The sequence below is a fragment of the Lepisma saccharinum genome, chromosome 8, assembly GCF_977018435.1.
Source record: "Lepisma saccharinum chromosome 8, izLepSacc3.1, whole genome shotgun sequence".
NCBI classification, from domain to species: Eukaryota; Metazoa; Arthropoda; class Insecta; order Zygentoma; family Lepismatidae; genus Lepisma; species Lepisma saccharinum.
Window position 1 is genome coordinate 46,813,913 of NC_139236.1, and position 144,179 is coordinate 46,958,091.

The 144,179-nt window shown below is 38.3% G+C and overlaps 4 protein-coding genes and 1 long non-coding RNA gene across 5 annotated transcripts; 2 read left to right on the forward strand and 3 right to left on the reverse strand.

Annotated features, from left to right (window-relative positions):
- The first annotated feature begins 2,019 nt into the window (after window positions 1-2,019).
- Window positions 2,020-40,804, forward strand: LOC145991451 (sensory neuron membrane protein 2-like). Its single transcript, XM_083127456.1, has 9 exons — window positions 2,020-2,171; window positions 15,117-15,277; window positions 18,502-18,646; window positions 21,992-22,243; window positions 23,607-23,818; window positions 31,010-31,185; window positions 34,542-34,660; window positions 37,139-37,264; window positions 40,360-40,804. Exons 1-9 carry the CDS (start codon window positions 2,049-2,051, stop codon window positions 40,525-40,527), a joined length of 1,482 nt encoding a protein of 493 aa, XP_082983582.1. The 5' UTR covers window positions 2,020-2,048; the 3' UTR covers window positions 40,528-40,804.
- A 9,074-nt stretch (window positions 40,805-49,878) lies between these two features.
- On the forward strand, window positions 49,879-80,764 carry LOC145991453 (sensory neuron membrane protein 2-like). Its single transcript, XM_083127457.1, has 9 exons — window positions 49,879-50,032; window positions 64,332-64,492; window positions 66,511-66,652; window positions 67,053-67,304; window positions 70,760-70,971; window positions 72,416-72,591; window positions 74,354-74,472; window positions 76,659-76,784; window positions 80,322-80,764. Exons 1-9 carry the CDS (start codon window positions 49,910-49,912, stop codon window positions 80,502-80,504), a joined length of 1,494 nt encoding a protein of 497 aa, XP_082983583.1. The 5' UTR covers window positions 49,879-49,909; the 3' UTR covers window positions 80,505-80,764.
- A 2,140-nt stretch (window positions 80,765-82,904) lies between these two features.
- LOC145991762 (sodium- and chloride-dependent glycine transporter 1-like) lies at window positions 82,905-104,111 on the reverse strand. The gene is made up of 10 exons (XM_083127815.1): window positions 104,016-104,111; window positions 98,523-98,657; window positions 97,401-97,629; window positions 95,344-95,456; window positions 94,005-94,133; window positions 90,034-90,133; window positions 88,506-88,606; window positions 86,221-86,388; window positions 85,297-85,442; window positions 82,905-83,128 (listed from the first exon to the last, which is right to left on the reverse strand). Exons 1-10 carry the CDS (start codon window positions 104,058-104,060, stop codon window positions 82,963-82,965), a joined length of 1,332 nt encoding a protein of 443 aa, XP_082983941.1. The 5' UTR covers window positions 104,061-104,111; the 3' UTR covers window positions 82,905-82,962.
- A 3,248-nt stretch (window positions 104,112-107,359) lies between these two features.
- Window positions 107,360-109,854, reverse strand: LOC145991763 (uncharacterized). Its single transcript, XR_014442096.1, has 2 exons — window positions 109,724-109,854; window positions 107,360-107,557 (listed from the first exon to the last, which is right to left on the reverse strand). It is a non-coding gene; the product is annotated as an uncharacterized LOC145991763 (long non-coding RNA).
- A 5,972-nt stretch (window positions 109,855-115,826) lies between these two features.
- On the reverse strand, window positions 115,827-132,608 carry LOC145991764 (methyl farnesoate epoxidase-like). Its single transcript, XM_083127816.1, has 8 exons — window positions 132,575-132,608; window positions 123,581-123,817; window positions 118,448-118,863; window positions 117,634-117,736; window positions 117,274-117,454; window positions 116,956-117,070; window positions 116,590-116,728; window positions 115,827-116,011 (listed from the first exon to the last, which is right to left on the reverse strand). Exons 1-8 carry the CDS (start codon window positions 132,606-132,608, stop codon window positions 115,827-115,829), a joined length of 1,410 nt encoding a protein of 469 aa, XP_082983942.1.
- Between the last annotated feature and the right edge of the window lie 11,571 nt (window positions 132,609-144,179).

Sequence of the window (144,179 nt, forward strand, 5' to 3'; positions counted from 1 at the left end):
TAAAATATAGAGGAGATGCCTTTTAAAATGATATCATGGTATCTAATTTGAATTTCTTTTCTAATTTGTTTTCAAAAATTTGTTTTCCAAATTACATTTACACTAATATATTTTATTAAATTTGCTGAACATCTTTTTGGTGTTCGAACTTTGAAATATGGCTTCCCAAGTATACAAACTCTGTTACACGTTCAATTATTTTATTGTCTATCAGTATTTTCAATCTAAGAAGTTTATTTTCCACCATTTATTGCCATTGGCATTATTAGTCAATGTGTAACTAGATATAATAGTAATAATAATAATAAACGTCACGTTAACAACTATGACACCATATTGTGTAGCTTACTACTACACTCTCTCCCAGAAGTATGTGGAGCAAGCAAACGAAAACATTAAAAAGGTCTCGACCAATGAATCGCATGAGTGGCAAAGATATTGCATGGAGAGGGCAACGCGGATGCAGCTACCAACCACTTGCAGGAGAACTCCGCCCACTCACTTTCTTCCCTTCTCTATCGTTATGTGCGGCGTTGATCCACAGACTCCTTGGAACGGAGTATAGTATCTTATGTCAATGTGATGAATTTTTTAAAGCAGCATGGTACTACAGTAAAACCTCGTTAATCCGGACTAATGGGGGAGATAAGTTGACCGGTTTAACGAAAGTCAGGATTAACTGAAATAACCTAAAAGAACAGTAGAAAGTGCATTAAAACTCAGTTTATAGCAACAAAACACATTTATTATTGTGTATTTAAAGGGCATAGGCCTAAACACACTATACAGTACAGTACAAAGTCTGCGGGAAACAGAATTTCACCAGTGGTTGAATGCCTTTTCTTTGGGAAGTTCTCTTGTTGACTTCTAGCCACATTTAAACCTTGCATTCTGCTTTTCTTTCTTTCTTTCTTTCCTTTCTTCTTTCCTGTCCGGATTAAGCAAAGTCCGGCTTATTGGGGTCCGGATTAACGAGGTTTTACTGTATTTGTTTTACGACAAAACCACTGTAAGGGTTGACGTTTTCACTAAGATGCCAGCTTCTCTTCCACGTAATGCAACACGGAAGCATCTCCCTTGCCGGGTAGCGAGGCTATGGCACCAGAACCCACAATCAATGTCGGCGTGGAAAATCTAAAAGTTGTTTCCTTAAATTGAATGCATTAATGGCGCGTTTTCGAAAGAAATCCAGGCGTGAGTAGATTTTATAGGCACCAATAAACAACGCCGACCTCCGTGACGAAGTGGTTACCATAGCACGTAAAACTAGATTTTAATATTAACATTTCTGTATTCATCACTTGTGTATCACTTTTTACAAACTGTTTTCTTCTTAAGTTCGTCAATTTTTTTTTTTTTAGACATGCATGTTCATGAATTCACATCGTAAAGTCATCATAACTCAACGTTGTTTTGTTCTCGTCACACAGTCTACCTGTTAATTTCCTAAAACAGGACGCAATCGTTATTTTCTTTCATTTGAATATTTGAACATGGATAAAGTTAGATAATGATTACACATTGCAGTTGAGTGTACCATAAATATATTTTTATAAACTGAATCATTAAAATTACATTAATGTAATGACCGTTCATATTTGCTTAACCGTAGTTAGATAGGAGTGGGCACTGGAATTTATTCAGTCACCTTTTAACAATGTAAGCAACACGTGGAGAGAAAAAGTTAGGATTCTTCAACTTGTAACTGCTTACTTTCAAAAACAAACTTCGGCATAGTTATTAACAAATATTGTTTTTTCCGAAGTGCCATGTTTTTTTTAGTCAACACCAAATTTTGACACCTGTCTCCAATCTAATCAAGAAATCAATGCCCTTCTCTGTCTCCAATCAGTGTTGACCTACCCTTTGAGCATACATTGCTTATCGGTCCGATATTATGATGGATAACATCACAGGCAACTTGATAATAATGTGAATTGAGATTCGTTATCTATAGCTCACGGGTGCTGCTGACTTCGAATCACAACATACATTTGATTAAAATAACTCACTCCATATCTGTGACTTAACCAGGCAGCTCTTTCGCAATGGCTCTGACTATGACAACAAAGGCAGCCATTGTTGGTGGCGTAGGAGTGTTGGTTGTTGCTCTTGGTGCAATTTTGGGATGGTACGGATTCCCCACTATCGTAGATGACATCGTGGCTGAGGTAATGCATTTTTTTCTTACACAATTTAGCTTCTTGTACTATAGATTCTATCGGTAGCACCAACCTCAAGTAAATTTTGTTGGGGCGAGAGTGATATAAACCATATTTCATGTACAGGGTAGTCACGAAAGGGTTTCAACAGTTCATAACTTCTGTATGTATTGTTTTTGTTTTGACTGTTTGTTCTTATGCACACTACATAGGAAGATTTCTTTACACTTATGTGTGAAAAGTAATTTCACGTAAATGTCGACAATTATTAACAGATTATTAATTCTTAAAATCACTTCGTGACTTATGGACCTCCCTGTATATAATGTATACATTTCTTGAGGAATTTTTAGGTGACTGAAGATGGCTGGTTCGCCAAAAGTCGCTGCCTATGGATTTTATGTTCTCACATATCAGTTCATCGTTTTGGTTAATCTTAGGAGATAGTTCTCCTGAAACAAAGGCGTATAAAAGTAGGTAAAATCGAATGCAAGGAACGAATTGAAGCAGGAATGTTTATTTTCCCTAACGGCTGCAAAAAAATAGAATAACATATCAAAACATAATCTTAAATTCACCCATGCAAAGTTACGGAAAACCCCGAGAAACTCCCAGAAAAAATGGAAAATCAATATGTCCAAATCGTACTACATTTAAAGAATGTTACAACATTCATTTTAATAAAAAAACACCAAAATTAAGGAGAAGAAATTTTGTTCATAGGAAACATCCACTTATAATACAATAAGGCCAAATGGAAGTCCGCGATTGCACGTGAAGTACAGCTCAATTTAACAACCAGTGGCGGTGATTGGGTTCCAAAACTGAGAAGGGGCAAGGTACCAAAACATAGAGGGGGGGGGACTTTTCTTTGGTACAAAAGGTTTAACATAGTGCGTGGGCAAAAGTGCGGGGGACGATGGTAATGAAAGCCGATAAGATGAATGAAGGAATAATAATAAACATATGAGGACAACACAGAACAAGCCTCACCTAGGATTATACTATCCGTGGGTCCAGACGTCAGGGCCTCGTCAGCCGGTAAGGATTGCAGCCCACGGTGTACTACGTTGAAAAGAGGTTGAAATTTGAGTAGCTTCAGCATGGTAAGGATTTTTCCAGTGAGGGGCAGGCAAGATATTTTTTCCCCAGCGGAGGGCAAACGAGGTTCCACAATAGCAGCCTCACAAAAAACTCACCTTCAGCTTGATGTTATCATGTTTCTGCAATGCCCTCATAATACGAGTAATTAACACTATCTGAGTTGGAGTTTTCTTAAGTCAGTTTTATACAGTGTACGAATTAACTGGTGGATGCAGGGAATTTCTCCCCCACAAAACTTTTTATCCCCGGCAAAAGAAAATGGAATTATCGGCATACAGTATACCATTTCTTAACGGTAACAAACACAACTAAAAAATTATTCGTGTCCATTAATTGTCAATTCATCAAAGATTCCCATACCGAAAAGTATGCAGCCTTGTGGATTAACGGAGAACCATTCTGCAACTGACAAACCTACCGAATATGTATTCAAGTGTTCACAAGAAACTTGTAGGTGCTTAAATGGACGTTAAGTTTGGATAAGTTTTCGGTGTTACTAGCTCGATAGTTCTTTTTGTGTACGAGTTTGGGTTTTCTTAGAATGTAAATAGGCTACACTGTTTCTAAATTACGTCATAAATGTATTAGGTAAGATTTAATAACCTAGGTTAGAACCAATGTTCAAGGTACTTAGAACCGTAGGGCTATAGTTTAGTTTACTGACGGGTAACATGTATACACATTTTCACACCCAAGAAGAAAAACACTTCCCAAAATGAAATCTCAAATACGCCACTGAGTGGGCCACTGAGCAGTGGGGCGGGGAGCAATTACCCACCCGAGATATCTGGGGAAAAGTTCATGTATTTCGAATGGTGAATTTAAAGCGATATTTTATTACTAAGAATATTGCTTTCTACGATTTACAGGCTGTCAGTTACAGCAATTAACTGCGATGTCCAACAAATAACGTGGGAACGTTTACGCAACAAACATTAGAATGATGTTTGACTTCCGTAACTAGGGTTGTGCACGACAGAAACATTTTTATCGGGATGGGATTGGGAAGGAAATATTGATAATTTTGACGTTCGGCACTGAAAAAAAATAATCAATTTCCCGATCAGGTCGGATAATTTTCGAAGAATTGCTGTGAAAATGAAAACTTTTAATTTCAAAACATTTCAGACACGTATAGACTAGTGCGGAAAATATCAAGAATTAACCTCGTTTAAATAAGATTCTTTGGAATTTCTCGGCTGTTCCGGATTACGAAAAGTCTAGATATGACCTTGATAATTAACAATCCGGCATTTTGAATTATTACATTTGTTACAGTACCCTACGCCAGTAGCGACTTCTGCCTATTCGCACATTCGCACGTGCACACCCAAATAAATCTGTAATGCAATTAATTTTTATTATAGGCCTACTTATTCACTTAATACTATCTCCTTCGCAACAAACGTTCCCATGCCCAATCGGCGACCATATCTTCGTGTTACGACCGACTGCAAACTGAGGTTCGTTCGTTTCGCACAAGTGGCAGTGTGCGCTCAGATGCCGCTGTTTGCAGGACGCAAGGAAAGAGAATGATTGGCGCCTGCAGCTTGCAGTATTATGGGCTTGACGAGCACCACCAGTGCTGTGTTCACGCAGTGTTGCAATCCCATTCCATTCGAGATCGTGTGGCGGAGTGGACGCAGCCCACACATCATCGCAAATCGAAGGATTTGTTTTTGGAAAAGGGACATTTCTATGGTATCTTCGCCTACACTGTTGTTCCGAGCATGCCAGGCGCAAGAGAGAAGGGGAGGATGGAGGGGGACAACTGAGATCGAAACGCGTGTTTTAAACAATGTGTTGCATTGCCTTTTCTTAGTGCAGCAGCTTGGTCATAATAAACTGTCCTTATGGCGCTGTAGTCGATCAACGCGGGCGGGGGGATCGTTGATTATACAATATTCATGCATAAAATCAGTACAGATTGTAGCTGAGAGAGCTAAACATTAAATTAAAAAGAAATTAAAAACAAGTACAATTTTAGTCCAAGACAATTTCACTTCACACTGAGAATGAAGTATCAATATTAGCACTCTGGACAAACGAAAACACATTTATAATTTTTCGTTAATCCTACACATTCTTCGTGAACGTAACGATGACATAAACTGCAGCATCTCATATCTAGGACACGATCTTCTTTGCAAAGGAAACAATACCAGCTGTCTGTAGATTTGCCTGCTCCAGGATTCTTTTTTGGATGAGGACGGGTTGTGTTTTTAGGTCTTACAGTTTTGGGGGTTGATGTGGCTGTTGGGTAACCAAGTGCGTTGAACAGGAAGGACCGGGATATGATGGACTCGAGAACAAACTTTTCTGAATTTGGACAGCGCGGCTGTTAATTGATGGACAGTTCCTCTTCGGGAGTCTATTTTTGGGAGTCGATCTTACATGTTGTACACCCCGTCATTGTCATCACTAGAGACCGGATGTTAGGCAAAATGCCTATTCTTTCCTGTTAGAGATATGATTAAAACGAATGTTGCGAAGGCCAGGGGAAAGGGATTACCTTCATTTAAAGGCAATTTAATTTTGCCTATTTTGCCTATTTCATACGATATTGCCTATGTTATTTCATAAATGCCAGATATCGCCTATTTTAGGCATTTTCTTTAAAATTGGGACATGACTGAACTCTGTGCATACAATTTCCTGTTCCCAGGATTATTTTCCGATGCTTCCAAGAAATTTAAAAATAACAGTTAGCGAGTTATTGCAGCTAATAAGGACTTGGACAAATTAAGGGTAATTCAAGAAGTTCTGAAAGGTGAAAATATACAAACTGAGTTAGATCCACATGTTCTCCCGTGCTTTAAGTATGCTCCGGTAACATCTGTGGAGGTTGAAAGATCTCTTTCAATTCTAAAAAATGTGTTGTCCGATCGCAGACATAACTTGTCGGTTGATCACCTGAAGAAATACCTTGTTGTGATGTGCAACCACAATTAGTGCTTCTTATTCAGAGACTGCCAAACCGTACAGTACAAACTTGAAATGCATTTAAACAGTTTCTTAGTTCGAAATGATGTGTGGAATATATAGTGTAAATTTTTTAACTGAAATAACCGTGTGTGCAGTGATAGAGTGTATATTTAAATAATTTGGGTACTGGTTGGAAGTAGCCAAGAATTTATTTTGTCAGACTACTGTCTGTAGCCATTATACAATGGAAAATTTTGGCCTGACGTGACTCCTGTTCGCAGTGATTTATTAAGTACAATATTGGACTGCTGTCTCTAATGATGAGATCCTGGTTTATTTTAAGCAACTATAAAGAATGTACAGTTATGTTTCAACATTATTTAAACACCTATTTCGTTTTGTATGTCTATCTTCATTATATTTTGAGTTAAATTTCATTGCCTTTTTTATTGCCTATTTGTATTTTAATGCCTATTTTACTGCCTGTTTTGAAAATTATAAGTGCTTATTTGCCTGCCTATTTTATATGTTTTTAGTGCCTAAACATCCGGTCTCTAGTCATCACCATGCCTAAATAATCGTACTGTTTCACCCTATCGACAATTGTCTCTCCGTATTTCCATTGTTCATCCTTACCAAATGCATACCCATTCTTAAATACCATTATTTTGGTCTTCATATTTACTCGCATGGCCCATTTCCCACAATATCCGTGTAACGTGTCTAGACCGTTCTGTAGACCTGCTGTTGTGTTCGAAATCAGTACCAGGTCGTCTGCGTATAACAAAAGTGGTACCTTTCGGATATCGTTGGTGGATCCGTGTCCCTCTGCGTTATTTCCTCCACGATATCGTTGATGAAGAGGATAAACAGCAGAGGGGAGAGGACGCACCCCTGCTTTACCCACAGTATTGATTCATTTGCCCCTGTAAGGCCCTCATTCCCGCACTTTACGCAAAATTTAACTTTTTCATATGACGCTTGGAGAGATCTGATCATTCTGGCGGATACCCCAACGTCCCACAATTTTGCCCACAACATTTGCCTGTTGACCGTGTCAAAAGCCTTTTCGAAATCCACGTAGCAGCAATATAGTTTCCCCCTTTTGACCCCTAGTTTTTCCTGTATCAATGTCTGCAATAAAAGTACATTGTCTAAAGTCTGAACATTTTTCCGAAATCCAGCTTGCAGAGGGGAAAGAACATCAAAAATTTCGCACCATTTTTGTAAGCGTCTATATAATAGCTGGCAGTACACTTTGCTCAGTACCGACAGTAATGAGAACCCCCAGTAATTGTTGGGATTGCTTTTTTCCCCTTTACCCTTGTAGATTGGGCAAATGATGGTATCCGACCATATTTCCGGAAACAGCCCCTTCCGGTAGAGCCCATTCTTAATTTCCCTGCTCATTTTCGCCATCTGTGAGTATTTATAATCTCAGCGGTTAAACCATCCCTGCCTGCCGCCCTCCCGTTTCTTAGCGTGTTGATTGCTAGAGAGTATTCATTGTCTGTAATATCATCATCTAGAATTGGTACGAAGGTGCCCAAGTAATTTCCATCGTTCCCAGGTGTATTTATTTCTCCCTCCCTTGTTCCCATTATTCCCTTAAAGTGTCGTTCCCACGTTTCGGGAGTAATCTCCGCCTCCGTGTAATTCTCCATAGCTGTGCTGCGTTTCGCTGTTGCACGGCCTCCTCTATCGCCTTAACCCTTCCCTCCTCCCATTTCCCCCTTTCCCTCTCCAGTACCATAGCGTATAGTTTCCGATGTGTCACATACGTTACTCTATTTGCCTCGTTGCTGAGTATTTTGAATTTTTTCAGAGCCTGTGTCATTGCTTTTTTCTGAATTTTGCATGCATCATTATACCATCCTCCCTTTTGAGTTTTCCCTCCCCCCGCCCATCCTGTATCATGTGCCTGGCTGCCCTCTCCATGCAATGGTAGTATAATTTTAATGCTTGAAGTACGTCCCCCTCGTTTAGTAAATTCAGCATTTGGTTCGTCATTAGCTCTGAAATATTGTCGATTAAAGGACACGTCGTTTCACCCTTCGCTTCTTTTCAAGAACAGATCCTGTTTTCCTAAATTTGTTGACAAGCTCTCGAACACCGTCTCTGTGTGGAACAGGAACACTGGGAAATCTGCTGCAAAACGCCTTCTTCCAACTTTCCTATGACGTAATAGTCGTACATAACAATTCCTTTACACGTAGGGTGGCATTATTAGACTGCAGAAAAGCACCAGTAATACCTAAACTAAAACAAAATAATCTAAAACACTTTACAAACACCAGCTGTATGGATACTGAAGCGCTGACGCGTCCAGGGAGAACAAGGCTATGCCAAGGTCAGCGTAAAGCTGGGGGTCTAAATGCTGGCAAACGCGATCTCATTGCCTGACGCCTTATACGCTGCTCCGCGGGCGACTTGACCGTGAAAAGCACTGTATAACATGGTCATGATCATGGTTTTTAATGCTGGAAGGTGAAAAGTAAAGGTTTTAGGGTAGAAAGTGGGGACAGGATGGTAAGTAGGGGAGGCGCCAAAAATCCACCTCACCCGGGTTAACATTTTATCTTAAACAGTCCCTTCCTGTAGGATTAAGCGTGAAATATAAATAGTTTTGTTTGTAAGCAGTGCTTAAAATTCTCAATCTTCCTCCCTCCTTTCATTTTTCTATTTCTTTTTCTGCATTTCCCTTTTTGCTTTTTTCTGTACTCTCCCCTCTTGGTCCCTCTGCATCTATCTTCCTCTGTTTGCCTCTAATTTTCATCCCTTATATACGCTTTTCCCCTTCTTTCCATTTTCTTTTCACTACGTCCCTTTCTCTCCCAGCGTCTTTCCTCTTCCCGATAGCGTAGTGGTTACGTCGTCGCTTGTAATCAAGGGGTCCCGTATTCGATTTCCGGTGAAGGCACATAGTGGTTCGGATCCCATTTTAAACTGTAGGTCCAGTCCCGATTAGCCTATCTGTGCATAATGAGGACTTATAACTAACTTCAAACAACCTTTCAATAACTTTACGTTTTGAAAATGTTGTTGACTAATTTTGTAACATAAAATTTTCTGTGCAAATATAACGTAGTTATGCACATGGCATCTCTATTATTAACAATATAACTTAGAGAAACATAAAATTGACTTGATTAAGTTACTTGGCTTATTCCACTTCGATTCTCTGTCACTTTTAAATAGCTAATACAGTGGGCGAGAATGAGTGATGATGATATCAAATTGATGTAGGTACACTCACATAGAACCTGGGACCTCTGGCGCTTTAGCGACTCTGCCAAGGTCGTCTGCAACAGTTGTCTTAATTTCTTTCTTATTGTTCAAGACCCAAATGTTCAAGGGCTACCGTACAGCAAGTTAAGAAAACAAGGTGACATGACAGAATTTGCCGACGTCAGTGTTTATCAACGAAATTGTTACATGATTGACCTTCAATAACAACTAAAATCTATGACATTCGAAACAAAAGACAGTCGATATTTAGCATAAAATGAAGAATGGAGTACTTAGAGGATCACTCGCTACAATGCGCCTCTGAGTGTCAGCAGATAAGATTTATCAATCAGATTGGTTCAACATTTTCACCTTGGTAACTACCACTCAACATAGCTCGTAGCGTTTCGTATGCAGCTGGAAAGAAAAAGTGATTTGCGCAGACAAAAAGCAATCAGGGGCGTTAAATAAAAAATCTAGAACACATTTCCTTCCCTCTGAAGATTGATACTGCTCACAGAAAATAGGTGACTTTTTTTTCTTGGGTGGAGAAATGGAATGAAATAAGTATACAAGAATTCAGAATGATTTATGTCATGCTAATCCATATTTGCAAAAATATTTTTTCCCTGATTGATCCTTCGGCTATACAGGATTGTATTGCAAGATTTTACACAGATCAATAAAAAATATTTTCTTTGCCACACATTAAAACGGAAAAAAATGACTGTACAGCAACTACGCTCCATTCGATAATAAAAATTTCAATACTGTCAGGGATCAGATCCAGTGGCGTGACCAAGGGGGGTTGGTGGGGGTTATAACCCCCCCCCCCTTTGGCCCAGTATTCCCAAAAAAAAGAACATCAAATGCAGGTAAAAATGGCAAAATGAGTGCTGACTACTAAAAAATGTATACATAACCCCCTCCTTTCGATAATCCTGGGCATGCCACTGATCAGATCACATACCTTAAGGCACTGATTAGAAATAGGTTAGTCTGTACAGAAAAAATATAATAATTAATAAGAGAATTCTCGGAAGTTTTCTCAAAAATCAAATAAATAAGAAGTACTAGGTTGAATGCTACAAAAAGGTTCAGCCTTTAACACAAATTTACCGTCATGATAATGACCACTAAGTTGAAGTGAAATTTCATACCTTATTGTAGCAAGTGCAGCAGCACCTACTATACATACTATATGCTTGAAAGAAAAGTATGAAAACATATTTTCGAAAATTAATAGTTGTTCCTTGAAGACTTCTTTCAGCATTTAAAGCAATTGAAAGAATGAAAACCGGTAATATTGAAAATTAATATTTCTACTTTAAAAATACACAGAAAATATTAACAAAAATAATATCTACATATATATAAAATAATATCTACAGTATCTCTTACATAAAACAGCTTATTTAAAAACCAAATACTCATCATTTACTAAATAGCTGAACATGAATGAAGAAATGTTGATTTATTTCCCTCCACGATGAACTTTCTGCCAGCTGATACGAGACTTAAACAGAGAAGTGCCATATTTATTACACTTCCCACGTCCAAATCCCATACCGGACTTTGCATTTGTATCTCTTCTATCTTGATGTGTGCATAAAACACGCGCACAGGTGGATAATTCCTAGAAATTAAATAAATGCTCTACAGTGCTGTACAGTGGGATTAATTTTCTTGTGTTTTCATGTTCAAATACTATTTAAAAAATATGTACTGGGAACTGCCCAATGGGTAACATAGTTTCCCAGGTGACACTAACATTTCAGTAGCCAACATGCTAGAGTGTTCACCACATAAATGAGAGTACACTTTGCAAAAATAAAGTCGACCGAAGCTATGGTAAACAAAAATAATGTACTTAATGTACTCACTTTAAGAAATGCATGATTTCATTATCAACTTTGGCTGCTTTATCCTAAGGACATACGAGCACCATTACAAAAATGAAAAATTCATATTGGACCTTGCTACTCCATACCTCCTTTCTGTAGTTATTACGCACAGTTTTATAACATGAGCAACTAGTATTTAATGAAGTACAGCATAAACAGTGTGCAGCAGAGACTACTTACTTTCATACATCTCACTGGACTTGATTAATCTGTTATATCAGTAACTACTGTACTGTGTGTATCATGATACATGAATGTTACTGAACACAAAAATGTTAATCTTAAAATAGATAAATTGTGGAAATGATCACACTCTGAAGTGTTGTTTTTTTTCCACAGAAAGGTTTCTCCGAACTGCAAAGTTATCCCCACAGTTGTTTGCAGTACTGAAAGCACCTTTTCATTCTCTTGTATAGCTTCTAAAAAAAACTTCATACAATGGGAACCATGATTTTCAGTAATTATTCTCAAAAAAAAAAAAAAAAAAAATGTGCAACTACATTCATGAGGTGTTGGGACGAGCAGAACAAGTTATTTTCAGTAGTTTTTTTTTATTATTATGGTAACAGTTTCATACATTGGAGACACATTTCTTCACTTTTACAGAAGAAACTACTTACGGAAATGAGTTTTTCTAAGGTTTCCAACGTTAGTCAAGGTATTTTCTTTCATCCTGGTATCTATTTGACCGGGAAATCATGTCAGTGTTTCCAACCCCCCTTTTTTTAAACTATGCTTGCCTAACCTAACCTTATCGGAATGGTTCGTGGGGCTATCCGTCAGCAATGTACAATTTGCACACGTGACGAACACGATAGTAGGTATTATTCGGTGAAGAAGGTTGGAAAACAAAAGAAGCAATATCATTCACCAAGTAAGCGATATCAAACCGTTACGTGCATTCGATAACACTTAGATAAATGCGTAGAAAAAGTGTTTGTTTTTGTGTAAAAAGCACAATGGCACCTTGAACTATGTTCCGCAATACACAATTGGTAGGTACGAACCATGCAAAACACAAAATATCTGATTTTAATGTGTCTCCGATCTATGAAACTGGTACCTTTATCATTAAGTACAGATGCTATTATATTTCACACATTGTCAATTTTTGCAAATTAAAAATGCTGATTATTGATTATTATTACCACTTTTTAGAGAGAGCAGTGATATCACATGGTATAGATGATTATTTTTTGAGACATAGAACCTAACAAGCAATGCAAAACAAAATCTTACAAGAGAACGTGAATGTTTTATAAAATAATTCCCACATTGTGAGGAATCATGAATTTAGGTGAAAATAGCACAAAAACGAGGTTGACCACTTGGTGAAAATAGTAACTGAAAATATGCTGCTTTCAATACAAAGCTGCACTTACCTCAAATGATCCTTAAGGATTAGCTACATACAAATAAAAAAGGCTGCGACTATTTTCACCAGGTGGTGAGAATAGCATGTAGGGTTATTTTCACTAGCAAAATAATTACCGGAATCATAACATAAGTAGGTTAGGATCATTATGTTTAATTATCTGATTATTTCCGCGCGTGTGTATAATTATAAAAGTAAGAGAATCAAACCTGGTCCACCTAAACCACTCAAGCAAGCAAGCAAGCAAATACGAGAGGAATTTAAAAAATAAGTTATTGCAGAAGCATAACATCACAGATTAAGTTATACACATGGAACTTGGCCCTTACAGAACAGTATATAATATTATTACCATTTCATTAAAATTCCTGAGTTTTTATTTTACACAACAAATGATACACAATTACAATCAGAAAGTTCGATTTCGATACTGAATGCAAGCCTGTAGTGATGTATGAAATGAACGGAATTTGGTTCGCGTTTGGCGATACTTCTTTATCACTTATGAAAAAAAAGCTTTGATACGTATTACGCAGCGATTTCATACGATGTTAAATTACGATTTCATTAACTACATTAGGCAACACTTACCGCATTCCCAAAATAATATCCTAATGACAAGAATCAGACGACACAATTTCAAAATTTAAGCAGACTGGTCGGCCGGATGAAGCTACTCATCCAAATTAAAAACTAAATAGTGTGTAGATGAAAGAGTTGTAGAATACGTACATTGCTGGTGCTATTTGTAAATATTACACGTATTCTACTCACATTCTCGCAATAAAATTTAGTGCAAGAAAAGGTTCGTGAATATGGACACGAATTTGACTTCAGCCGGTTCGCGAGGAACAGTAGAAACACAGAATACTAACTACGGTCAACCAATCTCCCATAAGACTGAAACAGCCCTGCTCAAGCGTGTCTGCTTCATGTCCCACACGCTATGCAACGAACTTCAGTCCTTTGTTTTCTTTGCATTCAAAGAGGAAAAGTACTAAAAATGGTCGCCTCTGATCATTTTAAGAGGAGGGGTTGAACTTACAACTTCGGGGTTTTCAGACTTCTTTAGTGTTTTCGTTTATTTTTTATTTTCTCAACATTTCTTGGGGGTTGTAGCCCCTTCAGGCCCCTCTGCGTACGCCAGTGATTAATGGATTAAGTATGGATAAAAGTAAGTTTTCTAAAAATATTAAAAGGAAAATTGGTTTCTAAAAACACAGGATAGTATTTCAAAACAAATAAGCAATAAGATAGCAATATTCAGTACAACCTTGATTTAAAGTTCCCGGATTTTTTGTTTTCCTGCTTTATAATTCAATCTTTATGGTCGTAAAAGAGAGAAATGCTCTAAAAATGTCCAGAGGTTTACATTTTAAGTCTTTTCACCCTGATCTCCTGAAAAACGAAAATCGAACTCCCGCTGTATTAGTCGTGGTATAACTTGGAACAAAAGCAATCATTGATTTACAAGCTAAATAGTGATGACAAACATCTTATGAAGTGTTTGTAGACAGAGATCATTTATAAGTTTTATACACAAAACTAAATTGGCTCAAATTAATTGATCGGCGAAGGGTACAGAACCTCACCCTTCTCCATAGGGCAATCAGTTAAAAAGAACCGGCTTATCTCTTGAGCAGATTTTCAATGCTTTCCGAATCACACAGCCTTGACATCAGATCGCGCAGGAGAACTCAACTACTCATCCCCAGAAATCTTTCACTGTTTCCACTTCTCGTCTTTGGAACTCACTGCCCCTCGAAATCCGGAACGCATGTTCAGCATTTATATCTATAAGACACAATTGAAACATTTTTTATTGGGCACAAATAGTTAGCACAATAATGCAAGCTTATACGTTAGTGACAAATTAAATACAGTTAAGTGCAGAAAAACACCGAGAACTTTTATTCAACTTAATATTTCAAACTCTTATTACTGTCATGAATATGTGAGCGTAGGTGTGTGTGTTTTTTGTTGTATGAGTAGATTAGACTTTTTATTCCCGTATGGATTTCTTTTTTTTAATATAATTTTGTTTGTAATTTATATTTTTCTTCATTTGTTTTCAATTTTTTCCTTTCTATGTAATGGTTTAAATGTTGTTTTCTAAGTTTCATATACTAAAATTTCGATGTAAACATGGTTAAGTGGTAGAAAAGGCTACAAAGCCTTAACGTCGCCATGATAAACAAGATGTACTAAATAAATAAATAAAACCATCATTAAGCATTTACAAGCATGGATACAAACATACGTATCATCGATGTTTGTGCAACGATTTAATCTCACTATACAATCTACATTTTAGAACGTTACATGAGATTAACTTACAGTTAGTTTTCAATGTAGAATTATCTCCCTCTTAAAATGACAACAGGAGTTTCAATCTTTTCTTGCTTTTTGTCTTTCCAGAAAATGCAGCTCACAAACGGAAGCGAAATGTGGGACAAATTCGTGAAACTGCCTTTTCCTTTGTTCTTCAAAGTGTATTTTTTCGAAGTCACCAACCCGGAAGCCGTGCAAAATGGCACTGAGAAGCCAAAGTTAAGAGAGAGGGGTCCATATGTTTATGAGTAAGTACGAATTTCCCAATATTATACTTTCATTTTCATTACATAAATGTGAATCAACATCTTGCTAAATCCAGAGCGTTGTAAACTCATTTTAAGTGTGTTCAAAACACCTTTATAAGGTGTAAGAAGTACGAAAAATTACCAAGCCTGGATCGACGAAACTGATTACGCGCTGACTGGACGAGTGCAGTGGTATAATAGGGGTGGATCAATAAGGTAAAAAGGTTCTGTAAAAATCGTGTGCTGCCGAAACAATACTGAAGTTCCACACATAGTAACGTACAAAATACATTAACGAGAGAGTTAAGAGTTGCAATATACAGTGGAACACCGATTGTACGTTGCCGGATTTTACATTTTCCTGCATTATGCATTCAATGTTCATGGTAGCAATACGTGCATACACTGTAAAAAAAAAATACACTTCTTGTACACTTTTGGTACACTTTCTTGCATATAATATGCACAAGATGTGTACTGAAGGTGTTGCAAAAGTGTACTTAAAGTGTTCTAGATGTGTGCGACCCGAAATGACGAAATTTTGTACACTTGTTGCACACTTTGGGGACACATTCAAAGTTGTGTGCACTTCTTCAACGCTTTCTGTACACTTTTGTTTAAAGTAAGTCTGTACACTTCTTGTACACTTTTGTAGCACATGATTTCATTTTGTGTTGTTGGTCATATCGATTGTTATTTTATACTTTTTTGACAAATGAATATCTTATGAACATAAATCAATTTCATTATATAAAGCAGTAACACACTTGAAAGCAAGCAACATTAAACAATAACAAAATATAACTATTTTTTTCCTGGAACACATGGAAATCGCATTGCATCATGAAACTATCAATACTTTTTTGTTTAATGTACCAATTTGATAATTGGATAAATCTCATTAAAATTGAAGAAGGAGCAAGTTGAATGTTCCGAGGAAATTAATAGATTCTCTTAAATCGAACTATTCATCTTTAAAGCACACCAAAACAGATCGTTAACTTCGGGGGGCTGGTTGTTCCTACACCGGCCGCTAGATGGTTCTGTCAAAATGTGTACAAGAAACATAAGTTTTTGTACAACAAATAATGATACGTTTGATTGTAATCATAGTGAAAAATTGTGCTTTAACACTCTTCGAAAAATATGTGAACATCTAAGATACAAATTAAAGAAGAAAATGTACTGCAGTGAATAAAAGTGAATCTCCCATGAGCAACCTTTTTGATTCTGGACTATATAAGTAGAAGGTACGTGTGTCGCAGAAACACAAACACGCATCTCACAAAATTTAAGGTTCACAGTTGAAAGTTGTTGCTTTTTCCTCCTTCAATTGTCAAGTTAAATGTGAGTTAACTTATTTTTATTCTAGAAACTAAGTATGAGTACTGAATTGCGATATATTTCATGTGTGCAAGAAGTGTCGCTCAAGTATTTTCACAAGTGTTCCAAATGTGTAAAGTGTACCAGAAGTGATCAAAAGTAGTTTCTGCAGCACACTTCTTACACACTTTTGGGATACCTTTATATTGGAAGTACTTCTTGCACACTTCCTGTACACTTCTTTTGCTGCACTTTTTGTACACTTCCTGTACACTTTTTAGCACTTCGTGTACACTATTGAAGCACTTCCTGTACACTTCTTGTGCACATTTAATGTGTACAAGAAGTGATCAAAAGTAGTTTCTAGGAAGTGTTCCAAAAGTGTGCAGAAAGTGTATTTTTTTTACAGTGTACGAATGAAATACTAATCTGAAACCTACAGCATTGTTTCGTTTATGTTTCATTTTGTCGAGCTAGTTTCGTATATCGTGTCGGATATTAATAATGTAGCAAGCTCGCTAACGCATGCGTGAAATAGCGAAAAAAAGTAGACGGAAGTACAAATTATGGAACAACAATCTTTCTTCTTGCAAATTAAGCTAACTATTACGAATTTAAGTACTGACAAAAATATATGTTACACTTTCATATGTTTCATAGAGCATCTAGCATTCAGTTATCTTAAAAACACAATAGGGAAAAAATGTAAAAAATGCCAAAATTCTTTCCTCAGAGAAAGTGCTTCAAACATGGAATAACACAGGAAATGAAGAAGAAGAGCTTATACCATAGAATACTAGTAAAAATCCGTAACTCTGAAGTAACTACAAGTTAAGTAACTAGGAGGTGTCCTGTTTCTGAAAATATACAAGATTATATCTAGAGGATTTACCGGTGAGGGTAGGGGGTTGAATGCCCAAAATTTTCGGAACCACTTCAATTATGCAATTGGCACTGGAGAAACCGTCCATGGAGTTCTTTACTTTGCCAGATGTAGTAGGTGGAGATAAGGTTGAAGCGATGTCATTGTGGGCAGAGGTTGGAGTACAAGCATCAGAGGTAGATGGGGCAGGAGCGAGAGGTTGTTGCCACCCATAACGAGATACTGCAGCAATTGTTCCTCCAACTAGTTTGATGAAATTAATTTCCTTCCCAGCTTCGGAAATACCGCTCCTGTGATGTCTGGTTTCATGAAACTATATTAAAGCTGTTCTGGAGACGTATTTATTACGTCTTGAATTGAAGCCCTCATATTTTGTTCTTCCCATACCTATCGCTTCTTACTCATCTGTGAGGAGACAACGAAAAACTTGCAACCATCTATGAATATTAACTTTTTTTTTTCCAATGTTTGTTTTCATATCCAACGACAAAGTCAATGAAACCTCACAATACCTACACTACAAAACCGTCACCTTCATATCAAAATAGCTCTCAGTTAACCCACTATGAAAGTGGGCTGAAAGGAAGCACCATTGTGGTGTGCATCTAAAGTCATGTCTGAATCCTATTTTCTGTAATTTTCAAATAATGAATCAGAAATGTTTAACCAACGTGTTACTGGATAAACCGTGGATTACTGTAATCTTTACACACGGAACCCCAAAACGTGTCAATCGATACAAATATATTGACTCCAACGTGCATAAAATGCAAATGATGTACTTTTTGTTGTGTCAAAATACACACAGAAATGGATGAAAGGGTACATTCATCAGTTGGTGTCCCGTGTGATGCACTGAAAAGGGAAGATCATTTCAAAGATAACAAATTTACACATTTGACATTGTCAATTGATACAATAAAAGTGCGCCAACCTTGATTTCATGCATTTCGAGTTCCGTGTGTGAAGGAATAAATAATATCGCCTAATGATAATGTGTTTTATTTGAAAATTTTAGCGAATTCAGGGAGAAAGTGTGGATGGTGCAAAACGACAATTACACAGTCACTTACAAGCAGAATCAAACTTTTATTTTCAACGAGAAGCTGTCCGATGGGAACATGGATACTGACACTGTGGTAATTCTTCACCCTGCTATGGTGGTAAGTGCACTACGATGTTTAATATATATAAATCGAAGAACAATTATCTACTTAAAACATCAGTAGGTCAAAATTGGAGAAAAACTTGCAAGGTTTTTTAATGAAGTGATTAATAAGGACCATATATTTTATGCAGCCAAAATATGCAAAACATGAACAGAAATATAGCCAATAAAATCACTGAAATATGTCAAAAATGTGTATATGCATTAAAATATGTCATTTTGGTAGTTTTCGGTTATTTCCTTCATTTCTGTGCAATTTTTAAATCTCTGACAGAAAGAAAGCATAATTATACTAAACAAATTTCTCAACATTTTCATTATAAGAAGTTATTTTGAAATAATGAAACTTGAATGTGCTAAATAGGATTGGAAAAGACATGATCGTGATATTTGATAGAGTGACTGGCAACGTTTTGTGTGCAGTTCAGTAATCGGCCTTTAAATTTCCACAATAAACAATAAATAGTATTATCATTAAATTAAGAAAATGGCCACTTACAATCAGATAAATATTGCCAAATGAATGGAGAAATCGTATTTTGAATGTTTGTCCCATAAATATATCTGAAATACTCAATAAATCTGGAACAATGGCGCAAATATCACATTTTGTGTAAAAAAAATGTACTCACAACGGGGAAAATATGTAATGTAGCTAAAAATACATAAAAATGTAAGATGAAATTGATGTAAGTTTGTAATTTCGCCGATATTTGTAATTTGTACTTAGCTACAGGAAAATATATGTAATTACATAAAAAATAACGGCACTAGATCACTAAAATATGTAAAAAAATAAATATAGTTTAGTGGTGAAATCTATGCAACTGGTAATTACTTAGTTACAGCTATGATGGCAGGAATGATGCGTAATATAAAAATGTCTACCAATTTTAATTTATTGTGTCCGTTCATAGAACATAACGTCCTGTTTACTCCTAAAGACACCTTTAACTTTGAAACCTTTTTGTCATACAGTATCACGGTGGAAGGACAATTGAACTGCCTAAGACAGAATTTGAATAGAAGAATATTTGTAAAAAGCCTAAGATCTTGAGATAAAAAATTAAAATAATAAAACTTAAATGAAAAATTATTTTAAAAGTTATTCGTTTTTCTAGACCTACTTTTTACTGTAATAGAGTAATCGCGACTAGATCGATACAACTTACGGTTATATCCGAACCACTGTGCAATGTGAATGGTGAATAGAGCGTGATACCCTTTCATTAAAGGCGTTATGGTTTTGGTTTGAGTTGGTGTTTTAAGTCCGCTTTATGCACAGTAAGGCTAATCGGGACTGGACCTACGGTTTAAAGTGGGATCCGAACCACTGTGCCATGTGCCTCCACCGGGTATCGAACCCGGGACCCCTTGATTACAAGGCGACGACGCTACCACTGCGCCATCGGGGAGGGCTTAAAGGCGTTATGGGAGAATTCTTATTGTTATAAGCGTTACGGAGAGTATTACACATACACAGGTTGATGCTGTTTTGACATTTCTAATAATGTTAAACCATACTATAATTATAATATTCTACACTGTAAAACGTTAAGAGTAGAAATATATATAAAACTGTCAATTCGCTTTGCCAAATATAGTAACATTTAAGGTGACTACAGAAATATTAAAACGGATACCTATTGCTGTATTACCAACAACTGTAATATAATAACATATGCGGGTTCGATTTAATATAAGACAACAATTTAATTCGTAACTCAAAATCTGACAACTTTACAAAATTCTATGCTTGAAAACGCAACGCAATCATCAAAACAATTGAACATCTACATACAAAGATATTATAACATCGTAGATGTTTCACAATCTATCTATTGCACCCATATATTGAATGGTAATTTACCGTAATATTAACAAGAGTTTTAAAAGAAATACGGCAGAACGCCGTAATAGGCAGATGTAATACTTTTTACTTTACATTATGATCAAAATGAAACTTTATTCACCATTTTTAGCATAAACATATTATTTTCACATATTTCAAATTAGTGTTAAAAAGTTATTTTTTTATTCTAGCATAGGCATAAATTTCCAATTTTTCTGCCAATCCAATGTTTTAAAACATACTCCCTAGTAGCATAGTACCATGCGTTCGTTTTGACCCCTGGCCGAGATAGCGCGTGGTTGCAGAACGGCGAGGCACCGCTCGGATGCCGGCAATTTCGACCCGTGATTCATCAAAATGTGCCGGGAATGTGTGAATGCAGTTGGCTATCATTTTGAAGAGCTGATCAGATATGAGGAGTAGAGAGAATAAAGAAAACGAGAACCTATTCTCAAGGTGTCCGGGTCGATCCCCTTCCGAGGCATATTGCGCAGTGGTTCGGATTCAAATTTAAACTATAGGTCCAGGCCTATCATGAGCATACAGTGGACTTACATCAAACTTTAAACAATATTCTCGAGCCTGTTAAACTTGGTGATTTGAGCATTTGAGTTCAAAAACCTTAGATATAATCATATATAGAAAAGAGTAGCAGTTGGGAGGGGCCATCGCTCCTATCGCCCTCCCCGTGGATCCGCGCCTGCAATTGTTAAGTATTGTTGGAGAGGTCGAAATTAATCAGAAAATAGAAATTACTGAATTTACTGAAAAAAAACAACTTAGGACATACTGACAAATTTCATTACGACCAATTGCTGGCCTCTGCGATGAGATTTCAAGTGTAACGTGCTCTAAAACCAGGTTAAATACAAGCCATTCATGGACGTGTCATTGAATTTGCTCAATCACCATTCCATCATTTATATATTCAATTAAATGTTTTCTCAATACACACTGTTACAAGTTACTGTAAAATGTACAATATTGTACCGTTAAAATTGAACAATCTGCCTTGCCAATTTACAGAAACGGACTTACTCGCTTCTTTTGTTTAAATTTTAATATTCTATCTTTCATTAAGATATATAATAATAATAACCCGTAGCTCTATAGCCCGTGAGGGCCTTGGCCTGTCTCCTTCCCACACCTACAGGTGTGGAGAATTAAGATACATAATGATTATAAATTGTGGTTGAATATACCACCGTTTTTTTTTAAAAAGTCAATGATTAAAATTACATTAAATTAGGTTAACTATGTAATGTCCGTTAGTACTTTTAAAAAGATAATGTAATTTATTTTACGGTAGTTGTATGACAGCGGGATTAGGCTCTCTTAACACGTTATTTCTTCACTGGGAATCGAAATGACCCTTAATCGAATGTTTGAATTCAATCATGTGTTCTCTCTTAGCAACTTTATAATATTATATTACCTTTTGAAAATGTAATTGTGTATTTTTTGCCCATTTTTTTTTTTTTTTTCCAGGCTGGTGTTGAACTCTCCGTTGACACGTTAGGTCTAGGAGAGGGGAGCGGGAACATCGCTGTAAATAACATGTTCAACTCTTCAGATAGCCTTTTCCTCAACGACACCGTGCACAACATTTTATTTGGAGGAATCAGGTTGAATTGCCAAGGATTTCTAGCTAACACGGCATGTAAGGCAATCAAAGACCACCTCCCACAGATGATAATTCGTGAGAGCAATGGGGATTACAGCTTCGCTTTGTTTAGACACGTGAGTAGCAGTATTAGATTCTTTTAAGTACAAAATGTCATGTTCTGTTAGGAGTAAAGAGATACGTTGAACATTTTTCACCTTCACATAGAAAGATTCAGGTTTTCACGAAGGTTGTGTGTGGGAAGTATGTTTCTAGATGTTATTTTTACGACGCATACGTGGAAAGAACAGCCCCCCCTCTCTCTCTCTCTCTCTCTCTCTGTATGTATGTGTGTGTATCTCCCTTTCTGGTTTCTGACACAAAAAAGAGCAAATATGTAAGAAACTATGTAATTTACGTCCTAAAGTCACTGAATCAAATTCATAGCTTATGACTTCCTCTAGATATTGGTTTTTGTTTCGTGCCTTTAGAGTCAGGGGTTGAGGAGATATGGAGTTTAATGCAGAGTCATGTGTTTCCCTAAATTTACGTGTTCCATTTCATGATATTGGTTGATTGATTCGATTTATTTTACTTCGCTTTTTGTGCCACTTTTGGCTAAATTGCGAAGATGGGAATGAGTGATGATATGATGAAATTGATGAATGGACACTCATAAACATCCATGCCCAGGTCGGGATTCGAATCAGGTTTTTTTTAGTTAGTAAGAAAATACGGCATCTGCTTTTATAATTTCTTCGTTCATAATTTCCTTATCCTGCCATCGATAATATAAACTATTCGCTGTGCTAAAGGTACAAAGAGGAAGAATAAATTATAAAATAACGAATTATATACAAGATAATTACGAAATTGTACAGAAATATGTTTTTTTTACAAGAAAATTGAGTTGTGAAAACGCGAAATTGATAAAATATGCCAAAATATACATTATCAAGTTCAGCTGATTTTCATCAAATACGTAGCGATCTCCCAGTATTAGATCTGATGCCAAATAAAAATGTGTTATAACAGTAATGACATTACGCAGCATTTGACCAGTTGCTGCTTGAGGGTAAGCATTTCTTGTGAAATTCCAATCCAATTTGATTTAAAATTTTCGTGTTGAATTCAATATGGCGGCCAACAATATGACGGACCTCGGCTTGGCACACACATGCCTATAGTTCCCCCTGGGCATAACCTGTTTCCATCATGACCAATTTTAACCATCGTTAACTCCTTTAGATTTTATAAGTGCTGTTAAAGGACTTTTGACTCGCCCTGTATGTCAGTGGTTCCCAAAGCGTGCGCCGCGACGCCCTGGGGGGCAGGCGAAGTGTTCCAATATTTTCACTGAAATTGCACATATTTCAAATATTTAGTACTTTTTACACATAAAATGTTTCTGAATTTGAATTGTGTGTTAAGCAAAAAGTTTGGGAACTCCTGGCGTATGTATTATCATTTTGAAACTTTAACGAATAACTGTACTTGCAGAAAAACGCAACTGACGATGGAGTGTACACTGTTCATACAGGGGTCGACGATGCCAGTCTGATAGGTCAGATAGCAGGATGGAATTACAGCAAGTATGTCGACACGTGGAGTGACCAGGATTGCAACATCATCAAAGGTTCCGACTCAACCGTATATTCCCCATATTTAACAAAGGACGACAAAATAGATATTTTCATTACAGACGTGTGCCGGTAAGTTAAACTAAAGTCAAAATTTGAATAAGCAGAATGGCGTTATTAATTACATTTCCATCTATTGTTGTGTGTGTGTGTGTATTTCATTAGAGGACTTCAGCAGAGTCATATTTACAGTTATACCAAGAAGAGACAGACCGCTGTCAACTCGGGAACTAAAATGATTAGTCATTTGATTTTATTCTCTCGCATCTATTTCGCTTGTATCCGAGTGCCTCCGTGATGTCATATGTATAACTCCTCTACCTTGCTTCATTGTAAAAACAATCAACATCGTTAAATATACATTTCTGCTTTTGCTGTGTACTGTCATCCACTTCATGATGATACAGACGCCTGACACCGAATAAAGATTACGTCTATAACATCGCGCTAATACCTTGTAGCATGGTATAATGCCAACGTTCCCTTATGGCAGGGTTGTTAAATGTCCAAGAACTGATAAATTCTTATGGGTTCTTTGGGGTTAGGTAACAAGACCCAAACCTTTTGCCTCGCATAGTTTATATTCGATCCAAGTTGCGTATTGTTTCATTTCGGGACCGAAATTGAACCGTATTCAAATTCGTCCGGAAAAACTTTCCGGTCCACCATAATTAAGGTTCTATATTGGTTCCGAATTGATTTCTCTGTTTTGCCTGGACTGATATAAAGTTGCCTTCTAAAAAGGTCCGCGAGTACGTTATATACAGGGTGTATCAAAAAGAATCATCCGATTTAAAAAGGCTATATTTAGGAAACCAATGAACATAGAATCTTGCAGTAAGTTGTAAAATACATGTTGGAACATCAAGTTTTACTTACAGTAGGTTTTGATTTGATGCAGGCAAGTGCTTTACTGGTGCAGCTCACTCTTTAGTCCGCATCAAGAAGACAATCCAGCAACAGGAAACATTCTGCATGCTCTGCTTCAACAAATGTGAGTTCGGTACAACTGTGCAACGTCGAATACTGTGAACAGTAGGTGGTGTAGCACCGTATGTACGACGAAACTCACGCTGCACGGCTGTAACGGACTCACACTTGTTGAAGTGGAGAACGCAGAAAGCTTTCTGTTGCTCGGTTGCCTTCTTGATGCGGACTAAAGAGTGAGCTGCACCAGTAAAGCACTTGCCTGCATCAAATCAAAACCTACTGTAAGTAAAACTTGAAGTTCCAACATGTATTTTACAACTTACTGCAAGATTCTATGTTCATTGGTTTCCTAAATATAGCCTTTTTAAATCGGATGATTCTTTTTGATACACCCTGTACATATTAGAATGGCTCACACCGAGGTTGTAGAAAACGTAGCGCAGGGAAGCAATGACAACGCTGTTGTTCTCCCATGGACCACATTCATAAACATCCCTTGGTAAAGTATTAACGCTATGAGTAAAGCTGATGGAGGATGGAATGTGGAACATTAGTTTTATTCTCTGTAAAGCGCAAGCAAAGACTAGTGCAAATTCAAACACACCGTCAGTACCTTCGGTTTCCTTTACATTGAAATTCTCATCTACAGCATTTTTGCACAACCGAAAATAACTCCAAATTCATTTCGAATTGTATGCATTCGCATAAAAACAGGCCACACTTTTATTATTAATATATATATATATATATATATATATATATACACACAGGGTGATTGCTAATTCGAGCTATTCCTGGAAAGGGGTAATACTGGAGCACATTTGCAACAAATTTGACCCTATGCACCGGGGGTCGGAAATCATTGGGTTTCGAGTTATTGCAGTTTGTAGATTTTCGTGACATATTCCGACTAGCGACCAAAAAACTACTAATTGTGAAAAAACTACTACACCCTGAGCACTTAATCGACATGTTGCTAACAGCTGACGAATGAGTGACTACTGGGAAAAAAATGCATGCCCAAAATTCCCATACCCACAGAAAGAAACAGTCATTGGAGCACACGTCATGAAGAAATTTGGAAATTATCGTTCGAAATCTGACCTCGGCATGGAAGTTTCTGAGTGTACATTCATCAATTTAATCATATCATCACTCATCCCCATCTTCGCAAATTAGCTAAATGTAGCACAAGAAGCGAAAAAAATTAAACATATCAATCAATCCATCAATCTACGAACTGTGACCCACAAGGCACTGCACTGACCAGTGTCAAGTGTGGAACCGTGTGGTGGAACTAACTCGCTTTTAAGAATTCCTAATAAAAAGACACGGCAAGTGAGAAGTTGTAGGTTCCAAAGCAGAAAAATGTGTTCGCAATTAGGATACAGCACTTCGAGGTTATTTCTGTTAAGTCAGCATGTGTTCGCAATTAGGACTGTTCGCAACTGGGACTGTTCGCAATTAGGACTGTTCGCAACTGGGACTGTTAGCTACTGGGACTGTTCGCAATTAGTACAACACCATCGAAAATTTGACTACGGCACCAAATTCCTCTTCTCGGTAGAACAGTAGAAATAAAAGAGCGCCCACCCAGCGTCGTATAAAGTGGTTAGATTAGATTAGATTTATTCTTTCATGTGCGAGCCATAAGCTGTACGCACTACATAACATTTGGATTTTTCCTACAATACATACATATATACTTTGCATTAAGTTTATCTTATATGCTTTCTCTTAGTTTGACCCCTATGTACACATTCTCTCCCCTTCCCTAACAGCTCATTCACTCTACTCGTTCTTCTTCCAGTGTCACGGTATCCACTGACGTATAAAATCACAGTTCGATATTTATAATTTTGTTTATTTAATCATATTATGACTTGTGTAAAGTGTGAAGTTTGGTTTATGTAGTCTGAATATTTCCAATTCATATATGGTAAAATTGATATTCGAGCAAGACATCTGGTGTTGGGGGACAGGTTCTGAGTCACAGCACTAACCGTCAACACGGCAAAGTACATGATATATTTGCAATGGAAGCGGCTCGCCACGGAGGAAAGACGGACTAATTTTCGTCAGGACCAACAGAGAATTCACCACGGGGGGCAAGCTGCTTTTCATCGGAGCTTCACGGCAGACCAGGATTCACAGCTAGAGCCCAAGCTGGAGAGAACTGAAGACATGCCCTGTGACCGCGTTTCGAGACAATGAGCCGGGGTCATTTCCATCTCGCCCAGAAACCGAAGCCAAGCCATCTTAACGTCTTTTTAACGGACACTTTGAATCTCATATAAATCTGCAGTACTTCGAGTTCACCACACAGTTTTATCCGGATATTGTAGAGAGAGCATCTCCGCGCTACACTCCCGCGTGACTACTGTTTTGTTTCCGTGGACTTCGATCTTTATTCGGACCGTGAGCGAGTTACCGATAGTGAGTTTATCAGTGTGTGCTTTGTTCTGTGAAGCATTCGCGGTGGTTTGTTTTTTACGAAACAAGAACTATCATAACCATGGGTGGCTAACACGATAGAGAAAGGGGGCCGTCGCCCTTTTCCCGAAACCCGCAACGACACTGCGCCACCGCCATCCGGCGAAGCCAGCCAACGCCAAAGCCAACACCACCGACGCACAATGCCGCGTAGACGACCATTGCCCGACGCCAAGAAGGACGATTCCAGTTCGACCCTCAACAGAAGCCCGGTACCCGAGAGAGAGAGAGAGAGAAGGATGATTCCAGATATCAACGCCTGACAGAAGCCCAACGCGAGAGAGAGAGAGAGAGAGAGAGAGAGAGAGAGAGAGAGAAAGATGATTCCAGGACGACGTTTGATTGATGCGCGATACACAAGAATGATTCTGGACGACGTTTGATTGATGCCCGATACACAAGAAAGATTCCGGTGCGACGCGTGAGAAAGTACAGCAAACGCTTGTGAGAAGAAGGAATACGCGACGTCAAGTGACTGTGAATGCGCCCGAAATCGTCGCGACCAGCCTTCGCCACGGTCGACCTCAAAGGAACATTTTCGCCGCAAAGGAACCTTGTGCAAATCCCCGCATCCAGGAAAGATGAACGAACCCACGATGTAGCAGAATCTGGGTAGAGTATTCTTCAGCTGGTTCATGTCCATGTACGCATGTATTGTTTGTATCAACACCGTACCATAAAAGCCGAAGTCTCGTCGATTTTCAAAGTGACTCAGCAACTCCGAACCTAACTTCCGTGTCTGATATTTTTGAGTAATGTTATATAAAAGGTCATTTCATGTTCATATTTAATAATTTGATTGTCTCCATTTAGAGTTAGAAGCTACTTTCTATTACGTTAATTTTCCGTGTAACTTGTCAAAGTGTGCTCTATTTTTGTGTACCTAACCGCCCAGTCTCGTCAATTAGCTTGTCAAAGGTCGACTGATTAGTCTTTTAATTTGTTGAAAGCGTATGTTATATTGCAAGGTTGTGCGAGTGCAGTTTTCTTTATTGAATAGTGTTTTTGTTGTAATTTTTGCTCGCACCGATGATTAATTTGTGTATTAGGCAGCTGGAGTCGATTAAGTTTTGCATCACTATGTAAAAGTGTAATTGGTCTCAGCGGAGAGGCTTATGTGTATTCCCCCCGTCCGAGAAACTTAGTAAATGTCGTGCTTACGACTTTGATGCGTACGTTCATTCGAACGAAGGGTTTAACTAGGCCTACCTAATTGTTTCAGATAATTGCTTTCCGAGGGCTGGCGCATATTTGATTTAAATGAGCACAGGAGCGGGCAGACCAATGACCTAAATTCACATAAATGCTTAAACAAAAAGGAAATGGTACGTCGATTAGATCCATGATTTGTATGTATATTCCCATGTGACAAATCCCAGGAGTAAGAATGAGCGAGTGAATGAGAGAGTGAATCAGGGGGACCTGTAAAACGTTTCTTAATTCCAATATTTTCGTTGATACAATATATTCATATTTTTTACCGTTCGTCCGTGTTATCATTTGATGTTTTTCAGGTATCAGGTATAATGCTATTTGTGTTTTGTTATTGTTCGAGTCGACACAACTAAGATAAAGCAAAAAGTGTAATATTTCAAGGTATTTTATCTCCGCCTACCACTAGTACGACAATAAATGACCGTCTCAGTACCGAACTAAAAAAAACCTGGACCGTAGGCAATCACACGACCGGTTTCCCCTACCTATGGTGACGTCTGGCTCCGTGCCGGGGTATGAAAGATGTCATCCGGGGACCGGGAAGGTGATTTGTGTTACCAGTCTTTCTTCCTTCTTCCTCGACTCACTTCTCCTTTCCTTCACTTTCACCAAAATCACTCCCACTTTCTCTAACTTTTCCACACTAGCTGCACTGTTTTCCACAACTAATTTGAGTGCTTCTTCTTTGCCCACACCCTCCAGCCATTTGTCCTGTAGGGCGCGCGTTCCCGGGCACGCAAGCAGATGATCCGTCCCGTCATTCCCCTTTCATATTATACATTCATATGTACCTCCCTCTCTTTTCAGCGCACTGTGTCTCCACCCGCCACTCTCAGCCATAATAATCCCTCTCTTGCTTCCTTTATTTATATAATTTCCTTGTCCCATTCCCGAATGTCCCTTGTCTGGAGGTCTAGTGATATTTTAGTTGCAGTTTCCATCATTTTTTCTTGCCGATCTATATCTTCTAGTCGCTGTTTAACGAGTTCAAGTGTTCCCTGGTCTATGTGCTTTTCTTCCCATACCATCCCAACCCAATTTCGAATAGTTTACCTTTAACTTCTTTTGCCCACGAGTCCATTTCCCCTCCTCTTACTTGTTGTATGAGAGCCTTCCCTTCGATAGTGTCTCCCCCTGCTATTATAAGAGTTGCCCAATATTTAACCCTTGTCCACGTTAGTCTGGTGTTCTCCCTCGAAAGCCCCAGTTCCCGTAGTACCCCGCTGTTTGCGGTGCCTGTTGCGACATGCAGGGCTTTTCTGAAGTAGCTGCACTGTCTTTGGTTAATAAGGCTCGGTATAGCTTATTGACGAAGCTCATTTCATAGTTTTGCAGTGTTCTCGTTATTCCCATTATTGTGTCCGTGTCCAAGTAATTTATCCGTTTAACCCTTTCCAGTTCTTGACCCATAAAGTTCCACTTCTCTCCCTTCCCGTACACATACCCATTTTTAAACACAACAATTTTTGTTTTGGTCTCATTTACTTCTAACTTAGAGTCACGGATGAATCTTTCCAACACGCCGAGCGATCTTTGCAGCCCTGCGTTTGTCTCCGAGATCAGAACAACGTCGTCCGCGTACAGGAGAGTCAGAACCTTGGCCGTCCCGACCTTTGGGGTGTCGGCGTCTTTCCCCTCTATATATGTGACAATGTCATTTATATAGAGTATAAACAGGAGCGGGGATTAAACAGATCCTTGCTTCACACCCGCCCCCGATTTTTTATTTTCAGTCACCGTTGCTGCCTGGCACCTGACACAGAACTCCACCCTCCTATATATCAGTCGCCGACATTCCCATGTGCCACAGTTTATCCCATAGTTTGTCCCTGTTTACTGTGTTTTGGTATTTCTCTGTTATATTCTGGAGGCAAATGAGAAGATTTTCGAAGAATTTGTCAGAATAGAATTTAGAATTTTTTGGTGGTATGTAAGCAACTACGATACACAGTTGCCAATTGTTAAGATTTGCTTTGAGAGCAACAAGTCCCCTACATCCCGTGTTAATTTCCTCTATTTTGTGCCTCCCCCTCTTCCCCACCCTTTGCACGCCCTGCAGAATGCAATGGTTGAATACATTGGGAGTTTCCTCCTCCGGCATCCAAGTCTCAACCATTCAGGAAATGTGAAAATCTTTTAGAAATTTCAATACGGAGGGATTTCCCACTTTACCCTTTATGCCCTCAATGTTCCAAAATAGGATGTTGACCCTCCCTTCAACAACCTCACTATTGTCTATGGCCGTTTGCTGCTTACCTTTGTCCTTCCAGATGCCCCGCCGGATCTCTGACCTTCATTCCCTTATTTGGCACTTCAGAATTCTCGGATCACGGCTAATTGCACCCGTTGCACTATGCACCCCGTTGCTTTCAGCTTCCTCCCTCCTCCCGTCTCTCGGCGCTCTTCCTTCCTCTCCGGTGTATGATGCAGCGTTTCCATCTCTGTCCCAGTTCACGCAAGTTATGCCGTTAGGCTGCGCGTTTACCATGTACACTCGGTCGCCAACAATTAAAGTAAGTACCCTAACTCCACACCCCCTATACGCCTTCATGGCGTGGTGCAAAGCGCAGGGGAGCACTTTGCTGTTTATTATTATTATTATTATTGAATTGTTTTTACTTGCAGGTCACTGCATATTTTATACGAGAAGGAAATCGAGTACAAGGGGATCCCTGGATACCGTTACATTATAGACGAAGATTTGTTCGCATCTGTTGAAGAGCGCAAAGAAAACTACTGCTTTTGTCCCGAAAAACAGTCTTGCTTCAAAAGAGGGATTTGGGATTTGACAAGCTGCCAAAGTAAGTTGCTTTAATTTTTCTAAACGTGTTTAATACCTTAAAGTTTTGTGGAAAGTTTAGTTCAAGCCAGTTCAGTATTGTAACAGTTTTTTGAGGGATTGCTGATCGGGTGAGATGGGCACAGCCACTGCTTTGATGATTTTATCCACCTGGGTCTGTTACCATTTCTTTCACAAGTAACTCGACCATGCTCAAGAAATCGGGTTCATGCCAAAAGCCTTAAGTTCCAAGCTGTGATCAAACCTCAGCGCAAGAAGTGAGCTAACTGTAGTCTTCCTTACTAACCATTAACTACTATGGACAGTGAACCACACAACTACTACAAGGGGTCTGTCAGACCGCTGTTTTGATTTTGAACTGTGAACTAGGTGTTTTACTATTTTCATTTTCTGACACGTTTCAAAGACTTGACATGGTTACAGAAGAATATTATAAAGCAGTTTTCAAATATTATTGTTTAGTTAAAGAAACGTAACGCATTTTATGCAATGAAGAAGAAAATCAGTAAAGAATTGCAACAATGGTTCCTTTGACTGGCATACGCAGGATTTTTTTTCGGGAGGGGCTGAAATCGTTAAGGTGGATATATTTCTAGGGGGCCAGCATTCACAGTGAGATATTACGTATATTTACAACTTTCCACTCTTAAAATGGCGATCGGGAGTCATTTTAATGGGTGTTTGCATTTACTACCACTCTGCCCCCCCCATAGTTCTTCACTGCTATTATTTGACAATGTTATTTTTATCAAAATTTCGGAGGGGGTGTAGCCCCATCAGCCCACTCTGCGTACGCCAGTGGTTCCTTTATTTTTTAAAAATCGCAAATTGTAAAAATTTCTACAGACAGGTCTCCGGAAATAAAATTCAATATGATTTGAAAGAAATAAAATAAAAGTAAGACCTCATGACCTAGGCAGCGAAAGGTATGGAGAAGGGCCCGCTTGTAGTTAGAGGGGGTCGAGAAATAAATTAAATGATAAATTCAGCGCGGTCTGAGAAACGGTCCATAGTAGTTAGGGCTAACGGTACGAACACATAAAAAGCTTACAATCCATAGACTTGTTGCTGGCACTTCCAATCGCTTGTTTCACATACATAGCTGGAAACAGAGACAAATTCCACATGACTTGCCTTGAGGAAATATGTAGTCCTCAAATAAGGATTAACTAACTCTCTCTAGTCGAAAGTACAGAAACGAAATTCCTGCGTGTATAAACAGTAGGAGTTGTTGACAAAATCTGGCGACAAAGATTTGGAGTACTACATAGGTTGCTATTTATGTATCCGGAACTGGCAACACTAATGTTGCTAGGTAACATCTAATATATCCATTGTAAAGTTGGACATTTCTATGGTATATGTACCCAGAACGTTGTGCTTACGAATGCTATTTTTGTTTGTTACAGGGACTTGAAAATTTCATCGGAGCCAACAATGGAATTAACTCGAGAACATTTTCGAGCAGTGATTTTCTACGACTTTCGATGTGGATTATCTCAACAACAGTGCATCGATCAATTCACTTCGACTTTTGGCGATGAAGCACCATCTAAAAGCACTGTCTATCACTGGTTTAGTGAATTCAATCGTGGTCGTCGTTCGCTCACGGACGAATCTAAAGAAGGCCGTCCAAAATCGATTGTTGCGCCAGAAAACATTGATGCTGTGCGAGAACTGATAACCAAGATCGTCATGCGACATATCGTGAGATTGAGGCATCCCTGGGCATTAGTATGACTAGCATACATAAGATATTGCATGAACATTTAGCCGTGAAGAAGATTTGTTTGCGTTGGATCCCGCATAATATGACAATCGCTCAAAAAAAGGCTTGTGTCGATTGATGCAAACAAATACTCACAAAATACAATCGTGGTGCTTCAAAAGCCATGCATAACATATACACAGGTGATGAATCTTGGATCTATGCATATGAGCCCGAAAGCAAACAGCAGTCGACGGTGTGAGTGTTCCAAGATGAGCCAAACTCAACAAAAGTTGTTCTTGCAAGAAGCACTTCCAAGCAAATGGTCGCCTGTTTTCTTGGGAAAAATGTACATGTGGCTACATTGCCACTAGAGAATCGTAGAACCGTCAATTATGAATGGTACACAACCATTTGTTTGCCAGAAGTTTTTGGGGAAATCAGAAAAACCAACCAGCGACGCAGGATCATTCTTCACCATGACAATGCGAGTTGTCACATATCGGTGCAAACAACTCAGTATTTGACCGGTGAAAACATTGAATTGATGGGCCATCCGCCGTATAGCCCTTATTTAGAACCCAATGATTTCTTTTTGTTCCCGTACGTGAAGAATAAGCTACGTGGTCAACGATTTTCGACGCCCGAAGAAGCGTTTGATGCGTTCAAAATACATGTTTTCGAGATACCTCAATGGGAATGTACAAAGTGCTATGAGAATTGGTTCAAACGTATGCAAAACTGCATCGATCATCATGGAGAATATTTTGAAAAACAATAAAACAATTTTCAATGACACAAATTTTTTTTGTTTGCTATTCCGGATACATAAATAGCAACCCTTGTATTAACTTTTCTCCGGATGGAGATCTTCAATGAGATAGAAAAATCATCAACAAAGATTGAAAAAAATTGCACTAGCAAGCAATCCTCATTGAAGAACTACCAGTTATTTGTATCAGCACAGAAAATTAATGTTCAAAAAATTATTGTCTCAATCACCAGACAACACGCCGCCTCCCATTCCTAAAGCAGAGAGTCTTTTTCACACTTCACCTGTTCCGTTTGGAAAACAAGGAAATGAGTTAAATTACAATGCCCTGATCAGGTTTAGATATTAAACAGAAAGATCTATATAATCTTTAGATTATGTAGGAGACCATTTTCAGTATCAATTTTAAGAAAAACTTGTCTTGCAAGATATGTGGAATGCGTATGCAAATTTTAACAGGGAAAATAATGTTAAGGAAAGTTTATTGAGAGAATCACCCTGTATACGAACACATTCGAAAAAGCATATGAGCCGAGTTGCACAACTGAAAAAGTGGCGTATGCAGTTAAACAGTGGCAAACGGATGTAGTCAATATTTTCTGTAAGGTGATCAGTTCCAAAATGGAACAATTATTTTTACTGCAACCTTAGGAAATTGTCTTCAAAGATCCACTACTGTACTTAGACCAATCGGGACTGGACCGTTTAAAGCTGGACTAGAACCACCATGCCTTCACTAGGTATCAAACCTGACAGTATTATAACATTGGCGAAAAACATGCAAAGGTGATATTTTTCTACAGGGTTCTTCACAAACGGCAGGAAATGTCACATCGGTACATGTAAATATCTAACTCAATTTATTCTCTTTCTACAGACACTGCGATATTCCTTACTCAGCCTCACTTCTACATGGCTGACGACCAGTATCAGAACGGAGTTGAAAATCTGTCACCTGACAAGGAGAAGCATCAAATATTTGCAGACATCGAACCAGTAAGTTGATAAGAAATAAGATCAAGTTTCACGTACTTATTTCGATCCTGAAACTGCTACAAGTCAATACAGGGCTGGGCAAAATTTATGGTAGGATTTACTTTGCCTATTATGGTGGCGTTGCATGCGCTTAGGCGGGAAACAGACGAAGTTCAGGTTGAGGAGGGTATGCAGTTTTAAAAAAACGCGTTTGGGCTAAGCTGTTGCTGTTTCCATGGTTGCATAAGCTGACGTTTCTAGCTGAAACTACGTGGTGTTATCGCTATCTACTGTCAACTCCAAGTTAGTGGTATCCATGCTGCGAATAAGTTACACGGGAATGGCCAAGTGTACGTGCAGCACACAAACCAACCACTACCATAAGAATTGTAAAAAATAAACTTTTTAATGGCAAAAAAGTAGGGATTAAAGTACCAAGTGGCAACATTGCGTGCGTAAATGCCGCTTCTCTGCTACCCATTCGCTCCTCGGTAATTTCCTTCCATTTCGATTGGCACAGGAACTGTCGAGCGATCGCTAGAGTGGGAAAGGTGATAGGTTGGGGATTTAATAACCACAGCATCACAGTGAACAAAATACCGTGCACTCACCGTAGAAGTGTCATTCATTAATCCTCAAATGATACTTCATCCTCGTCTCGAGTCCCAGACCACAGACAGCTGAGTGGAACAGTTCTGTGCATCAAGATGTGACCGACAATGAACTCCTACATCACAGAGGACACCTGTGCTTATGCAAGAAGTGCGTAACGCACTGCTGTGAAGTCCTCGGCTGCTACACACCCCCTACTTGCTGGGCATGTCTTCAAAAAGTGACATTTGATTTTCATTGCACTGAATACGTCTTACATGAAAAAAAAGTACTTCTACATAGAGTGTACCAGTAGTCTTGTGAGGAAAGATTCTTTCCACGACTGTACACAGAAGTTACAGTAACGTTTTCAATACTCTACCGTTAAAATTTAACATTCTATCTTTTACTTTACAAAAATAGGACACAGCCATTTTTTATTTAAATTTGAATATGTTATCATGAATACAGATAGATAATGACCATAAATTGAAGTTGCATGTGCAATAAATAGTTTTAAAAACAGAATCATTGACATTACATTAATTAGGTTAACAACGTATTGGTCATTAATACTTAAAGAACAGTCATGGTCTTGTTTTTTTACGTTAGTTGGATGGCAGCTGAAATTGACCATCAAAACTGCAATGAACTTCTTACCGTGTACTAGACCTTCTTTGTGTATACGAGCGCTATTTTTCAATACATCCCTACTTTCCTTGCTATTTCTTTCAAATTCTAGTTTATATTTTGCCTAACATTATAGCTGGAGACAACACAAATCGTAGACAAACGTTCAACGCACATATTTTAAACTCATAAAATTACATGACCAACAATTCAACTGTTAAACAATAGAAGTAATTGTTACTAAGCTACTGTTTTCTTTAGCAATGTATGATTTGTAGCTAAAATGGAGTTTCCAGATGTGAAGGCAAATCTCTAAATCTTGTAAATTTACGGTAATTATTATTTTTTAAATATATACTTACGGTAACTGTTTTGTTGTAGGAATATGAATAGTTGAGGACTAAAAGTGGTAAACGTTGTAAGTGCCAAAAGCGAAAGTGTTGGGAAATCGCAAGAAACTGTTTTTCCACATATCTGGTACTTACAACGTTTACGATTTTCACTCACCCTCAACGTGAAACCTATTTTGGTACTTGAGATAATAACATTTTTTTTCAATTTATTGTTAGAGAATTTCAGTAACCTCGCTTGGCACTTCCATCGTTTACCAAATCAGCCCGCAGGGACGTTCACACTAGCGACCTCTTTCCACGCCCTTTTGAACCACTTAGAGGGCTACCAGCCACTTTTCACGTTTACCACATTATAAAGCATGGCACATTTGACAGTTTAACGTGGAAAACGGTGTTTGAATTCTTGTGGCACTTACATCGTTTACCAATTTTAGTCTTCAGTTCTGATTTCTTTTAGACAATTAGTAGTAGAGTAGTGAAGCGTAATTATATACAAAATGATGTATTTAAGTGCACTAGAGTAAAGAGCAAATAGGACTGCAGACCTTCAGAAATCGTTTCTTATCTTTTTAAGTGTTATAATCTCTACACAATAGGAAACAGTTAAAATTACATACACGCCAGTTTAGAGCTACCTTGAACTCAGAATAAACTCTAAGCAGCACTGCCACCTAGCGGCAGTATGTCCGAACTCTGTTAGAGTTACATCTCCTTAATTTTAAGAGTATCTAGTTACAGTTAGAATTCCTAAAAAAAATAACTGTTACTCGTAAGGCAGTTAGAAGTAACGTGTTCCTTCCAAACACTGGCAAATAGAAATACATCATTCCATTAACTTTGTAATGCAGCCTCAACAGAACAAGAACTGGCTGAAGCGAGGAAAGGACATCATTTACAAGTACATACAATTACTTTCTTGTTTCAGCACACAGGTGTACCACTCAGGGGATCAAAGAGAGTACAGTTCAATTTATATCTGAAGAGGTACGCAGGTGTGAAGTACTTTACGGATGTTAAGGATACGTTATTTCCGCTTGTGTGGATTGATGAGGTGAGTAAACAAAATGGAACTTAAGAACATTCTTTTCTTTAGTGTCTGATTGTAGCCTGCTTAAGTAATTAAGGAGTGAGGTATTTGGCATTTATAGTACTCGATATGGGAGACTAGAAAAACAGAATGTCATTACAATACAATACATAGTAAAAATAACAAACACATGATAGTATATAATGATAACACAATGCTGTTTGACAGTCTAGTTTTGTTACTTTACTTTGGCCACTTTTGGATAATCGCGAAGATGAGAATGAGTGATGTTATGAAAAAAAATTATGTCCAGGCCGGGATTTGGACCCATGACCTTCTAGCGTTGTAGCACGCAGAGATAATCACTCTGCAACGGAGGTCAGCTTATTTTATACTGTGTTTTAAACTTAAACTGCGAGTATAGTTTTAGTCCTAATCGGAACTCCACTTTACTTCAAATAAAGCTCCGAAAAATAAGTTCTCCGTCTGACAACTACCTAGGTATATGTCAGGTCCACGCGGAGTCCAGTAAATCGTCCCTTCAAATCTTTCCCACCAATGGCGTACTTGTCAAGTCCAGGCGGAGTAAATGAGATGTTGCCAATTCAGTTTCTTTATAGATTTTTGAACACAAGGTTTCGGTTGCGTTATCTTTGCTAGATTGTGTTATCGTGTTGTGCTATTTCTTATACAATGTGGAGACGTTGGGAGTAAGACGTCACAATTAATGAATTGATGTCTAAACACTGCAGTTAAAAGTGACAACAGCGCTTCTCAGGAAAACAGGGGCTGCCTCGAAAGCGGATACGCGTCCGTTCGGCTTTCTCTCGAGCTGTGTCAAAGACACCGGACTGGAGTTCGAATGCAGACATAAGCTAGGTGTTACCTGCAGGGTTGTTAAAGATCCAGGAATTTTAAATAAATTCAATTCCGGTCCAGGAGAAAAAATCAGCAAGCGTAAATGGGTCTGGACCGTAAAGAACCTTTTTATCTGTAACGTATTTCAATTTGGTCCAGGAACCTTTTTTCAGGAACAATTTAAATACGGTCCATGAACCTTTTTTCAGGAACAATTTAAATACGGTCCAGGAACCTCTTTTCAGGAACAATTTAAATACGGTCCATGAACCTTTTTTCAGGAACAATTTAAATACGGTCCAGGAACCTTTTTTCAGGAACAATTAAAATACGGTCCAGGAACCTTTTTTCAGGAACAATTTAAATACGGTCCAGGAACCTTTTTTCTGGAACAATTTAAATACGGTCCAGGAACCTTTTTTCAGGAACAATTTAAATACGGTCCAGGAACCTTTTTTCTGGAACAATTTCAATACGGTCCAGGAACCTTTTTTCAGGAAAAATTTAAATACGGTCCAGGAACCTTTTTTCAGGAACAATTAAAATACGGTCCATGAACCTTTTTTCAGGAACAATTTAAATACGGTCCAGGAACCTTTTTTCAGGAACAATTTAAATACGGTCCAGGAACCTTTTTTCTGGAACAATTTAAATACGGTCCAGGAACCTTTTTTCAGGAACAATTAAAATACGGTCCAGGAACCTTTTTTCAGGAACAATTTAAATACGGTCCAGGAACCTTTTTTCAGGAACAATTTAAATACGGTCCAGGAACCTTTTTTCAGGAACAATTAAAATACGGTCCAGGAACCTTTTTTCAGGAACAATTTAAATACGGTCCAGGAACCTTTTTTTCAGGAACAATTTAAATACGGTCCAGGAACCTTTTTTCAGGAACAATTTAAATACGGTCCAGGAACCTTTTTTCAGGAACAATTTAAATACGGTCCAGGAACCTTTTTTCAGGAACAATTAAAATACGGTCCAGGAACCTTTTTTCAGGAACAATTTAAATACGGTCCAGGAACCTTTTTTTCAGGAACAATTTAAATACGGTCCAGGAACCTTTTTTCAGGAACAATTTAAATACGGTCCAGGAACCTTTTTTCAGGAACAATTTAAATACGGTCCAGGAACCTTTTTTCAGGAACAATTTAAATACGGTCCAGGAACCTTTTTTCAGGAACAATTTAAATACGGTCCAGGAACCTTTTTTCAGGAACAATTTAAATACGGTCCAGGAACCTTTTTTCAGGAACAATTAAAATACGGTCCAGGAACCTTTTTTTCAGGAACAATTTAAATACGGTCCAGGAACCTTTTTTTCAGGAACAATTTAAATACGGTCCAGGAACCTTTTTTCAGGAACAATTAAAATACGGTCCAGGAACCTTTTTTCAGGAACAATTTAAATACGGTCCAGGAACCTTTTTTCAGGAACAATTTAAATACGGTCCAGGAACCTTTTTTTCAGGAACAATTTAAATACGGTCCAGGAACCTTTTTTCAGGAACAATTAAAATACGGTCCAGGAACCTTTTTTCAGGAACAATTTAAATACGGTCCAGGAACCTTTTTTTCAGGAGCAATTTAAATACGGTCCAGGAACCTTTTTTCAGGAACAATTTAAATACGGTCCAGGAACCTTTTTTCAGGAACAATTTAAATACGGTCCAGGAACCTTTTTTCAGGAACAATAAAAATACGGTCCAGGAACCTTTTTTCAGGAAAAATTTAAATACGGTCCAGGAACCTTTTTTTCAGGAACAATTTAAATACGGTCCAGGAACCTTTTTTCAGGAACAATTTAAATACGGTCCAGGAACCTTTTTTCAGGAACAATTTAAATACGGTCCAGGAACCTTTTTTTCAGGAACAATTTAAATACGGTCCAGGAACCTTTTTTTCAGGAACAATTAAAATACGGTCCAGGAACCTTTTTTCAGGAACAATTTAAATACGGTCCAGGAACCTTTTTTCAATGTAACAATACGCAACTTGGACCGAATTTAAATTGTGCGCGAGAAAAGGTTCCGGTCCTGCAGCGCAACCCAATAGAACCCATTAGAATTTATGGGATCCTGGACCTTTAACAACCCTGGTTTCCTGCAGAGTTTTAGACGTACATCCATTCATTCACTGTGACTTTATACTCCCAAGGTCTCCACATTGTATAAGAAATAGCCCAACACAATTCCACAACAAGAAATCTCAAATGTTATCAATAAATAACTGTTACGTGTTCCTTTCTTTTTTTGCAGGGGGTGAATCTTAGCGACGACCTTGTTGACATGTTGGACGACATGCTGATATCCAAGCTTAAAATCTTGGAAGGAGTCAAGTGGGCCCTGATAGCCGTGGGAGTTGTACTGGTTGTTGTAGGCCTGGGATTGTATATCTGGGACTGTAAGAAAGTGAAGACCGTTTGAAACAACCACGAACGTAGCTTGCAGTTGTCGAAATCGATGGAGGGAGGACAGTAAGACTGGATTCATGATATATTACCCCCACGCACAGCCATTGCTAAAAGCCGACATTTTTGTATGCAACCATGACATTGTAGCTGATGCAAGAAGATGGGCATACGTAGTTTTCTCGTTTCACTGCTTTGTTACACACAAGAAATATATATTTTTTTACTGACGTTCTTTAGTATTTACATTATTGAAAATATTGTATTGTCATATTTGGAAAAGTTGTTATACTGCGCACATGTATTCCTTCTACTTTTTCAAAAACGAATAAAAATATTGAATATTTTATTTTTATTGTTTAAGTTCATACCAGTTCCATATTCAAAGGTGACTTCAGACCGAAGCGACACGAGCAACTTCAGGCTACAAATAAGGATTCACCGTGCATGCGCGAACAACAACCCGAAGCAGCAAGATGCACGCTATTGAGAAAACGGTCAAGTCCGAGCGACACGTGCAGCTTGTTGTTCCTTCCGTACATAAGGTTGCATTTATTTATGAAGGTTCGTGTCCAAGTAAGACGTGTCGCGTGTTGTTTTGGTCAGAAAGCCCTAGGTTTAAGCCCATTGACGTGTCATCGAAAAAAAATGTTATCTTAGTGATCATCACTTTGGAATTTAAATTTTATAAAAACTACACTAAACGCACGGCCATGAAATTAGGGGGATGGCATAAGTTCGCGCTGTTGTCACGTCGGAGCACAACCCAATGTGTTGGGAGTTTTGAGGGGATGAAAGATCTCGTTGTACAATAGAATAAGTCTTTGAAATCTGAGGCCTTTATAGTTCAGGCCATTTGTAATCCAGTGGGTTTTTGAATGAAGGGAATATATGAGTACCGGCGATGCGTTGCTAGTGTGGTGCACAATCATGTACTACAAGGTGTTTTGCCCGCAAATGTGGCATATGGCCTGTATAACGTTATAAATATAAGATGGCTGCCGCTTCATGCACTAACAAAGAAAATCGATCATAACTCCTTTAAGAGTGGGTTTTGGCAAATTTTTATAGAGACATAGATATTTTCTTCAGAACTGAAAAAGGAACAAAATTGATGGTTTCAGTTTTTTTAAACTCCTAACGTTATGGAGTTGTGCCCTTTTCTGCAAGGATTCTAAGCGTTATTTACACTTTACTTGTCATTCTGGAATATAAAGGGGAAAAAGTACTGCCTTTGATATTTTGTTGATGCTTACTATTGTGGCGTATGGCCTATGTGACGTCATACATCCAAGATGGCTCCCTCTTCAGTCACTAACAAAAAAAATCGACCATATCTCCTCAACACCTTTAGGAGTCATTTTGACCATTTGTAAGTTTCTTGGGTTTTTGCACGAAGGGAAGACGTGTGTATGGAGGATGCCTTCATTTGTAGGCATGCAATCATGTATTACTACAGGTGTTTTGCTGTGCTACAGTCATTTCCAGGCTTTGGCGACGGTTCCAAGACACAGTAGATGTTCATGGTAGGTCAGAGCAAGGTTGTCAACGAGTAACAACGCCACAACAGGGCCGATATCTGGATTTAACTGCACGACGAAACCGGACGACGCTGTCCTCAGAGCTTGCAGCCGCATCAGGGGTTAAAGTTTCTCTCGCCAAACTGTGTACCAGAGACTTAGGACAGCTGGTTCCTATGCCACATGTCCAGTAGTGTGTGTCCCGCTTGATCCAGTGCACAGTGGAGCCAGTATCATCGAAATTGGACGTGTTCTTCACAGATCAGTCAAGATCCAGTTTGCAAAATGATTCCCATCGCACATTAATCTGGAACGAACCTCGATCACGATTTAATCCAAGGCGATATCGTGCAATGGGATCAGTTTGGTGGAGGAGGAATCGTGCTCAATGGACGTACGGAGCTGCATGACTTTGCTGGAGGTACTCGTACTGCCCAGAGGCACAGAAACAAGGTATTCCAACAACATGTGCAACTTTCCAGAGGCACAGTCGACCCAGACATCATCTTCATGGATGATAAGATGATAATACATGTGCGCATCGAACCAAATGGGTGGATGACTTTCCTGAAGGTGAAGAAATCCACCGCATGGACTGGCCACCGAGGTCTCCAGACAAATCCTCTAGTGTCTTAAGGAGACAAGTTAGCCCGCGATCCTCCACCAAGGATATTTCCAGAGCTCCGCACTGCTCTTCGTGGGGAATGGATCTAGCTGCCCGCAGAGTTCTTGAACCACCTTGTAAATAGCATGCTAAGTCGTTGCAAGGCTGCAAAACTATTTTTTCATTAAAAAAGTAATCTTGTATTTTTTTCCTTTTTCCTTTGCGTTTTTGCACTAAAAACAATTGTTAATTTCATGTATTCTACTCTATTGTATACCATACAACGTTTTGATTAATTTTCACTGTTTTATGCAGTTCTGACACTTCATTAATAAAACATTTTCTCATATCTTAGTCATGTTTAACTTTTGGATACTACTGTAGTAATATTTTTTCACTTTATAATTATTAACAGAAAATGCCTATGGAAAAATCTGATAAACGAACTCTAAATCAGGATATGGACAGTATTTTATGTGCAGAAACTCCAAGGTGGTCATCTTGGATTTCGGACGTCATGTATAGTCTCTTGACACATTTTCCAGCAAAAACACCTGTAGTAATACATGATTGCATGCCTCCATACACATGTCTTTCCTTGGTGCAAAAACCCAACAAACTTACAAATGGTCAAAATGACTCCTAGAGATGTTAACGAGATTCATCGTTTTTGTTTGTTAATGTCTGCAGAGGCAGCCATCCTGGATGTATGACGTCACACAGGTATACGCCACAATAGTAGGCATCAACAAAATATCACAGGTAGTCATTTTTCCCCTTTATATACCAGATCGTCAAGTAAAGTCAGTGGCGGATTAAGGTGGGTGCTATTGATGCAGCAGCATTAGGTCCATTACTGAAATAGGCCCAGATGAAAACAGACGAGAATTTTCCGAAAGCTGAACAATTTTCCTTTGCTATATTAACCTGAAAATAAATCTTAGAATGAAATTTGGAGCCCCAATTTCGGACGCCTAGACACAGCGTTACTTATTATACAGTTACTATTATTCTTTGCGCTGTGACGTAACTATAACGTCGTTGTGTTTATTGTTCACCGAATATTTCAAGTTAATGCTGTCAATTTTACGTTAAACAGTTTACTTAGTAATGTAGTTGCGTTTTTTGCAATATCTTGGCGATTGTTGCCACTTTATTATTGTTCGATAAGTGCGACGTAGTAAATTTTTCACCTTGAAAGTTAGTTGTACAGAACAAATCTACAGTATTTCATTGTTAGGTTTTGACCTGACCTCATATTGTGATATTGTTCGTACTGTTTTGCGCGTCTCAACTCAGTGGGTGGGATAAAGCGAAAAAGAAAAAGAAACCAGCAGCAGAACAAGAAAAGCTTTTGGCGAGAATTCCAAAATTGAGTTCATACTTCGGAGTACGAACATCTTCGTCTCAATCGCCTGCGTCAGATACGATTGCGAGTTCTAGTGCTTCTGAAGGCCAGGCCAAGCAAGATGAACCTGTCGAGGCAAGAGAGAATAAAGAGCGGGAAAGTTCAGGGGAGAGAGAAGAGGTGAAAGGAGACGCTATCGATGAAGCACTATCGCCGACGCTGGAGGATTTCACCAATGATTTGGGACAGTAGGGCGAAATAAACGATTACACTAACGAATATTGGGTCAAGAAAGGTCGAAATGACTGCCAACACACTGAATCGAAGTTTGAAGAAAGTGCCAGACGATACCCAGGCGAGTCGTTCCAACGTCGATGCACAAAGACTTTCTTCGTGCGTACGCATCCGCTCAATGGCGAAAAATCCTATAGATAATGGTTGTGCTACTCGCCTTCGACAGGAAAGATGTTCTGCTTTCCATGCAAATTGTTCGGCGGCAGTGCTGTTCAAGCGACCAAGTTCGTTTCTGGCGGTTTTGACAACTGGAGGGCAAGCGAATCCAGAATAAAATGCATGAAAGCAGCGATGGTCATCGCGAGGATATGTTGTCCTTTGCGAGCCGACAGAGGGAAGCCGGTCGTTTTGACTACCTAGCTGCTAAACAGGTCGAGGAAGAGCGGTGTTACTGGCTCCAGATTGTGAAGCGGCTCATCGACACACTGATATTCCTAGCTGAGCGTGGTCTTGCTATAAGGGGCGCGGATGAGATCATAGGTTCCGCTCATAATGGTAACTACCTTGGCATCATTGAGCTGTTTGCGAAGTATGGTACTCTGCTGACTAGCCATATTAGAAACTATGCCAACCTCGGGAAAGGTCACGTTTCCCATTTGTCATCCACAATATGCGATGAACTGGTGAAGCTCATGGGACGAAAGGTGCAGGACACCATCCTGAAAGAAGCCAAGGAGGCGAAGTATTTCTCTGTCTCCATTGACTCTACACCTGACGTATCACACCTCGATCAGTTAACGATTGTTATCCTGTACGTTCTGCCCGATGGTCCAGTTGAACGGTTCCTGACATTCATGCCTATGATGAGACACACGGTGGAGCAGATGGCTAGCATACTTCTGAACTTTCTGAAGGAAAAAGGCTTGGATATTATTAACTGCGTCGCACATATCAGGACGGTACAATGTACAGGCAATTGTGAAGCGAGAATGTAAATTCGCCGCTTTTATTCCATGCTTCAACCACAGCCTAAACCTGGTAGGAGATCAGGCTGTTGAAAGCTGCAGTGGCTGTACCCGTTTTTTTAAATTTTGTCAATGGACTATATGCTTTCCTGTCTGACTTAACATATCGCTGGCAGCAAGTAAAGAATCGCTGCAGGCTGACGCTCAAGGGTTTGCCTGGAACACGATGGTGTGAACGTGCAGATGCTGTCAAAGCGCTGATAGAAGGGTGGAAGAGTATTCAGGAAGTCCTGGATGAGCTTTCGGCAGGTAAGAAGCAGAAGGCAGATACTAGAAACCAGAGCGCGGGATTTTCACGCAGGATGAACGAACTTGAGACAGGAGTTATGGCGACTGCCTGGAACGATATCCTTGGCCGTCTCAACAGTACGAGCATTAGCCTCCAAGATCCTGCAGTCAGAATGAACGCGGCTACTGGCTTGATGGCATCACTGGTCGACACGGTTCAGTTTGCACGGGATAGATTTGACGTGTATGAGCAGGTGGCGACCGAAAAAGTTCTACACGGCGAATGCAAAGATGAGCAGCGTCGGGGCGAATGCCTGATGAAGGAGCTGCAAACGAAGCAGATCTCAGCCAAAGGGAAACCTTCAAAACTCAGACGTATCTGGTTATGATCGAGTCTGTTAGCTGAACTGGAAAAGCGGATGAAGGCATATGACGATATTTGTAAAACATTCGGATTTCTCTCGGAGAAGTTGAGCATTGAGCAGATCGAGGACAAAGCAAAGAATCTCGTTTCCTCGCATCCAGACGACTTGGAAGACACACTGGCGGCTGAGCTGGTACAGTTTGCTGAATTTATGCGCACTCAAAAACTGGTGACTGTGAACGAACCAGCAGAGCTTACCATGTAGGGCGTTGAATCTTTCTCAGACACTTCCAAACGTCGAGATTGCGTTGCGCTTCTATCTGTGCATGATGGTGTCCAATTCCTCCGGCGAACGGAGCTTCTCAAAGTTGGGAATAGTCAAAGGAGAGCTGCGGTCTTCAATGGGACAGGAAAGGCTAAGCATGCTGGCGCTTATGGGCATTGAGCATGAGCTGCTGCGCAACCTTGACTTCACTGACACGACGGAAGAATTCGCGCTTGCTTAAGGTTCGAAAAACAACAATATAAGTAAGCAGCACTAGCGCACCTCTCATAATCATTTCATGGTACATTATCATAATCACAGAAATAATAATAAAAAACAACAAAAAACAAGAAAAACATTAAAACAGAGAAACAAAATATATACAGGGTGTACCAAAAGTCCCATAACCCCCCCCCCCTCTTTGAATTGTAGACAAACCTGCAAAATGTTATTTTAACAGAATACGTATAATGAGAGGATGGTATACCATTAAATCGGACCAATGACCACTATTTACTCCAGAGGATATGTGTGCACACCGCCATTTTCATGGCACAGTATTATTTGCCTCCAGGTGCGATGTGAAATCCTCTGTAACATAAGATGTCAGATCTGGATTTCGAGGTGGCCATTTTAAGAGAATTCCTCAATGATGTGTTCAGAGACAAACGGATTGGACGAAGATCGCCAAATTTACCAGCACCTTTAAAATGGCCATCCCGAAGTTCAAATCTGACATCTTGTGATAATGCGCTATGGGGGCACATCAAACAGAAAGTCGCCCATAATCGTTATCAGACAACTGAGGAACTTCAAGAAGCTGTTCGCAGTGCGTTTGCTTCCTTCACGTCAGCTACGTTACGAAGGATTTCACATCGCACCTGGAGGCGGAAAATAGTGTGCCATGAAAATGGCGGTGTGCACACAGAGTAAATGGTGGCCATTGGTCTGATTTAATGGTATACCATCCTCTCATCATACGCATGCTGTTAAAATAACATTTTGCAGGTTTGTCTACAATTCAAAGGAGGGGGGGGGTAATGGGACTTTTGGTACACCCTGTATATGTTAATCATAGTATGTAAGTGCATCAGGCCGAATTTGCACTGCAGCATCAGGCCAAATTTCTTCTTAATATGGCCCTGAGTAAAGTGTAAATAACCCTTAGAATGCTTGCAGAAAAGGGCACGAATAGTTTCACTGGATATATCTCCATAACATTCTGAGTAATAAAAAGAAAACTGTAAGAATCAATTTTGTTCCTTTTTCAATTCTGAATAAAAAATGTTTCTATAAAAAATTGTCCAAACCCACTCTTAAAGGAGTTATGATCGACTTTCTTTGTTAGTGCATGAAGCGGCAACCATCTTGGATTTATGACATTGCACAGGCCATATGTCACAATTGCGGGCAAAACACCTGGTAGTTCATGATTGTGTACCACACTAACTACGTATCACCGGTAGTCATACAGGGTGATTCTTTATGTAGTTTACAACTTCAATAATTTATAATTATTTATTGGAACCACATAGAGACTTGGTTTATATGTCATTATGCAGCAAAACACTTCAAGTTTTTTATTAGAAATCTGTTAAGGGTCAATGTGTGCACCGTTGGTCATCCTGGACACATCCAAACGAAAGTCAATTTCCTGCCAAACATTAACCAGCATTTCAGGGGTAACATTAGCGATGGCTGTTGTGATGCGATCTTGAAGTTCATGGAGATTATGAGGTAGGGGAGGGGTGTACACCCTATCTTTCACAAACCCCCACAAAAAAAGTCGAGTGGAGTGTAATCTGGAGACTGCAGACAAAACTCTCCCTAACAGGTGGCTCAGTCGGTAACGCGTCTGACTACCATGCTCAAGGTCCCGGGTTCGATCCCCGGCCGGTTCAAATCCGGGAACTTTTCTAACGGTGAAAGCGGCCCCGGCGCCCACCCAGCGTCGAATAACATGGGTACCTGGGGGAAACCCTGGGGGGTAAAGGCGGTCAGGGGCGTGATGCTGATCACATCACCCCCACTCACGACCGAGATCAAGAAAGTGTGGGGCGTTACCCCCACACCCCCTATACGCCTTCATGGCGTGGTGCTATGCACAGGGGAACACTTTACCTTTTTTAACAGCTTCCACCACATCATCAGCCTAGGGTGAACGCCCTGGAGCCTTTGTGTGTCGCACAGAACAACCTGTTTCGATAAATGTCTGGTGTCATTTTTACACTTTTGGTCTGCTGGGCGGGTCCTTGCCGTATTCTGTGCGAAACTTTCTCTGTACACTCGTTCCTGCCTTGGTTTCTTTGAACCAGAACACGCACTTAGCTCTTTCCGCACTAGTGAAAGTCGCCATTTTCAGCGATAGACCGGTGGCGCCACATGTGATCAACTCTTCAACTACACACTACATGAGTCAAAACTTGAAGTGTTTTGCTGCATAATGACATATAAACCAAGTCTGTATGTGGTTTCAATAAATAATTATAATTTATTGAAGTTGTAAACTACATAAAGAATCACCCTGTATATTACCTTCATTCTAAAACCCACGGATTATAGAAATATTGACATATGCCCCTCGACTATTCACGAACTTTCAATTCACAGGATCCACAGCTTTGTATCGAATGGAACTCGAAAGTGCCTCGGGGAGAGGTCGGTCTGAGGGTCGAACTAGGCAACGCAGCCCGGTTGACGTAGCCACACACTGCGCGGGAACCAGCGACTTTTGTTCCGCTCTCGCTTTGCTTTTCCCATACGTGGCACCAGAGCAATTGTGTCCAGCCGCCTATTTTCTTGGCCGTGCGTTTTAGTATTATTGTTCTTCTAAGTTCAAACAGAGCAGAGTCAATCCAATAATGAAATTGTGAAGCGGCTGGGACCCCAGACCTTCACCTGGAAAGAGGTTTCGACTGAAAAGAGAGAAGGGAAAAGCTTTGAAAAGGAATTTTAAAATAGACAGATATTTGAAATGTGCTGAAGGTATTAGAAATAACTGACAAACAATTATAACTAAAATTATACGTATATATGATTGTCAGTAAGGTAAGAGGCGGGAAGGGGAAGGCAGCTCACCTTGGGCTTCCATAAATATTTCCTCGGTCGTCTGATGCACTAAGAGTCAATAACATATTCATTGGCCACGGAGGAATCATTCACAATATTTTAAATAAAGAAATTAAAACGTGTTTCGAGTAAATGATACTGCAACATTACTTCTTCAAATTTCAAGTGTAGATCCACCATGCACTTTTCAAAATTATTTTACACGAAATATTAGCGGCAAAATTTCTGAAACCTCGGAAAATATGCGAACTACAGGCTTCACCTTGACTGAAACTAGCCCGACTGTGGTGATCTACAGACCTACACAATGTCAATTTGTGAATCCATAACGCCATATTTAAAGATTTAATGTAATGACGCTTACCAAGAGTTAATAAATCATTACATCCATATGGTAGCGTCAAGGTAATCTGGCTTTCACCTTTCACCTACTCGCACATGAATCAACATAAAAGATGACGACAAAGGCAAATTTACAACATGGATTCCGCCTCAAGCAGATGTTGTAAATGACTTATAGGTATCTCCATTGTCCTCGTTGTTGCTATGAGAAAAACAAATGTTTGGTTTTTATTTTATGGTTATGTCAAGCACAATATTTAGGAGAATGTCTTTCGATATGATAAAGACTCAATAACGGTAAGTGTTATCGAATTTATAGCAGCCCATCTAAAAATTAACACCTCGAGCTCATTACAGCGCATCGTCTTTTGTGATTAAGTGGACGTAGTTTGGTTAGAGATGGCACTCAGCTACGTAACAAAGGGCACCATTGTTGCTGTTCTGGGAGTGATAGTTGTGATTATTGGTGCAATTTTGGGATGGTATGCGTTTCCGACGATTGTGAATGATATGGTGGCAGAAGTAAGTTTTGTGGGCTGTTCTATTTTCTATTTTATTGTGCTGAACCCCAAGATATGGATTGTTGCAAGGTGGATCCAGACGGGAGGGTTTCAGACTCAAAAGCGATGCGTTTAGCCAAAGAAAATGGTTTTAGCCCCCTTCGTGATCACTAAAATAGTCTACATCAGAAAAAAAAATCATAATCATTGAATAGAGCAGGACTTTTCAAACCAATCGTTTTGTTGAATTGGCTCCCCTCAGCTTCGAAAATCTGAACGCGCCTCTCCTCAGGATAGGAAGTTGAAAAATTGCTTTCTTTTCTGGACCTTGGGGACAATGCTACACAAGATAGTAGACAGTTTCCTTTCAGTTAGAACCATGAAACGTTTTTATTTTCCAGTTTGAAGCCTTTTCTGGCGTTTAGGTTATTTTTCAGTATTTTTTTTGCCGTTTTCCTTGCATTTTAAAATCATTTAGAGGTTTCTGTTTGCTCCGTGCTGTCGCTTCGTGAATTTTAAATGCATTTGCTAGCGTAACTAACATTTTCAAATTTCGTAACATAGACGTTTTAGCAATTCGCCATTAATCGAAAATATGGACATCAAAAAGGCAGAATATTATTTCAACTGAAATCTTTTGCACTGGATCAAATAACAAATAATTATTTGTGGTAAACTTATTTTTCTCCAGCAAACTAAAATTTATTTGAGTGAAGCCTTCTTTTAGGTCCTCTTGCTGGCCATTAATTATCGCTTTAATCTGTGCTTTTAAAGTAAGTCACAACACAATGTAAGCCAACAAACAACAACAACAAAAGAATACTCATGCAAGAGAAATGCAACAATTTTTCAGATGTTTACTGATTACTGTATCCTGCAAGGCGCACTCTGAAAGGAGGTGAATAACATCCAGAAAAACCTTCTGAGGTGTTTTATATGACATTGAAGTACAAATAAAGAGGCAGTTTACAAAACCAAACAACGGGTTTTGTCGAATTATTCTACTACTCAGTTCAATTTATACAGGGTGGCTCAATAAGTCCCTTAACACCCCCAGTACAAGGCCACTGCGCCATGGAACGTGAAAATGGCGATAACCAATCGTTGCTTGGCCAAGGGGGAACCACATTGACGTCACCCGCATGGTTGGCAGCCATCTTGATGTCCGCCATGTTGAAATCAACTTCAGAAATTTAAATGGGAAGGGGGTCGTGCCACATATAAAAAGGTGCTAGAATTTCACCAGGAAAACAGCTGTGATATTTGTTTTCACCTAACTTTAATTGTTGCAGAGTTAACAATAAAACAAAGTTATAACACATGCTCAATATGACGTCCCTCTTGCGCAACACACACGTGTAATCGAATCTCCCATGACCTTACCATATTCTGAAGAACCTCAGAAGTTATTGCAGTACAGACAACCACAATGCGTGTGCGCAAATGGGCCAGATTCCGATTTTCGTAGCATACACCATGGCTTTCAGGTGTCCCCAAAGGTAAAAGTCGAATGGTGTGAGGTCAGGTGAGCGTGCAGGCCATTCCACAGTCCCTCGGCGACCAAACCAGTGGTGAGGGAATTGTTGATCCAGGTACTGACGGACTATCATCCCATAGTGCGGTGGAGCACCATCTTGCTGGAACCATTCAGGATAGCTCCCATCCTCGGACCGTAAGGATGGTAAGATCTGCTCCCGTAGCAGAAGCAAGTAGCCCTCTGCATTTAAGTTGCCCTCAATAAAACATGGACCAACAAGTCGGGAACCCCAAGTACCACACCACACCATTAGCTTCCCGCCTCCCGTCACCTTGCTGGGCTCTGTCCAATGTGGATTTTCGGGGTGACCAGTATCGCAGATTTTGCTTATTCACCTCCCCCGACACATAAAAATTAGTCTCATCACTGAACAGAATCTTTCTACCGACGGCAGGTCCCGTTGCAGTTGTGCTATAGCCCACTCACAAAACTGCAAACACCTGTCTGGATCGTCCTCACTAAGGTGCTGCTGCAGCTGTATCTTATACGAATGCCAGTGGTGGTCACGTACAATCCTTTGAATTGAACCCCTGCTGACACCGCTTTCCAGCGCCAGTCTCCGTGTGCTACGGGTTGGGGACTTTGCAAATGATGCCAACACCGCTACAGCAGTACCCTCATCCGTGGCTGTTTTCCGACGTCCATGTCGCGGCTTGTCGTCCACAGATCCAGTATCTTGAAACTTTGCCAGCAACTGGCTGACGGCCACATGTGACACGGGTTGTCTTGCAGGATTGCAGTTATTGAAGTCTGCGGCAATGTCACGCGTACTTCTCTCCCCTGACATCAATATGATGGCAATCCGTTCCTCACGTGTTAGTGGCATTTTCGTTCAGATCAGTGAAAAAAGAAATGTGCTACTCTTGACACGATCAATTCACATCATAACTCTTTTAAACTTTTATGTAAAGACAAAACACAATCGTAATTCAAATGTCAACCAATACTACAAGATATGTACATACCGGTAAGTCAATATCCGGACATTTTCAGTGATTGATCTAAACAATAAATACCACATAATCACATACTAACGATAATTTGAACAATAAACATTTAAGCTAAAAGGAAAGGACATGTCATTCTCCCATGCGGGAATCGCCCTTAAATTTAAAGTTAGGTGAAAACAAATTTCATAGTTGTTTTTCTGGTGAAATTTCTAGCCCATTTTGATATGTCGCTCGACCTCCTTCCCATTTAAATTTCTGAAGTTGATTTCAAGATGGCGGACATTAAGATGGCTGCCGACCATACGAGCGACGTCAATGTGGTTCTCCCTTGGACAGGCAACGATTGGTCATCGCCATTTTTACGTTTCATGCCGCAGTGGCTTTGTACTGGGGGTGTTAAGTGACTTATTCAGCCATAACTTTGTGTATTGTTAACTCTGCAACAATTAAAGTTAGGTGAAAACAAATGTCACAGTTGTTTTCCTGGTGAAATTCTAGCCCATTTTGATATGTCGCACGACCCCCTTCCCATTTAAATTTCTAAAGTTGATTTCAACATGGCGGACATCAAGATGGCTGCCGACCATACGGGTGACGTCAATGTGGTTCCCCCTTGGCCAGGCAACGATTGGTCATCGCCATTTTCACGTTCCATGCCGCAGTGGCGTTGCACTGGGGGTGTTAAGTGACTTATTGAGCCACCCTGTATATTATATAACATTCATTTTAAGAGGGAACATTTTTACGTCATTTTAAAATAATTTTATGGTCATTCTATACGTCATATTTTTTTAGATTTTTTTAGGTCAACTTCCGAGTCCTAATAATACAGTAATACGTGTTTATTTACTATTGGTATACACACACACATGCAATGCAAATATAATGTGCGATTAATACGGTAATATACAAAAGAATAATATAGACAGTAAGAAAACCTCGATAGCAGCCAATGTTCAGCAAAGTCGGTGAAATGTATGAGCTTCCTTGGCGTCACATACATCATTCTGGATATATAAGACTTAATCTGAATTTGGGTTTGATGAATCACTGCTATGATTGAAAATCTAGTTTTCACAAGGCATGGCATGATTTTCTTTTACAATATACGACTGCAATTTCTGTCTCAGTTCAAAAACACGGTGGATGACGTTGCCGATTAACAACCAACGTGAGTTGTAATAATATAGAAGATCAGTGCCGGATTTTCAAACCGCAAAATCTCGCAGCGTGTGGGCCTTTACATGATCTTTACATATTCAAATATGTGTATGCAAAACACAAATAAATATTGTAAGGTGAGATGATTTGTTTTTCATTTTAAGTGGCTAAGAGGCAGTACTTTTCGGCTAGTAACGTCTTTTTAATGCTCCATACCACAAACAAAAACATTAATTTCCATCTAGCCGAAAGTTTTTCTTTCATGCTCCGTGGTGTGGAACTAGGAGTTGAGATTCTATTGTCCGAACATGTCAGTTTCAAGGTGAAAAGGGTCTTACTACAATAGAGTCAAGCTAGGAACCGGTGTGATCGCAGCGCAGAACGGTTATTATGACAAAATACTTTTTCCCTACCAACTGCTTCGAGGAGGATTGTCTGAAAGGTTGCCGCTTTTTGACCAAAGAGGAGGGCAGTGGATGATCTAATTGGCTGTTTGACAGCAAGTTCCGTCGTAGGTAAACACGGCAACTGCCAGTAAGGCGGGTCCCGGACCGGGAGATACCGTCACTATAGAAATCCAACAGGCTAGGGACGAGTAACCCGTGGATAGAACGAAATTACTATTTTCTTCTGGGAGTAATCAAACCTGATTTTCTTACCTAATCATTCCTGCGTACACAACCCAACTCATGATGAACTGATAGGAAAATTACAATTACAGAAATATTATGAAACAGGCATTGGTCCATCATTCCCAGCTGAATTGCCTCTTTAAACAGCTCTCAACAGTGATTATTTAAAAATAAGTTTTATCTGCACATGATTTTGCAAAACTTCCATGTGAAAAATACAATTCTACCTTCCTCTCCAGAGGTATGCCAACCTCTGTGGCGGAGTGGTCAGCACAGCGCGCTGCGACGGAGGTTCCAATCCGAGCCTGGTCATGGGTGTTCTATGTGAGAGTTCCTTCATCAATTTCTTCCTATCATCATTCATTCTTTTTATCGCAATTAGCTAAAAGTGACAGAAAAGCGATGCTAACGTCAATCAAATTATTTTTTCCCAGAGGTGTATATACAGTGTGTCCGTAAAATAATGGTGGAGTTTTTAACAGTCATAGTTTTGGAACAAAGCATGGTAGAGAGATGAACGATAAGTCAAAGCAAAGAGAAACTCTCCAAGTTTCTTACCTGTTCAGTAGACTTCGATGTGTGAACCCTTAGTTGCCCTGCAGATGTCAAGACGATATTCAGTCTCTTCCCATGCAGGGCAGAGAACATCCGGCGTGATAGACGAAACAGCTTCAGTGTTCCTTGCTTTTAAATGGTCCAGATGTCGAACTTGACAGGAAAACACTTGTGTTTTGACATAACCCCACAAATAGAAATCCATTGGTGTAAGGTCTGGAGACCGTGGGGGCCAGGCAATCCACCCTCCTCGTCCGACCCAACGCTGAGGAAATGTTTCGTTAAGAAAATCCTGCACGATTGTGGAAAAATGTGGAGGAGCACCATCTAACTGGAAAATTGAATTCTCCGGTATTTGGGGCACTGCATACCCCTGTAACATATCAAGGAAGGTGGTGCCCGTTATTGTTTGTTCAGCAAAAATGCAGGGGCCATTAACTGTCTCGTCCAATACCTTGAAACACAATATGCATGCGCTACATGTAGGTGTCGGCGCGTAAGCTTTCGCATACATAAACTTGGAGAGTTTCTCTTTGCTTTGACGTATCGTTCATCTTTCTACCGTGCTTTGTTCTAAAACCAGACCATTATTTTACGGACACACTATAGCTACACACACGCACGCACACATACACTGAAGAAACTGAATAACAGCAAAAGCTTTGACATTTCCTCTCACAAGTGCGTGTTTTTAAGTAGAGGGGGCCTTCAGTAATATTTGGCAGGAGGGCACAAAATTTGTAGATTCGGAGCTGAAGAAGATAATATATTTTTTACTTTAATACATTTTAAACTTTCAGAAAGGAAGTACTTTTTCAGAAGTTCTCGCGCCTCGTACAGTTTACATACCATTGGAATGGAGAAACAACAAATGCACATTATTAAATTAATAGAGAAAGAATGACAGACAGAAATATAGAGAAATTATAGAAGGAGGTAGAGAAGCAGAGGAAGACAAAAGAAGTAGAGATCGAAAGAGATGATGAAGAAGCAAGGCAAATTTAGAGAAATGGAGAAAATAGGAAAGAGTTAAGTAGACAGGACAGGAAAATACATATATATATATAGCAAAGAGAGAAAGAGAGAGAGAGAGAGAGAGAGAGAGAGAGAGAGAGAGAGAGAGAGAGAGAGAGAGAGAGAGAGAGAGAGAGGGTGGAGGAGAGAAGTTGAAAGAGTAAAAGAAAAATAGGAAGAAGTTTAAAGTTTAAGTCCACTTTATGCACTAATCGGGACTGGGCCTACAATTTAAAATGCGATTCGAACTGTTACATGCTTCAATCGGATATCGAACACGAGACACCTTGATTACAAGGCGACGATAGAAAAATAAGAAGAGAAACGGAAGAAGAAAGGGAGATAAATAGACAGAAAGAGAGTGAAGAAAATTAAAAAAAAAGAGAATAGACAAAAGAGAGAATTGTAGTTTCATAGCTGAAGAAACCCACCGAATTATCATGCTAATTCATTCATTGACAAACATCCATTTTCTTCTCACTTTCTTGTATCAACGTCCAAAGATTATGTCGCAGACTCTCAGCACTATTATTACAAACACACACATAGGTTAATCAAACATTAAGACTCCAAAAAGGTACTTACTATCTATCGTAGCTACAATTGCTAGGAATGAACAATCTAATGTGAAAATAATTGTTAAAAATTTCAAACTTTCAACATAGCTTTTAATAACAGGTAACTAACAGAAGGATCGGAAGAAAGGTAGCTCTATTTGTAATTTATTCAGTATTTTGCACTTTCAAAATATAAAAATAATGAAATTTCCCTGCGGTGAAACATGTAATCTGATAAAATTGCTCAGTGCGAATTATAAAGAACCATGTCTCAAAATGCATTATTACAGCAACCATAGATAAGAATTACTAACGTCCTGACAACACCTTTAACATAATTTAAATGAAATTTATGTAGATGAGAGGAGATTGAAACGTAAATATCCTGAACGCTTTGAAACCCTGTTAAACGTTTTGCACGGCTAGGTCGCGAACATTCAAGGGGATCAGCAAAATATTTTCAAATGCTTATTACTTGTGGCTGTACATGCTTCAAAAGCACGATGGTTGCTACATTGTACGGAGAACAGAATTTTTTCAAGTAAATATGAATTCATCACATGTATATTCATGGACACTTAGAGGGAGGTTACCTCTCCCTCCCCTTCGGAATAAGGAAAAAAGATTTTACCACCCGTTTTTCCTCTGTTTATATCTCTGCTACCGTGCGTCCATTTCCTTGCTAGGCTGAGAGATCGGGAGAAGTGTTGCGGGCGGCGCTAGCGGAGATGCCGCCATTTTCAACCAGTAGCGTCCCGCTTAAATTTACCCTCGAAAGCGTTTTTCTTCGCTCGGAATCGTTTGGAGGTTTCGTTTCGAATGTGCAACACTGTATCAAGACTTAACCGTTAAAACTCAATGGTTTTCGTGAGCATTGTTTGCAATCTGAAAGCTCCGAGCTTGAGTTGTTCTTTCGTTCGCGACTACAGGGGCCCTGGACAGAGATGCGAATGAAGTGAGGAACAGACCTTGAACCAAGAGCGTGTTAATTTCGTACTGTGCGAAAGAGTTTGGTGGTTTATGGTTACTTGCCTTGCTACTTCTTTGTGTAATTGCAGTGTGTGTGTGTGTGTGTTGTGTGTAAGTGAGGCGAATGAAATGCCAGCTCCAATGTTCACGTTAGAACAAAGAAATTTAGTGTATGACACTTGCGTGAAAACAGACTCGTGTATAGGCAATTTCCAAGGAAAGTCCCTGGAGTTTCATCTCCAGGTAAAGAAACGGTTAGACGTCTTGTCCTTAAATTACGAGAAACTGGATCGTTAAATTTTAGAACCCCTAAGGAAAAACGACGTATCACTTTGAACAACTCTTATAACACAAGTTAGTGCTCGTTTTGCAATAGTAATATAAATATCTTCATGCTAAGGATATGTCCATAAAAATAAGCCGAACGTTACTGGTCGAAAATGTCGGCATCTCCGCTAGCACCGCCCGCCACACTTCTCCCGTTCTCTCGGCCTCGCAAGGAAATGAACGCACTGTAGATTTCGTCTGATCCACATTCTTAAAATCTGTTTCTTCTTGCTTGTTTCCTCTCTTTTTGATTAAATATTTAACTACCTTTTCTTTTCCGTTCTCTGTCATGTTTTATAAAATATATCTCTCTCTTCTTTCATTCTTTTTTCTGTCTTGCGTTTCTTTATTTGTTTTCTCTCTCTCTCACTGGCTTATATAAGTCTCTTTTATCCATCTTTCTCGTTCCTTTATTTCTCACTTTATCTTTCGTTCATTATTTCTTTCTCTTTCTCTCATCCCCCTCTCTCATTGGCTTGTTTACATCCCTAATTTCCTTTTCTCCTTCTCTCACGCTTCTATATTTCTCTCTTCTTTTCTCTTTCTATCTTCGTCCTCTATCGTGGTTAATTTCCCTAATTTTCCCTCCTTCTCCGCCTTTCACTTTTATTTCTGTCACGTTCTCTCTCTTTCGCTATTAAAACATTATCCTACGATTATATTCGTTTAACATGCAACCAGAAACATTTTATCCTATCAAAAAATGACCTTGCTTCCATATCTGTAATGATAATCTTAACTTTTTTCTATAAATCCTAAGAAATGGGACAGAATTAAGTCGAAACAATGCATATATCGAGAAAAAATATAGAGAGTCATTCAGGCTATCTTGAAATGTGCTAATCTCTTCTGAAAGCAGTTAGATCTATGAGGTCAAGGGTATACGCGTATGCATAAGGCGACGTAAATAACAGAGTGATTTAGATACGTAACTCATATTACCTCCACATTCATGTTTTTTCTTGCATTGCAGATGCAATAATAGCTACTCTGTAAGAAGACAAGATGAAGATAAGATAACTTTATGTTGTTTACCCTGGTGGCAACACAATTCAAAAATTATTTATCTAACACAACTGGTGCTGATTGGTTGATCTCAATAACGCCACATTTTAACGGTTAGATTAAATACGGCGAAAAGAGATTTGAAGGTAGATGATGGAAAGTTAGGCGTGGGGAAAGGGGTAAAGGGTTGTGGCCTTCATTCAAGGTCTCATCCCAGCATTACCTTGGAAATATTTCTTGCTTGTAAATTTTGCACACAGATCAATCAGGCATCCAGTTGCCATGTGAACAGAAACATGTTTGTAAGGATGCATTTAAAAAAAAAAAAATCTAACAAGATAAAATAGAACAAACTGATAAGAAGTTACAGAAATCTACACTGTACAAACTTGAGAATATTTTAAAACAAAATAGTAATCAGTTTTCATAGTTACCGTAAAGGTAATTGAACATTAAGTATGGGAAACGATCTAAATAGATGCAAGAGAATCAAATTGTTTTCGTACAAAGACTAGCAATTTAGTCACTGTTCCCTGGTAAAATATTTAATGGTATATCGAATGTCTGAATACAAAATCTCACATTTTTATAATCACCAAGAAATATACAGGGTGAGTCACCTAAAATTACCACCGGAAATATTTCATGAACAGAAATTAATATTGAAAAACTCTTTTCACAGATAATTAGGTATGAGAGGGGCTCTTGAAATTAGTGGACACAATACGTTCAACGAAGTAATGAAGTACGATTATCAACACAAACTTAGTTTTTCTTATTGGAAACCCCATTTTGTTTGTAGCTCGTTTGAAAGCATGGAAGAAATCATTAAGAATGACCTTTGTTACTTTGTAATACTTCAAGTAGTTCTCAAGTAATTGTAACCTGAAGTTGAGCGTGAAGGCACATCCTTCAGTATACCTGTCGGCAGAGCCGAGTGCAAATGCCGTCGCGCATACAGCCTGCACGCATGTGATGCATTTTCCCTACACTCGCCATAGATAAGTATCATCCTGGCCTATTCAGAGTCTGAAAATACTATTTTCTCAGCAACAGTTCTGACGTACATAGGTACGCCATTGCTTTATTTGATAAATTTGATAAAATGTATAAGCTACAAAGTTTAAAAGTTGAAAACTTAAAGATTTGTCATGACGAGAAGAGTTGATTGTTCCAATGTACTAAAAATTATAACGTAAATAAATGAACGTCAATTAAAAATTAGAAAGATGTTAATGTACTAACATTTATGCATGTAACTGATGCCGGAATGTTAAAATTTACAATTTTTAATTAACAATTATTTGTTAACTCAGAAAAATGTATCAGAACCTTTTAGATAATTTGTCAAAGCTTACTTACGTACAAACTACACATTTTATTGTAACCTGCAGTTGTTGGAACGACGTAACAACTTTCCTAAGCACAACGCATAGTATGCAGAAGAGGAACATGTTTTTTTACTATACACGAATCAACTTGTGAGAAAGTATGTTTCAAGCGTCAACTTCAGGTTACAATTACTTCAGAACTATTTGATGTATTACAATGTAAAAAACGGCATACTTAATGATTTTTTCCGTACTTTCAAATGAGTTGAAAATAAAATGGGATTTCTATTAAGAAAGAACTAAGTTTGTGTTGATAATCGTACTTCCTTACGTAGTTGAACGTATTGTGCCCACTAATTTCATGAGCTCCTCTCATACCTATATATCTGCGAAAGCAGTTTTCCAATATTTATTGTTGTTCACCAAATATTTCCGGTGGTAATTTAGGTGACTCACCCTGTATATAATTTTTAAAAATATAAAAATTATCTGGTGAAAATAACTTATCAGATCGAAACTTTCAATCTGCATACTTACATTCCGATACAACAAATATTATTTCAAGAGGATTAATTCCGCTCTTAAATACCCCCCCCCCACACACACACACACGCAGACATAAACACACACACACACACACATTCTACTTCAAGAATCCTTTCCAATCAGCCTGGTAATCAAATATGTCAGTCTTTTGTGTACACTTCATATTTCATTTTGCAGATGATAGAAAATAATGTCACACTTTATCTTCCTTCGAACAATAACATTATTTTTAGTACGTATTTCAATCAAAAAATGTTGTGACAGAACTGGTTTTGAAGACGATATCACATTCATGTGTATTGATGTTTAATCCAATACATTTTATGCAAAACGAATCACTACTTTTTTTTATTCAGTTACGATAAGATAATTCACTATTTTTATACGTGTTTACGATAGCATATCATGATTTGAAATATTCAAGTTTTATTTTTCCTCTTGGAGGATAAAAGCAGAACCATCCATATCAATTGCTTAGATCGATAATGATATGGGTTATGAAGCATGTGCGAGATTATTTGAATTATATATGGTTTAGTGAAAATGCATGCGAACTGATGACGTAAAGTCCAATGTTCTAGTCCCAAAAATTTAACAGGTACTACACAGTGGCGGCGATTGGGTTACAAAATTTGGAGGTGGGGCAAGGTGCCCGAACTGGAGGGGGGCAAGGACAGTTACTTTCCCTTTATAGATAAGTTTTAGCATAGTGGGCAAAAGTGACAAAAAGTGTCAATGGGCATACGTTAAGTTTCGGGAGACGTTTAGTGGAGATAATTAACTTTGGATTATGTTGCCATTAAATATATCGATGAAATCATTTAACTTTACAAATTGTCATTCATGGCAGAATACCGATGACGATGATATTTGAATAAAAGAGGGATAGAAGACATTGTTAAAATAAAAACTGAAACACGCATTTTAATTATTGCATTTAAACCTAAAGGGTACAGTAGTATTTTATAGCTGTAGTAGAGTATGTTATTGTACTCCATTTACTTGTTGATATTGCTTTTGTGAATTATCAGTTCGCATGCCGTTAACAATTTAAAAATATTGCTAATTACATTTAAAAAGTAGGATACTTATAAAAAAATCGACAACATTAAGAGAAAAAGCAACAATTTCTTTTTCTTTTCGCCCTCAATTGTCGCGATTAACGATAAGAAGCTTTGTAATACGCTGTCAATTGTTACGGGAAAAGATAACATTATTGAGACTTTAGTATGGGGCTTACTCTATACTTCGAAATCTCAAATCAAGTCAAACGTCTACCTTGGTACACAAAGAGGCCAAGTAAGCGAAAGTGTTAGCAAAAGATCTGACACATTCCCACAAAATTATTGTTAGCTATCAAATGATGGCGAAAATAATGCTGGCGTGCATAATGTGTGCATACCCTCTTCCCTTCTCAACATTATGTTCCCTATCACGTGAAACCAGAAGTATTTGACCTTAATGTACTCACTGGAGTAATGGCCAAATTACAATTTACTTCATGCAGAAATATGTATAAATTAATAAATGGCTTTTGGGTGAGAAAAGTATGTAGGAAATTATCGAAGGGTCATAATTAGATGTCTGATAACCGATGCTATGCTGATCTGTCATTTGCGAACAACATTGGTCACGTGCAGCATTTGATGGATTTTGGAGTGGTCATTATGTGACTTAAGTGGAAAAATGTGTCATATTAGGGACATATCACCGTTAGCTGACAACACTAACAGGTCTAAATTTTGTCAACAGACGCAGGCAACATGTGCCTAAATATTGGCCATACATTGACATGAAAAATCATAATTTTACACCGGACTTCCCCATACCTTCATCCGACCCTCGTGGGTGGTGTCTGGACCCCCTCTACATTCAAGCGTTACGGGCTAAGGTTCTGTCCAAGGGCTGAGACACAACTGGGGGTGTTAAAACCTTAGTCGTACCGGATTTCACCCTCCGTATTAGAGGGTATAACCCGTTGACCAACGGGCGACGAGTCAGAGGTAGAGCAGTTAAATTAAAGAAACACTAATTGAATATTTAAGGGACTGAGTTTATTGTTTGGAAAACACTCCAATATATTATTAAGAGGGAGAAGTTAGGGGAGAAGGATTAGCACCATAAACGGGCAGATACTTATCTCCGGATCGCCTGGACGCTGGAACGGTCGGCTGGCCGCTGCTTCCGCTGGTTGGCCTGAGGCGTCTCGCCTCTGGAAGGGCCCCGGCTTGGGCCCCACGGCTTCTGGCCGGCCCTGTAGACGATTCCCCGTCCGGCACTGTCGCGCTCTTCGCGACCCGATCTTGATCCTTGGCGTCCTCGTTGGCTTCTCCTCCTGAGGCAGGTTGTTAACCCCATTTGTAGTGCTCTCGGGAATTTGGAAATGCTTAGGATAGGGTTTCCGGGTATAGCCGGTGATGTCCGGGAATGGCCGGTGACGCAAGGGTGGGTCCGAGATATGATTACGAGTAAAACTCGTCGATACTTCGGAAGTCGAAGTCAAAGAATTAAAAATGTGGGAAATTACTTTTCGGACCCTTTGTGTCAAGACAACGCGTGAGACCGCATTCTTCGACATTGTAGGTCACAGTAGTCAAGGAATGACCTGCCACTCTTTAGGAACAGATCGGTTTTTGGTTCGAATATTTTTTGACAAATCCTACCCACTTTCTTCAATCTTTTGTGGACTAATCTCTCTTTAAGGACTCCAGATGCAGAGTATGTATCAATGATGTTTGGGCAATAAGCATTACAGCCTACGTTTAACAACGTCACATTTCAAGAAATGAGTATAACTTACATTTAGTTTTCAAAGTACTGTGCGTCCATTTCCTTGCGAGGCCGAGAGATCGGGAGAAGTGTTGCCGGGGGGGCGGCGCTAAAAGAGATGCCGACATTTTCGACCAGTAACATCCCGCTTAAGTTTACCTTCGAAAGCATTTTGCTTCGCTCGGAATCGTTTGGAGGTTTCGTTTCGAATGTGCAACACTGCATCAAGATTAAGTTGCAGACTAAACCGTTAAAACTCAATGGTTTTCGTGAGCATTGTTTGCAATCTGAAAGATCCGAGCTCGAGTTGTTCTTTCCTTCGCGACTACAGGTGCCCTGGACAGAGCTGCGAATGGAGTGAGGAACAGATCTTGAACCAAGAGGGTGTTAATTTCGTACTGTGTGAAAGAGTGTGGTTTTCGGTTACTTGCCGTGCTACTTCTTTGTGTAATTGCAGTGTGTGTGTGTTGTGTGTAAGTGAGGCGATTGAAATGCCAGCCGCAAAGTTTACGTTACAACAAAGAAATTTTATGTATGACACTTACGTGAAAACAGACTCGTGTCGAAACGTGTGTAGGCAATTTGCACAGAAATTCACTGGCGTTTCACTTCCAGGTAGAGAGACGGTTAGAATTACGGAAGAACTTTTGCGTGTGAATCAAGATTTCATCAAACGATGCCAGGAATGTGTGAATGTAGGTGGACATCACTTTGAACAACTCTTATAACACAGGCCAGTGCTCGGTTTTGCAGTATTAATATAACTATCTGCATGCCAAAGATATGTTCATAAAAATAAGCAAGACGTTACTGGTCGAAAATGTCGGCATCTCCGCTAGCACCGCCCGCCACGCTTCTCCCGATCTCTCGGCCTCGCAAGCTAAATGGACGCACGGTAGTATTATCTCTCTCTTAAATAACAACGTGAGCTTCAACCACTGAGTTCTCTTGTTTTTATGTCTTTCCAGAATATGCAGCTCACAAATGGAAGCGAAACGTGGGACAAATTCGTGAAACTGCCTTTTCCTTTGTACTTCAAAGTGTACCTTTTCGAAGTTGCCAACCCGGAAGCCGTGCAAAATGGCACTGAGAAGCCAAAGTTAGTAGAGAGGGGACCGTATGTTTATGAGTAAGTACGAATTTCCCAATATCGTACCTTCATTACTTTAATGAAATTCCAACCAAAAAATAACTAAATCCAGATATACCGGTATATAAGCTCGTTTAGGTGTGCTAAATATTTGAGATGATGTACAAAGTTCGAAAATTTACCAAACCTCCTGGATCGACGAAAGTGCGTATGCGCTGACTGGACGAGTACATTGGCAAAAATAGGGATGGAACTGATAAAATAACATGTTTTGTGAAAATCGTGTGCTGCCGAAAGATCACAGAAATTTCACACAGTAGAACCGCGATTTTACGTTCGCTGATTTTACATTTTCCTGCATTATACACTCAATTTTCATGGTCACAATACACGCATACAAGTGAAACACTGATGTGAAACCTACAGCTTGTCTCGCACATGTTTCCTCTTCTCGAGCTAGTTTCGTCTACCGTGTCGAACAGTAGTAATGTGGCCAGCTTGCCAAAGCATGCACAACACTTGCTATACAACATCAAACACTAAAAAATGATTGTTTAATGACTTGGTTTATTTTACTTCGCTTTTCTGCCACTTTTGGCTAATCCCGCAGATGAGGATGAGTGATGATATGATAAAATTGATGAATGGACACTCACAAAGAACACTCATGCCCAGGTCGGGATTCGAATCCGGAACTGCTGGCGTCGTAGCGCGCTGTGACAACCTCTTTGAATAATAATTACATAATATACTCATAAGATATAGGCAGGGGGCAAGATACAGAGAAGCAAATTACTTATCAAGTATTTTCGGTTGTCATTTGCCTACTGGCAGGAGCGAGGTGGCGCACTTATCTCCTGCAAATTCAAGACGGCATTCTTAATTCCTAGTTTTAATATGCTTTTCCTAGGGTTTGAACCCGGGACCTGTGGCTTCTTATCACCTTACGCCCACACGTGGGAACGGAAACAGTGATGTTTCTGGTACAAAGAGATATTTTCCTATCGTATACAGCAAAATTTGGACCTTAAAATTCCGTTTTTCACAAACAAGATATACAAAATAGAAAATTTATAGTCACCAATTGCAGGATTTATGCAGAATGTTGGATCTATGAGGGTGTAAGTATGATTTTAAAAGATGTGTAAGAAGCAAATGTAGAACCAACTTAGGTATTTGTGCATAATTTTACGCTGGTGTTAGATTGTGGTGGAATAATATATAAATGCACTTAATTTAATCTAATTACATTAGGCAATAAATTTATAAAATTTGCTATATCTTCAGTCTTCCTTAATAATTAAACTTTTAACTTGAAAGTCATAACACATTTTTTTAGCTCAATTACGATCAACTGACGTGTTTCAGGTGTTTATACTCCATTAGGAGAGAGCTGGACCCTGTGGCCGAGTGGTTGTCGACCTCTGTGGCGGAGTGGTTAGTATATCGTGCTGCGACGCCAAGGGTCCCGGGTTCGATTCCCTCTCGGGCTTGGTTGTTTGCTCATCAATTTCATCATACATCCCCATATTCGCAAATTAGCCAAGAGGCACAAAACGCGAAGTAAAGTAAACTAAATCAATCATTAGGCGAGACAACACAGAAATGAGCATGAGTCAGGAAGAGGTTGTGACATAGTACGTTAATGCATGACGTCAAATTTTCCCTTTCTTGCACATTTTTCCGAGGATTCTTCCTTTTTCCTATTTCTGGCTCCAAAATTCCCCCTTTCTGGGAAAAATCCCTACCGGGAACATCAGCAGAGCGAAACCCTTTGAAAACCTGAAAGTGGGCTCAAGGTATAAGCACTATTGAAGTGCGCGTAAAGAGTCATATGTGGCTCCTCTTTTCCGCTAATTTCGAAGCAAAACATTTAAAAAAAGGCAATTCAAGAACGTTAAGAAAATTTGCTAAAAAATAAATAACGGGTAAATTATTGAAAAATGTTTAATCGATGCGATACTGAAGAAACCGTGGATTACTGTAATGTACTGCATGAATAAATAATATCGCCTAATGATGGTGTTTTTTTTCTTAAATTTCTTCTTAAATTTCAGCCAATTCAGGGAGAAAGTGTGGATGGTGCAAAACAACAATTACACAGTCACTTACAAGCAGAATCAAACTTTTATTTTCAACGATGAGCTGTCCAATGGCAATGACACTGACACTGTGGTAATTCTTCATCCTGCTATGGTGGTAAGTGCACTATGATTTACGCGTAGTTAACACTCTCATTTAGATACATACATACTGTATATTGTCATTATTGTTAAGCTTAAAACATATGAGACGCAGGGAAACGCGGCAACAGAACTTCCTTGCCAGATGTCTGCAGGTTTCTAGAGAGGAAAATTTCTTTCCGCCGCGTCTCCACATGCCCTCTCGTGTAATTCCGCGTCTCTTCGTTTAGCTCCGGCAAGCGTCATGCTAGGTCCCGCTGTAGCCGAGCATGAAAAATGTTCCGGTAGGCGTCGTGATTCGTCTATAACACTTTATCTGAAGTTCTTTTGAATTTAATCTTGTGTTCTTTCCTAGCAACGTAATGGGACTTTTGAAAATATAATCGTATATCTCTATTCTCTCTTTTGTTTTTCAGGCTGGTGTTCAGCTCGCCATTGAAACCTTAGGCCTAGGAGAAGGGGCCGCAAACCTCTCTATAAATTACATGTTCAATTCTTCAAAAGATCTTTTCATCAACGACACTGTGCACAACATTTTGTTTGGAGGAATCAAGTTGAATTGTCATGGATTACAAGCTGGTTTCGCATGTAGAGCAATCAAAGACCACCTCCCACAGATGATAATCAGTGATAGCGATGGGGATTACAGTTTCGCTTTATTTAGACATGTGAGTGAAGTAGTATTGGATTATTTAAGTACAATATGTCTTGTGTTGTTATGAGTAAACAGCCACACACACACACACACAGACACAGGCAGGCAGACAAGGCCACCCACAGGATTTTTTTCTAATTGGCACAGTGGTCGTCAAGGTTGGGGGAACATGGTTGATGCTATCTCTCCCAGTAAAGAAAATTCTCATGAACACTTTATCTGAAGTACTATAGGTAATATTTCTAGGATCGTCGGGTAAAAGCACTGAACACATTCACGCCCAGCTATGGGAGGGGCATTAAACGGCCATCCCAGGAATTTTCTGAATCAAAACGTACCTAAGAGAATGTGGCCGCCATCTTGAATTTTCGAGTTTTCCAAAATGGCGCCTAGAGGCTGCAAATGGCGCTTTCTTGTCGAATTTTACAGCAGACTTTTTAAATGTTTTTCATTAAATAACAAACTTTACAGACATGAAATACATGTTGGATCAGCTTTTTTCAGTGTCTTTACACATGCCCAATATTTTTTACTTATAATATTTAATATAAGAGAAACTGGGACAACAAGAGAAGACAATCGAATGTCGCAGTTTGTGACTTACATGCCATTTCCCACCCATCCACACATTCATTCACAAATATCTCGCAAACGGTTCATTTGCTACCCCATGTTTACATAGACTTTTTTGCTTCTACTAGTGTACTTTTCACCGTTTTCGTTTGCGCTATCACTTCTGATGCACCCTGTATATACGTCCCATTACAAGTCTATACTGGTGTAATCAGGAGACCTGCCTGGCCATATTCTCTTGGAAATTATTCTCTCAGAGGAAAAATCCTGAAACAATTTTAAACCTTGTCCCCTGGACGAAGAGATACTCGTCCTGTGCTTTCATTTCCAGGTCAGTGTTTCTCTTTTTCTTTAATCTATTTTCATTGCCTGTTATTCTCCTTCCGGCGTATTTTCAAAATATTTATCTATTTCATTCCTATTTCTTATTTTGCTGTCCACCTACTTTCTTATATCTTTATGTATCCTTCGTATTTTATTTTCCTGTATTTTCTTATTTTCTCTATTCCTTCTTCTACGATCCTTTCCTTGTCTGCATCTCTCATAGTGTAGTCACATCTCCAGCTGACCGCACGAGCCTAGTTAGAGAGCCTACCAACGGTCCAGAGCGTGAGTAAAAAAAGGGTTAGCGATTTTTTAAATATCCCTTCAAGAAATTAGACAGGAGTGGTAGAAATAAGGCCAAAAATAAGAAAAATACACACAGAAAACAGTTTATGTCGTATTTTGACTTCTAACTCTCTCACTTTTTTATATTGGTTTCATTGAATCGAATTGAATGCCATTTTGTATTATTTTCCATGTTGCGTAGTTAAAGAAATGATTCCTGTCAAAGTACAAAGGTCGATCAAAAAGTAACGCACAATCCACTGTAGCTCGGGAATGGTAAGGACTAAGGAAATTAAATTGTGTAGGTAGATGGATTGGTGCTTTGGTCCTTTGGAAATGTCACTAATGTATGATCCATGTGCTTCACTGCACTGCAGCCATCTTTGTTTCCATGACATGAATGCACGTTCGTAAAACTCTTGAGGTTGGTCTTTACAATACTTTTTCACATACGCAATGAGCTCGTTGCCATCTCCAAACTGTTTCCCACGCAGATGATCCTTCAGTTGTGCGTTGTTGCACCACTGTCCATCCCACATGGCCAATCTTCTAAACTGTCATGATTGTAGCATGAGGTATCGTGATGCAACTTGATGCGCGTAACTCTGGCCTCTTTGTTCGTGATTACGTTATTTAGGTGTTGTTTAGGTGGTAAAGGACCAATGCTTCTACCTACAAAATATCATTTCCCTTACCATTCCCGAGCTACAGTGGATTGTGCGTTGCTTGTTTTGAGCGACCTTGGTACTGTACCTAAGGAAAAATCAACAAAACGCAACTAATTATTATTGAAGATAAAACATGATATTGGCTGCTTCCTTAAGTTATTTGCTTCGACGTTGAATGACATCTATTATACAGGTATTGGACAAAATAATGGAAACACGAGTCAGAAGTGGGACATATTTGCAATGTGCCTGGTAATACTGAGCACGGTGGAAATCAACCTTCTCTTGTTTGTTGCAGGTAGTATGGACTGTGCACTGACAGTAGAGTGAGGCAGTGTGGTAGTGCACGTTGTTCAGGTGTAGTGAGTGACCAGTATAGCCGACCTGGCGGAGTTTGAAAGAGGTCGAATTGTTGGTGCCCGTTTCACTGGAGCATCTGTGAGCAAAACAGCGAAGTTATGTGGTGTAACACGAGGCACGGTATCGAAAGTCATGATCGCATACACAGTACACGGTGAAACAGGGTCTGCTAAGCACAATAGTGGTTGAAAGACGAAGCTGCAGGAAAGGGACCGCCGGGCCTTGAAGCGTATTGTGACGTTGCAGAAAAAAACAATGGCCTCCAAAGTGACTACAGAACTTAATCAGCACCTAAACACCCCATGTCATGCAAAACAGTGAGGCGGGAACTGCATCAAACGGGTATCCATGGGCGTGTTGCTATTGCCAAGTCCCTAATAACTGAGACGAGTGCTCGAAGGTGACGTGCATGATGCAATGACCACAAAACTTGGACGTTGGAGGACTGGAAACATGTCATTTGTTCAGACTAGTCAACCTTTACCCTCTTCCCCACTACTGGACGCGTGTTTGTATGGCGAACACCCTCGGCAGCATACGATGTGGACTGTCACTGCCCGACTGTCAAACATGGTAGCGGCTTTATTATGGTGTGGGACATTATATCATGGTATTCGGCAGCCCCCTTGTCACATTACACAGTCGGGTCTCATAAGCAGTGTATAGAGAACTCTTGGGTAACCAGATCCACCTAATGGTGCAAACCTTATTTCCAAACCGGAATGCCATCTTCCAGGATGATAATGCCCCCATTCATACTGCTGGCACTGTTCAACAGTGGTTTCCAGAGCATGCTGATGAGGTTCAACATCTCCCCTGGCCCACCCAGTCCCCAGACCTGAATATCATCGAGCCTCTGTGGGGTGTTTTGGAATCCAGGGTTCGGCGTCGATTTACACCTCATTCGTCTCTACCTGAGCTGGAGTCTGTGCTGCATGAAGAATGGCTTCAAATTCCACTCACCACCATTCAGGACTTGTATCGGTCTATTCCGTCCCGAATCCAAGTTGTATCGAATGCTAAAAGTGTCCCAACACCGTATTAATACATGATGTTCCGACTTCCACAGGTGTTTCCATTATTTTGTCCAATACCTGTATGTCAGCAACCTTGATATTGACCACCTCAGCCGTATGTAGAAAATATTATACTGGTGCTCATAAACATTAACCATTCCAAGTAATTCCAGTAAGAAACGGACTAGATTATTGTGTATGCATTATCATTTTGAAATTTAAAGGAATAACTGTACTTGCAGAAAAACGCAACTGACGATGGAGTGTACACTGTACATACAGGGGTCGACGATGCCAGTCTGATAGGTAAGATAGCAGGATGGAATTACAACAAGTATGTCGACACGTGGAGTGACCAGGACTGCAACATCATCAAAGGTTCCGACTCAACCGTATATTCTCCACATTTAACAACGGAGGACAAAATAGATATTTTCATTACGGACGTGTGTCGGTAAGTTAAACTAAATTCAACATCTGATTAAGCACAAAGGCGTTATTAATTATTTTTCTAGCGATCGTTATTTATGTGTAGGTATATATTCCTTTAGACGATTATGGTTGAGTCAGATTTACAGTACGAAGAAGAGAAAAACTGCGGCCAACTAGATAATTAAAATGGAGAAGCTGAATTACAAAATTATTGGAATAATGTATGTGTATTTGCCAGTGTTTGGTAGTAACAAGTTACTTGTAACGCAGTTGTAACAGTTACTTTTTGAGGAATTTTAACTGTAACTAGATACTTTTAAAGTAAGGAATTCGGACAGATTGTTGCTGGGTGGCAATGCTGAGCAGAGTTCATTCTGAGTTCAAGGTAGCTCTAAACTGGCGTGTGTGCCATTACCCGCTGAATGAAATTACCCTTCTCTCCCTTACATTTTGTTGTTATTGTAATGGTAATGTGAACTGACTTATACTATCGTTTACTTTTCACCGTTTTTGTTTGGGCTATCACTTCTGGTGCACCTTGTATATACGTCCTATTACAAGTCTATACTGTTGTAATCAGGAGACCTGCCTGGCCATATTCTCTTGGAAATTATTCTTTCACAGAAAAATTCCTGAAACAATTTTTAACCTTCTTTCATTTCTAGGTCTGTGTCTCTAAATGAGAGAAAGGTATTTCTGAAGAAGTTTCACCTCTGCAGCCTTGTTATTTGCAATTTACTCTTGTGTACTTGTCGACCTTGGTGTCAGAGTGGTTATCACAGCGCCCTATGACTCCGGGTGTCCTGGGTTTGAATCCTATTCTAGCTTTGGCGTGCCATGTTGTTTGTTTGTGAAAGTCCTTTCTAAATTTTCATCATATCTTCAGTTATCTTCAAATTTGCGATTAGCCACAAGTGGAAGAAACGTTAAGTAGAATTAACGAAATCAATCAATCAGTTTACAGTTTACTGGAAGTTCACCTATTGGAAACTGATATTGTGTCAGGAATCCACTACTCCAACAGCGGCTAGAACCTTGGAGAATAATATATTAAAATAGATTGTTTGTAAATTTACATTGATGAAACAAACGGGATGGTAAAATGTTTCACAATGTTTGCAACAATTTGTCCTGCGAAAGCGAATACTCGAGATCCTTTCTTTACTTAATCTAAGATAATACAAATAACGGCATAACTTCTTCTACTTCACAAAAATAACTGGTATCGCTATACAGGATACAAACATTCCGTGTATCGAGGAGTCGTAGCTTCAAACCGAAGCCTTAATGATCAAAACGTTATTAAGGAATGCTGTTCATCTTGATGTCTCCTAACAAGCTGCGAATTACCAATGTCCTAAGCCAACACCTTCTATATGTGTGTATGAGAGTATGTGCGTGAAGGTCTGAGTTTAATATATAGAAAAATCTAATTTTAAAGCAAATTGAATTGTTTTATCTTTCAGGTCACTACATATTGTATACGAGAAAGAAATCGAGTACAAGGGAATACCTGGATACCGTTACATTATTGACCAAGATTTGTTCGTATCTCCTAAGGAACGTGCAAGAAACTACTGCTTTTGTCCCAAAATGCAAGCTTGCTTCAAGAACGGAATTTGGGATTTGACTAGTTGCCAAAGTAAGTTGCCTTATTATTATTTTTTTTTATGTGTTTAATACCTTCGAGTTTTGTGGAAAGATTTATGGTTCTGAGTTTAGTCTAAACCACACCAATAAATCCTCCATTAAGAACTAGTAGTTATTTGTTTGAGCAAGAATGCAAGCACCAGAAATTAATGTTTAAAACATTCTTCTCTCTCAGTCACCAGACAAAACTGCCCCCTTCCCCTCTCCCTCCAAAAGCAGAAAGCCTTTTCCACACTTTGTATCTTCCAGTTTGGATGTTAAACGAAAGATCTATGTAATTTTTGGATATGCATGTCTGTGGTATCAGTTTTAGGATGAAGTTTTGTAAGATAGGCTTACGTGGCTTGCATAGGTGAATGGAGATTATTTTTTTCTGGGAGGGGATACAGAATATACTGTAAGCATTTAGTATGTGTAGATTTTTCCACATAAAAACACACACGCTCCACTACCATAATTTAATATTCGCCGGCCCCCGTGGCGGAGTGGTTGTTACATCGCGCTACGACGCTAGGAGTCCCGGGTTCGAATCCCGGCCTGAGCATGGATGTTTATGAGTGTCCATTCATCAATTTCGTCATGTCATCACTCATTCCCATCTTCACAAATTAGTCAAAAGTGGCACAAAAAATGAAGTAAAATAAAGCAAATCAATCAATCAATCAATCATAATTTAATATTCAAGCAATAGATAATAAAATAAATATATATCACCAATTCGATTTAACATATGTGATCCTGGGCGAGACCCAGAACCTCTTGTGCAGGAACACTGATGGGAAATTTCCCCCGAATTGACCAACCAGAGAATCGAACCGAGTTACCACGCAGTAGCCTGAAGCCTTAAAGACTGGACCACTGTGATTCATATTTTAATTAATGTATTCGAAATTCAAATGAAGGAAAAATAAATCTCGTACTACACAGTGGTAGCAGAATGTGAGCGGTTTTCTTTTCGATATGCAACGATATGCAAGGAGCTATCGTTGCCTAGCCAACTTCCAGCGGAAAAGTTGGATATAATTATTCAAAGTTTCTATTGGAATAAATCCAAGGTTAACACGACTATTCATTCACCATAATACCAGGTAATTTTCGGCGTTTCCTCGCTACTTTGCAAGTTAAACGACTGTTTCCAAATAGCTTACATTTTACGGCTGTTCTGGTTTTAACATACTGTATATTAGAGAGGTTCGACTTTATTATCACTTTATAGTAATAGTAAGCATAACTTCGAACATACACAAAATAACAATAAAGCATTTAATCACCAACAGCGCCGGACCCTGTGGCCGAGTGGTTAGCACATCGCGCTGCGACGTCAATGGTCCCGGGTTCGAATCCCGCTTGGGCTTGGTTGTTTGTGAATTTCCATTCATCAATTTCATCATTTCATCACTCATCCAGATCTTTGCAAATTAGCCAAAGGCACCAAACGCGAAACTAAATCATTCAATCAATCACTAACAGCGTAAATGCACACAGGTTCAAATGAAAAGTCCGCTCTGCACAGGTCAGGGTTGAACACCTCAGCGAGCACAGAAAATTGTATTTGTGAGGGCGAAAGCGCCGAGGCTGGAACGATAGGTATAAAAATAGGCTGAAAGTATCGAACCTGACACTATTAAATCCACGGGGAAACCCATCTACCCAATGCACACAATTTATATGTTTCGATAGGGTTTTTCACAAACTGCAGGAAATATTACATCGGTACATGTACACATCTAACTCAATTGATTCTCTTTCCGCAGATACCGCAATATTCCTTTCGCAGCCTCACTTCTACATGGCTGATGGACAGTACCAGACCTCCGTTGAAAATCTGTCACCTGACAAGGAGAAGCATCAAATATTTGCAGACATCGAACCAGTAAGTTGATGAGACCAAGTTTCACGCACTTATTTCCATAGTTATAATATTTCCGTGTCCACGGTGTCGTCGTCTTCACAAGGAAACTAACCAGAAACTGTTAATACAGAGTGGAGGAACATTCATGGTAGGATTTACTTTACGTACTATGGTGGCGTTGCATGAACTTAGGCGGGAACCGGATATAGGTCAGATTTGGGGGTGAGTCTGCCTTTAAAAATTCTTGCGTGGTCGGCCTAAGCTGTTGTTCCTCCTGCGCTTCCCGAATTTTGACCCTTCTAGCAGAAACTACGCAGCGTTGCCACTATCTACTGTCAACTCAATTTGGGGATAGCCAAGCTAAGAATAAGCTACACGGGTATGACCAAATACACGTGCAGCACACTAATCAATCGTTATCACGAAAATTGTACAAATTGAACTTGTTTATGCCAGAAAAAAGTGAGGACTAAACTACGAAGTGGCAACGGCATGTGTGTGTGTGTGTGTGTGTGTGTGTGTGTGTGTAAACGTAAGCGCTGCTTCTCTGCTTTCCATTCGCTCTTTGATGTCTAGAAGACGTAATTGATCTCGTTTCCAATTGGCACACAAACTGTCGAGCGATCTGTAGCGCGGGAAAATTGATATGTTGAGCCAAACACGGTTTACTTATCACAGCATGGTAGGGGGCAGAAAACCGTGCATTCACCATAGAAACTTCTTTTTAACATAACGAGTCATATACTAATCACCAAAGGATCTTTGGTCCTCGTTCCGAGTTGAAACGTCATGAAAAAAGGCCAACATCATCAGACAACGGAGTGGAACATTTCCGTGTATCAAGCAGTAACCGACAAATAACTGGTCACATCTAACGTCACAACGGATACTTTGCGAGTGCAAGAAGTCCGCAAGGCACTGCTGTGAAGCCATCGGTTGCCAGACATCCTACTCGCTGGGAGTGTTTTCAAAAAGTGAGATTTGGTTTTCATCACACTGTAAACGACATATCACTTGTCTGTGTACCAGTGTTATTTTGCAATAAACTCCTTGCTTGTTCTTTCAAATCCTACTATACATTTTGCGCAACATTATACCTGGAAACTGAAAGCGAATCTTGGACAAACGTTTAACGCAGCACATGTGTTAAATCAATAAGATTACTTGTCCAACAATTAAACTGTGAAACAATAGAAGTGATTGTTACTAAGCTACTGTTTTCTTTAGCAATGTGTTTCTTGTAGCTAAAGTGGAGTTTCCTGATTTTGCTGATTATGTAATTTTATGGTATTATTATCATAATTTTTTAATATCTACGTATGGTAACTGCTTTGTTATCACGATGTATGAACTTCTTAGAGTATTTAAGTGTACTATAGTGATTGATTTGGCTTATGAAACTTCGCTTCTCTGCCACTTGTGGCTAATCGCGAAGATGAGAATGAGTGATGATATGATGAAAGAGAGCTGAGCCAACCACTCCGACGCGGAGATCGGCAAGTGTACTAGATTAAAGAGAAAATAACAAGGAAGAACTTCTTCAGAAATTATTTTGTCTCATTTAGATTTTTAAGCGTTACAATCTGCATAATAGGACTCTGTTCAAATTATCATTACAATAGCAACAAAATATAAGGGACAGAAGGGTAATGGCATTCGTCGGGCAATGGCACACACGCCAGTTTAGAGCTACCTTGAACTCACAATGAACTCTGCTCATCATTGCCATCTAGCGGAAGTCTGAATGAACTCTGTTACAGTTACAGCTATTTACTTTTAAAAGTATCTATACTTGCGTGCAAAGAAATAGACCCACCTCACACTTTTGACATAAAATGTTTAATTGTTCTTACTTTTTCTTCGAACTGTTTGGAGGCACATAAAATTATTATCCAAATGGAAGCGTCTAATCCTACTTATATGTAGATAAAGTTCAGTAATAAATACGTATGATGTTAATACATTTAATAACATTTTACGTCAAAACTGTGGAGGTGGGTCTCAAGTGTAGTTACAGTTAGAATTCCTCAGAAAAGTAACTTACTTTTAACTGCGTTACAAGAAACTAGTTACTTCCATAGACTGGCAAATACATACTTATCTCGTACATTACTTTCTTAATTTTGTAATGCAGCCTGAACAGAACAGCAACTGGATAAACCAAGGAAAGGACATCATTTACAATTTCAATTACTTTTCTATTTCAGTACACAGGTATACCGCTTCGAGGATCAAAAAGAGTACAGTTCAATTTATTTCTAAAAAGGTACCCAGGCGTGAAGTACTTTTCGGATGTCCAGGATACGTTGGTTCCGCTTGTGTGGATTGATGAGGTTAGTAAACCAAATAGAACTGAAGAACGGTTTCTCTTTATTGTCTAACTGTAGCCTGTGTAGCTCATTATAGAGTGGGATATGGAACGTTATAGTACACAATATTTGCAAGTGATAGAATATAATGTTAATACAGTGTTGTTTGGAACTCGAATTCCAATATTTATACGAGGGTCTGTCAGTAAGTTAGGAGAACGAATGTATTACCTAGTCACCAAAGACGCGAGGCAGGGTCAAGGTGAACATGGTCCTTTTCATAGTCCTCTTCGTCTAGTTGAATTTACGTGTCCCAGAGTGTTTGCCAATCTTGGGATATGTGCTGGCACTAACATGTAGACATGGTCTTCAGAACCGTATGTGCCTTCTTGACAGTTCCATCGAGTAGAAGAAACATTTACGTATTTTGTTCCAAATTCAGGCGAGGGAGTATAATCGGTCCGTCGACCCATCTTGTATATTAACATCGTTCCTTGGAATTTACAAAAAAAGTACAGAATAGAAATAAACCCAGGGGCGTAACAAGACTCTTGGGGGGTCGGGGCAGACTATATGAGTGGGGGTCCCCAGTTATGATATTATTATGACTAGATATACGAATATAACATTCATAATTTTAGTATATGGGGTGTAAGCAAATACAGTTCTCTGTATTATGATTACAAATGTGTTTGTTTTTGATAAATGCTACAGAGACGACTAGTACAACTAATCAAATATATACTGTGAAATACATTCTTTACTCATTAACAAATTAAGATTAATGATTAATTATAATGCTTACATTATAGATAAATTACGTAAAAGCATCGATTACTTTGTTCAACTTTATTTTTTTGCCTGTGTCATTATCAGTTGAAAGTCAATCCAGACCACTAAGACGTTCCTGGCTCATAGTACTGCACAAATAAGTTTCTATAATTTTAAATTTAGAAAACGATCCCTCGCCTTTGGTACTGTGAGAAGCACAGTAAGGTACAGTCACGGTCGTATATCGCATTGCAGGAAAGCCAGTATTTTAGGATCTAGGTGTCTCATTTTTTTTTGCTGGTGACTGTACACGAAACCAGACGTGCATCATCACAAAAACTGGAAGTCAGTGAACTATGTTGCATCACAAGGAGATGAGCAAGCTCTTTCACATCATTCATGCACTTTATCTTGTGTTTGAAAGAACTTCTGATAATATTTATGAATAAAATAAAGGTTAGGAAATGTTTTTGAATTTTTTTAAGGTTCTTTGCGAAGCTTGGTGTCTATGGATCTTGACAAAGAACGCTGTATCACTTTTTATGTGTCCACAACTACTTTCATGCCTTTATAACGATTTTCGTTGTGAACAAATTGTGTCTAATATTGGGTAAAATATTGATAGTGATTCTTTATCTTTTTGATTCTTTTCTCAGAGAATTTACGTGAAATACTTCTATTTAGAACATATTTTCATCATTGTGACAATTGATTCCAATGCTCCCCGAAGCTCAGTCATATCTAAGAGAGCATTACGTGAGAGATCATTTGCAGCCGTATCAAGGCAGTCTGTTTTTATTGACGTAGAAGTGATATTCATCTCCTCCAAGACTTTACATTGAACAGTCAATAATAGAATTTAACTGATTACTGCAGACATGCAACCACGCGAAACCATCAGCTTTGGGACTTAAACGTCACTATAATCTACCTGCAGCGAAAATCCATTACAGTCTTTCGGCGTTTCGGGACCCTATTACCTCGGGGTTGTCCCAGCCTAGTAACGCCCCTGAATAAACTTCAGTTAGTATTCGAACAGAAGAACAAAAGTAAAAACTTCGCAAGATCGAAAGAAATTTATTGTAAACTGCAGGGGAACTAGGTTATGTTTTCATATTATACCATTTAATCAAAATAATAATTGAAATGGTTCCACCGTTTATAAATTACAAAAAATGAGTCTTTTGTGTCACAGGTTACACAACATAAGCTGTTTTACTAAAATTTCACACTTGAGCCAGGTGAGTATAAGTTAATAACAAAACAGAATAACAATGCATTTCAGAAGTAGGGAAGTCTCCCATAGATATAATAATGCATTTGGAATAATGAGTTTACTCTTTAGTTTATAATAGTTGTTATTTTGTAATAATAATAATTATTAGTATTATTTCTACTATTCAAGTTTCTGGTGACACCATGAGCGAGGGAACAAAAATACATAGAGCGAGGTCAGGGCTATGCATGGAGGGTGTTGTGCATATTCGATATTATCTAGTTCAAATTAGGGAAACAACATTTACTTGTCTGGCCTTGTCATGATAGAGAATTCACCGTTAAGTAACTGCAAACGTTTCAACTTTTAAGTATAAAAGTAATTGTAAGCGTTACAGTTACTTGTATAGTTACTTTCTGCTGGAAATTCTCTTGTAAACAATTGCTTACAACTGATGACCATTAATTGGAATGAAACAAATATGTGAAGACTTACATGATTTTTATTTATGCTTCTGGTATATAATATAAGTCTTCATATATTTATATTGTTCAGTGGAGGCGGAAAGTATTCCTGTAGGGAGAGGAGAAATTACCACTCATTTCTCGAGGAGGGGGAAGGGGGATTCATTTCAAAATACAAAAACCCTATTCCAATACCTCATAACAACCATATAGAACATATTTTAAATCGAAAACATTTCACATTTTATAAATACAGAGTCTTCCCTAACCAGATGGAAAATTCCCCCTCACTCCCTTCAAATACCAACTCTGAATATTTAAAACTTGTTTCATTATACGTTATAATAAAGGAAATGTTATACACTTATTGTTAATTGGTTTGATTTTCGAGTATCGAAGTAGGCCTAACTATTTCTAACAATAAATTCCATTTTTTATGTAAGGTTTTGTCGTGTATCGTTGATTGTTGCGTCGTCGCCTTGTAATCAAAGGGTCCCGGGTTCGATACCCTGTGGAGGCACATAGTGGTTCGGATCCCACTTTGAACTGTAGGTCCAGTCCCGATTAGCCTTGCTGTGCATAAAGTGGACTTAAACACCAAATCAATCAATCAATCAATCTTGTTAACTAACAACAGATTTTATCATGACCTAATTCCACTAGAGATGACCATCACCCAAGGCTGCCGTCTGTCTGCCAATACATAATTGGTTACATAGGCCTAACTCAGCTTACCACACATACGTTACAGGTCTTGCATGTTTGTTTCTGTTGTACTTTTTGTATAAAATATGGACATATTCTTCGATTTTAAATTTGCGATTAATCAATCCAATGCATTTTCTGTTCTCTCAAATTGAAGTCAGGAAATATGGTTGTTATCTATCGCATCGCTTCTCCTGACACCACTTCGACTACGGTGGGGACATTCTAATTATCGGAAGCCGGGATGAGAATGAAAAAAAAAAGTCATACTGTTCTGTTTCTTCGATTACAAGTAAATCATGTGGAAAGGAGGCTTGAGCCTTACGTCTCGTAGAGCACTCAGCGATTATCATTTTGCAGCATCCTCTTTCAGCAGATACTAAATATGAACATTTCCCATTCCAGGGTGTCAGCCTCAGTGACGAGCTTGTTGAAATGCTAGAGGACATGTTGTTGACGAACCTGCAGATTCTGGAAGGAGTGAAGTGGGCCTTGGTCGCATTGGGAATTCTCTTAGTGTTGGTAGGAGCCTCCCTCATTGTGTGTGGGAGACGAAGAGGACCTTCCATGAAAGTTAACAAGGAATGAAAATGGAGATATTGAAAATTTCAAGCGCTCAATTTATTTTAGTTTGCGCTAGATTTATATTAAGATACAAAAATATCACGTTCCAGAAAGGGGGATGGGTGAGCAAGTGAAGCAACCCCCTAGAAAATGAAAGTCAACCTACAAATCATGTATATTTCAATCATAGTAATTGCATTAATTGTTATAAGGGGCTGATAATTACAAGTAAGCCTGGTAACCTGATAACTCTTGTTCGAATTACGTCTCTAGGAAATCTACAATTCCTTCTTTATAGTACAACTTATACGGCAATGACAGAATTTCCAATTGAAGCATTGTTTTATTAGGATGTAGGACTATTTTGAAAAATTACAATCTTGCTTATCCCTTATGGAAAAAATGCGGATGTGCATGGTGAGAGAAAACATACACAAACCTCCTTTCATTGTAATATCTCATGTCTTAATGTTCTATTTTTACAATAAAACTTAAGCAAAACGAAAAATTTCATTGCTGTTACTAGAAAATGATACAATGCTTCTGTTTTGTACGCATAGATTATGCATGTTTATTATGTTCTAGGTTTGTTTCTTGTACGTTTTTTTGGGGATATTTAGACTTCTTGGTCATTGGGGTATGTGGAGTAAAAAGTAAAGCGCTCCCCAGTGCTTAGCACCACGCCATGAAGGCGTATAGGGGGTGTGGGGTGTGGAGAACCGAACATATTTTCTTTGACGATTTGTGTCGTTATTCAGGGACCTATAAAATGAAGGATTTTTCAGCGGAATACTGAGAACGGAGAAGAAGCTACCTTTTGTGATGTAAGAGGCTGGAATAGATGTGCCAGAATCTTCATAGTTAGTAGAGTCCGAAGTAGAAGAGACTCGTGTTTCAATTTCAGTGAAGAAAATCTACGATTTTTACAGTTTTCATTACAGAATAGGTAAAATGTAACCATATTATTATTATTATTATTATTATTATTATTATTATTATTATTATTATTATTATTATTATTATTATTATTATTATTTCACTTTTTCGATATTTCTTGCATGCTAATGGTGTTGTTGAATTCTCGCCAGATTTATGTACGTATATGTAAAGGCCTAGCGTACTGGAAACTATAGGAGAAAGTTATTAAACTCGATTAATATAGATATCCTTTGTTCAGTTCAGCAGCGGGTCCAAAAACCTGTATCACTGACTGTTTCTGCTGGTGTGTATTGACATTATTGCCGCAGGATTAACGTTTTCAAGATGTACGAGATTCTACAGTTTCAGTGGCAGCACACTTCAATTTAAAATAGATCCAATTAATCTTCTTCTATTAAACTATTTCTAAAATTATTTATGGATTCTGTTTTGTGTTGCTCGAATATTTTTCGTTAACATTAAATTTCATAATATTTGCTGAACCGTTTTGGCGGGAGGAGCACGTACCCCTGTGTCCCCCTCTAAATCCACCAATGCTTTTTTCTCCTAGGGAAAAACTTTAAGGGCAGAAATTGAAAAAAATTCGGTGCGAAAATGTTCGAAACACTCCATTTCCAAGAGACACCTGACGAGTTCGGACTCCGGTGTGGTAGTATCGCTGGCCACCCTTTATGATGCATGACGCAAGGAAGTAGCAGCTGACGATATTCCTTTCTAGAGGCACAAAAACTTATCACTTATACTCTATCCCCCGAATCTGTGTAGTAAGACCGCACATAACGGCAGAAAAGGGGAGAAATCGACTGCTGCGAAGGCTGGTAACCGAAGTCGCTTTCCCCCTCCACGCAATCCCGTTCAATCTCACGTGTTCATTGGTGGAGCCGTCTCGCGTCACTACTTACGCAGAGACTTGTTTTCGTTCGCTTTCTCCTGAGATACGTGGTACAAGTATAGCAACACGATGAGCGAGAATGAAGCATGAGGATCACTTAATAACCTATTTCCTTCCCCATGCAGAAGCAAATAGGTAAAGTAGCCAGTAAAATTAATTTCTAAAACACGCAGAAACAGATTGAAACGTTCACACTGAAGCGGTGACTGGTGTGAATACTTTCATATCTTTTATCTGCCTCTTTTGAGTGAGCTCACTCAAACGAAAGCTCGTTCAATTTCATTCGTTATACGAATCCTTAAATATACTGATCAAAAACTAACGATAAGAAAAACTAAATATGCTGACCAAGGCAGTAATTTATTTTATTAAAAACATAAACTAAACGTAACGTTTCAACCTTCTAGCAAGGTCTTCTTCAGACTTTGTATCAAGTACAAATGTACTGCCTTGGTCAGCGTATTGAGTTTTTCATATCATGGAAACAAGGCTAAATGGTGTAATAAGTGTGATAAATTTAGTTCAGAATTAAAAGACGCTGTATATTTTCAAACAAATAGAATGTGCTAGAAAACACGTGAGGTACTTTGTACCTCATGTTACACAGACAAGTAACAGACATGAAATTTTAAAATTTTAATACAACCTCTATTAGTGTTCCTCGGGAGTGGTTGGATTGTTGTCATCAGGAGTGGTTCGATTGTTATCATCAGGAGTGGGAAGAGCATTGTCTTGACTTCTCACTCCAGATCTGAAGGATATTAATGTTATTAGGGATTCGAAAGCTGTGATAATACTAGCAGTTTCTCCTTCACGCCTGAAAAAACAACAAAAAAAGCATTAAAAACTATTTACACATGGAAGATTCCTAACACATGACTAGCCTACTGACTGAAAAAAAATGTCAAATTTCATGAACACATTAAAAAAAACTATGTAATAAATACACGCAGGGTGGTCAATAAGTTAGGTTTTTTTTAGTTTTTTTTTAAAATCCACTTCATGCACAGGTAGACTAATCAGGACTGGACTCCATTGTTTACAAATCGATAGCGTTACATGGTCATTTTAAATTTATCTGAATAATAGAAATTACATTATACTCATGTTTGAAACGTGCTGAACGAGATACTCCCATATCTGAGATCGGGATTCGAACCTGGTACCTTCGGTGAGATTGCCAGTACATTGATTGATTGATTTGGTTTATTGAACTTCGCTTTTCTGCCACTTTTGACAAATCGCGAAGATAAAGATGAGTGATGATATAATGAAATTGATGAAGGGACACTCACAAAGGACACCCAAATCCAGGCTGAGGTTAGTTATGATAAGGTTAAGTAATGTGGTGGAGTGGTTAGCATAGCGAATTGTCTTAGGTTAGAATATAGTGACATACGAATCATTATTCTAGTTCCTTTATGTTCTTAACTTCCTTTTTTTGGAAGTTAAAAAAGATAAAATTAAATATATGCTTACAGGCCGAAACCAAGTGTTAGGTAATAATCAAAATCAAATTATTGATAACAACTCGTTTGAACCAGTTTCCAAATTCAAATACTTAAGAGTTATATTAACAAGTGAAAATTATATTAAATAGGAAATAAAAAGTAGGGAAATGCATGTTACTTCTCTCTTCATAACTTTTGTCTTCTCGTTTAATATGTAAGAATCTAAAACTTAAAATATACAAAACAGTAATTTTGCCTGTAATATTATATGGGTGTGAAACTTGGTCCCTTACATTGAAAGAGGAACATAAATTGAGAGTATTTGAAAATAAGATCCTTAGGATAATATTTGGACCTAAAAGGGATGAGGAGACAGGTGAGTGGAGAAGGTTACATAATTTAGAACTACATAATTTGTATTCATGTCCAGATATTATTAGAATAATTAAATCAAGAAGACTTAGGTTGGCAGGCCATGTGGCACGAATGGGAGAGGAAAGAGGAGTTTACAGAATTCTTGTTGGGAAACCTGATGGTGAGAGACCTGTAGGAAGGCCAAGACGAAGATGGAGGGACAACGTTGAGATGGACCTAAGGGAAATCGGTAGGGATTGAAAAGAGTATATAGATCTTGCTCAAGATAGGGACAGATGGAAGACCTGTGTTGCTGCAGCCATGAACCTTCGGGTTTAAGAAGGCTAGAGAGTTAGTTAGTTAGTTGTTACTTTATGTTTTTCATGAAATGATCATTTTACCTCCTTTCTACCTTTCTTTACCTTTTTCATTTCTAACATTTAGCTTAATATTAAGCATGAAGAAATCGCTTAATGTGGGAGCTTAGTGTAATACATATCATTACATTTGACATTTTCATACTTTTTGACATAATGAAGTTGATCATTGATGCCGTAGTGTTAACGCTGTTCCGGGTTCGATCCTGCAGTGGAAACATAGTGGTTCGGAAGACACAAACTGTAGAACCAGTCCCAATTAACAAAATTTAAACAACATTTTGACATAGTGATATAATTTATTTTAAAGTTAGTTGTTGAATAAAGTAACTAATTTTTTACTGTATCTTTCAATCTCTCTCTCTCTCATACTATAAACATTTTTTAATGTAACAATTATTTTTTCCCAGTAGTTGTATTTCAGTTATTTTTGCGAAGTAACTAAATTAACAATTTATTTTATGTTTAAGTATGGCTGCTCATTACTTATTATTTTGAACTTCCTTCCATCTTTATTTTCATATTTAATAACATTTAGTTATGAGCTCATGAGAATTAATTTTATTTTTAGATGATCAAAAGTGAAAATATATCATCCTCCTTGTAACATGTTATAAGAGTTGTACCTTATAACTACGTAGAATAAAGCAATTGGTTTAAAGTCATTTGCTTACACATATACGCCGCCCACGCCAACGTGTGTGTGTGTGTGATATTTTAACAATATTAGAATTTTAATGAATCAACACTGATGTTTGTGTATCTGGTTGGGGTTTGTTTACGAATTTTCTTGCTTTACTTACTTGAACACATCTTCAGGATCGAATACAGCAACTTGTTCTTGAACAAACATAGGTTTAACGCCTTCAAGGGTTTTCATGTATTCCGTACGATGTTTTGGCAATGCAGGACCCCACTCAGGCGTCGGACGGATGCTGGATATTATTCTCTGCAATAAATACTTTCATATTTATATTTGCGTGTGTGTACGAATAAGTGCTATTGGCAAAGAAGAAAACTACGAATGGTTGTAGGAACCTACTTTTATGATAAGCTACCTTAACTATTATAATTATTTATTATTATTTTAGAAATGAATATATTAATGTTTCAATTTAATTAAACAGTTTATATATGCGACATCAATTTTTAATCTTTAATTCACTTTATGAGATCCCAAAACGTACACTTATTGAACATTAATATGAACAAAAATACATTCTCGTGCTAATAACTTATTTATCCACTGCATCCATTCACCATCGGCTATATCTATTGGCGACCATGTATTCGAAAAATCTCTACACAATATTATTTTTTCATAGAGTACATATATGCTTCCTTTACTAAATGATGATCCGTTACATATAAAATGTTTGTATATTGATATTTTTGTGTTATTTACCAAAGGTAATTCCACAACACACCTCAACCCAACCTAGTAGAATATATCCATCACATTGTATTTTAAGCGTAAACAATTTTTTTATATGCTAGCAAGTTCAACCTTGATTCAAAATGTTCATGACTATGTTTAACTTAAATTTCGGTTCCATTGGATGATTTAACAGTATGTAAACAGTGTAGTATCGTTATAATAATCTGTATTACAATGACATTAACACAAAATGTTAGAAAAAGTATAGTTGCAACGATACGAATTACTAGTGGCGTAGGCATGCTATGGAAAGTTAATAAAGTCACTGAGTATAGCACAAGCTTCGTACCTGTTTAAAAGTTCCTTTGGATAGGCAGTAAACTCTGACAGCAACGACTGGTACTGGCAGCAGTATAAAAGCGACGAGACACCATCCCAGGTGAGCTGCCCACATTGGATATTCAATCTTATTGTAAGTTATGGTTGTGTAACTGGCGAGGAAAAACGCCAGAATAAACTGCAAGAGAGGTAAGACAAGGCAATGTGAGTCCAATACCTAAGACAAGTTTAGAAAACAAAATCTCTGAAATTAATATATTTGCTAAAAAAAAAGATAGGATTTAATTGAACTTCCCGCCAGATGTTAACAGATGGCGTCAACTGATGACGTGCGCGCTCCAGTCCAATGACAATCGCAGAGGCTGTGCACGCTCTGTTGTTTGGCTGTCGTAATTGGCCTATTCTCTTGCGCGGGGAGTTCGAGAGCTACAGCGTGGCCGACATAGAATTTGGTCTCGATATACTCAGTGGTGGAGGAAATATGTTCAGCCCGACTCTGCTTCGGTAGCCTCTTTTTGTTAACATTTTCTCTCTCTTATACCTTGTCTTTCATCCTTTCTTTTAACTTTCTCATTTTTTTCAGAGTTCCTTGATCTCTTTCCATCTATCTACGCTTCTTCACCTTCTATCTCTTTCTCCCTCTGTTCTTTCATATATTTGTGCCGATCTCCGTGGCGGAGTGGTTAGCGCAGCGCGCTATGACGCCTGAGATCCAGGGTTATAATCTAGGCTTGGGCTTGTGAGTGTTCAATTTCATCACATCAACACTCGTCCTCATCGTCACGATTAGCCAAAAGTGGAAGAAAAATGACAAACTAATTTAATTAAATTAAATTTGATTCAATTATGTATCTATTTATTTTATCTAAAGTTTCAGGTATAATACTGAATGACCATTTTATACTGAAACATTAACAGCAGGAAAACAACAATAACAAGAAAACAATAGAGTACAAGATGGCATATAAAACATTTAAAATTACACATACATTGTTAACTCTTTCCTGAAACCATGCTCTGGCAAGAATATATAAACAATTGAGCGAGAATTCTTTCAATTAGATTCGATTGCATTAAATGCAATTCAATATGTTTTTTGTATCTCTGCACATACAGTTAAACTGGAAATTTGGGCAGTCTCAAATAATTTATTTAAGCGGATTATAAACGAAAAGGACCTAAGGAAACTGTCAGTTACTTTCACTAAGCTAGTGCCGCTGTATTTGCAATATAGTCGACGCGACGAAAGACAATTTCAGGTTTTTTCAACTACTCCAATTAAACCCTTCAGCATATATTTTCAATTCCTTACTTAGACCATTCTATGGTAATGTATAGGCGATGTGCCGTATGCTTTTCCCGGATTGCTTTATGCGCAATCATTTCTAGTTCTGCGTCAATAGTTTTTAAGGCAGTGGCGAGTTTAACAAGTTTCGTTTGAGGAAAGCGACTGGCCTTTTTCTTACCTGTCTCACTCTTAAATTCATTAGTTCGTTCGGGAATTATTCTTATGTTAATTGACTATTTGTTGCTAGTTTTAGATATTTGGAAAGGGGGTGATCAACCCCCGCAATTCCATCGATCCGGCCGTGTTCTATGAGGGAAGTTACAAACACATCCGATACGTAGGTGCCACAGGGAGTGTATTTTCAATGGCGTCTTTACCGCAAGTGTCTGCATATGAAGTACAATAATTCTCAGAATGTTAGGGACTGTGTATTCGTAAGCAATGTTAATTAGATATTATCCAGGAGTTCTCTCAAACGTAGTGTTAGACTTAGTATATAACATGGCTACATATTCTAGGAAGTAAGGCCAGATTTGAACTAAGACGTATATATTCTGTGACTTTGTTGATATATTTTGTGAAGCAATGGTATGTACATTGTACACTTGTAACAAATGGTTATTATAAAAATTTAGTATCAAAAGGAGCAATCAAAATAATATGGCATTGTTTGATTTATTTAAGGACATGTAGTTTAATTTGTACAGCCAACTGCAAAGATGATAGTAATTACGTAAAATATCCGTCACTATTTTCAATATTTTTTATTCTACTTCAACTGTTTCAAAATATGGAATCCTGTTGATGTGAAACATATGTTATTCTCTGGTTATTGACGTTTTCATTTCAATTAATGACCATCACATTGTGGAAAACAGACTGAATCAAAATGATGATGGAAAATTCGCCCACTATTTTTTTGTGGTTGACAATGGATACTGTCCAATTAACATTGCATGATAAGAGAAATGAGAAATGTAGCGAATGAAGGCAACGTAACAACTCACCAGAATGAGAATCGGTGTTATGTAACTCCAGCACCACTTCCACCATCTGGATATGGTACGACGGTGCATCATTTCCATGTCAGCCATAAACCTATTGACGCCTGCGGATGAAAGAAGAGTCCAAGTAGGAAATTGTCAGATGGCTATATCGATCTCAAATACTGGGGAACAAAATTTTTGTTGCATTGATATCTGTTCTAACATAATTTTGGTGTGTTGATTTCAAATCTGAAATTAGTTATTCTCCGTAAGCTATAATTATATCTCAATTCAACATTTTATTTTTAATCTTGATATCAGATTTTCAAAATGAAATTCAATATTATAAAGTTGGATGCCATTTTGGCGCAGATATTGTTCACGTAGTCATAAACACTTGTATGTGCATCACAATATGCATTAAAGTTTGAAAATACAAGAATGGAATTAAAGTAATGTAATTAATTATTGTCGCCCTCCTAAAGAAAGCTCAACAGGTAACAGCAAGAATAACTATGCAATGCATTCTAATACATGGCCAACTATACCACATCACTGTAGATTTTAAAATTCGGGTAGCAACAGTGAAATTATTTATAATGGCATATTAATTATTCTGATTATTAATACACATGATACAGAAAACACGCAAATATGAAAAAAACACATATTAAGAAAAAAGCAATGGGAATTTCAGTAAGCAAACTCATACTATCGTATCATTCTAAAGAATGATGGGATCGAACCAACCACCCCCAATAGATTAAATGGAAAATATAGCTATTCATCATTCATCCTCGTTAATGATGAGACTACTTGTCCTCATGACAAGTGCGAAAGGTACAACTGAAATATAATACCTAGATATACTACTAGAAATGGCAAATAGTCACTCGTTTGATTTTGTGAACCTTTGAACTTGAATCATGCATGTTATGATTAGGATACTTACCTGTATACACTTAGAAGAACGATGATGATTATTAGGAAACGCAGAGTAAAAATAAACTAAGCTCTCTCTCTAGGCTTCTTACGTAGTTCTCCTAAGTCAGTCAGATTGCTCCTTCTGTCCTTTTTCCAAGTCCTGTTGCCTGGTTCTAATCAAAACCAAAAGTGAGAGTCCCTTGCCAGCCTGTCCATCCTTCTCAACACCTCTCTCTGCAGACTTCCTATACGCTGATGAGTCAGTTTTTACCTTCCTACTCATGTAAGCTGCTTCTTGTTTACCTCACGTAAACCTTGCAGCCCCAATATATCAGGAAGTGGAAGTCTGCGTAACACACTACTGTGCATAGTTCCAATACCTGAGAGGACTGGACAGCTGGTGTAAACAAGTGAATGAACTTAGGTGAACTGAAGCTTAGAGAAAGTTAAAATAAAAATATCGAATAATGCTATGGATTGATACGCTATTATTAATTAAAATGCACCCATTTGAATTGATTTCAAAGTTTATAGTCGCGCTACTTTTCAATGATGAACATTTAAACAACACGTTAGACATCTATTGTTTTAAAATGATCCACTGTACTAACAACACATGACTTACCGTATACTCTGGCTATCACAAAAACTCTGAATAGCGACAAAAGAACTACAGGGAAAGAAGCAGTGTACCAATCAAGGAAATTTAAGACGTATGCACCACCCTGAAATAATCAAAATATTTTATGTAACTATGAATATGTACAAAAAATTATCAGTTTCGTTTTTCATTTCAAACCATATTGTACCTTAATCCGGAAGTAACATTGGTAAATTTATTGTTAATTTTAATTTAAACTCAATCAGTAATTGTACTGAATTGATATTGAACAGCAAACTCATGTACTTTTCATGTAAACTATTCCTTTAATTTCATGTGCATTAAGGAAAATGTTAAAAGATGTACTATGAACAAATGAATGAGTGTAAGACAATTTTATTTTCATAGATCACACATACATTATAACAATAATAACAAAAATATGTATCTTTGTGTTTCATATTATTATTAGGTGGGTGTGCGCAATTTCGCCATGTTTTCAATTCTGCCAGGTACCTGTATTTCCCAACACGTCGGCCTAAGTCGGTAGATGGTGCTAGTGTATAGGTAGGTAGCGCACGCTGATCGTGTTTTGTCTCATTTCGATGGGGAGGAGCTAGACGGGAAAGACAGGCAGCCATTGTGTGTGCGAGACGTAATGTTGTTATAAGATCGAGAGCAACGAAGTGCGGTCCTTTTGTCCAGGAAGGAGGGTTCGAAGCTGTGTAGTAAGTATTGCATTGTGAAGAAGAACGCTCTCTGCCTACAATGATATGTGTAACGTTTTGTCGTATACATTGAGAGTCATATTCTCACCCCATTTGTGTAGTCATTGGAAGTGCTTTCAATTTCGCCATGAAGAACAAAGGGTGGCAAAATTGTAAACTATGCTAATATGCATGAGGTAATGGTGCAAAGGCAGTGATATCTCCTTTCTTTGGGTTTCGTTGCAGAGGATGGCAGACCGACGGAATCAAGGAAAGTACTACAAGTGGTCAGCGAATGATTTAAGCAGAGCTGTGACCAGCGTTACCCAGCAGCAACTGTCTGTCAACGCTGCAAGTAAACAGTTCAACATACCACGCCGAACATTAGGTGCCTTTGTACATGCACGAAAAACACAACGGACACGCGCTGGTAGAAAACCTGTGTTAAATGTAGCAGAGAAAGATGTCCTAGTCCAGAGGATTGTGCGGCTAGCGGACGTAGGATTTCCTCTCACACCGCGACTGTTGAAAAAGTGTATTTACACGTTTTGTACACAAAACAAGCAGCCACACCCTTTCAACAATATGCAAGGTGCAGCAGGTCGAACATGCCTTCGTGGGTTTTTTGCACGACATCCTGAAGTGGCTAAAAGAAAAGCTCAACATTTAAATGAAGCAAGGGCCCAGAAGTTAAATAGGTTCATTGTCCACGATTATTTTCAGAAAATACACAAAGTGCTCGTTGATCTGGATCTTGTGCAGAAACCCGAGCGGGTATTTAATGTTCATGAGAAGGGATGTCGTTTAAGTTTACATCATCAACCTGTTGTTCTGGCCAAACTGGGTCCAGACGTGTGTACTACAGAGGAAATGAGCATGGGGAAAATGTGTCAATTGTGTGCTGTGCAAATGTAGTAGGAACTGTCATTCCGCCAATGATTCTGTTCAAAGGGCAACACCTGAAAAGAGAACGGGACAATAATCTGCCTAATGGAAGTGTCGTGCAGGTAACTCCAAAAGGTTCAATGACTATTGAAGTGTTTGTTCAATGGCTAGAACGTTTTGCTCGGTTCAAACCAAATGGACACTGCTTACTAGTGTTGGATGGAGCCAAGTGCCACTTGGATCACATAATTCTTGATGCTGCTGACAGACATGATGTTCCCCTTCTCTGCCTACCGAGCAACACTACACACTAACTTCAACCGTTGGACAAATCTGTCTTTCGATCCTTTGAGTCATATTGGGATGACGAACTTATGAACTACTGGGCACGAACGGAAGACAGAAATTTGCCAAAACACCGCTTTGGTGCGATTTTCACGCCTGCTTGGGAAAAGGCCATAGTTCCGAGAAATGTTGTGTCCGGATTTGAAGCATGTGGTTTGATTCCATGGAATCCTATTAAAATCCCTGATGAAGCTTTCGCGTCCAGTAAAACTACAGCAATACCTGTTGTACCCGAGGAACACACAGACGTCGCAGTCCCTGGACCAAGCAATGTCGTACACCAGACACCTACGAGTACGGCGACGTAGCATGTTGATACGAATGAGACGTCTGATTCTCATCACGATTCAGCTGCACAGAGCAATCCGATGAATAGGATACGCGCCTTTCAGAACATTGTCTACCCCAAGGAGAAAAGCCCCTCCGACGAAAACGCGCAAAGCCATCAACAGCCGGGCTACTGTTATTACCAGATCCTTATTTCCAGAAAAATCACCGGGAACATCAAGAAGGTCAAGGTCCACAAAGGGTGAGGTTGGGAGTACACCTACTCGCCCAAGTTGGTTTTGTTTTCTGTGTGCACAGGATGTTGTCAAAGACATGAGACTTTGTGAAAGTTGTTCCCGTTATGTTCATGAAGAGTGTGTTGGTTTGACGAAAGCGGATAAATAATTGTATTTCTGTCCTGAATGCTCTCGGTAACATCAACAAAGGTTTAATGTTGTGTGACACGTGTTTCTTAAACTTAGATAATGTTCATATTCCTGTCCGAATAATAATCACACTAATCATTTAATACATATTTCCTAATGATTATATATTATGTTTGTCATTACTATCTATACTTTCTTTCATTATATTCATGGGGTGAAAGTATGTTTGTTTTGTATTATTTGTTTTGTAGCGCGGTTTGTCCTGTCCCCTCTGTTTACAGTGGGTGGCAAAATTGTGTACAGGGTGTATGCAATTCCGCCAGTTGCGAGGTTTTTTCTTTTGTCTTTTGAAGTACCTGATTAATAGCGTATGAACGTGATTTTTTTTCCACACATACCTTAACCTATATACTATCAATTTCCAGTATAGACGTTATCACCATACCAATCAGGAATTTGCAACGGCCGTTCAAAGCTTAACGTGGTGAAATTGCGCACACCTACCTTATTTATATTATTATTGGCCATCTCCGATGGCGTAGTGATAACGTCGTCGCCTTTTAATCAAGGGATCCCAGGTTCGATACTCGGCGGAGGCACATAGTGGTTCGGATCCCAATCTAAACTGTAGGCTCAGTCCCGATTAAACTTACTGTGCATAAAGTGGACTTAAACACAAGCTCAATTAATTATTATTATTATTATTAACTGTTGGCTAGCTGATACAAGGGTTCACTCAGCCTTTCATCAATGAATTGCTGCTAGTGATGTTGGTCACTTTATTTCCATTATGGCCGAGACTGGGATTGTGTAAAGCCCTACATTTGCACCAATGACGTGTATGGCATGGTTTAATGCACCTTGTGTTTTCTTGTCTACGTGACACCTCAGTTTAATAGACTAATTTCGAAATAATATAGCAACAGTTATACATTGGTACACCATCGTGCGTAAATGGAGAGCTACGAATGAGTAGCGTAACCCTCTCATGGAAAACGTACAACAATGACTGGGGTTCGTCGTGCTTACCACACGTCAGCCTGTAGCTGGTTGGATGATGCCCTATCTATGGTGGGAGTGAGGGTGGCAGTCGGTAGCTAGGCTTTGGCCCTCACGGGCTCGTGTTAGTCATACATGGTGGTTGGTATGCAGGGGTTGTTCTATTTTTTTCTAGTAAGAAAGCACCGGATGCGAGACAAGGTAGCTAAATATAGCAGTGACAATTTTAAAAAAATAAATACCCAAGCACTACCTACTCCAACAAACACCACACAAGTACAAGATCCCGTGCAGACTGAAATGAAGTACCCTGACTAAAATAAGTACAAAAATATTTTGGTACGTACCATGCGCTAAATAGTTAATGAATAAAATATAAACCACTATTTAAGTTATTATTTCTTACCTGCATGACACAGGGAATGCCAAGAATAAAAAGCAACAAACAGCCAAGGAATGTAACAAATGACTTGTATGGAAGCAGAATGCGGACTTCGTCTGTTATGCAAGATATAATGGCATCAAACAAAGCAAACTGTTCGGAAGAAATAAAATATAGAATAACGTATGACACACCCACCCACACACACACACACATACATATCCAATATAATTCTATATGTGTAGTTACCGGTAATAAAAATGGGACACCTATATTTTGATAATACTCGCTTCCCGCAAGGTGTTATGTGTGTTGCCTAAATCTACGGCGGTGGTAGAAGTCGCCATTGAAAATTTGCTATTAAAATCTACTTATCACCTTAGAGTTAGGCCATACACATAACGCCTTGCAAGGTTGTGAGTATTTCAGGATCTAGGTGTCAAAATTTTATTGCCGGTGACTGTACACATAAGAAATGTGTGTATGTGTGTGATTGATGGATTTATATGGTGTTTTAAGTTCACTTTATCCACAATAAGGATAATCGGGACTGGATCTACAGTTTAGAGGGGGATCCGAACCACTATGTGCCTCCAACGGGAATCGAACCCGGGACCCTTTGATTACAATGCGACGACGCTACCACTGCCCCATCGGGGAGTACAAGTCTATACATTGATTGCATCCCCGATGGCATAGTGGTAGTGTCGTCGCCTTGTAATGATGGGGTCCCGGGTTTGATACCCGGTGGAGGCGCATAGTGTTTCGGATACCACTTTAAAAAGTAGGTCCAGTCCCGATTAGCCTTACTGTGCACGAAGTGGACTTAAAAGCCAACAATTGAAACCATATTTTTTGATTGATTTAGTTTATTGTACTTCGCTTTTCTGCTACATTTGACCAATTGCGAAGATTGGGATGAATGATATGATGAAGTTGATGAAGGGACACTCTCAAAGAATACCCATCCCCAGGACGGGATTCGAACCCGGCAATAGAAGGGATGATTCCGTTTTATTTGAAATGTTTAATGAAGCAGAGCTTCACATAAAGAAAACCGTAGAAATCTAACCAACAATATGATTTCTTTTTTTTTCTGGAGATGAGACGATTGGGGCAACAATTCGAACGTCAATAAAAAAATGAATTTAACAGCAGACAATGTGTTTTTCAATTTCATCAAAAAAGGGCAAAGATTATATTTGATCAATTGATATTCGGCATGCCCCTTTGGTCACCACAATACCAGTACTGAATTTATTGTTAAAGCCCCAGCCCCTTTTCTCCTCTATGATTTTCCGTTATATATTATACCAATAGAATTGTGAATTCGTAAGTAAGGCAATTGTTACGTTTTTCTTACCTGCGAATCTATTCCAACTATAATGACCATTGTGAAGAAGAGCACAGCCCATATGCAAGGGTAGGGCAGCACAGCTACAGCAAGGGGGTATACGACAAATACCAACCCTGGACCTGTGGAAAACGAATAGTATTATTATCGTCGTTATTAATTATTACGTAGAACACAGAACAATATTTTCTTAGCAAGCCCTAATTTTGTCTTGTGGAAATAATTATAACAAATAATCATTTGAGTTGGAATCTGAGGAACATTCACAGAACATAATTTATTGAAATTATTCTAGATTTTTGTATCAAGCATTGTTGCTGGTCAAAACTTATTGTTTTCTAAGTTCCTAGTTTCATTATATGGAACTGTGGATATCTACTACATTTTGTATGGAGCCTAATACATTGAGTCGTCATTTCAAGGTCTGAACATGGTTTTTCATTGTGATTGTCCTTTCATCTGTTTTATATAATAATCATTTATCTTCATCGTCGAGATTAGCTAACAGGCAGAAGTCGACCTCCGTGGCGCACTTCAACGTCAGGGACCCGGGTTCGAATCCCTGCATGTGCAAGGGTACCCCTTCATCAATTTCATATCATCACACATTCTCATCTTCGCGATTAGCCGAAAGTGGCAGAAACGCAAAGTAAAATAAAACAAAACAATCAAGCAATCAAACTTATCAGGCAGAAAAGTCACGTAAATCAAGAAAATATCAATATAAAATACATAGTTAAATTCTGGATGTAATATATCATGCAGCATATAATTTTACGTCCTATATTTTCTATCAAGGGTTCATTTCTTCAGAAGTTCTATTTTAAACTATAATCAATAAACTATATATCAATGCATTAACAAATGTCCTGGATTCTAATCTAGTGGTGGTTCATTTATTTGTAACTTTATCCAGTCATGTTTTTAGACTGTGTGTGTCGCCCCTGTCAACACATGCTTTTTCAGGCACTAAACTATTCAATCTGTATTATATTAATCTACGTTGGAACATTTTCTTTAAAAATGTGTTATTGTTAATGTAATGAATTGTTGAACTTAAATCAGGGGAAAATGATGAAACTATGGAAATATTAAACAACTATGTAATAACCATGGTAAATTGTAAACAACAATATGATATAAAAGAGCTAGACTTTTGTAAGTCTACGGGACATTCTCCTGGTTGCCGAAAGGTTGATGGTTCAGGGGACGTTAGGGAATATCTTGCTTCAATCTTCGGATTGGCTGGTGTACTTGTACTCCATTTTGGCGGATATTCTACAAACCCAACTCTGAATAAGGTGTTCTCCTGCATCATCAAAAGACCAGGGTTATAAACTTCGGTATAACTAATAGGTTTAGGCCTACAAGTTATACCGGGTGAATTGTCTGTTTGAAAAAGTGTTTGTATAACATCAGAAGTTTAAATAAATCTTCGAGTGAAAGGTCTTAATGATCTTTAATTTCAAACCTACATAGGTGATAATTAAAAATAAATCCTACACCACAGACCTCGCAAGGGCTTGGTCCTACTAACCCTTAGAAGTCTTTGAGAAGTCCGATAAAAGGGTTAAAACAAGACTAACATAAAGCCCTAAAGGCAGAAGGTGCGTGTCAACTGTTGCAATGTACTGGCTACGTTACATATACGTAAGTCCAATGCAACTATATTTGTTTTGTTGTACGTCACTTTTCTGCCACTTTTGTCTAATCGCGACGATGAAGAGGCATAGATTATGAGATTCTGAGTTTTAAGTCCACTATCTGTTCATGTAGGCAAATCGGTACTGGATCTAAAGTTTAGAGTGGGATACAAACTACTACGTGCCTCTACCGTATAAATAACCTGGAGTCCCTTGATTACAATACGACGACATGCCATCGAGGTGGCCCGAGGATGTTTGGTGATTAAATAAAGAAATGGATCACATACACACCTTGACAGGACACAGAACACAAATTCCACAGAAGATCATACTGACTCGCCAGGGTTGTATGTCTTAAGATAAGCTCACCCACCCACATCTGCAATGCATCTTCATGGGCCACCATTTGTAAGTTTTTACCTGCCGTAACGACCTCGTCCACAGGCTCCCCGATGTGATCAGCCATGAATCCGATGACACTGAAAACTGCGAAGCCAGCAAACAGAGAAGTGGCGCCATTCAGGATGGGAACCAATATGGAGTCCCTGTAGCAGTTGTCGTGGAACTGGTTGTAGCTGGACATCGTCAAAATGGCTCCCCATCCTGTGCCGGTCGAGTAGAAAATTTGAGTAGCTGCTTGCCCCCACACCTGGAACAAAACTTAAATATAAACAGAGTTGGCAACATTCTTTTTTTTTTTAAAAAAAAGAAAAACAACCAAATAACACAGTTTTTCAAAATACATTTCAAATATTTTAAACAGTGCTTTAATAATGAACAAAAAAACGTTTGAAACATAATGTCAAGAAGACCTATTGTCTAAGAATAATGGTTGGTAAGGAATCTGTTGATCGTCCAAGGAAGAACAGGGTTTCTAGTTATAATGTAAACACTTGATTACTTCTTAAAATACCTATTTATATTGCTTATAGTTATAAATTTCGAGAAGGTTTGACTATTCCACAGTTGTCAGGTTCCACTCTATTCCCGTAGTGTCTACACTGCTTTCCGAAATATCAAATTTTATTGTCAATGTAAAAAAAATACATTCTTCATCAAATCTGTACTATTCGGATATCTGAATTATCTGGATATTCTGATATCAAAATTATCCGGACATTTGGATATCCGGATTTTCCGTTGCATTCAAAATGGATATAGGATAATTTGAAATCTAGATATCCGTTATCCGGATGTTGTGGCCATCCCTAGTCCAAATCACTTCCTTAAGAATTTATTTTCAAAAACTCTTTATTTATGTTCTCCTTTAGTGAAAGGAACCACTTACATGTCTATAATTTCCCATATGTAATGGAGTGCAATACATAACATTATTTATGTACATTATTTACTTCACTGGGCCCCCACAAGGGCATATTGGTAACGCTGTTGGCTTGTAATCAAAGGATCCTGGTTACAATCACCTGTGGAGTCACACTATAAACTTAGGCCCAGTCCAGATCAACCTATCTGTGCCCAAAACAAACTTAAAAAACAATGAAAAAACATATTTTCTTCACCATCACTTAGTTTCATACATACCCTGACTGATAGCAATTTCTCCCACTGGGGCGTCAAGTAGTAATGGATACCATCTTTCGCACCTTTGAGGCTAACAGTTCTAACCACCAAAATGAACATCATCACATAAGGGTATATTGCAGTAAAATATGCAATCTAGAAAAGATTAGAACTACAATCAATGTGTAAATCATTTAAAACATCATAATTCTTGTGACGATTGAAGATGACTAAATGTTTGAAGAGGCGAGGCCTCCTTTGTGACTTGTTGTTGGTACGAAATGTGAAGAAAAGATATACGTATTGTATACGTGGAACGAATGTTTATTTAAAAAAAATGAAGACAGTGAATTACAGGAATGATATATATATATATATATATATATATATATATATATATATATATATATATATATATACAGGGTGATTTCGAACTCCCATTACAAACTTAGGGGGGTGAATCTAGAAGGAAAAACAAGCCGAAAGTGCCATGTGGCAAAATTACGAAAACGGCACCGTGTGGCTGCCAGAGCCGTGAGAAAATCGGTTCACACCTCTTTCAAAGAGCAATAACGTCTGAACCACGAAAGATACGAAGATCGGCTCTGGCGGAAGTGGAGGAAGTCGTATCCAAACAATATCAGGGCGTTGAAATTGCGGCGCTTTTCGTAATGTGCAAGGGGAATCCCCAAAGGAAATGGGGAATCCCCACTGCATGTGAGCGGAAACTCGCGCAAAATGGAGAAAGACGACGAGGGAACATGCTGTCACAGGACGGTCGAAAAGTGACACATGGAGGGAGTCCCCAGAGGAGCGCATGAAGTGCGACAAATGGAACATGCTTGGACAGTGACTGTCGCGCATCCCAGATGGTACGCAAAACGGAGTGATGGATGTACACGTGCATGCTACGTGGAACGCAACGTGCAATTACAATTGCGATATGAACCACTACGTGCCCCCTCCCACCGGGAATTCGTTGAACCCGGGACCTCGGGAGTACAAGGTCAGCCGGAAGTCGGCTCTCTGAGGAGCAGCACCAAATATCCACGTGCCCCACGAATGCTGGGACACGTTCGTATTGTTCTGTACTACATTACTGCAGAGCGTGTAGAGGTATCCCATGCGAGTCCGACGTTAGTCATTAACGTTCTCACGTGAAGGACATGGAACGGGAGCGACCAACCCGTACTTACTGACGTTCCTTCCCGTTCGTAGCCTCTGTGATGCATGAAGGTGTGCGCTGACGTCATACTAGGAGTCACTCGCTATCCCTGGTCGAAGTTGAACCTTGCGCCCTCTGGGTATTGCAAGACTGTATGGAGAGAGCGCTGGACGTGACACATTGGTTGAGTACGTACACACGACGTATCTTCTGGGAACATTACGACGTTGTGGGTGTGTGTGGACGTGAAAACTCCCACGATGGTGCAATGCAGTTTCGAGGAGTATGCAGACATGATGCTCATTTACGGGGAAGCGAGATGCAATGGAAGGGCTGCCCGTGCGATGTACCAGGAACGTTTCCCGGAACGTGTGACGCCATCACACACCATATTCGAAAAAGTGAACCGTCGTCTTCGTGAATCTGGAACATTTGTTGTGAGTAGAGTGGACACAGGTGCCCCAAGGACGAGGCGCACGCCTGCGGTGGAGGAGGCAATTCTTCATGCTGTGCACGAAGACCCTGGTACGAGTACCCGTATCGTAGCGCGGGATGTTGGTGTATCTCAGTCTGTAGTGTGGAATGTCCTTCATGATCAACAACTGCACCCATATCACCCCTAGAAGGTGCACGCCATGGGTCCCACAGATTTTGAACCACGTGTTCGCTTCTGCACATGGTTTGTGCGTCGTTGCGTGAATACGCCTCAGTTTCCACAGTTGGTGCTCTTCACGGATGAGGCGAAATTCACCAGAGAGGGTGTTTTTAATTCCCGCAACAGCCATGTGTGGGATGAAGAGAACCCATTCGCAACGAAAGCTCATGGGTTCCAGCAGCGAATGGGCATCAACGTCTGGGCAGGAATACTGGCCGGTCGTTTAATTGGCCCATACGTACTTCCCACCAATCTCACAGGTCGTACGTATCTGATTTTTCTCCAAGAGACATTGCCCGAGGTGTTGGAAAATGTGCCATTGGCCATTAGGCAAAACATGTGGTTCCAGCATGATGGGGCGCCACCCCACTTTGCACGGGACGTACGGGACCATCTGACCCACATATATGACAGGCAATGGATAGGGCGTGCCGGGCCCGTGCCGTGGCCCCCACGATCTCCCGACTTAACGCCCCTGGACTTTTTTCTATGGGGGCGCATGAAGAGTCTCATTTATGAAACCCCCATCGAGTCTGAGCATGACCTGGTTGCTAGGATTGTGGCAGCAGCGGACGTCATTCGAGAGAATCCACTGGTCTTCAATCGTCTGTATGAGAACATTCTTCGAAGGTACAATGTGTGCATCGATGTTGGTGGTCGTCATATTGAGCCCCTGTTGTGAGTTTCCGTTCTGCACACGCCAAAGGATGTTTTCATACTGTCCTTCGCAGTGCTTACGTGCTGCATTCCGAGTTCATCGTCGTTCCTTCATACCATCGGTAATGAACAGAAACATCAAGCAGCAATGATTCAAGATTTAGCACAAGTTGCCTATTTTTCAGGACAAAGGGTCAATATCTGTGTTACTGATTTTTATCTGTTTGTGCTACTCTCTGTTTTCCTTCCGCCAAAGTGATACTGTACATTCCAATGTGAAACCCTTCATTACGTACGTGCCAATTTCTTTCCTTTTTTTTTGTGGCTGTGCCTTTTAGGGAGGTGTCCCTGCATTCGTGGGGCACGTGGATATTTGGTGCTGCTCCTCAGAGAGCCGACTTCCGGCTGACCTTGTACTCCCGAGGTCCCGGGTTCAACGAATTCCCGGTGGGAGGGGGCACGTAGTGGTTCATATCGCAATTGTAATTGCACGTTGCGTTCCACGTAGCATGCACGTGTACATCCATCACTCCGTTTTGCGTACCATCTGGGATGCGCGACAGTCACTGTCCAAGCATGTTCCATTTGTCGCACTTCATGCGCTCCTCTGGGGACTCCCTCCATGTGTCACTTTTCGACCGTCCTGTGACAGCATGTTCCCTCGTCGTCTTTCTCCATTTTGCGCGAGTTTCCGCTCACATGCAGTGGGGATTCCCCATTTCCTTTGGGGATTCCCCTTGCGCATTACGAAAAGCGCCGCAATTTCAACGCCCTGATATTGTTTGGATACGACTTCCTCCACTTCCGCCAGAGCCGATCTTCGTATCTTTCGTGGTTCAGACGTTATTGCTCTTTGAAAGAGGTGTGAACCGATTTTCTCACGGCTCTGGCAGCCACACGGTGCCGTTTTCGTAATTTTGCCACATGGCACTTTCGGCTTGTTTTTCCTTCTAGATTCACCCCCCTAAGTTTGTAATGGGAGTTCGAAATCACCCTGTATATATATATATATATATATATATATATATATATATATATATATATATATATATATATATATATATATATATAATTTACGCCTTAAGCCTTTCTTGTGTGAATGTGATTATTGTACTGAAATGCATAGTCATAGCAAGAGATAATCAAGAATAATAAATAACATCACATCAAACTTGAATAATAACGTAACCTTATAATTTATTACCTGTAGAATGAAACAATATAATTGATTCGCCACAAGAATGACGAAAATTACATATTATGAGAAAAATTAGTTTCTTACCTCATTAAACAAAACTAAATCCTAAATCCCAGAATCCACAGAATGAAGCAGTGAAATTTTGAGCTTGAACTTCGTGACAATATACCCATTTAACATTGATGAATTGATTTGGTTTATTTTACTTCGCTTTTCTGCCACTTTTGGTTAATCGCGAAGATGGGAATGAGTGATGATAGAATGAAATTGATGAAGGGACAATTACAAAGATCATCCATGCCCAGGCCGGGATTCAAACCCGGGAGCCCTGGCGTCAATGAAGCCATTTAACAATCTACCATGTTCTCTCCTACCAGTAATAAATCAAAGTTTCTAATAAATATTCCACACTATACAAGAATCTTGCAATAACAAATAATATAAATTTAATTACTTACAAACTAAAGAAAATTATTATTCCAAATAAAAAAACAAAAACAAAATGGCTACTTTAAGGTTGTTACAAGAACATGTCAATATTGCTTTTAGCGTGTACAGTGCCGGATCTAAAAACAGCAAAATCCTACGTGCGGGTGTGGGGGGGAGGGGGATAAGCAAGCCATGCCATGCATATAATACATTGCTCGTAAATATGTGTATGTAAAACAATAAACGTAGTAATTTGTTAAGAACCGCAGAGAGACCACCTAAATATCCAAGGTGAAAGGATTTGTTATTATATGTTGGCTAACATGGAATGGTATTTTGGCTTGTAACTTCTGTTTAGTACTCAATACCATAAACTGAACATAAATTTATTTCTGACCACTAATTGTTTGTTCTTCCCTAGCTCAGTGGTGCGGGGCTACTAGTTGAGAATGTACGTACAGTCACGGGGACACTTCTTTGTTGTGACGATCCCATTGACTTTCAATGGGACTATGTCCGTGAGTGTACATAGAAGTTAAGCCGTGTAACGGGTCTTACTAGAAGTCCAGCACGGAGGAGCAAGGATCGAAATTCCATTTAGGGGGGCATAACACCACTGCTTTCCCGCTCTCTCTTACTCTGGCAGCGGTTGGATTCACATATCGCAGTTCTACCTTGAACTGGTAGAATCGGTCTGTGGAAGTCATCATCTATGTACTGGTAGTATAATTAATATATTTAAGTTTAATCTAAGATCCATATTACTTGATTTAGTTAATTAGTTTCATTTGAGCACTATTTTTTTATGTTATGTTTAATTCTACCATTACGCAGATGGTCCTTTCCGAGTTGACCGATATCCTCTAATCATGTTCATTTGTATTCAATTAGATTTACAACTTCCCTATTCAAAATTACTTTTTAATAATATATTTTCCACTCAAGAATAATACAGAACATTGAACCAACCTTAATACGTAATGGGAAACATAATCTGATTCTGGTACATTTATTTTGCCCTATATGAATTGTAGTTATATTGGTAAGTTGAATGATTAATGTCAATCATACATCTTGTATATATGTTATTCTAAATTTGTTGTTGAAAAATTTATATTGTTAAAGTTACTAATGTTATATACGACAAATTTCAAGTCTTAGTTTCCTCAATAAACTATTAAATATACTATTTACTTTTCGTACTTCCCACATAGGCCTCAGATTCTGCTAAATATTTTAATAAGTAAGGGTAGTCAAATTGTCAGCCCATAGTATATACAATTGTAGAGGACTTGTGGTATAATCTAAATTACATGGGAAAATACTTGGCTGGTGACAACTAACAAGCATAAATCCTACACATATGTAAGAAAACAAATTTTCAAACAAAGGAATATAAATAAATCTTACCTTACCAGATGATTTGACTCCTTTAAATAATATTAAATACGTCATAAGCCAAACTACGGCCAACGAGGTTAACAACCCGGGCCTTATTTCGCCAAGGTGGTCTATTCCGGAGGATATTTTCAGCACGCGGAGACTGTAAGAAATATAGAGAGTTTTCTATGTAATACACATTTCTTCTGCTTGTGCAGGAGAACATTCTCAAACAAACTCCTGGGGTTTCTTTATTTCCCAATTATTATAGTTTAAATTTGTAACACAATATATTAAGTCAACGATTTACTTTGTTCATAATGAAAGTAACTTGTTACAGTTCCAAAAGTTGGCTTTGTAATGTAATCAATGATTTTACAGAAAACTTACGAATATGATCCATAAAAACACAAACCAATATAATATATACGTCACTAGTACCTATTTAATATGGGCTATGTAAATGTTTATTAGGATCCTGGTACGATTTGATGGGATACCTGATGGTAAGGGACCCGTTTGAAGGCCAAGACGAAGGCGGATTGACAATATTGAGATGGACACGAAGGAAATTGGTAAGAAAGGTAAGCCGTGGACTGACATTTCCCAGGATAGGGGTTGGTGGAAAATGTATGTTCCTAGAGCAGTAAGAAGTCGGGTTTAGGGATGCCAGAAACACGTCTATAAACATTTTTGATATATCTGGAGACACTGGAAACAAAAATTATTGGAAGCTGAACCCTTTGATTTTTTGGTAGCGCCGATATTGGATTATATTCGCCCCATGCAAAATTCAGTAAGGGTTCTAAAACCACGTTTCATAGTTTTTCTCTGCAATTTGCATTTACAGTATGTAATGGCACCACGCTTCTTCTGCACGTAAGATAATCTAACTAAGATTTCAACGGTCGGAACAATACCGTTAACACCAAATAAGATTAATTAAGATCGAAACAATGACGTAATAGTAATAATAATAAAATTATATGGCCACATCTACTGTAACTTGAAGTTGATTATTGATAAATGGACTGCAAAAGCCTGAGGGTTGTGAAACACCGTGAAGCAAAACTGCACAGTTTCTTCACGTCTTCTGCTTAATATAGATGTATTATATGTATTGTTGGTACTAAGTGTTAACTTTATTTTTTGTTCAAGGAAGATTGTTTGAAACTCCACAAAATTTATCGAAACTTTGAAGTCTTTCAAATCCATAATTTGTAAAATTGTTTCAAGTGTACAAAACTACCAATGGTTAATGAAGAATTCACACCGAAGCGACAAGCGATAGGGTGGATTCACACGTAAGAGACAAACAAACGACTCTGGCCTCTTCAATCTATAATGAAGCATTCACTGCACATTCGCGGACAACTGAGCAAGGCGACATAACGAGAAAACAGCACAGTGCAAACGAAACGACATGTGCAGCTTGTTGTGTTGCTTCGGTCTGAAAGCTATTTAATATTCGCTTCTTACTTCCAATACTCCTGGCTGCTGGTGTGGTATGTCTCGTTCTCTCCATGGCCCCTCAGCTGGTCTGGCTCCAAGCAGTATTTTGTGTTCCATGAATTGTCGCATGTGGTCCAAGGCAAAGGTTGTCGAAATGAATAGTACAAGTAGTGAAGAGCCCAAGCTACAATAACGTTGTAGTAAATACAGCACATTGTTCCCATAAGCAACGTTGCATATCCGATACCTGCAAGAGCCAAATAATAACATGAATAACTTATCGTCTATTGAGAATGTAAATGTTCTATCTCCAAATTGTTAACAAATCGAGATATTTTGGTTATGGACTATTTAGGATGCAATTGTTTCATCTCTGATATCGTCTGATGTCTACATGCAATGATAATTGAATGCATTTTTAGTTTATCTACAAAATTTGCCAGCAGCCAGAGAATGCAAACTCCAACAGCCAATGAAACTTTACGACAATTTCCCTTATCCAACCAAATCGCACCATATGATAATAAAGCAAACCACTTGCATTCTACACGGTGGAGGCACATCTCACTTTAAACTGTAGGTCCAGTCCCACTTAGGGTAGGGTATCTGTGCATAAAAGTGGACTTAAACATAACATAAACTTGCGTTCTAACCTCAGCTACTTGTGAGAGCTCTTTAGAAGTAGTAGTGCTCCTGGAATGGTGGACGTCTGTTCTTACTTTTGCTTTTAACATACAAAAATTGTGAATAATAGTGGAATCAAAGTAGTTGATTGATTGATTTTTTTATTTTACTTTACTACCGAATGAGAAAGTTATAATGAAATTGTTTCGTCTCCATTACAGAACAACTACCACATCTTATTTCTAAAATGCAGTGTTATACTATCTGGTAGATAGAAAACTTACACTCTCAAATAAAAAAAATGAGCATAAAACATTTACATTCTACATGTATAATTTACATTTATTATATTGCAGTCGATTGATTACATATTTTTGTCAAGAAGTGAATGAACTAACAGTTTTTCTCATGGAATTCGGTGTAGAATAAACAAAATATTAGTTGTTGGTATCGGTGAAATCTATACAAATCATAGACACAAAAATTCACATGGGTCGATCAACAATGCAAACACGTCACGATATCTTTCTTACCTTTGAACAATGGCGAAATTCTCCAAACTGTTAACGATCCCAAGCATGAAAACTGACCAAGGTTCGCTTCCAACATGAAAAGCGGCATTCCACACAAGAATAGAAATATTGAGTATGGAACAAGAAAGGCTCCTCCCCCATTCTGATAGCACAAGAAAGGAAATCTGCAGAAAAAAAACATTTCATGACAAGAGGCATGTTATGAAAGATGCCTAGTCTTATTTTATTAGAGATTGAGGTATTTCAAGATTTTTATATCTTACGGATAATTAATAATAACACTAATCACTTGCTTCGTATCAACTTTGGCGATGGTCGTGTCATATCCTGAGGTTTTCCATATACTTGGCCACCCCGTTCTCTGGATTTTAATCCATGTGAGTTCTGGCTGTTAGGATTCCTGAAAGACTGTTTCTATCAGGACTCTGCCAGCAGAACGCGGCATGTAGCTACCATTCTACAGGAAACACTTCGTGCGACCATTTATGACGTTGTCTTACGGCGTAAGTAATATGTAAGTATATGCAAATGCAACTTTAGCATACATATTCACTTTTTGTATGGCTTAAACTGTATCACCCAGAAAATGCCCTCGCCATTCAGACACTCCACTATTTTTTTTTCTGGCATCACCACTGCTCGTTAGAAACATGATACATGAACCCATTAAATGGACAATGAAACATGAGCTAACCATAAGTGGTTTCTACAGCCTGGAACAGATTAGTGGTAGAAAAATGAAACAGAAGTTATTTGAATGCAAAATTACCTCCAAATATTACCGAGCCCGATACAGTAACCGAGAAGCGAGAAGAAAAAATCTAGCTTCCCAACCCAGTTCCCCCGTCGTGTGGTGAGGTCCTCATCGTCCTCCGGTTCATCCGGATCCTTCTTCTCTTCCTCTGGACATTTCTTCAGTTCCACTGGACCTTTCTTCTGTTCCACAGTACCTTTCTTCTGTGTCTGTTCAAAAGAATCAAAGGTTATGTAGAAATGAAGTTAGGAGGCCATGTTACTATAAAATTTCAGCTTCTCTTAACGATTTACAAGGATACAACTATTTTTCTTTTCCAAACAGGAACCCATGATAGCTAATGCATATGTTGTTCAATGTATGCATCAACAACTCTTGTTCACCATTTTGTGTAGATAGAACCACTAAAACGGTGGCATATACTAATACACAGTGGTGGCGATTGGGTTCCAAAACCGGGGGGCAAGGTGCCATAACTGGGGGGGGGCAAAGACAGTATATTTTCCTTTGTATATAAGATTTAGCATAGTGCAGGGGCAAAAGTGGAGAAAAATGACTCCCCCTAATCACCGCCACTGCTAATACAATATCAATGTAAACTTTTTATTTGATTAATTAAACAAGTAAGGTTTGCTTTTTTTCTTTGCAGTTCTCTGCAAAGATAATTGTAGGCATATTGCCTATCGTATTTACCCTCATATTTATTTCATTTCACACAAGGAGCATCCATTATACACACAATGTAATTTATCTAATCTATCTATATACATACATACACACATTATATTACAGTTACACTTTTTTCTATTTTAAAAAGTAACTTAGTTACAATTACTGCTACTTCAAAAGTAGCTGCAAGCTACTTTTACAATTGTTTTCTGCTGGAAATGTTCTTGCAAGCAAATTACACACAAATCAATGATCATTACGAAGATTTACATGTGTTTTATATATGCCACGGGTACATAATATTAGTATTCATATATTAATATCTTTACAACAACAACAACAAAAACATTGGAACGAAACACTCAAGTTCAGTGTACGGTACGGTACGGTATTCTAGTGTACAGTAACTTGAATAATTGTGACTAAACAGGAAGAAGAAAATTGCTAGGAAATTATGTAAATTTAATTAATTGATAATAAACAACTGCAAATGTAGCTTTTGTTAATATATATTGGATGCAATTTTGTGAAAACTAGAATTTGATTTAATTGGAAATGATAATAGAATAAATCCAGATAGAGATTGTGTTATTTGTCTATTTGAAAGCTTTATCTACAAAGTTTAATTATGAGCTAGTGCGCTGGCAATTAAATATATGAAACCCTGTACTTTTAGCAGTTTTGTGTTACGGGTGTAAAACATGGTTCTTTTTTTAAAATTAAATTTCCAATATTGAGAATACAGTTCTCTTCTGGAACTACTCTGAAAGAGTTGAATGGAAAATTGCACTACAAAATAATGCCTCTATAAATATTCCCCGATATCAATGAAATTATTTAGGAGGATCTATTTATCTTGGTAAGAAATGTAGGAAGTATACCTAGGGAAGCTAAACTACTTTAATGAAATTTAATTAAAATTAATGTTATATCAACCATAACAAGGAAAGCTTTCAACAGAGTGCATAAGTAATATTACAACTCACATACATTTCAATATGCACACAACAGCACACAATGTGATAAGCTAAGGTAAACATGTGCACATAGTACCGTGCCATGAAGGCACATCGTGATAAGCAAATGTGTAAATGAAAATCAGTGTTTTATATGCAAAACTTGGGTTTCTTTTGTACGTCAATGTAAATGTGGGCTAATAATGCTAGAGAATAGACTTATTATAGAAAATATGGTTTTGGACTGTAAGCTAAGACAATACATACATGCCTTCTTCTTACTGAATTTACGTGATAAGTGCAAAACTTGAAACTCCTATAGCATTGATATTAACTTTGTATACATTCATACTTAAACATAGGACATTATAGTTGGGATTAGAGGTTACATATTGGCTACAACAAACTTTCTGTTATTTCCCTCCAAGTCACAAAGTGCCTGTGTCCACAGTACTTACGAAACAGGTCGGTACAAACACTAAATTAAGAATGGTGTCAAATGACACAAAATTTTATCTTGTAGTGGTTAAAAATGTCTCTAAAAATTCCTAACTAAATACCTTGTATTTAAAAAAACAAACAAAAAACATACATTTCCTGAAATAAAGATTACCCGTCAAAGTCCTACTACTATGTACGTGAAGGAAATGTACATGAACTGTAGGTCTGTGTTGATACAAAGCCTTGCGAATCAGTACGTGTAAAAAGTATATTAATCTAACAGATATATGTTTTGCAATATATACATACAGTTTGTTTGTAACCTTCTGACACAGTACTTGCACTTTTCGGCAACTGTTTTTGTGATTTTACCGTAGGAGATTCAGGATTTGTTTTATCCATGTATATCCTCAGGTACACAGTTCTTTACAAAAACAAAACGATTCAATGAGTAACAGATATTAGGATGCGTCGTCTCAGCCACGAAAAGTAATTACGGACACTAGCGCCGCCAGACGGTTGGAAGAAAATGCAAAATCGACGGAGCAGAATAGTTTGGTGTTTGACGTTCCAAATGGCATAACAAAAGACTGTAACACTGTTGTGTGGCAAATTAATCGCAAAACTATAATACTCAATATTTCTTTACATCACCGACGATTTTACATCAATTAAATAGAACTTTCCTGAAGACAGAATTGCTGAACAAGAAACCTGTAGGTAGGTTAAATGGACACTAACTTTGAATTTGGTCAACTTTTCGGTGTTGCAAATTCGATAGCTATTTTGGTGTATGAGTTTGGGTTTTCTTAGAATGTAAATATACGAAATGTTTCTCAATTACGTGAAAATATCATAAGATTTAGTGACCTAGGTTAGAACTAATGTTCTAAGGTGCTTAGAACCGCAAAGCGATAGTTGAGTTTACTGATATATACAAATTATCATACCCAAGAAACCTACCTCCTGAAATGAGATCATAAATACGTCACTGAGATCCTCCCTAAAGCAAAAAGCTTAATTCGCACAGTGCATATGAATAAAGCCATGCGGGTTGAGTTAATGACAAATAACAACGCATTTTAATATACAGGGTGTATCAGAAGTCCCTTACCACGCCTTGTAAAATCCGCAGTGATGTATTTTCATGGAATTTGATATGGGCGATACAAAATAGTCTAGGGGGACACCTTTTGGAGTATGTCACGGACACGGCCGCCATCTTGGTTCCGCCATCTTGAATTCAACTTTTTTTTATTTAAAATGATACGTGGGTCATGTCATAGATGACCATAGGCTAGAATTTCGTCAGGATGTAAAATGTGAAATCAGGTTTCATGTAACTTCATTTGGTGAAAAGTTATTGGCGAAAAAAAAAATATTATTATTTTCCCACAATTGATGCATGCGTCAGATCCAAGAAATGTAATATAAGCTTAGTTCAGCGCTCTCGTGTAAAATAAATACTTCTCCTATATGAAGAAATTAGAATGTAGCAATGCTCATGAATGTCGTCACAGAGCAAGCTGTCCTTTTCCCCACAATTGACACATGCGCAGCATGCACCGCATGCTCTCACGAGACGCCTCTGACTGAAGTTACGTTTCACTTTCACATACACAGAGAATTTCACTGAGAAATTAACAATGAAATCATATTATATGATTTCATTTAGTTGTTTTTTCACCACACAACGTACATAAAGATTGTATATATAGTTTATACACTGTACGCTATAGGGTAAAACTCGAAGCACGATTTTTACGTGTCTAACCTATGGCAGCCATCTTGATCTAATTCAAGGTACCCGGTTCATACAGATTTATTTGATTGACGTTCAAAGACAACTGGCACTTAATACAGCGAAGCGTTTGGATTTATGTTTGAAGTGATTGAAAACACTTTTAAAGCATTGCCTAGGATTGAAAATGATACTGTCTGTTGGTGATGATTGTGATGTTGACTGTCACTGACTATTTGAAGAATTACAAGTGCTTATTGCAGTAGTCCCTTCAAACATTTGCAACATGAAAGCAGTCTTTACGTATATTGTAGAGCGAAAACTTTGTAAGGTGTATCCGAATATTTGTATTTTGCTTAGAATCATTCTGACTGTTCGTGTAACAACTACATCAGCTGAAAGAACCTTTCCAGTTTGAAGTAAATAAAAACTTACCTCCGAAAGACCACGTCACAAGAATGATGACCAGGACTGACAGTATTATCCATAGAGAACGACATTGCCTTAACTCTGGACTATTCAGAAGTCGTGAGCGAATTCAGCTCCAGGAATAGCAGAGAAAGACATTTTTAGGGTGAGTGAAATTATATCATTTTAATCAGTGATTTGAATTTTATTATTATTGAAATTTGATAATAATTTTGCTGACGTATTCCTGAAGATTTTGTATCTATTCACATTGAGATTTTAAATTTAAGGAACAGATAGGGATCTCACATTCTCGCACAGGGCCTCGCGATATGTTGCTACGAAAATGCCTATAGAACAACAGCACAGGTAGCAGAAGGGAATTGTAGCAAGAATATATATAGGAAAATAAGGAGAAACGAGATATTTTTTTTACTGAAGTAAATATTTAAGAGCTTCTTTTACAATAGGTGATATTATTTTTTTAAGTGTTAATTGGATTCCTCCGTTCACCAGCAAAAGACGAGACTCTTGCAGTTAAAGTTCTATGTATAGTTAGATAACCCTTGTCAGATGTAAATATGTTGGCCGTTGAGGTGAACTCCTCAAGCATACAGGTTGTAGTATAAGTTGCTTAGAGTTGCTTTCCCAGGATTTGTGATAACACAAGTTCACCACACCTCAAAAATATTGTACTCAGAATTCAAGGACAATCACTTTAATGTTCCTGTTCCAGCATTTGCTTCTTACTATGTTTCTTGTGTTCATGTTTGGAAATAAGGATAATACCATACATACTGGGTGCACCTGGTATAAGATATAAAGAAAAAACTGGCAGGGTGCTTCAGTCGATAACCTTCCAACTTCGTATTGTACATGACTGTATTTTGGAAGAATAAAAACTCGATTTAGTTAGTACGGTACATACTTAACGATTTGAAACTAGTATTTGTTCACAATATAACGTTTGAGGATCTCCAGCAGGAGAGAGTGTTGTAACCTTCTTTCCCCCAAAATTGTATCAGGAATTTGAGTACCGTATTCTCGCGTCTATTAGCCGCACGCGTGTATAAGCCGCACCCCCTTTTTTGGCCTTAGATTTCAGGAAAATAAAATTTCTCGTGTATAAGCCGCACGAGTGACTTTTTTTTTTTTTTTTTTTTTTTTTTTTGCGTAGGTAGCCAATTTCAAGTAAGTATTTTAAAAGTATTTTAACCTTTATTTTAGCGCAATGATCTACATATTAATACCCTATCATTCAGTTTGAGTCCTCAAAGCCCTTATTCACTGTCGTTGCTGCTACTCGTTGAAATATTTTCTGCACAAGACGTATTGTCATCTTCATCACTAGCATCATAATCCCACAACATTTCATCCTGGATACCATCTAGGGCATTGTATATGCCGCACTTCAGAAAACCCTTCACAATTGTCTCCGATTTTACACTTTCCCATGCTGCCAGAATCCATTCACACACTTGCTTGACAGTCGGAAGTTTGATCTTTCCTGTTGCTGTAAGCTCGTGGTTTCCTGCACTAATCCAGTCATTATACAGACGCCGGAACGCAGCTTTAAACGAGCGAATTACACAAACGTCGAGGGGCTGCAGTACAGACGTTAGACCCCCAGGAATCACAGCTACATCCGTTTTCAACTGTTGCAATTTTGTCTGTATTCTGTCTGTTAGGTGACCACGAAAGCTGTCCCACACCAGCAAACTCTTTTGGTTCAGCAATGCACCGGACCTTCTATTCCACACTTTGTCTATCCAGTCCAATACCAGTTCTTCTTCCACCCATCCTTTCTGCTGGGCACGTATGATAATACCCGGCGGAAATGTCTCCTTTGGCACATTCTTACGCTTCAGCACAACATACGGTGGCAGTTTCCTTCCATCTGCAAGAACACCCAACATTACGGTGCATCGTTGTTTCTCTCCACCCGTGGTCTTGATCGATACGGTGTGCGAGCCTCTCGGTGCAACTGTGCTGGGCATAGGCATGTCCCAGTAAATAGGTGTTTCGTCCGCGTTGCCGATCTGAGACAAGTTATAATCATTCGACTTTCGCATTCGAATCACGTATTTGTGAAATTTAACAATTTTCTGATCAAAGTCTGCAGGGAAATGTTGCGCAATTGTTGTCCTACGGCGAAGCGATAAACTTTTCCTACGCATAAAACGAACACCATCCCGCACTAGCTCGGAAAGCTTGACGACTGATGTCTAACTTTGAAGCTACTTCACGAGCTTGAAAGCGTATCATGTCTACGGTTACAGCATAGCCAGCACTTCTCCTCTCATTTACAAAGGCCAAAACTTCTTCTTCTACCTGTGGAAATTTGGCTCCTTTTCCACGAAATGTCTTTCTCTTGCCACTTCTTGCAGCAAGTTGTTCCTTCTGATTTCTCCATCGACGAACGTTAGACTCGTCCACATCGTAATATCGCCCTGCAGATCTGTTGCCTTTTCCTTCAGCATATCGTATCGCTTGAAGTTTAAAATGAGCATCGTAGCTGATGCTTCTGCCAGACATCCTCCCTTTAATAGTACCAACCTTGACCTCAGGCCCACAACCTTCTTTAACAACTTCACTTTACTGAATGGTTTCCAGATCAATACGACAGTAAGGATGATTCGTGTTCAAAGATAAGATATTATCATATTGTTGCAAAAAAATATTTAAAGATAAGATATCATATTGTTGCAAAGCCTGCTACAGATGCATTGTTGTTGGATTTCCTGTTAATGAATCCGTTATGTGATAAAGATAACAAATCAACGTACGTATTTTAGTATCCTAGCAGTAGCTGCACTTTCTTTCATTCGCGTGTATAAGCCGCACATGCTTTTCTTATCATTCGCGTGTATAAGCCGCACCCCATTTTTTGGTCCACTTTTCGGGGAAAAAAGTGCGGCTTATAGACGCGAGAATACGGTACTTTTCCTGTGGATATATCAAATGTATGTGCTAGAGATTGAAACAATCATGGACTTAACGCAAAAAGGAAAAATCACGAACGATATGTGACATGTGACATGTGAATTTTGTGTGAAAATTTTCATTGTCAATTTATGGAAATATTGACAACATTAAAAATCTCTTCCGAACCAAATTTATTTTGCAAAATTTTGTAACGTACATCATCTTGAAAGTAGTTGAACGATTTCGCTCCAATGAAATGAAAGACCAATCATCTGAGGTATACCAATACGAAAACTCTCTATTTACGGCAGTTGTCGCGGTCACTGTATTATTGACTGACTTGCACTTCGCCTATTTATGGTCTCCCCGATGGCGCAGTGGTAGTGTCGTCGCCTTGTAATCAAGGGGTCCCGAGTTCGATACCCGTTGGATCCTCATAGTGATTCGGATCCCACTTTAAGCTGTAGGTCCAGTCCCGATTAGCCTCACTGTGCATAAAGTGGACTTAAAACACCAAATCAATCAATCTTGTGAATTTTGTTCCATTGGTTAAGAAATTGCAGCCTACTTACGGGTTTTGTGTGTGTGAGCTATATACATGCTCGTGGAGAGAGAGAGATTTGCTTTATTTTACTGCGCTTTTTGTGCCACTTATGACTAATTTCCGAAGATGGAAATGATTGATTACATGATGAAATTGATGAATGGAGACTCACAAACATCCTTGCCCAGTTTGGGATTCGAACCCAGGGCCCCTAGCGTCGTAGCGCGATGTGCTAACCACTCCGCCACCTGGACCGGCATATATCTATCTATCTATATATATATATATATATAAACAGAGAGAGAGAGAGAGATGACAGTGCTCTCTCTGTACCTATGGATAAATGAATTAAACGTGGTCCAGAGTGTCACTTATTCCTTGAGAAGAAATATACAAAAATTCCACTTACAAAAGTTCTTCCATAAGTATGTGGGAAGGAATGATAAGAATGTGAGAGGAAACTGAATTTAATAAATGAATGAAAGCTACACAACTAAGTCAACGTTTCGAATCAATTTATTGAGACATCAAATACTGCATCGAGAATAGGAACATATTTGTGCAGATTCATCACTACACATTTACAAAAACAAAACAAACATTAATAAATTGGAATTTACCATTTTGATGAAAACTGCAACTGCAACAAATGTTAGTTATATTCATGAAACACAATAAATGCAATAGCGTTAGGAACATTCTTTGTAGAAACCTGATATGGCAAAGCAACAGTGCTTCTTGAAAAATCTGAAAAAGGATTTGCAGACTTTATCAACAATGTTGTCAGTATATCATTATACTCGTTCTTTTATAACAGCTTGAAACGGCTTTGCCCGCATTACCAAACCGTCAATGGGCTCTGTGGATGGTGGTGATCTGTGTGACGGTGGAATACTGAAAGTGTATTTTTGCAGAATGATAGTGAAGAAGAGGAACACTATCATCTTGGAATGACTTTCCCCTGGACATCGTCGTCGGCCTGAAACAGAAAGAGAAAGTAATTGAACAGAAATATTTCTTAATTAGTCTAGTTATTATTTTCAAGATTTGATTTTGAAGTTTTTGCATTTACCAATATCATTTTTAATTGTACAGTTATGGACACTTCTGTGTTGTAACAATACCATTGAAAGTCGATGGGGTTGTTACAATCCCAAATCATTTAATCATGATACATCCCTGGAAGTAGATTCCACACTAGAGTATCAAGTGGCACGTGAAATGTCGCCTGACATCCAAGTGACATGTCACAAACATCCTACAAATGAAACATTTCACACCGGAGTTGCGCGACATATTGCACATATTTTTTGTACACAGTCCGGTAAGTAAGTAATGAGCCAGTGGTTACCAAGTGAAAGGAGGCAGAATAATTTATCACTATCTGTTTATTACTCAAATTACACTTCTCTTGTTTCAGTGCAGCTATTGGCACAATAACATTGAAACGACCTTCACAAGTCTTTGTGTGGTAGTTCAGAAGACTCGACGTTACAGTCTGTTTGGAAATCCTAAGCGTAGTCAAAATTACCTATAGTTAAGCATAGTTTAGCTCACCTGCTCCAAAGGTTAAAATTCTGTCCTTGTTCGTCATTCGACCTTCGTATAAGAATCGTTCCGGTCGAAATGCTTCAGGGTCCTTCCAATAACCTTTGTCCATGTGGACGCTGTAGGTATTAACCCACATCATGGTTCCCTGCAAAGCATACGGACAATGAAGTATTTTGTTTCAAATCATCTTTAATTCCTTTACATTAGATTTCGATTCCTTTATATTCTACATACGATAGAACTTCGAACTGCCTTCAAAATAAGATTCAACTAGTAATAGAGATGTTAGTTTATGTGAAATGCTATCATTGAAGTCTGATTTGTCAGTAATGTTCTTCTGCATAGCTTCATCTCTGTAAATTTAAATTTTACCTTCTGAATTCGATATCCAAAAATATCTGCATCTTCAACTACACATCTGGGAATGATGGGGAATACATCCACTATTCGCTGAACTTCAAGTAATGTGGCTGATGTATACGGTAATCTGGAATGGAACTAGATTTCAGTGTCATGCATACAGGGCCATGCACACACACACGTATTTATATACATATACATGTGTGCGCGTGTTTAATAATAATAATAAAAATAATGAAACAGAAAGCTCGAATAAGGTACTGGATAATCTGATGTAAAAAAGTAATTAAAAATTAAACTTATTGACAAGTTATATTCTAATGCCCATACCTGTCTAAGTCCGCAATGGATGGAAGATGATCTTTTCCTATGACGTCATCAAGTTCTTGTTGGACTTTGTTTTGGATGTCTGGATGCAGCATCATATATAAGAAGGCAAAGCTCAGAAGGCTTCCAGATGTAAGAGTTCCGCCCAAATATAAGTCCATACAGACGTCACTGATATCCTCGTCTACAAAAAGGTGAAAACTTAATTCAATTCATTCACACATCCTATATGTACGCGATGTGAATGCTAGTTACCCTATTCAGGATCTGAATAGCGGCGATGCAGTTACTATAAGTCTGAACGTGATTTTAGTAAAATTAACGTTAAAAAAATAGTAAGGTTTAGGAATATTGAATCTTTACCTGTAAATGTTATTCCATTCTCCAGTCTTTCTTTCAGAAGATAATCTATGAAGTCACGAACGTATTCTTTCTGGAATGTTCTTGAATGCTCCTCTAAAACATCCTAGGAAAAGAAACATTTGTGCCTTGCACTTTTAAATATATTAATATACATGTAATACATACAAGGTCTAACCTAACTTTAGAATTTCTAGAGTTTAGATTTGGTAAAGAAGCAATGACACAAACATATGGCAGATATGGAAAAGAGACATTATGTTCGGGAGAGAAACATACACTTAGAAACAGATGGAGAGGGAGAGAGAAGGAAAGAGAGAGAGAGAGAGAGAGAGAGAGAGAGAGAGAGAGAGAGAGAGAGAGAGAGAGAGAGAGAGAGAGAAAGAGAGAGAGAGAGAGAGAGAGAGCAATAATGAGGAAATTAAATATACTATTGAATGAATTTTATGGATAAAAAAGAACAGATAAGCTATTCGGGATTGGACCTACAGTTTAAAGTGGGATCCGAACCACTGTGCAATGTGCCTCCACCAATGTAATAATGAGAATGTAATTCTATTAATTCCTTCTAAAACCAAATAGATTTCTCATTTTAGGGCACAAACCAATAATAGCGAAAATAAAGCTTTTCTGACAAGAATATCCAAGTTGTACGTAACAAAATAGTTCTACCATACTTTCCGAAAACAGAAATCCTCACCAGAGAGGAAGTGGCCTTAATGGAATGCATCTTTGTGATTCTAAATCTGTATTCATTAACTCATTAAACATGCTTGAATTATGCAGATCAACTTCTGTTTTGCCCAACAACACTTACCTTCATGTAGCTCCAGAATGTATCCCGCATTCTTGTTGCACATGTATATCCTACGTATTCGGGAGCAACGTGTTGCAACGCAGGCTGTGCATTCAATGAGAGAAACGAATTGCACACGGAGTCCTCGCACTTGCCAGTCAGCTGAATCAGCTTCAGAAGCCACGGATTGTCGTAGTCGAACCTGGAACCGATAGCTATTTGCCACGTGGTGTTGAGTACAGGCACGTAGAACAAGTGTTCCATAGAGACGCCATCTTTGGTCACGTGACTAGCACGGTCTTTCAGGAACGAAGCTAGCTTCAGAGCTTCTTCCACGGCTATGGCTTCCGTGCTGCTTCTCCCAAACCCAAATGTCCTCAGCATCTTCACGAACAGTTTTTTGTTTCGTTGCCACGACCTTTCATTTGTCAAAACACCTGGAGGGAGAAAAGAAAACAAACAAATAAATAAAGGAGTTCCATAACCATTACTTCGCTACAAGAAAAAAACATTTCATCATTTTCTTTCATTTTCTTACCTATTGTAGGAGGGCTACTTGAGGATACCCTGAAATTGAAGAAAGTAATAATGACAAATATTTAGTTCATCATGGTTATGTTGTTAAAGGTCCAGGAACAAATAAATTCTATGGGTTCTATTGGGTTCCGCAACAGGACCGAAAACTTTTTTTCTCGCACAATTTAGATTCGGTCCAAGTTGCGTATTGTTTCACTTCAATACGGAACGTGGACCGGATTTAAATTCATCAGAAAAAAGTTCCTGGACCGTATTTAAATTGATCCGGAGAAAAAGGTTAATGGACCGTATTTAAATTGATCAGGAAAAAAGGTTCCTGGACCGAATTGAAATACTTTAACCATAAAAAGGTTCTTTACGGTCCAGAACCCATTTACGCTTGCTGATTTTCTCTCCTGGACCGGAATTGAATTTATTTAAAATTCCTGGACCTTTAGCAACCCTACTACTAGGTTCATACTAGCTATTGCCGACCTTAATGGTAGAGTGGGTATTCAGCGCCATGACGCCAGGATTCTCAAGGTTCAAGTTCCGGCCTATGCATGGGTGTTCTCTGTGAGTGTCCCTTAATCAATGTTATCATGTAATCACTCATCCTCATCTTCGTGATTAGCCAAAAGTGGCAGAAAAGCGATATAAAAATAAACTAAATCAACCAATCATAGTAGCTATTATTGGTAGGGCTGAGCCGATACCGATGCCTATGTATCGATATCAGCCGATACCACTGGTGTCGGTATCGGAAAGTATCGGTTATAATTTATTTACCGATACCAGCCGATACTGCCGCGCTACACTTTCGAGGAGTCTACTTTAATTATCCTGGAAATTATGCAAAATTCGAAGTTCCTTTATATTTTGCACCAGTTGTCTGTAGAAACACTGAATTTTGTAATCATATAACATGTAATTTAATATTTTAAAGCAAAAATGTTCGTAAATTGATGTATACAATTTGAATGGAATACTTACACACTAATATTAATCAATATTTTGAACAAATTTTAATTATTACAATTTTCAAGTATCGGTAGCCTATCGGTGGGAATTGGTGAGAGTATCGGGATCGGTATCGGTTCGAAGTGGTATCGGCTCAGCCCTATTGTTTATATTCGGATCAAACATTCCTAAATCATATTTGTGGCAGGGTTGTTAAAGATCCAGGAATTTTAAATAAATTCAATTCCGGTCCAGGAGAGAAAATCAGCAAGCGTAAATGGGTTCTGGACCGTAAACAACCTTTTTATGGTTAAAGTATTTCAATTCGGTCCAGGAATCTTTTTTCCTGATCAATTTAAATAAGGTCCAGGAACCTTTTTTAATGTAACAATACGCAAATTGGACAGAATTTAAATTGTGCGCGAGAAAAGGTTCCGGTCCTGCAGCGGAACCCAATAGAACCCATTAGAATTTATGGGTCCATGAACCTTTAACAACCCTGATTATAGGTATTTGTGTGTCTGGAGGGGTCAGGGGCGTAAAATAATTTCCTCCTTATACAAGTTCTTTTCCAGGCTCTACATGTCTTCACAAATTTTCAACTGCAGAACTAATTCCCCCCTCCCCAATTTCTAGATTATAATTTCCATTCAGCGACGATGCCAAAGAGGGGGAATAGGGGGAGACGTACTAGAGGATAATTCTGCTCTCCTAACAAGCAAAACTAGTTAAATAATTGCTCTTTTAACCCAAATATACATTTTTTGAACTAGTATTCAAGTACGTATATTAAATGTGACTGTCTCTCCGCCCAGCAAATATCCCCATCCTCTCTGTCACTTCAATTATTCTGGCATCGTTACTGCTAACACTAAGTATCTTATTATTCATTGAAGATCTTCAGTGTTAGAATTCAATTTTAATAAGGAAAAGTCAAGTTTACACTGTTTGGCGTATTTAGGAAAGGAAGTAGGTTTCGGGTTTTAACTACGGGCGGGGAAAATTATGATCATCGTCGCTGTTTCATTATCATTGTTTAAAGTAGCCTAAAGCCGCACCAAGAAGAGAAACACCGGGACCAACCCTTGAACTAAAGTTGACAGTCATTTGTTTACTATTCTCGCAGTCACCACAGGCGACACTGTCCCCTTTCGTTTTTGCCCGAGTGCTCCCGTGTTGTCATATTTATAATTTCCCTCCATTGCTTCGTTGACAAAAAAATGAAAGTCAACAACATTAAATGGATGGGTTAAAGTTACAGTTTTGTAAGTCACTTTCTTAAAATGAAAATAAAGTCTGACTCACAGCACTTTGCTGATCAACACAACAGCTGTTTCCTTTATCACTAGACCTTAAACTGCCATCTATTGACAGTTGAATGAATCTCTGATTTACTTCACGTTTTCTGTTAACATATTGACTTATATCGATCTGATTTCTGTGTCTAAGTCTTTTTTTTTTAAAAGTTACTTACACCACTGTAATTTTAACCTGTCCAAATATTTCGAGCTTGCTTTCGCTGTGTATAGTTTTCCCTTTGTTGATGATACAAACACTTGATGCTGAATAAAGTTGATAACGATGTGTTGAAAAATACCACACATTTTGGTAACTCAGAGGGACGACCGACCACATGGCGAGCAGCTGATTACATTGTCCATGCTCCCTTTGCTCGCTTAGGATCCGACGACAGCGCCAGAGGAGTTTTCTCTTCTTGATAGAGGTAAAACTAGAGTGACCAGACGTCCTCTTTTATCCGGACATGTCCTCCTTTTTAGGTGTCTGTCCGGCGTCCGGGCAGATTTTGAAGAAATCGCATAATGTCCTCATTTTTTGGAAAGAGTATAGAATTGACCATATCAAATGTGCTGCATTGACAATCCTTCCACATATAACGATCATCTTGTAAGGCATAGCCTATGACTTGGGGCACGTTAGTATTCGAACAATGCTCACCTACCTACCTACCTACCTACTGAACACAATCACTTTCCCGACTGTCATTAATAGGGGGCAGATTTATAGGCACTAAAAACTTCGGCAGTCAAATATGCACCAAAATTTTGAAAATAGGCACTTAAAAGGCACTGAAAAGACACCTTAAAATAAAAAACGACATTAAAATAGGCACTGAATGTGAACTTATTTCAATTTTCTTCTTACAATGCACAGTTATACAGTGTTAGCACTTCAGTTTATACATAAAAGTGCGCTAACGGTTAACAAACCGTTTTTTTTTTTAATCGAAATTCACATTTGCGGGAATCGTCAGTGAAAGTAATTCTCACAAAAAGAGCTTGTGCTAACTGTGCGAATTTGAACAAATGATGAAAAAAAAAATTGTACCATTGTAACAAAAAAATAAAACAATGTTCCAATTGAGACCGTCAAATCTGGCGAATACCAGATTTCAGTCAGTACAACATCAACAAAGCCTTACATCTTTCAATGTGGGGAAAACAAAAGACACGTAAAGAAAGCTGAAGTATGCAAAAAGTGCAGAATATACATTTTTTGACAGCATTAAGCAAAATAGACACTAACCCTCAAAATAGGCATTTATAGGCACTATAAAAATGTGTTTTCGGACTAGAAACACCATGAAACGAACCTTAAACTTTAGGCCCTATGATTTACTACAAAGGCATAAAAATGGCAAATAGGCAAAATTCCGCACCCTAGTCATTAGTATTGTTCAAACTCACTGCTTCGCCCTCGGAGACTGCTGGAACGCATATAGTCTGTGTAGTTCCTTTTCGATTGATTGATTTGGTTTATTTTACTTCGCTTTTTCGCCACTTTTGGCTAATCGCGAAGATGAGTATGAGCGATGATATGATGATTTTGAAGAAGGGATACTTAGAAAGAACACTCATGACCAGGCCGGGATTCGAATCCGGGATCGCTGGCGTTGTGGCGCGGTGTGCTAACCAGTTCCTCTTCGAGTTATACATCCGCGATACAGAGACGCGTAGTGAGAATTTTGATTGTTAAGTAATATTTTCTTTCACGAAATAACGAAGCAAAAGTGTAAATTCAACAATGATCTTGCAAGAAAATATCCAGCCTTTAAAGGATAGGATGGAAGAAACGGAAATGAGGTAAAGTGTAAGGTGGCTGTCAGTTTCCCCTGCTGTTGGAAGAGTGCTAGGAATGTTCGTGCCATTAAAATCATATTTCTCTATCCAATCTAAATTACCTAAAATCTTAATTTGGTTTTTGGAAATAAGTTAAAGCGAATCTTACTTGTTATATTTGTATTAACTTGTGAGGAGATTTCATTCAAATATCCAAGAATTAGAAAAGGAGTAATATTCTGTGCTTCAAATTGTAGATATTCTTTGTCGTTAGTTAAATAAGTGATTAGGAGATTGCTTTCTTTGCTTAAAGGTAAGAGGAAATTATTGAAAGAGATCACCTGAAAAGTATCTGTGAGCATAATGTTGGTAAGATTTTTTTATGGCAAATGTGTTGATATTTTTTGCGACGTCCTCTTTCTTTTTCATGACTTTGTCCTCCTTTTTTCGCCATGCTCTGTCCTCTTTTTGGAAGGTACGTGTCTGGTCACCCTAGGTAAAACGATAGTACGTTTCTGCATGTACAAATTTGCACTCCAAGCTTCGCATACTATTATTAACATCTAGACCTATCTTAAGCGCTTTCTGCATCCTATCCTACCTCCTTTGTTTTTAAACAAGAACTTGAAAATGGGCGAGTTGCGTCTTCCCTGGGTCGATCTGTGGGCCAGAACCTCCTTCACTGCATGATGGCTGTTCACTAGCACCTGAAGCAAGCCTCCCTGGTTGAAGGTGAAGAGAGGTCCATATCTCTCCCCTGCTTCCAGAACAACTCTCCTCAGGAGACGGCGCTTCGTCCAAAACCTCGCAGACAGAAGAAAGTTGCTGACAAGTGATGCTGGAAACAAAAAAAAAACAAACAAAAAAAAAACATTTATTTATCGTGATTTTGTTGAGAGCCATTATACCGTTTCTTCTAGTAAATAAATGCGATGTACAAGGTGTCCGGGCTAGAGGTATACAAAAATATCTGCTTATAATGCGAAAACTGTTCGTAGTGAATCTCAGTCGTTTGACCATCGATCCAAGATTTCAGTAGTCCACTTGGACGATGAATCGTGCTGTTGAGTCACGCATCCGCAGAAACTAACTGGCCACCGAGATTCCCAGATTTGACACCATTAGACTTTTTTTTGCATTGGGCTTCATTAAAGATGTTGTGCACAGTGGAAAGTTCACGATTTTGGGTGATTTGAGACAGCATATCGTTGCGCTAATAACGCTACAAATGCTGGTCAACACTTGGCACGAGCTTTACTATTCGTTTGGATATGTGTCGAGCTACAAATTGTGCTAACATTGAGGTGTACCAATGTACATAAAAACCTTCTGAGTTACTTTGTCCATAACCAGGACAAGAAAGTTAATAAACTTTACAGATGCTAAAATTTATGTGTATATTTTTGTATACCTCTAGCCCGGACATCCTGTATAATGCATGGTAAAAAAATAATTAAAATCTGCTTAACATATTAGATATTTTTTAAATATTTGGGAATCAGGAAGGACTAAAAACACAAACGGAGTGTAAGGCTGAAGACACCTAAATGTCCATCTCTCTTCCACGTGGAACATCCTGGACTGCATTTTGCAAACTAATGAGACTCTGGCGTCTGGATGCACAGGCAGCATTATCCTCCGTGGTCTTGTTTGTGGGCTGTTCATGTGTGTTTCATCTTAGCATCATGCATAAAATAACAAACATACAGTAAATCTGCAAACATTGAAGTTTCGAATCATGGCCTGGACATACTTTTTTCTGTGGTTGTCCTTTCACGAATTTCATGCAATCGTCACTCATCCTCATCTTCTTGATTAACCAAAAGTGGCAGAAAACAAAGTAAAATAAACTAAATCGAAACGATATCTGGATTAATTCTTATATAATTAGAAGTATGCAGTGGTGTGCGGTGACATTGGGGAAGCAGATCCCTAAAAATTAAGAAAAACAAGAATTCATTGCTTCTACATGGTACGTAATGCTGAAAAAAATTAGCACTCTACCTGATACTGTTTCCATAACGTCTCTTAGGGGAAAGATGAATGTCCTGACGCAGTTGTTAATTTTTTTCGAATTTCAGTTGGTCTGTTGTCAAATGTATTTAATGCAACAGACGATCACGCATGATTGAAACAATTTTCAAGATTTTCACACATTGCAATATTCACAAATCCACTCTGACACCACGTAGATGTTTCCGTAGTAAATGGTAAACAATGCCAACACTAAAGTTTTTGAAGCAAACAAATAGAAATTCACCCGCCTGAAAAACCGCAACTTTTGATATCGGAAATCGCTTAAAAAGTGTGACCACGGCCAGCGAGTTTTACCAACTATATTTGGTGGATGTGTCCATCAACATGTTAGCTGTCTTAATAGACGAAATGCTCGGAAACGTTTATCTCCACATAGAATATGTCATCCGCATGTCAGCAATTATATTTTACTGTTTCTCCTGTATTTTGAAACTTTATAGTTTATTTATGAATATACATTTTAACTAGCTTGGTGGATATGCTACATCGCTGACAGTATACAATACACTTGTACACTTAATCGTGCAGTTTGCAACACTGAGGACATCAGTAGACTGAACCGATGGCACTCTGGCTTTGTTTCAGCCTTACCCGTTGGAATAGAAAATTTGCCTCCACACAACGTACCCTCCCATTGGATCCTTCAAGGTCGCCTGTTGATTTTTCGGGCCCTTGGTGGCATTAGGATGCACAGGGTGATGTTACGCAGATGTTTTGTCAACACGCCGCGAGAGGGTGTTGATGGCCCCTTTTCGGAAAGGAACGAACCTTGGAGGCTTGCAGGTTGATATTCTGTTGAGGCAACCCGGAAGAAATAATGCAAAACTGAAAGTTATAGAATTAATTTGTAAGAGTTATGCTGTGTGACACCACTGATGGCCTTGCTGTATCGGAGTACACGCGCATGGATGTATGTAACAAAGTGGATGGGTTTAAGACTCTTGTACCAATATTGTAGAACAGGATGTTTTCGTAAGACTGTAGAAATTGATTCTAACGTTAGACCAATGGTGTTTCATATGCTATCCAGTGCATTACATTCGCAAGCGCATTTAGCGAGAGTTTTAGTTTAAGAAAAGCTGTGAATTTAGATAATGACTAAGAATGAATACCTGCTATGAGTACATAGTCAGTAACACAATACAGTGTACGAACTGTGATGTACAGTATTAACTTGGAACCTCACCTATGTATATCAAATTTGAACTTATTATACTGTTTTACACTAATTGTAGACCATATAATGAAAATACTGTAAATTGTAACAAGCGATTCATTGTAATTCAGAATATGTATGGGTATCCAAGTTAATGGTAATTTCGCTAGCAACAGAGTTTTGACGAAGCACAGCAGAAATTGTCATAAAAGAGGACGCTTTCTCTGGAAGAATGGTATTATGAACATAAGGTGACTGGTAATCCCCCTTGAGGTGGAACTTTACATAATATATAAATATTAGTATGTGACAACAACAAGTTCATTACATAATTAAAATATCGATGTTTCTTTCCCCTAATATTAGTAACACTAGAATTAACAATACCAATACAGTTAAGTTGATTTTCTTCTTATCAGTGCTGATAGGAAATACAAATACATAAGTATAAGTAAATAACATAGTATATTTGATCCAAGCTATGAATAGAAATTAGAAATTGTGTAGGGACAACTAAAGAAAACGTATTAGTCTTTATCATACTTTAAGTGCTTACAATCTAATTCTCATATGTTACCTGGAGGATATCCCTTCGGTATTCTAGTACACAGAAGCATCACAAGGTAGATAGCACAAACTACATAATCCCACAGACTCGTCATTTGATTTAATTGCTGTTACCTAGAAATAAAAGGTAGCTGTTATTGTTCCTTACAATTATTGTTGAATCTGTCGTGTTTGTCACATATAAAAATTGTCATTCTTCAACATTGCTGCAATTATTATTTGACACTATAAACTTTGTTTATAATCTCATATTTTAGCAATTACTGAAATATTCCAAACGTCCCAAAGCCATACTTATTGTCGTTACCATTCCATTATTACCACATGTTTCCTTCCCTAGAGTACTTTTTCAAAGATATAGTCACACTTGCATACTTTTTTAAAAAGTATCTTAGACCGTTGCTAGAATTTAAGTAGAATCTTAGAATGCTTATATTTAAGAATATAAGTCGTACAAAAGCTGCAAATCGTGGAAAAAAATAGCAAATACTTGGCAGTTTACTGTTTTAGCGGTAAGGATGTCGAATCGACCCTTCCTAATAGAAATATATATGATACATCGTTGGAAAGGTTGTGAATCAAGGATTTCAGAAATGTAGGATTTATGGTGAGGAAACAATGGGAAGTGGAATAAAACGTAGTATTAAGTTGGAGAAACCTCTGTTATAAATTAAACATAGTGAGTCTAATTTACGTGCTAAATGCCTAATTTGTTATGTTAGGATTGCATAAATAATACATTTGCAGTGTATTAATGCTAAGATAACCAAACCTAACCGACCTAACCTAACAACGTAGTCATTCCTCGAGTGACGTCACAACGCAAGCTTGTCCTCACGTTGTGCGATAAGGGAGACAAGTGAAGTCAGCGTCTCCTTTTCGCACAACGCTAGAACAGCCTTGAACAATAAAATAAACAAAAACCATATATTTCCCAAAGAAATTGAAGAAACAAAATAGAAACTTCAATATCCAAAAATAAAATGAAAATCATAAATACGGATGAAAACATGAAATATAGAAAGTTTAATCCTGGTGGAAATTCGCATTACATATCCACTTTAAAAACCGAAGTTCGACCTGGCAATACTGTATGTTTACAACATGGATTTCGATCAATGACATATATAAGGCTAGATAGCTAATTCCGCCTCTCCGCAACGGTCGGGGGTAACGCCACTCATACGCTCATCCATATACGGCAGGAAGAGCTGGACGCTCCATTGGCAGCTATGCTTACGAATGTTAATTTCGAGTATTTTACAGTTCTTGTGTTGGGAACAATATTTTAACGATGAAAAATGAATTCGTAACACATTGTGAGTTACTTCTATGAAATAAAGTTCATTCACTGCTATTCAATTAATGGAAAGTCAGGTAAAAATACTTCGTGTACCATGAAAAGTGTCTATCTTTTTTCCATCAAGTAATTGGAAAGATTATAATTAGCAGGCTAAACGAACCACTGCCTTAATGCAAAATAAACAAGGGCATATTTAGGGTCGTCCAGTGGGTCCGGATACCCTGAAAGACTTAGTATGGTTTGGTTTGAGTTGGTGTTTTAAGTCCACTTTATGCACAGTAAGGCTAATCGGGACTGGACCTACGGTTTAAAGTGGGATCCGAACCACTGTGCCATGCGCCTCCACTGGGTATCGAACCCGGGACCCCTTGATTACAAGGCGACGACGCTACCACTGCGCCATCGGGAGCCTCCCCCCCTGAAAGACTTAGCAAGTACTAAAAATAATGAGAATCTGCTTGTTTATTTATTTCCACTGAACTTACTGGAAGGCAAAGTTTATATTGCGTTGCGATCATACGGCTTTGTATGGCAGTACCAAAGAAGATTTATGCACACTACTATTTATAATAATGTGCATAAGATATTATTCACGAAATTTACTTTTCGTTAATTTAAACATAGTTTCTTTGCTTTTCAATAAATATTCTATTCTGTATCTCTTTTAAAAAATATTCCATTCTTAATTTTTTGTTCCTTGCCAGAAAAGTTCTTTCAACATAAATGTTGTCGATCTGAACTATGCGCAACCTAGATAATGAATACGAGCTGTTAAGTATATCTCTATTCTTAAAGCTATTCTTTTTATCTATTCATGTAATAATAAGAATACAATGTTAATTTATTTACACATAATTACGAATAAACCTATAAATTATATTAACATATAATTTTAAACATTACTGATATTATTTGGTTCAGACCCTCAGCCTCTGAAATATATTTCTGGATACGTGCCTGAACATAAAATATTTCATTCAGTTTGCTTAATTTATTAATAAATAATAATAGAAACGTTTTTAATGTTAACAGGTTTGTACATCTAAAATTCTTTGAAATCGCACAAAAACCGTGCTAATTGGACATTTTACAAAGAAAATAACCTCCCTTGCCTTTCCTAAAGATAATTTAACGGACAATTCCAGGGGTTTTACAAACTCCGCAGCAGCTATGAAAAATGTTGCCACATTTATTCCTCTTAAAAAGTAAATATTTACCTAAGTTGCATTTTGTTTGACAAGTTAACCGACTAATCCAGGGGATATCAAACTGCATAGCAGTTACAAAAGAAATATGCCGCCATGAAAAAAAATGCCATGCCATGAATTTTAAAGAAATACTTGTCTTCTTTGCCTTTTTCTGTAAGAAATTTTCAAACTGTGTTAAGGCTGCACACACCCCGATCTCAAGTGTAGTGTGTTGGGAAATATTACTACCTTCATAACATCTACGTGGTTTGTCCCCAGAAGCCGCAACTTCATATAAATATTTGGGAGGAGAGGCAAAATGACAATATTTTTTTGCGCATAATGTATATACTTCTTGAGGAATTGAGGGGGGCAGAAAGTGCTTCACCCTCCTAAGTCAGCGCCTATGCTTGTCCCGCAAATAATATAAAAGTATAAAAATATGTAGAGCGAAACACAAACTGGCTTCCTTTCACGCATTCTCACATTTCTATCAACATATACATAAAAGAGTTACGTATTGCACAGTAGAAATGTAGGAATACAATTAATAAATACATATCTATGAAAGGAAACATCCGACCCCGGTTTTTCCAGAGTTACGCAGTGATATGCACTGCAAGAAATAACCATAATTACGGCTACCGCGCATACAGCCAACAGGTTCTTGCTGTACACGGAGCCCTCCTGTGTAGCTTCATTCGTCCGCGGCGAGTCAGCTTTTTAGCTATTGATTTCGATTCAAAATAAGCAGCTATGGTAAGTCATGTAAGAATCTTAAAAAGTTTATATTATTTCACACAACAGAAACTAAAAGTGAAAACTGCACAGTGCCAATTCGAAGCACGAATTAAGTACTATGAGTGTAGATATTTCTCTTTTACTCAAAAAACGGTAAAAACACAAGGGTCGCTTCTGCAGTATAGCCGTTTTAGGTTATAAGTATAAAAAATTAAAATCATCTAATTCCAATGCTTAAAGTTTACTTTCAAATCTTTAACACAAACCTTAACATTGTTCCTCGAACGTTTTCAAAAAAAGGTACATTGAAATCGACAGATTTTTACATGTTTGTAGTCTCGGTGGATGTGAAGACTTCTCGATCCCTTTCGTGAATTCATAAAATTTCTTCTCCCCGTAAGTATCTGTCTTGTTATTTTTATATGGTGTGCTAATTCAGAACGTAGATGTATTTTACTTAAGGGCAAAAACAAATACAAGTAATTATGTGCAATTCAAAATCAACGGTTTTTCTGTTATCATTTAACAACTTTCTAAATCTGATAATTTTCCCATTCTCTGTGTTAGATTCACATCCTGATCAACTTCTACTTTATTTATTATCTCTATAGACGTTGCTAGAGATTTCGGCGTTATGAGCGAAAATAGAAGTTGGTGCTTCCTGCACTGCATTTGGCGCCCCTCTTGTTTGGGGCAAATGTTATTCTCTTACTTTACCCTTCATTTAAGTAGCGTGCAGCTACTAAGATAAAATGGGCCTGCTGTAAAAATTCGAAATTCTCATTTGACATTATTTACTATTTCTCTGTTCTGCTGGTAATTTACAATGCATACATTATATTGAATACAATTATTATTACTGTATACAGAGGTTTGGTTAAAATGTTTTTGATAGAACGACATTGTAGAAATGACGCATGTGCTTTAAGTATAGAACTTCAAGACGAAGTATTATATTTTATAACTGACATTGTTAATCAGTATCAAGACTAAATTTATTGTTTCGAAATGCAAATGTACACGCACAGGAAACTAAAAGCATTAAATCTATTTGATTCCCAGAAACGCATCGATTAATGCATTAAAGTGTGTTCTTTTTTACCCCTGCCAAGAAAAAGCTAAAGCTTGATGCATTTTTCGGGTTTAAGGCGCTCATATCAGCAATGTGACTATTATACTAAACACATAATCCAAAATGTGTCATCGACGTCAGGAGTCCCGGGCTCGAATACTGACCTGTTCTTTGTGAGTGTCCCATCATCAGTGTCAACATATCATCGCTCATACTGATGATCGGGATTAGCCAAAAGTAGCAGAAAAGCGACGCTAAATAAAAAAAAGATATATCAGATCATGACACATTTTGGTAAGATAATTGATTGATTGATTGATTTCGCTTTTCTGCCACTTTTGGTTAATCGCGAAGATGAGGGTGAGTGATGATATGATGAAAGGACACTCATAAAGAACATTTATGCCCAGACCGGTATTCTAACCCGGGATCCCTGACGTCGATGACACATTTTGGATCGTGTCTTTAGAAAAGTCACATTGCCGATGCAAGAGCCTTTAGAAAAATGACTATGAAAGACTATGAAACGTACTAAAGCAGTTACTCTACAATTCTAGCCATGGATGCCCATCTTATAGTGAATTGGAGATTGTAATTTTTGCCTGAAACATTACGGAAAAGGCTGTCACAGATGATCTTTACTTACCTGGTTTTCCAAAATATCACGTTTCGTTTCAAAGCGACCGTGCAGTTGGCCTTGGTAGGACCGTCTGACCGAATCTAAAGGACTTTTACAAAGCATACAGAATTGTCCCTTTTTTCTCCTCCTAACTTTCCCATTACGTTGCTGAATTGGGGTTAGTAAGATAACATGGCCGCCGATACTATTAATTGCTTAAGAGATCTGTAAATTTTCCTTATTCAGACAGTAAACATTACTGTTTGCACAGCGCGGGGAGGCGAGAAGAAGAAAATGGTGGTACTCGAGCAGATGGGCGCCGGATATCACCGGACGAGTAAACCCAGACAACCGCATAACTTTCTAAGAGTATATGATCAGAGAGAGAGAGATGGAGGAGGAGGAATTGCAAATAGCGCTTTCTTCTTAATGGATCGTACATCATGGCCAGCTGACATCAATGGCGAATTCCCGCAGCATTCGTTGTCTTTCATGAAAGCGAAAGCAAAGATGGTCTTAGTTATCATACAATTCGGTACTTGTTTTGGAAAAACATTACTTCAACATTGATCTGGCAGCATTGCTCATTGCGAACAGTGTTGCTAACTTGGATAACAACATTGTCCAAATTTCTCGTATCTACATATACAATTCCCGGAGGCTTCCTTACTCGTTAAACAAGTGTCTCAGATGTATAAAAAATAATAAATAATAGCAAGCAATGTTTTTATGAAAAAGTAATTGCTCTATTAATAACAATAAATGCGTGACTGAGTAAAAAGATAGTTAAAAATATAGACAAAAGAGAATGCATTGATTGTCGAGTTTATTTTTAATTTAAAAATATTATATCTACATTTATTTATTTTCATCCGGAACTGTTGACACTGGGCATCTAAATATTCCAATTTACTGTTCACGGCGTTTTCGTCTTCTGCTAAGGCCATATCGGCCGCACATTTTATACACTTATTCTCCTTCCAACAATCATTAACCCTTCCCTTATTCTGGAAACAGTTCTTCTCTACAAGATAAAGTTATACATGATGTCATTTTAATGGCGCTCACGGACCACATACACAGGTAGAGGACATCAAAACAAAGAACTTTTCTTAGTAACATTTTTATAGTTTGTCCATCGTTTCGGCGTCACGGCCGTTTTTGCCGCCCGCATGCTGGCAACCCAACACAACATTTGATCAGATCTGTGATGTCATTTTCTGCGGTGAAACATCGCACGACAATGTTGAAAGGAACACACAAATTTTGTAAAAAATGACCAATTACTTGTGACTGTCTTCTACATTCACAAATAACTAATATTTACTTTATTTCTATTGCGTACAAGTTTATAAAATTAACAGGGAACTATTGAGATTAAGAACGCTGTATCAATGTCGATATTTGTTTTAAGTTGTTGATTTCGATTCGTTTTGATATATATGTAATTCATGAAGAAGAAGAAGAAGAAGAAGATATATATGTAAGAAGATTGACTTAAAGATAGATATGGGAAAAACTGCTTAGCGGTAATCCCAAGTAAAATGTAAATAAATAAATAAAGATTGACTTAAAATCAAGGTAACTTAATATATAAGGTAGCGCCATCCGAAAATTGCCGATCATGCACGAGCGCGTGACGTCATGTGGGAGGATCGGTTATGCTCGGTGCCCCTTCGGTTATGTTCGTTCGGTGCTTGGCCGAAGCAAACGGCTGCTATCATTTCTATGCGAGTTTCAGAGAGGGAAAGTGTTTCATTACTTTGAGGGGTAAATATTAATTATCATACTTCGGGATGGTATTGAGGTATTCCTTTAATGATTAGTAACAGAATGAAAACATGCTACTTTTAAAAGAGGGAAAATTGCACATGCAAACGTATTGTAAAAATTCATGTTTCTGAAACCTGATCGATATATTACAAAGAAGGTTGTCCGTGTTCTCATTAGAATTTCAGATTTCATCATTTCATAAATCGTATTATGATTTTAAAAAGAAACGTTGCATGCTAAAGAAGAATTGCATAGAGAAAGAGTTACAAAGAAAGAATTGATTGACAGATTTGGTTTATTCTTTTTTTAAATATGAAAGGAAAACCCATAAGAGGTAGTCCCCCCCCTTCGATCTCTTTCTTTGTTTCCACAAGCCGGCCTCCTTGGCGTAGGTTTGGGTTCGAATCATGGCTTGGGCATGGATGTTTGTGAGTGTTCATTCATCATTTAACTAAGTTAACCTACTCGAAATACTTGATGAGTACTAGGAACATCAAACATAAATGTCTTAACTTACTAATTCAAGCCTATAGAAATAGATTTATGATCACATGTTAAATGAAACGCTTTGGGAATATCGATGAAAATATCTTAGTTTAATTAAACAATAAAGGAGAAAAGTTACATGAACTCACAATGATTGACCGTGCAACTGTACGAATCATTATTTGTTAAAGGACTTTGTCCGCAGATTTTCCATTTCCATTTCCATGTGTGTCTGAGTTGTATAACCGGAAAATATACTCCAAGGCTGATATGCGACACACATTTGTACATAGACGAAGTAACTTGCATTACACTAATCTTAGATCTTGCTCTTTTTGACAGAAATGTACTACAAATAAATAACGTAATATCCATTGGTTTATATTGAGTACAAGGGTATAAAATTATTCACAATATACAGTATTTGTGAAATACAAAATTGAACAAAGTTGCAAAAATTTCAATGATGGGTGTAATATTCACTCATGAAATATTTACCATTGAGCATACAACGCTATGTAACTCGAATTGAAGATGTACTAAGTGAATTTCATTTCGAATAGCGTGAAAGTTAGTACGCGATCTTCGAAATGCCCATTTCCGACAACGTTTTTCACAATAGTGTGAACATACAAATCACAATCAACATCGGACTGTGTTAAATGAAATTGTTAATAATTATAAATCCGACTTACATAAAATGTACATAACAAATCAGTTAGGCTCACTACGTACTTCGCACTAGTTGAACACATTTTCAAGATATTGATGACTTTTCTTGTGGTACTGTCGGTTAGGTTACGTTGTAGATTTTGAACTTCTTTATTCAGTTAAAGCAGGTTGATAGAGGTTGTTTGTAATCTTTAATTTATTTGCTTCATTATGCAGACGTGTTCTCTTTTTTGGCAGCATAGTCTTTAGCTTGTTTGGGGCACGTCCCCTTATTGCATATCTTTCATAGCGTACATCTCTGCAAACCTAATCAACACGTCCTACAAGCGAATCATATTGTGAAGATAAGTGTTTAGCAGAACTACACCATTTCCTCGATTATTTGGTACTAAAGTAATTGGGTGTAATTTTAGCGATGGCACTGCAGTTGGCTTCAGCACGTTCTTTGGTGGAAAATACAGAAATTTTGCTTTTAGATCTCGCACATAGTCTTCTTCACAATAATTGGCACTGCACACTTGTATTTTTTACATTTCGTTTACAAGCATGAATCCACTGTTTACTTACGCAATTATCGACTGGAAATCTATGATATTTTATGTCAGTTCCTTTAGTTTTCTGGTTATAGTTTTCATAGCTTGCTACAGCACAATTAGACATGATTGCAGTCTACAAGTACAAAAATACAATAAAAATAAATCGAACGCTACAAAATGAACAACCTGCTTGTTCCGATTTTTGCAACGTGTTAGTAGCTAAATGCAAGGTTATTAGAAGTATAGGTTGGGCCAATCCGTTGTTTACTCGTGATGACGAAACGACGGTAAGAGGTGAATTTATCCATGAAATGAATTCCAAATCTATGCGCTAGTGTTGCACTATGCAGATAGGAAACCATGCCAGAAACTGGACACACGAAATCGAGTACACAAATGAGCATTTCCACCCATTTACATTTTGTGGCTTCAGACAAATTGAAAATAAATATCGATGGCTACTTATTGTTATGCGGGACAGAATATTATTGATCGGAACGGTAATTGTTTTTAAATTCCGACATTCGGGAAAATTTCTGAAAATCTCAAATTCTACACGTCATTTTCACCTTAAGTGATTGTCTTTGCATATCTGGAATGAAAACTAACAATTTCCCATAAGTTCCAGACACTTGCAATGTACAAAACGTCAAGAATTAATATCGTTTTAAAATGACCATTCGGTATTTCTCGACTGCTCGGGATCCAGAAAAGTAGGGAAGTCATTTGCTGAAGTCGGAATCGGGACGGAATTTTTCTTTCCGATCCCGGTCCCGACTTTTCGAGATACCGCACACCACTTGTTATTATTATTTATTTTAGTTCAGCACAAGATACATCTTCCAAGTACGTTGAACATAATATGCTGTGCATACCAGAAAAGAAAAGTTCAAATGAGCATTTATGTACGCTATATTTACACTAGGCTATGCACTTGTATTTTTTCCTCAGTGCACAACATGTTTGTGCATGTTTATATTTTAACAAATGATGATACTTGCATTCCACTTATGTTTCTGACAAACTGTTAATTGTTATAAAATGTAAAATATATTCACATTCTCATCCTCTAATCATATATTTATGCCGTGCAAATAAGCAATAAATTTGATATTTCATAACTTGAACATTTGAAGCAATGATAGTATCATTCATTTGCATGTCAGAAGTTAAGTTTAAGATGGTACAAGGTATATTTATTGAAACTCATCCTCATATCTATGTGGGAATTATGTAGAAATTAATGAAAATGAATAGTAGTATTAATCGTGACAATAGATAGCGTGAATAATTAGCGCTATGGAGTCTCGCAGCAGCGGTCCTTAGCAATCATATGAAATATGAATTGGAGAAAGGTGGATGAATTGTGCGCTCCTAAGGATAATTACTCATAGTCGGGCATGTAATGGAAACGAATTGTAAAGAGTAACGACACATAAATTTTGGACGGAATACTTTCAATCCGTCAATACTTTTTTCTTCAAGGCAGAAATATAGTTTTCTTGAAACATTAATTTAAAACAAAATTAAAGGCTTACAGCCAACTACAAAGATTAATTCATTGAGTTCCATTCACTTGATCATATAAGTATAAGTTTCACTATGATATGAGATATGTCAATAATATTAATGTCTAATTGTGAATACAAGGAAATTAGTTTGAGTTGCTGTTTTAAGTCCACTTTATGCACAGTAAGGCTAATTGGGACTGGACCTACAGTTTAAAGTGGGATCCGAACCACTTGTGCCTCCACCGGGTATCGAACCCGGGACCCCTTGATTACAAGGCAATGACGCTACCACTGCGCCATGGGGGAGGCCTACAAGGAAATTAACCTATAGTCTAGTTTTATCTATTAAGTTAGTAAAAACAATAATAATACTTTAAGAAAGTTAAGAAGTAATGTAGTGTATTTTGTAATAATAAGAAAAAGTTTTAAAGTTAATGTCCATTTATGGAAAATATGACACAAATAATCTTCTATATAACAAATGTTACATTAGCAAGCTCCTTAGTGTGGTTCTAAATTTAGATGTATTTTTATTCTTGAAGAGATAGATAATAGTAGGCAAATTGTCCATCGTTATCTTTATTTTTTTTCTACATCCTGTGTTGTTTTAAATAATTGAAAGCAGATGTTGTCCTTTGCTTATTGATCACCAGATTGGGGAAAACAGACTGGAAGAAAATGTTGATGGGCAATTCGCCTACCATTTCTTTTGCCATTGGTGTACAATTCTCTCTCGTTTTTCTCTACATATTCACATAAAGCAATAAAAATACAAACTGCTAATTTCTCATTCTATTTTCGTTATTTATTAAACTGTACGTGTTTGCATTTATATTTGATAAATTTACTTTGCTCTTCCGGCCATTGAAGTCAATTGAGATTACAACGATCAAATCTTGCTAACTATCAGGTAAATAGATTAATCGCCGTAATAAGCAATAACAAGCATTGGATGGTGGCTGTTCACCGAGATTTGGACTGCGGAGTACGGAGGACAAGCCTGTTTCCCGAGCGAAGAGGCCGATCCTCGGGTAAAAAAAACTAAAAATACAACTTTGGAACCAATGATCGGATTCGATTGAAATTTAAGACAGCTCAGTATTAGATTCTAATCGGCAAAATCCCAAAAGCAAAATATGATAGGAGGTGAATTAAGGGAGATATTAAAGGTTAAACAACGAGAGTGGATAACAATAACTACAGACTCCCTGGCGCTCTCTTCGGAGCGACCGTGCAGGATACAATGGGTCCGGTTTAAGGGTAACCTCCCTTCGAGGTGCCGCTGGAGAAGGGTCAAGGAACTCAAATTACACGGGCGAAGATAGCAGGATAAGATGCCACGATTTGAGGACGAGTTAACAAGGCTTAGACAGAGAGGGTACCTTAACGAACATTTTGAATACCAGACAAATAGACAAGCGGAGAAGCGGAAGACACAGTTTCGCTTTGACAGTTTTATCGCTGACAACCGCTCGGGAACCAGCAGCGTGAAAGTACCCGCCTCGTGCGTCGGACCGATCCGTGTTGTGTTTATTTCGCACGGGATTGTTTACTAACACGATGGAGTAGAGACAGCGAAAGGCCCCGCTGGGAGGCGTTCGACCGACCCTTGCCTCCCTTGAAGATGCTGAGATCCAATCTTATCGCCCGGAAGCCATCTAAATAATCACGCCGCCAAGCATCTACACCTCCAGCACGATTACTTCAATCAGAGCCGACAAAGGTAAGCCGTGAATGGAACGTGAAAATGGATAAGCTTCGTTCGCCCCGTCGTAACATCCAATGAACTCGTTTAATTACGTAAAAATTACCAAGTGACATTGCTTATTACGGTGATTACATTGTACCAACGATAATTTTATCATGTAAAACCGTACAGCTTTCAGTTATTCATTTATCCAAAGTACTCAACATTCACATTGTACGACGCTATAAATTGTCAATATAATTATATAACAGTGATCCAAGTTAACCTCAAAAGTAACAATATAAAGATTAACATTCAATTACAACAACATAAAAGGAGTAGTGTTTTTCGTACAGGTTTAAGCTCCTACCGGAACTTAGGTTTCCCGGAAAGGGAAAAGTAAATGTAAAATTAAGAAAAGTTTTAATCAATGTTGCTATCTTTAAACATCACGCCGAACTACTTTTGTATTAATTAACCCTGTTTTTTGGAATGCCGAGATACGAATGCGTGAGTGAACGTAAGAATGAAAGGGGCATTATTGTAAGTGTTTATGCATGTGCTCTTATATAGCAATTACATCATATATAGAACTAACCCTGTGGTGTGTAATTTGTTCTACCCTATGCAATCTCTTGGGCTGATGGCACTTACCCTGGCACAAAAGGTAAATATGTTATTAATGATTGCCTTTTGTTTATTTGTTTAATTGTTTCTTGTTGGTTTGCATTACCCATGTAATGTAGAGCCAGAACGTCGTCAGGCACATTAAATAAGGTAGATGTCGTTACAAGATGATGAAGAAGTGATAAAATAGATGAATGTCCAATTACAGCTTCCCTTCCTTATAAGATCGACTACAAGAAAAAGAACCTTCGTCGAAAAATCCCTGCGCACGTTCCTCCTCTTCCGTTCAACTCGGGCTATAAGAGAGCTGCTCCACTCTCCCCCTCCCCTCCACACTGGAGTAAGGTGCACAGGAGTCGCGAGTCTGCACAGGTTTCTTTGCTTGTGGATCCACTAACTATAATAGTAATATAAAAATGTACACTCACCTCACTTACTTATCCGGCAGTTTGTTTCTTTATACATCATATTTGGAGAAGATATAATTCAATCTATAGGTGTACACTGTATATAATACACTTTATTACTGACTTCCTTGACCCTGGATCTACAGGGACAAGGAAAACAAAGAAAAGAGCATAATTTTCTCTTCGGAGAAGATGTTGAACCTAAACCAAAAATAACATAAATAATGAACTCGACAATGTAAATTGATGAAATTTAGTAAATCATTTGATGAAGTGAACTAATTCTGAGTGGACTAATCGCAAAGGACAAAATCAGCTCAGATCCTATTACTTCTTCATGGTATGTGACGTAAAGTTCCCGCCCAACCGTTTGACGGCGTTAGTGGCTATCGTGTCTCCTTTTCCACAGCCTGTAGTACACATCCTCATCTAGACATTGTTCTTGTTCTGGTGTTTAATATCTGCATACTGCAGCACTGTCGTTCTGTCATTTCACGTGACTTCACATTGAAGTGATGCATTCACTTGGCCGGTCACACGTCATCGCACGCGAAAACTTCAACCGTTACCATGGTTTTGGGCCAGGGCTGGCTAAATGTACCCCGCACTAAACTTACTGCACATAACAACGAGCACCGTCAAACTCGATCCTCCCAGATGACGTAATGCATACGTACTTCACATAGCAACGAGCACCCCTGACTTAAAATGTCTTGTGTTAAAAATCGAAAATGAGTTTATATCAAATGTTATAAAGTGAAATAATATTTTGGAAGTTGAGTTGTGTTGCTTAATTCTTGCAATGTAAGTATAAAAACATTATGAAAACCAGTTGAGCGCTGAGGGCTTGCAATTTAATTTTAAAATTGTGTTAGTCTGCTCATCCTTGGCGTACAATATATATTCAGTGTGAAGTATCGTTGCAAGAAATTGGTGGCCAGTGTGGGGAATTTGGTTACACTGAAGAATTATAAATTTTAGATTTATTAGTGTTCCTTCCTTTGTGTACTTCATATTTTCGTTCGGTTGTCGTGAATACAAATTAATGCAATGACAACGAAGAATGTTCTTTCATCTCAGAAAGAGCAGTTGTCATCTCAGAAAGAGCAGTTGTCAGAGCTTGAGAAATCTCAGAGAGCGCAGTTGAGAGAGCAGTTGTCAGAGCTTGAAAAATCTCAGAAAGAGCAGTTGTCAGAGCTGGAGAAATCTCAGAGAGAGCAGTTGAGAGAGCAATTGTCAGAGCATGAGAAATCTCAGAAAGAGCAGTTTGCAGAACTTGAAGACAGAACGGTGAAGTGTATGGAAAAAATGAACAACACTGTTAAGGGGTTGGGCAACTCACTCCGGATGGAGATTGGGCAGGTTGCTGAAGCTTGCAAAACAGCAAATGATCAAATAAAGGGACACGTTAAAGTGTTGGATGAAAATTTCCAACAGTTGAATATATCTGATGAAGCGAATACCAACAGCATTCGTAAGTTAGAAGATAGTGTTGCTGGATTGGGTTTGCAGGTAAACGAGCAGTGGAATATTATCAGCCAGATTAGGGAAAGTAATAATGAAGGTTTAATTCAACGTGTTGAGATCTGTGAAGCACGATTAAGTTATGTAACAGCTAAACTGCTGATGACTAATACTTCAACAATTCATAAAGCTGCTGGGAAGAATGGCAACATTACTGAAATTTCACGTAATCCAGAGCATCCTGTATCTTTATCCTTGTCATCTTCCAGTGCTTCAGAAGATGAATCTTTTCCATCGCATATGTCAGGAAAACGCAAATCTACAGGAAGTCCTAAATCTAATTTGTCAGCTCCTACTTCACCAGTTAATGTGCGAAATTCTCGATTAAAGAAGCCTCATAAAACTTTACATGTTAGTTATGTTGATCCTGCAAATAATGCTTTACAACCTAGCAATATAGACTCTGGTATGTCTGAAATAAACAAAACTAGATATAATTCGCAAGCAACTTCTGGCAAACGATTTAAACCTAATTACAACACCAAGCACCATAGGCATGCTACTATCATTGATTCTGATACAAATAAACCATCTACTTCTAAGGAACAGCCACGAAAGTATCTATGATTGAATGACTTGAATATGTTACCTAAATTTTCTGAAAATCCAGAGAAATCTAGCCCAAGGAAGTTTATTAAAACCTTAACTTCACATTTGAATTTGCTTCAGATTCCAAACGTTCAGAGATTGAAATGTATTCGGAATTGTTTTCAAGGACCAGCCGAGGGATGGTACAATACGCACGTGGATTCCTTTATGACATACAAACATTTTGTACATGAGTTTCTGAACCAGTACACTTCATACTCATTGACGCAGGCTCAGTTGTCAGAATTGAGGAAAAGAAAGTATGATCAAAATAGCAGTATGAGCATGGAAGCGTTTGCCACTCGTACTTATTCAACATATTACAATTTGGTAGAGCGTCCTAAAGATGCAGAAGTCATAGACATTTTGATTAATCAGTTTCCATCGATTATGGCACAGACGATATTAGGTGCTGGCCTAACGAAGGTTGACGACGTTATTAATTTACTGAAGAGACTGGATTTGATAAAGACCATGTCTGGTAAGAAGTGTGATTTGCCTAGTGATTTCGAAGTGAGAACATCCAAGTTTACTAAGGATTCAAATGCGTCAGCAGAGATAAACAAAAGTACAAAGTTCAGACAGTTAACACGCAACCAAGGAACAGCGAGCAAAATCCTAATCAAAGGAATAATGGACAATTTTCTCGCAACAATAGAGATTTTAATTCTGGTTCTACATCCGGCGGTAGCTCGTATAATAGAGGGCAAAATGTAAATGACAATTCTGATCGGCGTCAGGACTTTACATTCAGAAGAAGGAATCTAAATAATTATGGCAATCAACAGTTCTTTAGAAGAAACTTAAATGCAAATAACAGAAGTTATAACAATACCCAATTTCGACGAGACAGTGGAACACTACAGAATGATAGACGTTCTAATACAAGGCAAGGTTATCTACAAACGAGGTCTAATTCAGATCCTAGTGTGGCTTGTTTGCCTTATTCCCCGAACAATAGTCAAGGTTTAATCAGTGAAGTAAATTTATGTTGTAATTGTCGTTAGCCCTGTGAACAATCATTCGCTTCTCGTAACAGTAATGCTATTTCAGGTAGCCGATTGAACGAAAACGCTGTTTCATTTGATCCCAGGGAAACATAAGTTAAAGAAATAATACAACCAGCGATGGAGTCACAGTCAAACGAACGCCGTGGGTAAATGGAGCCCGATTTACTCTGAGAATACAGAGGGCTGTGTTGCAAGTTTTAGCGCAGAATATGGTTCACAAAATGTTCAGTCACAAATTACAAATATTTTTCCTGTATATGATAATTTTAAAGACAATGACCAGCTAGCAGTGTTTTTCCAACTGGAATGGTGAGAAGAGGAACCCACTTGGACCATGGATGATAGTGGTGTACCATTTCCTATTACCGATCAACCTGTTATTTTTGGGTCTATTTGTAATTTAACAATTTGATGTATTATTGACAGTGGAAGTCAATGTAATCTAATGAGTTACGAATTATGGTGCAGTATAAAGTCCATTGTACAAAGTGCGAGATTGGAATCGATAGATCAGGTAAAATTATTACCATTTGCTGGACAACAAAAATTTAGAGTTGTTGGTAGGAAAATCCTTCACCTTTTAATACAGTCGGAGACTTTTCCGTTGGAAATGTTTGTGTTAAAACAATTACATGCAGATATAATTTTAGGTATACCATTCCTTAGGCAATATAAAGCTATACTGAATTTTAGACAGGAAGAAGTTACATTGGTATCTCCTGCAAAACAAGAGGTGACACAGTCTTTGTATCGACTGAAGCCTAACGATCAGCATGTTGATAAAAGGGTTCAGTGCATTACGGCAGAAAATTTGCCAATGAACACAAATTCCGAAGAAATCTACATAGTAACTGAAGAGAAAATTGTATCAACAATACAAAATTGTAGTAAACTCTCCTCACGTCAGCAAGCGCTCTTACGTGAGTTGCTATTAAATTATAGAACTCAGTTTTCGAATAAGCCTAGACCCACTTGTGTTGAATCATACAAGATAACTTTGGATACTGATGTACCAATTCGTGCTCCAATTTATCCAATTCCTTTTGCTAAAATGACGGCTTTGGAGAGTGAATTGAATAAATGGAAGAACTGGGGCATTATAAAGGAAATGTCGTCCCCTTACTTCAATCAATTGCACATAGTTCCAAAGGCAAATGGAGAATGGCGTTCAGTGGTAGACTTTCGTCGTTTGAATCAGCATGTGATTTCCCCTCTCACTCAAGTCGAACCCATAACTGAACTTCTGCAACACTTTCATGGTGCTACATTCTTTAGTTCGATTGATTTATCATGTGAATATTTCCTGATACCGCTAACTCCAGACTCCTATCCATATACGGCTTTTTCATATAGAGGGCGCCAGCACGTGTTCTGTTATTTACCTTTTGGTATTAAATCAGCGGTGTCTGTGTTTATGGATCGCATGAACAACCTTTTTGGACCGGAAACCAGTTCTTTTGTGTTGGTATATATTGACGATATTCTTATTTTTAGTTCCACTGCTAGTGAACATTTCAAACATTTTGAGTATACATTGCAGGTTCTTCGAAAGGCAAATATGTCCATTAAGTTTGCAAAGTGCAAGTTTTTCCAGGAAGAAATTCTGTTTCTTGGACATGTAATATCTGGTACAAAAATTAAAGTGGATCATTCTAAGGATTCAGCATTGTTACAATTTCCAGTCCCAAACAATAAGA

Bases quoted from the DNA above. Each gene is read 5' to 3' on its own strand.
- LOC145991762 (XM_083127815.1), bottom strand. From the start codon at position 104,060: ATGACGTATTTAATATTATTTAAAGGAGTCAAATCATCTGGTAAG. The intron at 95,457-97,400 runs GTAAAAACTTAC...CGTTTTCCACAG, and splicing joins GGACGAGGTCGTTACGGCAG to GTCCAGGGTTGGTATTTGTC. The intron at 86,389-88,505 runs GTGAGTTGTTAC...CCTCTCTTGCAG, and splicing joins TAACACCGATTCTCATTCTG to TTTATTCTGGCGTTTTTCCT.
- LOC145991764 (XM_083127816.1), bottom strand. From the start codon at position 132,608: ATGGCCTTAGCAGAAGACGAAAACGCCGTGAACA. The intron at 118,864-123,580 runs GTAGGATAGGAT...TTCTCCCTCCAG, and splicing joins CTTGTTTAAAAACAAAGGAG to GTGTTTTGACAAATGAAAGG. The intron at 116,012-116,589 runs GTGAGCTAAACT...TTTCTGTTTCAG, and splicing joins AATTTTAACCTTTGGAGCAG to GCCGACGACGATGTCCAGGG.
- LOC145991453 (XM_083127457.1), top strand. From the start codon at position 49,910: ATGGCACTCAGCTACGTAACAAAGGGCACCATTGTTGCTGTTCTGGGA. The intron at 64,493-66,510 runs GTAAGTACGAAT...CTTAAATTTCAG, and splicing joins AGGGGACCGTATGTTTATGA to CCAATTCAGGGAGAAAGTGT. The intron at 72,592-74,353 runs GTAAGTTGCCTT...CTCTTTCCGCAG, and splicing joins GGATTTGACTAGTTGCCAAA to ATACCGCAATATTCCTTTCG.
- LOC145991451 (XM_083127456.1), top strand. From the start codon at position 2,049: ATGGCTCTGACTATGACAACAAAGGCAGCCATTGTTGGTGGCGTAGGA. The intron at 18,647-21,991 runs GTAAGTGCACTA...TTTTTTTTCCAG, and splicing joins TTCTTCACCCTGCTATGGTG to GCTGGTGTTGAACTCTCCGT. The intron at 37,265-40,359 runs GTGAGTAAACAA...CTTTTTTTGCAG, and splicing joins CGCTTGTGTGGATTGATGAG to GGGGTGAATCTTAGCGACGA.